Source organism: Manihot esculenta, chromosome 7 (assembly GCF_001659605.2).
Source record: "Manihot esculenta cultivar AM560-2 chromosome 7, M.esculenta_v8, whole genome shotgun sequence".
NCBI classification, from domain to species: Eukaryota; Viridiplantae; Streptophyta; class Magnoliopsida; order Malpighiales; family Euphorbiaceae; genus Manihot; species Manihot esculenta.
In genome coordinates, this window is record NC_035167.2 from 31,634,639 (window position 1) to 31,763,120 (window position 128,482).

At 30.6% G+C, this 128,482-nt stretch overlaps 19 protein-coding genes and 1 long non-coding RNA gene across 25 annotated transcripts; 16 read left to right on the forward strand and 4 right to left on the reverse strand.

The window, feature by feature from the left end:
• Window positions 1-2,354: 2,354 nt before the first annotated feature.
• LOC110618641 (protein-tyrosine-phosphatase MKP1) lies at window positions 2,355-9,468 on the forward strand. Its single transcript, XM_021761818.2, has 4 exons — window positions 2,355-2,530; window positions 2,819-5,515; window positions 7,934-8,113; window positions 9,109-9,468. Exons 2-3 carry the CDS (start codon window positions 3,008-3,010, stop codon window positions 7,988-7,990), a joined length of 2,565 nt encoding a protein of 854 aa, XP_021617510.1. The 5' UTR covers window positions 2,355-2,530; window positions 2,819-3,007; the 3' UTR covers window positions 7,991-8,113; window positions 9,109-9,468.
• Window positions 9,469-10,789: 1,321 nt separating this feature from the next.
• On the forward strand, window positions 10,790-11,963 carry LOC110619057 (auxin-responsive protein SAUR68-like). Its single transcript, XM_043958189.1, has one exon. The coding sequence runs from the start codon at window positions 11,462-11,464 to the stop codon at window positions 11,909-11,911; it is 450 nt and encodes a 149-aa protein (XP_043814124.1). The 5' UTR covers window positions 10,790-11,461; the 3' UTR covers window positions 11,912-11,963.
• A 222-nt stretch (window positions 11,964-12,185) lies between these two features.
• Window positions 12,186-14,210, forward strand: LOC110619786 (auxin-responsive protein SAUR68). The gene has a single exon (XM_021763341.2). It carries the CDS (start codon window positions 13,673-13,675, stop codon window positions 14,108-14,110), a length of 438 nt encoding a protein of 145 aa, XP_021619033.1. The 5' UTR covers window positions 12,186-13,672; the 3' UTR covers window positions 14,111-14,210.
• A 292-nt stretch (window positions 14,211-14,502) lies between these two features.
• Window positions 14,503-17,448, forward strand: LOC110618534. The gene is made up of 2 exons (XM_021761677.2): window positions 14,503-16,894; window positions 17,022-17,448. Exons 1-2 carry the CDS (start codon window positions 16,236-16,238, stop codon window positions 17,035-17,037), a joined length of 675 nt encoding a protein of 224 aa, XP_021617369.1. The 5' UTR covers window positions 14,503-16,235; the 3' UTR covers window positions 17,038-17,448.
• Window positions 17,449-17,800: 352 nt separating this feature from the next.
• Window positions 17,801-18,558, forward strand: LOC110618470. Its single transcript, XM_021761604.2, has 2 exons — window positions 17,801-18,175; window positions 18,306-18,558. Exons 1-2 carry the CDS (start codon window positions 17,834-17,836, stop codon window positions 18,381-18,383), a joined length of 420 nt encoding a protein of 139 aa, XP_021617296.1. The 5' UTR covers window positions 17,801-17,833; the 3' UTR covers window positions 18,384-18,558.
• Window positions 18,559-22,825: 4,267 nt separating this feature from the next.
• On the forward strand, window positions 22,826-23,772 carry LOC110618444. The gene is made up of 2 exons (XM_021761575.2): window positions 22,826-23,418; window positions 23,516-23,772. Exons 1-2 carry the CDS (start codon window positions 22,843-22,845, stop codon window positions 23,591-23,593), a joined length of 654 nt encoding a protein of 217 aa, XP_021617267.1. The 5' UTR covers window positions 22,826-22,842; the 3' UTR covers window positions 23,594-23,772.
• A 1,052-nt stretch (window positions 23,773-24,824) lies between these two features.
• Window positions 24,825-25,797, forward strand: LOC110618442. Of its 2 annotated transcripts, none has more exons than XM_021761573.2 (2): window positions 24,825-25,434; window positions 25,536-25,797. In XM_021761573.2, exons 1-2 carry the CDS (start codon window positions 24,871-24,873, stop codon window positions 25,605-25,607), a joined length of 636 nt encoding a protein of 211 aa, XP_021617265.1. In that variant the 5' UTR covers window positions 24,825-24,870; the 3' UTR covers window positions 25,608-25,797. The 2 variants fall into 2 exon arrangements, with proteins under 2 accessions (XP_021617265.1, XP_021617266.1); XM_021761574.2 differs by having other exon boundaries at window positions 24,825-25,423.
• A 1,867-nt stretch (window positions 25,798-27,664) lies between these two features.
• On the forward strand, window positions 27,665-30,263 carry LOC110618492 (60S ribosomal protein L23a). Of its 2 annotated transcripts, none has more exons than XM_021761629.2 (4): window positions 27,665-27,753; window positions 27,997-28,044; window positions 29,473-29,836; window positions 30,009-30,263. In XM_021761629.2, exons 2-4 carry the CDS (start codon window positions 28,029-28,031, stop codon window positions 30,091-30,093), a joined length of 465 nt encoding a protein of 154 aa, XP_021617321.1. In that variant the 5' UTR covers window positions 27,665-27,753; window positions 27,997-28,028; the 3' UTR covers window positions 30,094-30,263. The 2 variants fall into 2 exon arrangements, with proteins under 2 accessions (XP_021617321.1, XP_021617322.1); XM_021761630.2 differs by having other exon boundaries at window positions 27,705-27,770.
• A 979-nt stretch (window positions 30,264-31,242) lies between these two features.
• LOC110619058 (pre-mRNA-splicing factor cwc21-like) lies at window positions 31,243-31,560 on the reverse strand. The gene has a single exon (XM_021762315.1). The coding sequence runs from the start codon at window positions 31,558-31,560 to the stop codon at window positions 31,243-31,245; it is 318 nt and encodes a 105-aa protein (XP_021618007.1).
• Window positions 31,561-35,079: 3,519 nt separating this feature from the next.
• Window positions 35,080-38,623, forward strand: LOC110618702 (psbP-like protein 1, chloroplastic). The gene is made up of 8 exons (XM_021761916.2): window positions 35,080-35,276; window positions 35,390-35,483; window positions 36,238-36,318; window positions 36,502-36,584; window positions 36,664-36,786; window positions 36,882-36,953; window positions 37,592-37,688; window positions 38,221-38,623. Exons 1-8 carry the CDS (start codon window positions 35,214-35,216, stop codon window positions 38,328-38,330), a joined length of 723 nt encoding a protein of 240 aa, XP_021617608.1. The 5' UTR covers window positions 35,080-35,213; the 3' UTR covers window positions 38,331-38,623.
• Window positions 38,624-40,135: 1,512 nt separating this feature from the next.
• On the forward strand, window positions 40,136-41,162 carry LOC110619816 (3-hexulose-6-phosphate isomerase). The gene is made up of 2 exons (XM_021763380.2): window positions 40,136-40,332; window positions 40,432-41,162. Exon 2 carries the CDS (start codon window positions 40,436-40,438, stop codon window positions 41,054-41,056), a length of 621 nt encoding a protein of 206 aa, XP_021619072.1. The 5' UTR covers window positions 40,136-40,332; window positions 40,432-40,435; the 3' UTR covers window positions 41,057-41,162.
• A 223-nt stretch (window positions 41,163-41,385) lies between these two features.
• On the reverse strand, window positions 41,386-56,926 carry LOC110619815 (ABC transporter B family member 20). The gene is made up of 11 exons (XM_021763379.2): window positions 56,196-56,926; window positions 52,558-52,612; window positions 52,288-52,463; window positions 52,005-52,205; window positions 51,136-51,395; window positions 50,751-51,061; window positions 50,436-50,656; window positions 47,408-47,748; window positions 46,522-47,303; window positions 46,179-46,420; window positions 41,386-43,251 (listed from the first exon to the last, which is right to left on the reverse strand). Exons 1-11 carry the CDS (start codon window positions 56,586-56,588, stop codon window positions 42,022-42,024), a joined length of 4,212 nt encoding a protein of 1,403 aa, XP_021619071.1. The 5' UTR covers window positions 56,589-56,926; the 3' UTR covers window positions 41,386-42,021.
• A 5,728-nt stretch (window positions 56,927-62,654) lies between these two features.
• Window positions 62,655-63,360, forward strand: LOC110618684 (agamous-like MADS-box protein AGL62). The gene has a single exon (XM_021761899.2). The coding sequence runs from the start codon at window positions 62,655-62,657 to the stop codon at window positions 63,273-63,275; it is 621 nt and encodes a 206-aa protein (XP_021617591.2). The 3' UTR covers window positions 63,276-63,360.
• A 7,140-nt stretch (window positions 63,361-70,500) lies between these two features.
• On the forward strand, window positions 70,501-71,825 carry LOC110619109 (aquaporin TIP1-3). Its single transcript, XM_021762363.2, has 3 exons — window positions 70,501-70,804; window positions 70,916-71,166; window positions 71,254-71,825. Exons 1-3 carry the CDS (start codon window positions 70,672-70,674, stop codon window positions 71,626-71,628), a joined length of 759 nt encoding a protein of 252 aa, XP_021618055.1. The 5' UTR covers window positions 70,501-70,671; the 3' UTR covers window positions 71,629-71,825.
• Window positions 71,826-75,869: 4,044 nt separating this feature from the next.
• On the forward strand, window positions 75,870-77,929 carry LOC110618393 (protein SOSEKI 5). Its single transcript, XM_021761514.2, has 3 exons — window positions 75,870-76,264; window positions 76,683-76,752; window positions 76,968-77,929. Exons 1-3 carry the CDS (start codon window positions 76,048-76,050, stop codon window positions 77,530-77,532), a joined length of 852 nt encoding a protein of 283 aa, XP_021617206.1. The 5' UTR covers window positions 75,870-76,047; the 3' UTR covers window positions 77,533-77,929.
• Window positions 77,930-78,154: 225 nt separating this feature from the next.
• Window positions 78,155-82,749, forward strand: LOC110618820. Of its 3 annotated transcripts, XR_002488580.2 has the most exons (4): window positions 78,296-78,549; window positions 78,677-78,868; window positions 81,948-82,064; window positions 82,735-82,749. It is a non-coding gene; the product is annotated as an uncharacterized LOC110618820 (long non-coding RNA). The 3 variants fall into 3 exon arrangements; XR_002488579.2 differs by lacking the exon at window positions 82,735-82,749 and having other exon boundaries at window positions 78,376-78,549; window positions 81,948-82,263; XR_002488578.2 differs by lacking the exons at window positions 81,948-82,064; window positions 82,735-82,749 and having other exon boundaries at window positions 78,155-78,549; window positions 78,677-78,970.
• An 11,272-nt stretch (window positions 82,750-94,021) lies between these two features.
• LOC110619570 (zinc finger protein ZAT12) lies at window positions 94,022-94,946 on the forward strand. Its single transcript, XM_021763081.2, has one exon. It carries the CDS (start codon window positions 94,190-94,192, stop codon window positions 94,763-94,765), a length of 576 nt encoding a protein of 191 aa, XP_021618773.1. The 5' UTR covers window positions 94,022-94,189; the 3' UTR covers window positions 94,766-94,946.
• Window positions 94,947-100,667: 5,721 nt separating this feature from the next.
• Window positions 100,668-109,231, forward strand: LOC110619401. Its single transcript, XM_021762827.2, has 6 exons — window positions 100,668-100,842; window positions 101,079-101,302; window positions 106,650-108,059; window positions 108,171-108,239; window positions 108,318-108,516; window positions 108,623-109,231. The coding sequence occupies exons 2-6, from the start codon at window positions 101,300-101,302 to the stop codon at window positions 108,691-108,693; spliced, it is 1,752 nt and encodes a 583-aa protein (XP_021618519.1). The 5' UTR covers window positions 100,668-100,842; window positions 101,079-101,299; the 3' UTR covers window positions 108,694-109,231.
• Window positions 109,232-114,541: 5,310 nt separating this feature from the next.
• Window positions 114,542-116,808, reverse strand: LOC110618768 (WAT1-related protein At2g39510). Of its 2 annotated transcripts, none has more exons than XM_021762006.2 (7): window positions 116,520-116,808; window positions 116,372-116,434; window positions 116,163-116,279; window positions 115,719-115,959; window positions 115,180-115,341; window positions 114,917-115,068; window positions 114,542-114,813 (listed from the first exon to the last, which is right to left on the reverse strand). In XM_021762006.2, the coding sequence occupies exons 1-7, from the start codon at window positions 116,711-116,713 to the stop codon at window positions 114,624-114,626; spliced, it is 1,119 nt and encodes a 372-aa protein (XP_021617698.1). In that variant the 5' UTR covers window positions 116,714-116,808; the 3' UTR covers window positions 114,542-114,623. The 2 variants fall into 2 exon arrangements, with proteins under 2 accessions (XP_021617698.1, XP_043813992.1); XM_043958057.1 differs by having other exon boundaries at window positions 116,646-116,806.
• A 2,432-nt stretch (window positions 116,809-119,240) lies between these two features.
• Window positions 119,241-122,019, reverse strand: LOC110618767 (WAT1-related protein At2g39510). Its single transcript, XM_021762005.2, has 7 exons — window positions 121,640-122,019; window positions 121,492-121,554; window positions 121,291-121,407; window positions 120,978-121,218; window positions 120,333-120,494; window positions 120,061-120,212; window positions 119,241-119,613 (listed from the first exon to the last, which is right to left on the reverse strand). Exons 1-7 carry the CDS (start codon window positions 121,831-121,833, stop codon window positions 119,424-119,426), a joined length of 1,119 nt encoding a protein of 372 aa, XP_021617697.1. The 5' UTR covers window positions 121,834-122,019; the 3' UTR covers window positions 119,241-119,423.
• Between the last annotated feature and the right edge of the window lie 6,463 nt (window positions 122,020-128,482).

Genomic DNA, 128,482 nt, shown 5'->3' on the forward strand with positions numbered 1-128,482 from the left:
GTAATTAAAGGGTGAAAGAAATCTTTTGTAGTTCAATACACCATCTATGTATATTTAGAAACATAATTACAAGTTTTTATGATATTACCATTAATAATTCTAGAGAAAAAAAAAAGACTACTATTCAAAAGAGAGATACTATCATGGATAAATGAATTTTTCTATGATATCATAGCATAATAATAATAATAATAATAATAATAATAATAATAATAATAATAATAATAATAATAATAATAATAATAATAATAATAATGTAAAGAAGATTATTTTTTTGGTTATTAAGGTAGGCAAATAAAGGGTGAAAAAATCTTTGTAGATTAATACACCATCTATGCATATTTGGAAACATAATTACAAATTTTTATGATATTACCATTAATAATTACTGAAAATCCATCTATTTTATAAATTTTGTTTATTTTATTTTTTTATATATATTAAAAAATAATTTTTTATTAATTTTTTAATTATATTTATATTAAAAATGTTAAATTTTATTAAATATTAAGAAATTTTGAAGAGATTTTTTAAAAATAAAATAAAATAAAATATAATTATTATAGTCTATTTATATGTTATCATATGATTTAAGAAAATAATAATTTTGAGATAATAAAAAATGAATGAATGAAATATTATTGAGAAAGAGAGATAATCTCGAGGATAATTGAATTTTTTTAGCATTTTAATAATAATAATCATTAAACTGAGTAATATTCGATTTAAATCGAAAAAATTTATCAAATCGAATTAATTGAAAAATTCAGTTCGATTTTTTATTATTTCAATTTGATTTAATTTTTAATTTTAAAAATTTCAATTATTTCAATTTGGTTCGGTTTTAATCATAAAAATAAAAAAAATCAAATCAAACTGATTAGTGATAATAGTATATTATTTTCAATAATATAAATAGATTAGATTATATCAAAATTAAAATATTATAATTAAATTTTTAAATATTAAAAATAAAGTGTAAGAAATAAAAAAAAATTTATTAAAAGTTCAAACAGATTAAATCGATCAAATTGAATCAGACCGATTTAATTCAGTTTGATTTCTAATAAAATCAATTCGATTCAATTTTTATAAATATTAAAATTTTAATTTTTAATTTATTCAATTCGGTTTAATTTTAAACCGAATCGACCGAATACACACCCAAATAATAATAATAATAATAAAAATAAAATGAAGACTTAATTTTTATTTATTTAAGGTAGGCAAGTAAAGGGTGAATGAAATCTTTTGTAGATTAATAGACCATCCATGTATATTTGGAAACCTAATTCAAGTTTTTATGATATTACCATTAATAATTCTAGAAAAAAAAAACTACTATTCAAAAAGAGAGATTATCTCATAGATAATTTGAATTTTTCTTTAATATAATTGCGTTTTAATTTTTGGATTTAAATTACTAAATTGGGAAAGAAGTAAGAGGCAAGCAAATGTGAAAGGAAATTAAAATTTTATTTACCTTATTTGGTATGTCTGAAAAATATTAAACAAATGAAAAACTTGAAGTAATTAAATTTCTATTTAAGAAAATAAAAAATTATAGATATAATATTAGAAATCTCCATCAATTAATAAATATAGTAAAAAAATTATTATTATTAATTATAACATCAGTTACTAATTAAAAGTATTAAAAATTAATTTTAATTTTTTACTATAAAATTAAAATTTAATTTTGATTTTCTATATTTTAACTATAAAACGTTTAAAGTAATTGAATTACTTTCCAATATCATTTAGTTTGACTGTCTTTTCTTTTTTTTTTTTTCTAGAAAAAAAAAAAACGTTTCCAGGATTACGATCTGATAAAAGTGAGTTATTTAATTTGTTTTTAATTAAAAATTAAATAAAAAATTATTATTTAATTCATATAATATAGATAAATTTATTAATTAATCTTTTAATTTTAAAAATATATTAAAATATTTATAATATTTTAAAAAATTTATTAATTATTCTTTTCATTAATTTTGATTAATAACTTTTTTAAAAAATCAGTACCATTTTAATAATTTTTTAAATTAAAATGCTACCTAATAAATTTTTTTAAAAATTAAATAATAATATTCTCTAACTAAATTTCAAAATACCATCTGCTAATTCCTTTTTAATCTATTGATAAGAGTCTGCTTTAGAAAAATTTTTAATTTTAATATATATATATATAACTGGTCAAAAAATAATTCCAGATATAAATATAAAAAATTTAGTAATTATTGAATTAAATATTTATTTATTTTTTCAAACGTATTGAATTGAATGAACGTAGAAATTCGAGTATAAATACTTAAAAGCTGTTAGAGTTATTTTTATATGAGATAAGCTTATATTAGCGCACCAATAAACGAAGCAAGTCTCAACTGAAAAAGACTGCTGCTGCCCCTGCCCCCCCCCTCTCTCTCTCTCTCTCTGTGCCCTGTAAACTCTTCTTCAGCTCCTCCTGATACCGTCTTCTTCTTCCTGTTAATCTTCCTTTCGTCCTTGATTTTCCTTCGTATCTTGCTCTGTAAGTATCAAATCTAATATCTCTCGGTTACTCTTTCAAATTTTGTATCACAGGAGAAAGAGAACGAAAGAAAAATATGAAAGAAAACCCTAGGATGTGATTTGTTGCGTTTTCTTAATTCTTACTTTGAAATTTTAACTGGTTTTCTTTAATGGGAGCGTTAATTTCTAGTTCCAGGTGTCAATTGTTAATTTAGTGTTGATTTGGTTGTGCCATGTACTTTTGTTTTTCTGTTTCAATTTGTTTTGGCGCTGAAATGCTTGATTTTCTGCTGCTTTTTGCTTGCAGTGACGCTGTGTTGGTAGGACACTGCTTGATCTGGTATGGGCCTTCGTTTCTAGTTTCTAGTTAACCTGTTCACGGTCACTCGCCAATCCAATTAGACAAATTGGAAAAAAGAACATTGAAGAAGGATTGACGATTTTTCAGTTTGGCTCAAATCTTACGTTTTTTGAACTTTTTGAAGTGGAGAGGGGAATGGTGGGTAAAGAGGATGGGAATCCTCTGGCTCCGCGCCAGCTTCCCTCCACTGCTGGGTCCCGCAAAATGTTCTGGCGCTCCGCTTCTTGGTCCTCTTCTAGGACTGCCCTTCAAAACCCTGAAGCGGATGAGAAAGACTGCGCTATGGATCCAAGTGGTAATGATATTGTTAATAGTAATAATGTGGAAAACCGTAGGTATCCTGTTCCCTTAACCCCACGTTCCCAACAAAACTTTAAAGCACGGTCATGCTTACCACCTTTGCAGCCTTTGTCAATTGCCCGCAGAAGTTTAGATGAGTGGCCAAAAGCGGGTTCTGATGATTTAGGCGAGTGGCCTCAGCCAACCACCCCAAGTGGTAACAAGAGTGGTGAGAGGTTGAAACTGGATTTATCTTCAATTCAAAGAAACCCAGATAGGAATGCCGGGTTAGTGAAAAGAGATAGGATTGCTTTCTTTGATAAAGAATGCTCGAAGGTAGCAGAGCATGTGTATCTTGGTGGGGATGCAGTTGCTAGGGATAGGGAGATTTTGAAACAAAATGGGATTACTCATGTGCTGAATTGTGTGGGTTTTGTTTGTCCTGAGTATTTCAAGGCTGACTTTGTGTATAGGACCTTGTGGTTGCAGGATAGTCCTTCAGAGGATATCACAAGTATTCTGTATGATGTTTTTGATTATTTTGAGGATGTAAGGGAGCAGTGTGGAAGGGTTTTTGTACATTGTTGCCAAGGGGTTTCACGGTCCACTTCACTGGTGATTGCATATCTCATGTGGAGAGAGGGTCAGAGTTTTGATGATGCCTTTCAATATGTCAAGGCAGCGAGAGGGATTGCTGACCCAAATATGGGTTTTGCATGCCAGTTATTACAGTGTCAAAAGAGAGTTCATGCATTCCCTCTTAGTCCTAGTTCATTATTGAGGATGTATAGAATTGCTCCACATTCACCATATGATCCCTTGCATCTTGTCCCTAGAATGTTGAATGATCCTTCACCTTCTGCTATGGATTCTAGAGGTGCCTTCATTGTTCAAATTCCTTCCGCTATATATATATGGATTGGTAAAAATTGTGAGGCCATTATGGAAAGGGATGCTAGAGGGGCTGTTTGTCAGATTGTTCGATATGAGAGAGCTCAAGTTCCAATAATAGTGGTCAAAGAAGGGGAGGAACCAGCGTATTTTTGGGATGCTTTTTCAAATTATCTGCCTCTGATGGATAAATCTAGTAATGGAGTGGATAATGGGAAAGCAGCAATTAAGATTTGCTCTGGTGAGAGAAAAGTCGATGCATACAATATCGACTTTGAGATTTTCCAAAAAGCAATCAAGGGAGGTTTCGTGCCTGCATTTGCATCATCAGAGAATGAACATGAAACCCACCTTCCTGCTAGAGAAAGTAGTTGGAGTGTGCTAAGGCGAAAGTTTGCCCCTGTCGATATGAAGGAATTTGTCTCAGCACCAAAGATATTCCTCTCCAGGGTATATTCAGATTCTATGATGATCGTGCACTCCTCATCACCATCCTCATCAATGTCATCCTCATCTTCATCCTCTTCTCCTCCTTATCTCTCTCCCGATTCCATATCTTCTGATTCTAGCACCAGCTCAAAGTACTTCTCAGAATCCTCTCTAGATTCCCCGGCAGCAGCTTCATGTTCTCTTCTTGTGTCTTCAACATTTTCTAACTTCTCTAATTTGTCTCTTCTCTCATTGAAGGGTTCTTCTTCTTTTCAATCACCATCTGACGCTCCTGGATCTCATGCTGTCAATAGCATGTCAAATCAATCTTCCCAAGTAACTTCCTCTCCATCTAAAAAATCTTCACTTTCACTTGCAGAGCGCAGAGGTAGCTTGTCTAAGTCTTTGAAGCTGCCAGTGATGACTGATAATATGCGGATGACTAACGCACCTCCAAGTTCACTTGCCTTCCAGGAAGATGATGCTAGGATAAATGCGTCTTTTTCCTGGTGTAACTCAAATAGTACAGAAATTGTTTTAGAGTCTGAGAACCGTGCTAAAGAAGACCAAGATCCAATGAAAAAGTGCAAGTTGAATATATCTCAAGATAGAGTAGATAGTGCTAACTTGTATGGCAGAGAAGCCTCCTTTGTAAATAATTGTGATGGACCGGGTAGAAATTGTGTTGTGGGAGATGGCATGGGGTGTTCCACTTCAAATGGGAAAGAGGAAAATGCTACATCTGATCGTAACCTAGTGCAACCATTGGTATTCCACTGGCCCAATTTGGAAAAAATTGCAACTTTTGGTACTGGTGACTTGGATTCTAAAGCTGCTTTTGCAATTTTAGTGCCAACTACAGGTTTAGGCAGAGATGGGAGTAGGGTTCTGTATTTTTGGATAGGAAGGTTATTTCCTTTTGATGAGAGCCTGATTCAGTTAGATTGCAGCAATCGATTAACGGATGGGAAATATATTGACTGGAATCAAGTTGGTAGTCATGTTCTTACTCGAATGGATCTTCCAAAGGATCTCCCTGTTAAGGTATGTGATTGCTATTTAACTCTTGTGCAGTCTTATCTTTTGTTTGGATGAATTGTATTGTTTCCTTTGATGTGTGCATTATATTAGTTACCTAGAGTCTAGCCATGTCATCTGTTATGTTTGTGTTGTACCATTTCTATTGAAAGGTGATTTTTTATCACCAAGTCCATTACTTATCATTTTCATTGTTTTTTGTTAAAGTAATGATTTTCTAAGTTCAGTCTTCTAAAAATGGAAGTTGGCAATTAAAGTATGAAAGTAGAAAAATCTTGGTAGGCTGTGATAAAGTTGTTTAATCCCTTGCCTGAGGAAATGGTGTGTGAATTCTCGTTGTTCTTGCAATGGTTTTAGATGTTTTAACTAAATCTTAGTCTGTAACTAATTATGAGGAAACCTTACATGACCTGTGAATGGGATTTATTAAGCAATATATAATGCTGGACTTTTATATTGATTAGTTTTTGAAATTTATCTTTAACAAGGGCAAGATATTGTGGTGCTTAATTTGCATGGCCAGGCGTGTGTTTATTCTCTTGTTTGCGTGAGTTGGATCAGCATAGACTGTGTTCTGCATTGTCTTGTAATCTGATTTGTTGGGCAATGCAGACAACATGGGTTTTCTTGAATGTACTATGTATGTCATAATATACTTGCAAGTGGTGGTCAAAGACTATTGAATTTGAAGAAGGCAGTTGTAGGAGTTTAGTGACTTGCAAATTCCGTCCTCTACAATCTCCATTAAGTTAACAACAGGATGGTCTTGTTGTGTGCTCATTCTAACCAGTGATTTGCCAACCCAAAAGATATGTTAGTGTAAGGGTAGATACTCTTATCCTGCAGAACAATCTTGCCATGGGGGGCAATGTCATAGTGTTAGACCCATAAGTTAAGGTACGGGGTTTTTGATGTTGCTAGGATGAATTATGTGGAAGGCCTGTATATAATATCTTTTAGCAGTGACAATAAAGATGCTTCAATGGCTATCCTAAGTTTTTAGTGAGCTTTTAGTAGATTTTTAGAACAGTTTATTGCATTTTAGATTCTTAGTCTCCTGTACAGTGCTTGGTTTCTTTATGTGAAGAACTCCAGAGAGTGCTTGCCGTCTCTCTGTGAGAAACTTTACATGGCTGCCATAGCAGAACATGTAGAAAAATAGTCAATTTAATTGATATTAGGAAGGATGTGGTCTCTGATGCATAATCCTTTCGTGCTGCTGAGTTTAAAATGTTTTAACCACATTATGCAGTCAAGGGAATCAAACTTTTCTATTATTTAATTTTTCATTGTGATTTTTGGGAAGTTTAGGTTTCTATTAACTGGGAAGTTTATATTATTTAGGATTTTATTATTTTTTGAAAATAGTATTTTATTTTATTTAGGAAGTTAAGTTGGTATTTTTAGAGAGATTATTATATTTAGAATTAATAAAATTTGATAAACTTCCCCCTTTGATTTTCTTTTGTGGCTCTGGATCATTCCATCTTAATTATGTACATGTTCTCAGTGTGGGAAACAACAATGTAGAGTTTCTGATATGTATGGTATTTAGTTTAGACTTTAGATAGAAGGTTAGTTTGGACTTAGCTAAATCCTGCTATGTGAATGTCATGAAATATGAACTTTCATTGTGGTAAAGAAAAATAATAACAAAAAAAGAATTCTTTTGTTGCAGGCCTGGAGCTGTTGCCTTATGGTTTTTAGTTTCTATTACTGTTCATTAAAAAGTGTTATAAGTTATAGGAAGTAAATTTGTTAATATAAGAAGTAAATATTGATAAATGGATCAGTTACTTAATCTTAGGATTGTATAATCATAGACTTTATTTTCCTTCCTGTTTAGATACGGTCTCTCACCTGTACATAGGTTGTAATCTCTATTGAGAATAACAAGTTAACAACAACAAAATATTATATTTCTACAAAAAGAATAAATGCTAATCTTTAAGGAGAATTAATCTTATGTAGCAAAGTGAGTGAAAGATTATGTTGGTCCATCAGTAAAGAAATCTTATGTTTGGGAACATAGACAGGAAGTGTAAATGAATTCTTTGAAACTATAGAAAACAAATGCTCAATGGTTATCTTGCTGAATTTTGAATTCTTCTATTTTGGTTCTGTTGCAGTTTCATATATATTTTTTCTTCTTCTATTTGGTTCTGTTACGGTTTCTCATTTTTTTTCCCTTTATTTTGCACCCCTCTCATGTTAATTGATTCCTTACCAATGGTGTTGTTTTTGCATCACCATTTCTTTTTGCGCTTTTGACAATTGCCTCTATCTGTTGGATGCTAAAATCATCCCATAACGTGCTCATTTGAGGAACATATGGGGTCAAAGTTGCCTATGCAATATATGTTTTAATTAAAAGCGGTTGTACTGTGCTTATAACTGTGCGTTTTGCATTTTGATAATGAACAGTTTATCAAGGAAGGTGAAGAACCAGCTGAACTTCTTGCATTGTTGAGTGCAATATAGCATGCTGTGATCAAGGATGATTCTGCAATTCGTAGCTTAAATCTTCTTTCAGTTACTTCAATTGGCCTAATCTACACACAAGTTTCGAGCATTAAAATTAACTTTAGTGGCAAAACCAGTGAGGTAATCATTTGTACTCTGTATTGAACTCAATTAAATTACACCATTATCCATGAACTATTTTTTGCATTTTATGTGCATGCAGCTTTTAGGATATTGGTTTGGTTAATCATAAAACTGTGCATTGATTACATGCCACAACAAATGTTTCCATTGAGAGATCAGTTTTATTTCCGCAGAGTTATAGGAGTGCCATGTTGATGTGGCAGGTGGCTAGGTACTTTTTTTTTTTTTTATATTAGCTTTGTATTGCTGAATAGGCTCTGCCACTTCTTGAGTTAATTCTGACACTATCAGGAAGAATTCTTTTCCTAGTTTTTTCCTGAAGTGCTGGGGCATGCATAGGTTGTGCATAAATTCTTAGAGTATATGTTTTAGCCGGCACTTTGCAGGCTCTTGTTTGTAAAGTCTTGCTTTAGTTCTGTTTATTTCAATGTTATTCCAACACAAAGATACAGACAGTAGTTGAGTGAGTGAACACAGTCCCTTGGTATGCCAAGCAAACATGTCTTTGTTCTTTTTAAATTTTTTTTTTTAATCAGTAGGTAAGGGGAAAGGGGGAGTTGGGAGTTGAACTAGGACCTGGGTTCTACTCCACTAAGCAGGAGTAGGCCCAAGCAAACACGAACACTTTATGTTTGCCTTGATTTTGAAGAAGCATATAAAACAACATATACAAATTTTCTCAAGCAATGAAAGCAATTTTAGTAATTTTCCTTTGTTTGCTTCCCCTACTTTAATTCCACTCTGAGGTTGGAAATTCAAGGTAACTAGGGAAGTGTACCCATCAGCCGTACTGCTATGGGAGGACTTGTGCAAACTGCCGAGTGTTTTTCGCTAAAATCACCTGCCTTTCTGTGCCTAAAGCAACGAAATACTGAAATTTTCATCTGAAGCATGTTATCATGAAATTAGAATACTGTCGCTTATGTCATATATGACGACTGAACGTTGCATTACATATTCTAATTATGACAGTTTATCATGTACGTTTGCAGGTGGCTGCTTTCTAAGGTTTTCTGTGGCTATTCATCTGGTTGTACAGTTGTGTAACACCCTCGTAACTGAATCATTTTGTTCCACAAATTTAATGTTCTTGTATATTCATTATTGTCAGAAACAAATTCCTTGAGGAAATAGATACTTTTGGAATTCTACCTTGGTAGTTGATCGTCTTTATCTTTTTTCTTTCTGAAATCTGTGTTTTGGTACAAGGCATTGTGTGCTTAATCCCTGTGAATTCCCATGGTTATAACTTTGCCTCCTGTAAATAATGCTGTGATGTGGAAGTGGTGGTCGTGGCAAAGACAATCTTTTATTATGTCAACAGCAGGGTTTCAGATTACAGTTTTTATGTAGAATGCTTGCGTTTTACTTGATAACTTGATGAGCCATTCTTTCAAAGACAAATTGCTAAAGGTGAAAAAAAAAGAAAAAGAAAAAGAAACCAACTTTGTATTAGGTAGTTTGCCCATTATGGTGGGCAGGCACAAGCTCCTCTGCTAAAAATGTGAAGCATAATGTTCCATAAACAAGTTATTCTGATTGTAATGCATTTGGTTTTTAAATTTTACGTTTCAACATCAAATCAGATTTTAATAATTCACCTAATGGTAATTATTTACAAAGTAATATTTATTTTGTAAAAGATAAAATACCATAGATACTATTGGTAAGTTTATGTTTTTTTTTTAATATATTTTTTTATTATTTTTAAATTGCCAAATCAATTGTAAAGCTCACGGTACAAAAGAAAAAACAAATAAAGCCCAATCAGACCTAACGAATTGTTCCGGCGAAAGAGCTCCCGAGTTAAATCACAGCGCCCATACAATCAATGGGCGGGATGAAAAACCCATGGGCACAACGCACTCGATCACAAGCTACTGTAGACGACTGAGCAATAATCAATCCATCACAGCCCTTGTCATACCGACAACAGAAGGAGCTTAACACTGGATTAGTACCCAAAGAAGAACACCGATAAGAGCTTAATTACTACAGCCTGTCGCCTTATTAAGTGACGAGCTCTTCTTCAGAGCTGAGCAGCCTCACAGCCTCCTATGCTGGGCCCAACATAGAAGCCACCACCAGACTAGAAAGACAGTGCTGATCTACACGTGGGAGGCGTTGGACAGCACCGGGATCTACTACCTTCAGCTTTTTTAACCCTCCACCGAAATCATCCTCAAATGTAGCCCAAGCCTCCATGTTTGCTGCTTCACGTCATGGTCAACCTCTTAAGATATCATCCTCAACCTGATGTGCTTAATCGTATACAATTAAATTTTGAAATACTGTTTGAGAAGTTTATGAGCAAATGAATTGGCAAATGAACTTCCCATTACTACCAAAATCGTGCAATACTTTGATAAAAGTCTTATTTGCATATTGCCACAATTATACATGCAGTTATGTGCTCTTTTTATTGTAAATTCCATCACAGAGAAAGTAATTCTCAAATTTGTAATAGCAATTCCTTCCATGAATGGCTTATTATATTATTATTATTATTCCTTCTAGGCAAGGGTTTGTGAAGGGAGTACATGCATACATGATCAGTCAGTGTCAGAAATGCCAATGATATAGTTCTTGTATACTAAAGAAGTTCAATTGAAAGGATTTTGGTGAACCTAAGGAAAAGATGTTCCAGTTGGGATTGAGGAGGTATAACACAATTATGTATTGGTACTATGAACTTACCATCCTATCCTATAATTTTTATTTCATTGCTATTGATATTGATGGGTTTTGCATATTGCAAATTGAAAGTTGAAGCTATGTGAAACTTTGACCTTGTCTTAGCAGGAATTGACATGTTTACAATATCCCTTCTGTGATTGGTTGATGTTGTTTATTCTGTTTTGGCACTACCCTCTTTTGTGGGTTTGGATAATTTAACTATTTGACCAATGCTAAATGTGGTGAGTGTGCTAAATTTTCAGTTGATGTTTTAAGATTCTGATAAGACAATATCTTCCATTGGGGATAATATTTAGATTGTGGTTCAACCTAATCTTTTTATCAGTTTAGATAACTATTCAATGAATGCAACAATCAGAGATCAGTGTATCATCCATTTTTCAAATGGATATAAATATCACCCCACATTGATTAGATGATTATCAAACACAAGCAAACATGCCCACCTACAATCACATGGTTTTGCTTCCCATGTAACCTTACATTGTGGGGTCTCCATGAAAGGGCTTGTGTTTCTCCTTTGAATATATATAGTGAAGTCATTTCTTCTTACTACCCATCACAAGCTTAGTGTTTATCATTCTAAAGCACAAAGCTATCCTCTATTTTCTCACATAAATATTTCCTTTCAGTTTATAAAGCAACAAGATGATCATCAGCACCAAGAAACTCCTCAAATTGGCAAGGACATGGCAGAATCGGGCTGCGAGCAAGCGAAAGAGAATTGCATTGCCACAAACTGATGGAGATGCAGACACTAGCAGTTGTAGCACATCATTAGTGGCTGAGAAAGGCCATTTTGTTGTGTACTCAGCTGATAAAAAACGTTTTCTTCTTCCTTTGGATTATCTTAACAATGAAATGATCAAAGAGCTATTCGACATGGCAGAAGAAGAGTTTGGATTACAAAGCCAAGGGCCACTCACACTACCATGTGACAAAGAACTTATGGAATATGCAATTGCTTTGATAAAAAATAAGGTTACTAGAGATGTAGAGAAAGCTTTCTTGATGTCCATATCTAGCCATTGTTCTTCATCATCTTTCTGTCTCCAAGATCAAGTACCAGGCAATCAATTACCAATTTGTAGTTTTTGATATAAATATACATTTATACAATTTATCAGAAATCCCAATGTTAATTTTGTAAGGCTTGGTTTGTCTCCACAAGATATTTTTTATTCTGACTGCCAATGATATCAGTAGATCAGTTAGCTCCATCCACTCTGGGTTTCCACAGAAGTAGAGATGGCTAAGAGTAAAGATATATGCTACCACCTATGGTGTTGTTCAACTGCTAATCTCTATGGGACTTTACAAGTCCCAAACTCATCAAAGTTTAGCTCTAGTCTTCCTTTGTTTGTATCTTTATCCTCAACATCAGTGTCTCAAATCACTTTATAATATTTTCTGGATAAATTCATATGAGTTCATTGAATGTTATAGGCCATCATGTGCATTTCGTGAAAAATGAAGAATCTAATGGCATAATTGTATCCAGAATAGTTAACCTGAGTTTTTTAATAGTTTTGAGCTAGCTATTGTATGTCCATAGTATCAACAGGAGTTGCAATGTCCTTGAACCAAGAGAGAGAGATAGAGAATACAAAGAAAATTCTTCTTCCCTTGTAGTTTATAAGCTGTTAAACATAAATGACATCCGGCTATTGATGGAGTTCAAAGGTTCTATTTTGTAATGGTCTTATCACTGTATTTTCTTTGTTAAATTATTTAACTATTCACAGTTAAAATAGACATGTGCAATGACACAACATCATCATCAGCTTAAATGGATACACCAGATAACCAATTTAAATCTGTTCTTGTTGTGGTTCACATATTTTGTGGTATCTATACTTCTAGTAAACTACTTGGCAAACAAGATAAAGATATGAGACAAACTATGCTCCACCTGGATGTGTGGATTGTTAAACCAACAATGCCTACGCCCTAAACAATTTCTCACATGCATCCATCACATGGCTATGCTCCCTTTGTGTCCCAGCATGTGGGTGCTATATAAAAATGGATTGCTTCTGATCTTAAGAATATATGGCCAAGTTACTTCTAATGCCTCTCTCATTGCCATGTGATGACGAGCCACAACTGCCATGGTCAGATCTAACTCATCCACAAAAATTAACTCGAGAGGAAATAGTTCCCATAACTTATCAAATATGCTATTGCTTTGATCAAACAGCAGGCTACTAGAGATTTAGAGAGCATTAATTACTTCCATAGCAAAGAGTTGTTGTTCATTGCCTTCCCATAAAGATCAAGAACAAGCCATAAACTTACAAGCCATAACTAACAGCAAAAAGACTAATTAGATTCTTGGCGGCATTTGCATTGTTTACGTGATACAAAGGTGCCAATCTTTTGGAAGTTCATTGAATCTTAATATGAGCCATTAATTAGGCATGTCTGCAAGAAATGAGGAATCTAGTGATACCTGCTTTGGCAGTTCTTGGACATATGGGACCCAACTTCCTCTCTCCACCACATAACATGTTGATAACAAAATCACACTTGCACAACCTAACCTGATTTTACCAATAAATCAGAGGTCTGCACACCAATCAGATATTGCTCAACCTTGATGGGATGATTATCAATCACAAGCAAACATGTCCACCTCCTAGAGATGCCTCTACATCCATCTATCACATGGTTTTGCTTCCCATGTACATCTCCTTTGTGGGGTCTCCAAGAGAGGAACTGTGTCTCTCCTGAGAATATATATATTCAGGTCATTTAGCCTTATTGCCCATCACAAAGCTTAGCATTAGCACTTCAAAATCTAAAGCCTTCCACCACTTTCTCCCACAAAGCTTTCCATTCAGTTTATAAAGTAACAAGATGGTCAGCACCAAGAAACTCATCAAATTGGCAAGGAAATGGCAGAAACTGGCTGCAATCAAGCGAAAAAGAATTGCATTGCCACAAACTACTGGAACCGCAGATACTAGCAGCTCTCCAATGGCTGAGAAGGGCCATTTTGCTGTGTACACAGTAGATAAAAAACGTTTTCTTCTTCCTTTGGAATATCTTAACAATGAAATGATTCAAGAGCTATTCAATATGGCAGAAGAAGAGTTTGGATTGCAAAGCAAAGGACCTCTCTCACTGCCATGTGATGCAGAGCTTATGGAATATGCAATCACTTTGATCAAACAGAAGGTTACTAGAGATGTGGAGAATGCTTTCTTGATGTCCATATCTAGCCATTGCTTTTCACCATCTTTCTGTCACCAAGATCAAGTATCAAGCAATCAGTTTCCAATTTGTAGTTTTTGAAGAGTTAAGAGTTAGATTTGCTAACAAGGCATGCAAGTGTACATTTATACTATTTATCACAAATCTTCAGAAAAAAAAGAATCATTTTTTTTTTCTTTCCTATCATTTTGAGTTCCGTTCTCTCTACAACCATTCACTGTTGTTTTCTAGAGAATTGGAGATGACTAAAGATATCTACTAGTTATTCCATTTGGAACGATTCATCAAATGAATTCTTACAAATTATGCATGATATTAATTTCAATTTATTTTAAAAATGAAATTTCTTAAAATTCTTTCATCCCAAACAAGATAATTGGTCGGAAAAAAAAATGATTGAACTGAATTCTTGCAGAATTCTTGATTGCAAATAGGGAATAGTGTTCTTTGCTCTTCACTGAACTCAATATCTTGCTAAGATCTAGCACAGAACAATAATCATTATTAGCCTTAAGAAGCTCATGAAAATTCCTTCTGATTTCTTTCACAAAGCAGAGCTAGAATCAAAAGAATTGTTGTCCTTGCTGCTTTCCATTGAAACTCTTCTCAATCATCACCATTCATATTTGCTAGTCTCCTCTCATTTCAAGGTTTGATTAATCCCTGAGTGTAAAATATTTGAGAAAAATAATAAAATTTTTGTTATGAGCCTAATCATCATTAACATATTTTCAACACATTTACCAGAAATCAATTAGAATTTTCAAATAACATATTCACTCGCCAAGCCTAGCTCTGTCTAGTGGCTTAAGGCATATTCACTCCTCTTATAATGGTCAAATGTTTTCCTGAAAAATATTTTTCATGAAATAAAGGGAGTCTTAAAAACCCTTTTTGAGCCCAAGAAACTTCCTTTGGTTCATGGGTTTTTGATAAAGCCTACTATTTTCCTTCAGTTAAGATCACATGCTGGGTTCTCAACCTAGAAAGTTGCATGAACTAGCAAAATTCTCCGTTAGAATTCCAAAACATTGGTCTTAACTCCAGTTTGGCATCCAAAGTAACAATTCTATCTATATGTCTGGCAGTTTCCAGACATATTTGTTTCCAACTTGCAGAGTTTCTGCCATGAATGTGTTCTGAAAAATTGAACTAAAAAAATTACATTAAAAACATTTTCTTTTAGTTATTACAGTGCAGCTAAGCCTTGTGCTTTCCCAGGCAAACGCGTCCTTTTCTCCAGTCAAGGACGGACTCAACTGAAAGAGACATCTAATACAGAGCAGTCCAGACTCTAGCTGATCAAACAATAGAGCAGGTTTTCATCAGGTATTAAAGTACTGATTTTTTATCTTTGGATTGCAAAATTCACCATTTTGTGGGCTTTTTCTTGACTGTATTATTCTGATTATCTGTGGAGTGAGACTCAGTTCACTCTTTTCTTTGTATTGGAGGAGTGATTACAAGGGAAACCAGGTATTTCTTTTGTTTAATTTCATACCTTCTGCTTTCTTGTTTCTTCTTGTATTCTTGTGTGGCTTTTGATTTGTATACTATTTTCTATCATTTAAATTTCTCTTTTTTTTTTGCTTGTTTTGGATCCAATGTCCCCCCACCTCCCAAGATCTGTGGGATCTCCTTCCCTTGAGAATGTTCCTGTTATAGTTTTGATACTGTGATGAATTTGCTTTCTTTACAGTATTACATTTCATTGTGCAGTACTTTCAACCCTTTCATTATACAATTGATGACTTTAGATATATCAACTCTCTGTGTGAGGGAGTGTATAGAAGTTGGAAATACTATATAAATCACCATATTCAAAAACTGGAAATCCTAAATGAATTCAAATTGATTTTAGTGGATGGGAAACAATTTAAGGTAGATGATCATAACCATCATGTTGATGAACTTAATACCAGATCATGCAACCATTATTGACATAAGTTGGATAGAAGACCGTTCTAATTGGTTGACAGATATGGCTAATGGTGAAATAGTTCAGTTTTGCTATTACACACAAAATTTTGGGGATAAAGTTTCCAGGGAAACAAAGGGAAAACCAAAAATCATCAGAATCTTCACTTTTCTTGTTTTGGAAGAATAAAGTTGTAATTTGGAAGTCATATGACGTATTTTGCATATGCAGTTCTTAAAGCCTTAGCATTCTTTACTGCGTTTTAATGCTAACAAAGAATATTCGAACATGAAGCTAAACTTCAGCTTACCTTTAATTTTAGGAGCATCAACAATGACAACCCCAAATCTGAGCTTGAAGCTATTGGTTGATAAGAAAGTAACTAGAGTCGTTTTTGCTGAGGGAGGAAAAAGTTTTGTGGACTTTCTATTCAACCTTCTCTCTTTGCCTATTGGTACTGTTATCAAGGCTCTCAAAAATGGAAGCATGGTAGGCTGCATAGGAAATCTCTATGGGAGCCTTGAAAACCTGAATGAAGCATATATGCAGCCAAATGAAAATAAGGGTTCGCTTTTAAATCCCAGAATTCCAGCTCCTGCCACTGAAGCTCCTCTCTTGCTGCCTGACTCTAATCCACAACCAATCAAGACAAAGTTACTATATCGTTGTCCAAACCACCACCCATGTGTGACAGATAGTAAAGATTACAGATGCCCCTGGTGCTCAAATAATATGTCTGAGCAAGTGGCATTCATTGGAATGAATGATTCAGCAGCTAATTCAACCAGCCAGGGAGGTTATGTAAAGGACTTGGTTACATACATGGTGACAGATGATTTATCAGTGTCAATAATGTCAATGATATCTGGTGTTGCTCCATTAAATAAGTTCAATGTTAAGGATTTAATGTGCTTGAGGAAAAGGTGGTGGAGTTTAGGATTGACCAGGTAATGATCTCAACTGTGTCTCAAATAATATGTCCAACAGACTTTTGTTATTGTCACTAGTGAGTTCTGCAATTAGTGAAGAAGAAAGTGAAGTCTGTTTTGATTCATATTTTTTTGGTATCTTCAGGGTGTGGAGTTGTTGAAGGCTTCTCTGAAGTCAAAGGCAGCTCTTACCAATGTTTTCCTTTTGAAGAAGGAAGTGAAGGATGGTGCAGCATTGGACTGAAGTATCTTTTATGTTTTATCTAAAGATTATATTGGTCAGGCAAGTTTTGCTAGGAACACCAACTTGCAGATGATAGAAGCTTTAATTTCTTCTTCTATTGAACTTTTGGAGCTGATTAATCTTTTCTCAAATATGTTCTATGTAGATGTTCCTCTATATCTTCAAGTATTCTGTTTTCTTGACTTCCCACCATGCATGCCTCCTCACTAGTCTTAAACTCTTGTTTATAGTAATGGATTTATTTAAAAAGTTGTATACTTTCTTTCTTATAATTATACCTCAGCAGATAATCAATTCATTAAGACGTCAACCATTTCCAAGTACTAACCATTGATGATTCGAGATTTCTGTCATTTCCCTTTTCGTTTTTCTGTCATTTGCGTTTACGAGATAATAAATGAACCAGCCAGAAAGTTGGCGTAGTACACAGCAACTATTACTTAAACCTTATCTTTCGTCTTCCACATGCACAGAAGCCCAGCAGCCGCTATCTAATCTCAGTCGCGGCTCATTTCCATTATATATACGCCTCTAAGAAACGTCAATGGTTAACCATCCAGTATGGCAACTTCCAATATTAGCTTGAAGCTTCTCATAGACAAAAAGGCCAACAAGGTTATTTTTGCAGAAGCAGGAAAGCTTTTGTAGATATTCTTCTATACATACTTAGTCTCCCTTTAGCGACGGCCATTAGTATCTTAACGGATGAATACATGGTGGGATGTCTCGGGGACCTGTATGAGAGCATTGGCAAACTCGGCCAATCTTACATGCTCACAACTCAAACTAAGGATTCCATTTTGAATCCACAACTTTCAATCTCCGCCGCTGAATTACCTCTTTTACCGGCCAGTTCCAGTCGCAGTTCTTCAGGATATTCTGGATATGGTAATACTGAGAAGGGTTTTGTAAAGGGTGTGGTCACTTACATGGTGATGGACAATTTGGAAGTGAGCCCTATGTCTTCCATATCTAGCGTCACATTACTTAACAAGTTTAAGATCCAGGATTTGAGTCAACTTGAAGAAAGGATGGTTGTTTTAGGCAAGGATGAGGTAAGCTAATAATCTTACATTAATTGTCCTTATGTGTTTTACCTTTTGGTCATATGTTCTAATACTATTGGTTTGATACACCATAGCTAGCCAAGTGGCTGATCATGTTTGATGTATTATTTGGGTATAGGCTTGGAAGCTACTGAAGGAATCTTTGCAGACAAAGAACGTTCTTACAAGAGTGTTTCTTGGAAGTATGGTGAATTAGGATGCTAATAAGGAGCAGTGATCTAGATGTAAAGGAGATTAAGGGGATGGGAACTAGTGGCTGGTTTGGAAATTGTCTTGTATATACTGGAAGGTCTTGAGTTTTTGCATCTTTTTGTTATTCCTGTGGTACAGTTTCAGGGGTTAATTGATATTGGATAAAAAGTAATATTTTCTCAAAATTTATAATATTTAATGAATAAAAGAGAATTTATTATTTAAATTTCAAAATTGACACATTATTTAAAAAATATATCAATAAGATGATTTAATGAATAATTCCTTTGATCTAGATTTATAGGATCAAGTCAATTTCTGATTTTTTTTCCATATTAAATATATCATTTAATAAATTAAATTAAAATTATAAATTATTTTAATTTTATATCATGCTTAATTCAGCAGATAACCATTTCCGTAAAGTCGAGCACCACATGATCAAGTTACAGTCACGGGTGATTCTTTCGTCTTCCGCATTCAAAAAAAAAAAAACTAGGCTTGAGAAGTAACGAGTCTGCCATTTGCGTTCACGAGATAATAACTGAACCAGCTAGAGAGTTAGCATAGTATACAGTGACTATAACTTCAACCGAAAAAAATCTTTCGTCTTCCGCACGCAAAGAACGATCAAGGTATTATAATGCCACTGCTCATTTCCATTATAAATTTGCGCTCAAGAATCATCAACAGATAACTTCTGAAAGCCAATTTATACTCAAATGGCATCAACATTCATTTTTTAGGTGAATAAATTATTTTTTTTATAAATTATTTGATATTTGAAATTTATTAATTCGATTAATTTAATTTTTTATCTTATATATCTATTAAAAAAATATTTAATTCAGAGAACAACCATTATATATCATAATATATGAAATGAAAAATAAATTAACATAAAGAGAAAAAAATAGTAACTTAATTTTTTAATTTTTCTTATATTTATTAAAAATAAATAATTTGTTATATCAATTAGGAATTGTTGTATTATATAATTTTTCCGATTAAAGTGTAAGGCAAAACAAGTATGTGATGTGGCAAATATAATTAAATTTTAAATTATAATAAAATCTATTAAATTACTCTTCATTTTACTTAATTATTTTAATTTTAAATTTTTTTCCATTAATTTAGCATAAAAGCAAAAGGATTAAGGAAGAAAAAAAAAAGGTAAAATAAATTTAATTTTAATGTTCATTAACAATCTAAACTATTTTTTATTATCTGCAAATTCTCTTTCTATAGCAATACAGTAATACAATATTGATAAATGAGATTAGTGTGTCAACGAGGTAAATGCGAGTGAATTATGAGAGGGTTTATCGGGTCTTTCGTTTTGGAAAAATTAAATTTTTTTGTTACAGAAGACTAATTGGATTCTTCTTTATCAGTGAGAAAAAACGTTCGATGAATATATATATTCTGATTAGTCTGTCACGTATTTATCAATCGTTCGTGTCATTTTTTTTTATTGGTTTTATTATTAAGTTAAAAATTTTTTTTTATTAGAGATTTCAGATGACTCATTAATGATGGACAGTTAATAAGGAGTTCGGTAAAAAATGTCACGGTCGTCTGAATTTTGAGAAACTTGCTTTCTATATTACTCGCATATTAACTAGTCTAAAACTCATTCGACTTTGTAAAGGTGAGTTTTACTATAACTTAACCGGATAAGTCTGTAGAGCCTTTTTATATCAGTCTTATCATGACAAACGCATATCATGATTTCAGAAAATCCTCTTATTTATATATTATCAATTATATTTCCAAAGCATAAATTTAAAAAAAAATTTCATTAAATGCAAAATTGACAAAAAAATAAATAGGGTGATAGAACTTTGAATATTATATTAAAATAAAAATTACTAAAATTAGCGATATTTTAAATATGTTTGTTTTATTAAAATTAATTAGTTCCAATAGTATTAAAATTAAGGTTAGGAAGGAGATGAGGTTACAAGATAAAGAATGAATTTTTTTATTATTTTATTATTTATATATTTTAAATTATTTTGTCACCTGGTCATTGGTATCAATGCGTACTACCGTATGTTTGTTTGGATCCAAGAACCAGCGGCGGACAGGAGCTTCCCTTTATCAGGGTAAAGGCTGCGCCGTTGCGGTACCTTCATCCCCTTCAAAGCATTTTTTGGTTACCGATACGGCACGTGTCACCCTGTTTCCGGTCACCGATACGGCACGTGTCCCCTTGCAGTACCTTCCCTCCGCCCGGGTTGCAATACCTTCCCTCCGCCCGGCCAAGGACGATTCCACGTGAATTCATGTGAAGAGTGCATTGTAAAGGACTGTTGTGGTGGAGCTAGAATAGCAGCACGTGATTTAGATGATTCTCCTCTATCTTTTTCAATTATCACTGGATTACCCTTCAAGCCCTCATGTACAGGTTTGATTGGTGCTATTGATTTCCCTTTTCTCTTTTCATTGTTAACTCTTGTATTCTGAGGTTCCATAGCTTTTTGAATCACAATCTTTGGAGGCAAAGATTCATTGGCTTGATCTTTCACAACTTCAGTTTCTTTCAGAATCTCAAATCGAGAATCAGTGTTCCTTTGGTTATCTGCATCGAAAGCTTTCCTGCTCTGGTTCTTTCTTCCCCGGCGAGTCACCATCATCCATTCTCCAAACTCAGATTCTGGTTATTGTGGCGTGATCGTTTCTTTTAAATTTTATATTGTCTCCATATCCTTTTCAACCTCTTTAAACATGCATGTTGGTACTGAATGGTCAACCCTTCCCCATTGGAAGCATATAAGGGGTAAATTCTCATTTTCTATAATTTGAATTTTGTCTTTAATCTCTACTTTAGGAATAGGGGGTTTATTGAGATTGACGGCAACCACCATTCTTGCATATTTTCCTCGTGAAGCTGTTGTGGTATTCTCATCAATTTTGATCAAGGTTCCTACCAACGATCCAATTAATTTGTACAGCATTTTCTTGCTGTACAGATGAAGAGGAAGGCCTAGGAGTCTTATCCATACGACAGCTATGTCTATCATGCTTGTAGCAACATTAAATGAAGGCTTCCGTGGTTAAACTTGGATATAGCTTCCAAGAATGACCAAAGGGCCTTCAAGTCTACTTAGTTGGAGAAATTTACCAAGAAAAAATCATTGCCCAAATCAAGAAGTTTGAAGGATGCCTTCTTCCATAAGTTTTGGAGTCTTGATTGTAAAGCCAGGAATCCAATCTTGCATCCCAAAAGACGGATCACCACCACTCTACTCCATCTTTTTGCTAGATTATTTTCAAGATCGTCTGAGAAAGAGATGATTGGTACTATCCCTTTTAATAAAATTTGTACTTCCATATCGTCAAAAACAAGATCAGACTCTGAAAATTGATCATCGACGGGATCAACATTCAAACCAGTAGCTCCTAAAACTTCACCTCTGAAGGAAATATTTGCCTGCATAAGAGGTGGGTCATTATCCCCGTGCTTGATCTTCTTGGAGACGTGCTCAGAATTAATGGTAGGCTCTTCTGGTTTAAGCTCTCTGGGCAGACGTGGAGAACGCATGTTGTCTCGATTCTTGAAATTCTGATCAGGGAAAAACTTTCGAAAACGAGCCCTTTAAACTTAATTTTAGTCTTTTGAAAAATCAAATTATTAACTTTTTAATACCGTCAAATATTGCTGACAAACAATTTATATATAATATTTTATTTTTTTATTTTTTAAAAAAATTATCAATTAAAAATAATAATAAAAATATTTACAACCCCAACAATATTTTGGCAGTGTCAAAATTTTATATTATTCGCTAATGGAAACAAATTGCAAAGTACCAATTTAATACAAAATAATTATAAATTTTAAAATAAAAAATAAATAAAATTATATAGCACCTTATATTATATACTACTGTTTTATTAACTATATTTTGCTTTTTTTTTTAATTTAATTGAAATCAATTTATTTTACTTAAAGCTGAACTATGAATCTCAAATTTTACTGAGATTAAATTCGCTTTTTTTTTTCTTATAATTTATTTTAATTAAAAATAGAAAAAGAAGCAGAAAAGAAGTCTTAAATAGTTAAGGTTTTGAATTTTATATAAGTATTGAAATATGGTATAGTTTTATGAGAGAAATTTTGATTCAATTCCGTTCTCTTTGAATTAATCAATTTTAAATGAATAATGGGAAATTTTTTAAAATTATATATAGCTGAAACTAAACAGAAAAATCAAATTAAATATTTAGGTTCAATTTTTATTTAAAGTGGATGAGTGATAATATGATATATAAGATTATGGATGATAAAGCAATTTCTATCTTCGTCTCTGAGATAATAAGACTTCAACTTTCCTTCATTCCCCATGCAGAGAAGAGAAGCCCAACAGGCACTATAGCTTACTACTGTTCATTTCCATTATAAATATATGCCTTTAAGAAACATCAGGAGCTAAGCCTAGAGCCAATTTATATACGACATGGCGACATCCAAGGTCAGCTTGAAGCTTCTCATAGATAACAAGAACCAGAAGGTTATTTTGGCAGAAGCTGACAAGGATTTTGTGAACTTCCTTCTATATCTCCTCGCTCTCCCTTTAGGAACTGTCATTAGGCTCTTGACAGAACAAGACATGCTGGGTTGCCTAGGGAATCTGTATAAGAGCGTCGACGTACTTGGTGAATCTTACTTACGAACAACCCAAATTAAAGATTCCATTTTGAAGCCATTAGTTTCCATCTCCGCCACTGAAGTACCTCTCTTATTGCCCATTACTGAACTCCCTTCGATACTATATAGATGCCCATGTTGTAAGCAAATAGCAGCTAAACACCCAAACATGGCTTGTCCTAATTGCATTGATGATGAAGATGATGAAGAGGACTTGGCTTCTAAAGACAAGGGTTTTGTGAAGGATGTGGTGACTTACATGGTGATGGACAATTTGGAGGTGAGCCCTATGTCTTCCATATCAAGTATTGCATTACTGAACAAGTTCAACATCCAGGATTTAAGTGTACTTGAAGAAAAGGTGGTTGATTTAGGTACGAAAGAGGTAAGCTATCCACCTTTCACGTATAGTGTATACATCCAATATATAATTAACTATCAAAAGCTTGCCTTCTCTAATGTCTGATTTGTTATTTGCCTAGGCATTGAAGATTCTCAAGGAATCTTTGCAGTCTAATACAGTTCTTACAAGGGTCTTCCTTGGAACCATGAATGCATAATGAGGATGTTACCGATGTGTTTTTATCCAGAGTTGAAGCATGGGTTTGATTTCTTTTGTCTTTTTGGTTGTTTTTGGTCCAGAGTTGAAGCATGTTTCTTATATGTTGTTATTTTTGGACAGTGGAAATTATGGAATCTCAGTTTGCTTTCAAATCTACTATGTGAGGAATTAAGTATGAATTAATTATACGTACAGCTTAATTAAGCACAGAATCAATTGCTTTGCTATGGCAAATAAAGCTAATCGACTGTGATAAAAATATATATAAAAAAAGGAATTTATATTTCTTTCTCATTTATAATTTAATAAAAGATTATTTTATTAAGATATTAATCAAATTTGCTTTCCAAAAACTATAAAGAGTGAACAATTTTTAAATTTATATGATTTCTAATTTATATTATACACTATTTATTAAGATCATTTAAAATTATTAGTCAAAATATATGAATTAATTAAATATATTTTTTAAAATTATTAATAAATTTTAATGCAAATATAAATTAAATGTACTTAATATTATAAAGTATAGGTTTTCATGCTTACTTCAAGTTTTGTATAATTAATTTTGATTAGACTGTGATTTGAAAATAACTACAATATGAATATTTTAACAATTTCTGAAAAATTAGTTTTTTTTAATGAGAAAAATATTTAAATAGTAATTAAGAATCATTATTACAAAATCTAGCTAGATAATAGGATTAAATTTAGATTTTTATGGTTGCTATTTATAATCAATGACTAAGCTAAAATTATTTAAAGAGATACGAAAATTGAATTGAATTTAAATTTGAATTCAAATTCAAATTCGATTCAAACTTATGTATAAATAATATGGTGCACCTCGATTCGAGATCGAAAGTTGAATTAAAACCTTAGTAAATCAAATTTAATTAATTTAAAATTTTAAATTAAAAGTTAAAAAAATTAATAAAATTAAATATAACATAACTTTTGTGGGGACCCTAGTCCCCCGGTAGTAGCATATATAGCTCAATATACTAACCATTTTGCATGCAATGGATCTTTCCGACGTAAATTAATTCCCCATGCAGCGTTGTGGAGCTCTAGATGATTTGAAATTTGTAACTTCATTTCCAAGATACTAAATTTAACCCGCCGAAAAATGGGATAGGCTTCAACTTTATTTTCGTTCTTCCCCATGCAGAGAAGCTCTACGCGTATTAGCTTTTGCCACTGCTCCTTTTCCATTATAAATATGCTCCAAAGAACCATCAACAGATAACCTCTTAAAGCAAAATTTTACCCAACATGGCATCCAGCAAGGTTACGTTGAAGCTTCTTATAGACAGCAAGAACCGCAAGGTTATTTTTGCAGAAGCTGGAAAAGATTGTGTTGATTTCCTTCTGTATCTCCTCGCTCTCCCTTTAGGGTCTGTCATTAGGCTCTTGACAGAGCAAAACATGGTGGGTTGCCTAGGGAATCTGTATAAGAGCTTTAATGAACTCGGTGAATCTTACGTAAGAACAATTCAGATCAAAGAATCCATTTTGAAGCCAACAGTTTCCATCTCCGCCGCTGAAGTGCCCCTCTTATTGTCCAGTGATGAACTCCCTTCGAGACTATACAGATGCCCACATTGTAAACACATCGCGGCTAAAGAGCCAAATGTGTCTTGTACTAGTTGCACTGCTGCACGGAATGGAGCCGTGCTGGAGAAAGGTTTTGTGAAGGGTGTGATCACTTACATGGTGATGGACAATTTGGAGGTGAGCCCTATGTCTTCAATATCAAGTATTGCAATACTGAACAAATTCAAGATTCAGGATTTAAGTGTGCTTGAAGAAAGGGTGGTCGATTTAGGTATGAATGAGGTAATTAAGCTAATCATCTTCCAATATTGTTGGAGCTTTTCTCATTGTTGATCATATATAGTAGCTGATATATATGTCTGATTTTTCTAATAATTTCCTAGGCTTTGAAGCTTCTCAAGGAATCTTTGCAATCTAAAACAGTTCTTACAAGGGTCTTCCTTGGAAGGCCATGAAGAAGAAAGGAGGTTACCGATGTGTTTTTGTGTTCTTGTTCAGGGCAAGCGAACTAGAACAGGGTTTATTTTGTGGTCGATGGTTGAAGCATGGGGTTGTTTTCTTGGGCCTTTTTGCTTGTCTAGCCAGTGTTATGATTTTCTATTATATATGGACGATTGAAATTAGGTTATTTTGGGTTATTATGAATCAAGTTTGCCTTTTTTTTTTTGCTTATTTTTATGTTAATGATAACTATTTTAATTTTTATGTTTGTTTAAAACATTTATTTTTTAGGTAAATAAATTATTTTTTATAAATTATTTAATATCTGAAATTTATTAATTCAATTAATCTGATTTTGCACCCTACATATCTATTAAGAAAATATTTAATTTAGAGAACAACCATTATATATAGCAACTCAATTATATCATAATATATGAAATGAAAAATAAATTAACATAAAGAGGAAAAAAATAGTAACTTAAAATTTTCTTATATTTATTAAAAATAAATAAATTATTATATCAATTATGAACTGTTGTATTATATAATTTTTTTTTATTATAAAGATAAAGGCAAAATAAGTATATGTGATGTGGCAAATACAATTAAAATTTAAATTATAACAAAATCTATTAAATTACTCTTCATTTTACTTAATTATGTTAATTTTAAATTTTTTTCCATTAATTTGGCACAAAAGCAAAAAGATTAAGGAAGAAAAAAAAATGGTAAAATAAGTTTTAGATCGATATAGCAAATGCATATGTGCTTTTCTTGCCATTATATTGACTGTACATGAAGATGAGTGTTAATTTTTCTAGTACAATTTTTGTTTTTTTCTTTTATTTTCATATAAATTTAATTTTAATGTTCATTAACCATCTAAGCTATTTTTTATTATCTGCAAATTCTCAATCTATAGCAATATAGTAATACATTATTGATAAATGAGAATGATCATTTGAGATCAAAAAAGAATAGAGTTTCAGCTTGGTTTGGAAGGTTGACGCTTTTATTCCTTTTTTCTATTTGTTCTTTAATGACGTATAACATATAACAACTACTCTATTTGTTCTTTTCTCTCTCAATTGTCAAACGATTATTTAATTTTTTTCGGTATTCGTGTTGATTGGGTCATGGATGTAGATGAGTTTGTTTCCTCCTTGATTCATTAAATTAAGTGAGTTGGATCCCTCTATATTGGGTCTGACCCAGTCTGTCCAGTGTACTCGAACATAGAGGTGAGCAGTATTCGGTTCAAACCGAAAAAATCGATCGAATCAAACCGATTTGAAATTTTGATTCGGTTTTTTATACATTTTGGTTTGGTTCGGTTTTTAATTTCAGAATTTTCGGTTATTTCGGTTCGGTTCGGTTTTGATCAGAAAAAAACCAAAAAAACCGAACCGAACCGATTAAGGATAATAATATAATTTTTCAATAATATAGAGAAATTAAATCATATTAAAATTAAAATATTTTAATTAAATTTTAAAATATTAAAAATAAAGTGTAAAAAATAAAAAAATTATTAAAAATTGAAACCGATCAAATCGAACCGAATCGAACCGAATCAGACCGATTTGGTTCGATTCGATTTCTGACTAAAATCGGTTCGGTTTGATTTTTATAAACACTAAACTTTCAGTTTTCGGTTTATTCAGTTCGGTTCGATTTTAAATCGAACCGACCGAATGCTCACCCCTACTCGAACATGATCTGAGTTGTATTTTTAGAAATATATTAAAACTGTTATAATGAATGAAATATAAATGATTAGACTGTTATAATGTAATAGTGAATTTGAATAGAATGAATATTTTATTAATAGAATAAAATTTTAAAAATTAAATTATTTTTAGATAAAATAATAGAGATTAAGTTAAAAATTTTATTAAATTTTAAGGGCTATATTAGCTTTTAATTTAAGATTTGATAATTAATAAAAATAAAACTTACAGACTTAACTTTCAACTGGGCTTGCAGTTTACCACTTTAGGCCTAAATCAATACATCTCAAAGACTTCAAATTGAAACACAGCCCACAGCCCATCATCATGAAGGCTGAATTGGTAATTTATAAACTCCTATATAAGCCACCATTTCATTTTTCTCCGCTTTCTAAAACCCTACTGGACGGCTGCAGCTGCTGCTCAGGTCTGTCATCTTCATCTGTGAGTTATTTTCGTTTGTGCTACGTAATCCATAAATTTCTATGCTCTATCTATAATCTTTATCCGAAGCTATTTTTAAGATATCATTTCTAATTTGAATTGATGTTAGTCTAGATCTAAGCTGGTTGTTTTTTTTTTTTTTGTTAATTTTTTTGAGGTTATGTGTTTGTTCAAGGATGAACAGATGCATGTTATTGTATTAAGCATGACTATTCGTTTTTGCCAGGTTTAATTTTGCTCTTTGAAGAGTTTTAATCAATGGCTCCAGCTAAAGGTACGCCTGTTTTGCTTTTGCTTTTGCTGGTTTTTCTGTTAGGATTTCAAATGATTCATTTTCCGTAGTTAGTATTGACCCCACTATTGTTTGCTGTTTTTTTTTAACATGCTGCCAGTTCCTTACATGGTGCCTAATTGTTGTATGCATGATATCTATTAGATGCAAAAGCAAATCCATGTGTGCTACATTTGGATCAAATGCTTTTATATATCTGGTTTACATTTGATTTTCGTTGAAATTGGTTAGATGAAAGTTAACATGATTGTTTAATATGATGGATATCATGTGAGGTAGACTTGAAAAGTTGAAATGAGATTTTCAGTGGGTTTTTCTAACCTGCACTCAAATAATGTTTTATTCATATTTGAGATTTTCTTAACCTAGTTTCACCTTTCTAATTAGTCAAAGAAAATAATGTATTCTCACAATTCTAAATCCATTCATCTAATTTTAAGTTTTCTTAAAACTTAAAGTAAGAGCTAGTAAGGTAAGAGGGAGTAAAATATATCATGTGTCTAAAGTAGGCTTCTCCTCCATGTGAAACATGTTCCTCATTTAAATTTCAAATCTATATTTGTGGGCTTATTCTGCATGTATGTGTAACTGCTTGGGTCCTAAAATATATAAATAAAAAAAGGTCCATGTTATCTAATCCCTTTAACTTGTATAAGGGTGCATCCTGATTGGCCAAGCAGACTCACAAAAAAATAGCAGGAGAATGCCTTTCGGTTAATCCTCTTCAACTTGAATATTTGGGATGTTTTCTTTACTTTAGCTTTTTGAAGCCAAGAATCTGTTAATGAGTTTCTAAAATATATTTTCATGGGGTTTTCATTTCCATGCTTTCTTGGGTTTTTGTTGAGGAAGTATCAGAAATATTTAAATTTTTGTCTTTAATAAAACTTCATCAATTTTTAGGTCATAATATTGGGCAAAAGCAGCTAGGCATGGTCGAATCTGGGTTTGGAATGCAACCAGTCAAACCCACATTTAACCAGAACTGTCTTCAAAGGAACTGAATCTATTTTGATTGGTGTGGTCTGGTTTCAGGTCAAAAACCAGAATTTTCAATTAAAATGTGATCATTGGAGTTGATCGAACTGGAACTGAGGAAACCCCTTGGTCTTGGTCCCAAGTCCCCTAACCCCCTGAACCAGAACCAACTGTCAGACGCCTGTTCTAGCCGGAATTGGACTGCCCCCAGCCCTAAATTAGCTAAAAAGAAAATTCTTAGTTGATTGTACTTGTTGCATAGCAATTGATGTTTGTTAAGCTTTATTGTGATTTGAGTTTATTGGATTTGGATATGAAGTTCTCTAATGCATTCTCGTCTTCCTATCTAGTGTTTACCTCCTTTCATCTAAATAAGCATTCTGTACCTTGCTTTTATTTGTGCTACAAAAACTTATTCTTCACCTCCTGCAGCTGATGCTACCAAAAAGACTGATCCTAAGGCACAAGCTGTGAAGGCTGCCAAGGCGGTGAAATCAGGGCCAACATTTAAGAAGAAAGCTACTAAGATCAGGACAAAGGTCACGTTTCACCGTCCAAAGACATTGAAGAAAGAGAGAAACCCAAAGTATCCACGCATCAGTGCACCACCGAGAAACAAGTTGGACCACTATCAAATTCTGAAGTATCCACTGACTACCGAGTCTGCCATGAAGAAGATTGAGGACAACAACACGCTCGTATTCATTGTTGACATTCGTGCAGACAAGAAGAAAATCAAAGATGCAGTTAAAAAGATGTATGACATCCAGACCAAGAAAGTCAACACTTTGATCAGGTAACCGTATCAAATTGAGCTAAAGCATTATGGTTTTTTAAGTTTCATAATAAACCCATCTTGATAATGCTTTAGTTGAACCGTACTCTTGAGAGAAAGTTGGGAATTAGTTTATTGTTTGGCTGTTCTTTCCTCGTAACTGAATCCTTACCTCTTGTTATTTCAATGCCAGGCCGGATGGAACTAAGAAGGCATATGTTAGGTTGACGCCAGACTATGATGCCTTGGATGTAGCGAACAAGATTGGCATCATCTAAGTGTTGCTAACGTACTTTATGAACAGTTTTGTTAGTAATTCTGTGTTCTAGTGCCACAACATTTTGTCTGTTTTCTTTAACACTTTGGGGAAACTATATTTTGTTTATTTTAGTTAAAGTTTAATTGTTATGGTCAATTTTTTTCGATCTTTATAAAGCGATTTTGCTCATTTCAATCCTTTTCTATAATTTTTTAATAATTCAAAATTTTTTACACTTCTACCTTTCTAGAATTATGAAACAATTTTATTTTATTTTTATATAAAATTCAATCGTTATAATTTACAATTTAAATAAAAAATTAACGCAACTCTCAAAAGGATGTATAATATGTTTCAGAAAATGTTTATCATTCATTCTCGGAGTCCGTCTTATTCTTCTCTTCCCCAGTTTGAGCTAATTAATTTTGTACTCGACGAAAGGAGTGAGCCTACTGGCCAAGTATACGCAAGATTATTATTAAAATAATAATTTATATCATATTATAAATTAGAGTTTATATAATTTTAAAATTCTTAAATATACCATTTGTAGTCAAACTCTACTTAATTAAGTTTTATATTATTATTTAAAACAAAATTAAACTAAAATCGGAAAAATCAAATATTTTTCTTCTGAATAAGATGGTACCATAAAAAATAATTTATTTATTAATGGGTATTGAGATAAATACTTTTTTTTTCTTTAGATCTTATCAAGTTTAATTCTCATAAATTAAATAAATATTATTTATTTAAATAATAATTAAAATAAGTATGAAATTTATTTTAGAAATTGACAGTTCCTATGGTTTAAATTGCTTTTCAGGTTGAGCAGATGTTATTTTTGGAGCTGAAGGCGAAGATTTTCACCCATTTCATGAACTGAGCGGTGAGGGAGGAGATTTGAGGTTAGTCTATTGGAACAAGAAAGGTCTTACACGGACTTTAATTTTTATTGAAGAACTGAGGTATGGGATTGATTTTTATTTCTTTCAAGAAATTACTGTTGAAAATACGTGGTTGTTACTAGTACTTATAAACGGGAAACATGCATATAGAAGCTAGCTACTCTCATAATAATAATAATAAAATATTTGATATCTATAATTTTACTACTAAAAAAGAAAATAGAGGGAACAGTAGAAGAAAATATGTAGAGGGCACTTCATCAATCAGCAGCTACAGAGACTTTCAATTTCTTTATAGCTCCTGCAAGGATCTCTGCAATTTCAGATTCAGAATAGCCTTGTTCTGAAAGCTTGTCTTCAAGTTCAAGCAGCTTCACATGTTTTTTTCGCCTGCGGTTATGATCAAGAATGTCGATCTTGGGCTTTCGGATGAAGCCACAAGTATCCCGATGTGGATGGGATCGATTGAGATGGGGATTAAATTGTGAAGATTTTGGTTTGAGAAAGAATCTGTTGGATTGGATATAGCCATTGCTCCCAGACCCTCTTGGGGTTGAAATTCCTGCTCGGTTGTACATTGTCTCCTCTTTTTACACAACCAAAACAAGAGAAAAATCTATAATATAATCTCAATATGGGATTAAAGTGGCTATATATATAGAGAGAGAGAGAGAAAGGGATTCAAAACCCATTCCTTTTAGGAGAAGAATTCCTTCCTTTGATTGAAAACCCATTTGTTTTAGGATAAGAGTTGTCTTCTCCGGTGTAGTTGACCTGTAGAAAACCACATCTTAAATTCAATAAACCCATAAGGAATTGAATATTCTTGTTCAATCTTCAATTCCTAGCTCCTGCAAGAATCTTTGCAATTTCAAATTCAGAATATTCTTGTTCTGAAAGCTTATCTTCAAGCTCAGGTAGCTTCACTTGTATTTTTCGCTTGCGGTTATGATCAACAATGTCAATACTGGGACTTTGGGGGAAGCCAGAAGTTTCCCGATGAGGCTGGAATCGGTTGTGATGAAAATTAAATTGTGAAGATTTTGGTTTGAGAAAGATTTTGTTGGACTGGAGTAGCCATTACTCTCAAACCTTCTTGGGTTGGAACTCCTACTCCGTTGTACATTGTACATTATCTCATCTTTCTACTAGGGACGGAGCGACATGTTGGTCAAGGAGGCCATGGTTCCTTAAAAATTTTCAAATTTTTTTGCGTGTATGGTAGTTTTACATTATCATTAAGTTCTTGTATATTTAAGAAATTTATTAATTAATTTTTTTAAAATTATTCAATTAAAATATTTTATATGCTATAAAATTAAAATTTTTAATTATTTTATTAAATAGATGAATAGCAAATTTTAAAAGAATTTTAAAAAAATAATTTTTTTTTGTATTTGACAAAATCAATAATATAAAATTTTAATTTAATTTAATTTAATTTTTTTGAATTTTTGTAAGAATTGATTTTGAATTAAAAGTAAATTTTATCAAAATTATTAGAATTTTACAAGAAATAATTGCATTTAAAGTTATTTAAATCAAAATTACTTAATTAGCCATTAAAATTTTTTTATTTTCTTTTTCTTTTATTTTTAATTTTAAATTTATTTTTTATTTTTAATTAATAATTGATTTTCATAAAATTATTTTAAATTAATAATTATTAATATTTAATGTATTTATAATTAATATTAAAAAATTTATTATATATTTTATTAATTTAAAAAAATAATTTATATTTTTAATGGTAAAAAATTATGTAAAATTCAGACTTTAAATGTTATAAAAATATTAAAAATGATGTTAATGAATGTGAAAAAAATGTTATTTATAAGAAAAAATATTTATATTTTATTTAAAAATAATAAGAATGATAAATAATTTAAATTAATTTAAATTTTATTATTAATTTATTTAATATAAAAGAGTTTAATTGAATTCTATTATATTTAAATTCATTCTAAATAAATGAATTTTTTTTTCTAAATAAAAATAAATTGAATTAAATTCTATTGATAAAATTTAATTTTTTTTAAAAAAAAATTGCATACTAAACAAGAGTTTAGCGACTTTTAACACTTATACTATTTATTTCATGTAATTTTTGCTATGCATTATTGTACTATCTAGCCCCTTTCATTGTCACAGTTTATAAATTTTAGAGTAAAATTAAAGTTATTATTATTTCATCGTTAATCTTTTTTAATTATATCTAGAAATACTATTATATATGGGAATAATGCAAAAAAAAATAAAATTTATGAAATAATAAATCTAACTTAGTGTGTTAATTCAGAAAAATAAAAATTATTCTTTATTACTTCCTCTATCTCAAAAAATAGATTTATTTATTTTTTTACACATATTAACAAAATATAATTAATAGTTAAAAGCAATAAATTTTATATTGTGTTAAAAAAATTTAAATTCTTTTATTTTAAATAAAAATTTTATAAAAAAATTAAATTAAATTAAAACTTTTAATTCTAAGAAGGGTTAATATTTTAGAATTAAAATAATTTTTAAAATCTCTCATTAGATTAAAAGTTAAATATATATTTTGACTTATTTTTAGGTTATATTAATTCATTTTTCTTGCTAACTTTTAATATTTGATCATATTTATGTAATTATTTAATAAAATTTAAAAGCTGAATATATACTTATATTTCTCCATTAATTAGGGTTAACATATTAAATATTTAAATTAACGTACTCATAAAAATTATAATAATTAAATATAAACTGGTCAATAAATCACTTTCACTCATATTACTCCAGTACTAAATTATTATTGGAATTAATAAATTTTATATTTTTGCAGGTATATTTTAAAATTTAATAATAAAATTAAAAAACTTAAAATGTTGGTAAAATTTTAGATTTTTTTTTATAAAATAATTAATCAAAATCATATTATTTTTGTGTACATCTATGAGATATTGGACGAAAACCAATTATCATATTTACCATGTTTCACACGGATCCCTTCCTTGAGTCTGTAGATATTGGGGTAGGATACTCTGGCTTTTTCTACTGGGAAGACCCAATTCCAAATTGGGCTGATGCTTGCTGTAGCTACTCTTGCTCCTAGAAAATTAACCATGATGGTAAAAAATAGCCCAATTCTAAGTATTAGAAGACATACTGAAGAAGGAGGAAACTAAGCTAAAATATAAATCTTCTGAATGAAAGAAAAAGGCACATGTACAACCATATTAGCTTGAGAATTGTGGGGAATTGCTACAACAGAGAAGAGAAGAACCACCGTTGCATCCGGTCACCATCACCTAGTTAAAAGAGATTTTTCCAAATCAACTGAAGAGAAGGTAATGTGCTCTTTAACGATCGCTTTACACTTTCCGAACACAGTTTCGCAAGTTATCGCTAGTTTCAATCAGCGGAATTATTAAGATAAAGTACAAATTGAGGGATCTCCGTTGTCTAAAGAGAAAGGTCGTCTACGAAAAAGATACTTATATTAAAATTTAAAATAAAAAAAAAAAAGAAAAAAGAAATATTCAGATGTCTAGAAAATTAGTAGATATACCCTTAGTTTCTACTTTTCAAAATACATGATTTATATATTTTTTTTAAAAAAATATTGATACACTAATTTTTAGTATATTAAATATATTTTATAACTGACATCTATATAAAATATTCATAAAAATAAGTTCAATTAAGCATTATATTTTTATTAAGAATAAAATAAATTCAATTTGATTTTTTTAATTAATTAAATATTTATATTTTTATGTAAGTTCCAACATAATATAATATTATTTATTTTGAAATATTAAAAATTTAATATTTTAATTAACATAAAATTTAAAAAATATATAAAAATAGTAAATAAAAATAAATTTCATTATAAAAATATCTTATTATTAAAAAATATATTAATATTAAATTAATACAAATTTAACTTTTAAATAAAAATATAAGAATTTAATTAATAAAAAAATTAAATTGATCTTATTTGATTAAGAAAAAATACATAAATTTGATTGGACTTATTTTTAAATATTTATTTAAAAAGAAAAAAAAAACCCAACGGCTATACAGTTGTTCTGAGGACACGCGCCCCTTTAGGATGCAAAGGCTGTTGCTTGCTTCTAATAGCGGATAAGCAAAAGTGCGAGAACTGGAAATAAGAAGGATAAGCTCTCAACCACAAAATCCTGAGAATAATAGCTTTTACGACTTCTTCCCACTTCACTCAACAATGGCTTCCTTGCAAAATTCACCTTCACTCTATCACACATTGTCTTCCAACTCTTTTCCCCAGGTCCTCCCTCCCTCACTCTATCTATCTATATTTGTATTTCTGAAAGTTTATTTGTTGGTTTATGCTCTTTAGACTTACTTGAGCTTCGTTTCTTCTGTTATGTTTATATATAGATGGGACTACAGAGGTATCGTAGTTCGTTTCCTTGCTGTAGAAGAGGGTTTTCGTTTATTGTTCGTGCTGAGCAATCATGGGCTCTTTCTCAAGGTTTGTTCTATCTTTGGTTATTTGGCTGATCCTCCGATATCGATTTTGTCATATAATCATGGGCACTATGTTTATCATTATTTGAATTTTTCTGCAATTTCATTTGTGTTTCTTTTTGGGAAATTTGAATTTTACTTGTGAAATTCACTACAAGTGCATTTCTGGAAAATTTTATCCTTTGCTGGCAATTTGTTTATGAAATTATGTCAGTATTCCATTTGTATAGATATTCATGATGTTTTAATGGGTTAATTTTGAATAATGTATGTTCTAGATGGTTTTGGTTTAATAATGGTTCACTACAGGTGAACTACACATAGAGAAGAGAAAGCTCTCTTCAGCCTAGTTGTTCACAGTTTCACACAAGAAGCTTAAGATCTATGCTTAACTGTTATCCTGTAACTTACCTGATAAATGGGTGAACAGTGCAGTAGTTAAAGATCAAATCACATGGCTGCTGTTACATTCAATAGAGTGGTAGAAAAGACATTGAGAAATTGATTTTAATGCTTATAAGCAAGTTGATGTCGAGAATATACTAAGTACTCATAGTTGTTGCCTAACGAAGAAAATAACTTTTTGAGAATACTCTTCGAAGGCTATAAGTGTACCAAGATTTCATCTTGATTGGAATAGGAACATAATCACACTCAACAATTTCTTTAATGAATTGGAAAACATACAATTCGAAACAAAAAGTTGATTTTCTGCTTCTGCTATTTTTGGTTTAATTTTTTTTTATCTATTTTTGCAGTTAAATCCAGGAGACGCCAACTGATAGCAGTCAGTGTGATTGCCCCTTGGGTTTCTCTGTTTAACCAAACTTCTTCATCATGTAAGCTTTGCTATTCCAGATGTGGGCTTGTCTGTTTTGTTCTGTTTATTAGTTTAATTAAATATCTTAATGTAATTGTGTGCTCTAGTTGTATAGATAGAAACTAATTTCTGATTATGCAATGTGTTGGTTCCTTAAATAATTATTCTGATATCCTAAGAGGACATCCTTGATATGGTTCAGTTGCTGCAGAAACTAAAAAGGGGTTTCTCTTAGTAACAGACAAGAAGGATGGATACTCATTCCTCTATCCATTTGGATGGCAGGTACATTTGCTATAGGTTTCGATCTCTTGTTCCTCTTCTCATTTTTCATGGTAAACATTGGTCCTTGGGATTTTGACAGGAAGTTGTCATTGAAGGTCAAGACAAGGTCTTTAAAGATGTCATTGAGCCATTAGAAAATGTCAGTGTAAATATGTTCCCAACAACCAAACAAGATATTCGAGACTTTGGACCCCCACAACAGGTTCGTCATATATGCTTCCTCATAGGTCTATGATTTTAGTCTTTAGAGCATATATCTAACTGATAGAAGTGCTGCTACTCTTGTCATACTCTTAGGTTGCTGAAACATTGATCAAAAAGGTTTTAGCCCCTCCATCCCAGAAAACAAAACTAATTGAGGCATCTCAGGTATAGTTCCTCCTTTATTTTGATTGTAATCTATTTGGGATTTTACAAAGTGGCAGGGCACCATTTGTTTCTAATAAAAATACTTCGGGAATAATCATTGTACCAAGCACTTTTGATCATATTCATTTCCTTTCAAGTTGCTTTACCATGTCCATGCTAATCAATTTATGATGATATCAATTAATAAGGTAGTGGATTTATATCATGTGCTAAATTTACGGAATGAAAACTATTTACATAGGTTGATTATGATGATAAACAGCAGAAGGCACTTAGAATTTCTATTCCATTCCATCAGCAATTTGTTGGGTCTAAAATAACTGCTATACTTCTTAATTCCTTTGACAATCATAAAGATGGGAATCAAATGCCGCTTTTCATTACAGGAATTGAAATTCTTACTTACCATTATGAGATGTCAATGGCTGCTCAAAAGTACTAAATTTCATGAACCCCAATGCAGTGCTGAAAGACATCATGATATAAATAGTTAAATGGAGTTAACTAGTTCAACAGCTAATTGTTTACTTGGGTAAAAATTTGCTTTTGTTTTTTTTTTCATTTATGTGTCTCTGTGAGGTCTTGTATTCTTGATGGTAAAAGAATGAATACTTGACTGTATTTTGTGTGTGGTGCAGCATGATGTTGATGGAAAAGCTTATTACACCTTTGAGTTTGTTGCTCAGGCTCCCAATTATACTCGCCATGCTCTTAGTACAATTTCCATTGGCAATGGTATGAAACTAATTCATACTATTTAAATTTTACTGGGAAATGGTTTATACAATCTTGTTTTGTTTTGCCCTATCATTCAGTAGCTAATTTTATACTTCTGAATAAGTTCCTACTATTTTGGCTTAGATGGGTATCCTGTCTTCATAAATGATGAACCTATAATTTCCATAACAAATCTCCATAAATTGGTCTGTCTTCTTCCTGCATTTCCTCTATATTGTTTTAGCCTTTCCCCCTTTACTTCCCCCCTTCACCATGCACTCTCACATATGCCTTAGTGCTCTCCGAATTGCAAAACATAAGACTTATAACATATGCAGTAAGACTAAAACCTCAATCCTTTCATTTGAGTATCTCTGAAATTACTTAAAAACATTGAATAGTGCATCTTGTTCCCTGTGAAAATGTTCATCCTACAATACTGATGTTTGCAACTAGATGTATTCTTTAATATCAAGTAAACCACGACCAAGGAAAAGCATGCCATCATCTCCATTCTGCTTTTCATTTGAATCTGGTTGTTTTCTGGCAGGTAAATTCTATACACTGACCACAGGGGCCAATGAGAGGAGGTGGGACAAAATGAAAGATAAATTGCACACAGTCATTGATTCCTTTTCAGTGTTTAATGTAGTCGGTTAAGCTCCATAATCTGATTCAGTTAATCTTCTATACGTGAAGCACCATTGTGCATTTTCCAGATCTTACAAGTCTTATTTTCTCATCACCAAGTACGCTTCTTCATTTTTTCCCCCCCCCTTTTTTCGCAGAGCTTTGTCTTTTTTGGGAAACAACTTCCCCCTTCAACGTTGTAGTGATGTAATTGTTATTTGTTTATAGTACTGTGAAGTCGAGTTGAAGCAAAAACATTTTTCTTTCTGAACTGGAAATTGGAGATTGAGAGAGTAGAATTTCAGACCTCTCAGATTTATTCAGATGCACTTACTGCCAGACTAAATCTGTGAGTGTAGTTAAAGCAAAAACTTAGCAGATCTTCCCAGTATTAAAAATGGCCATGAAAATTCTACCCAATGCTACTTGTGTCATTGTAGATTCAAGAGTTATATCAGAAGTGATAAATTTTCTTTTGTTTCATTATAACAATAGAAGTCTCTCACTCAGTTTTTTCTGATTTTCAGAATTGCTTGTTCTAGTTCATTCTTAAACATTCATCTTGGGCTTGGTCATCATTCCTAAGCATGTCTGAGTTCTAAACATTGTTTTTTTATATACAAACGAGTTTATAAATTTGGACATAAAAATAAATCGTAAAATATTTTTTAAAAATATCATTTAATAATAAAATAAAAATACACATAATTTTATAAATAATTGTATATAAAAATAAATAATAAATTATTTTTATAAAGTATATAATATTATAATAAAAAAATTTTCTATTTGATCCCTATATTAAATATTTATTGATTAATCTTCATTTTAAAAAATATATTAAAATATTTTTAAAATTTTAAAAAATTTATTAGTTAATTTTTTTATTAATTTTAATTATTAAATTTTATAAAAATAAAAAATTATTATTTAATTTTAAAAAATTCAGTTAATTAATTTTTAAAAATATATTAAAATATTTTTAAAATTTAAAAAATAATAATTAATCTCTCTATTAATTTTAACTATTAAATATTATAAAAAAATTTAAAATATTTTCAATATAAAAAAATTAATTAATAAATTTTTTTATAAAATTAAAATATCAACTAGAAAATTTTTTATATTATTAAAATTAAATAATAAAATATTTAACAATTAAATTAATAAATTGATTAATTAGTATATTTTTAATATTTTAATATATTTTTTAAAATTTAAAAATTAATTAATAAATTTTTCATATTATAAAAATTAAAAGTAAATTTTTTATAAAAAAATTTAAAATTTTAAAAAGAATAATTAATAGATATTTTTATAATAATTATTTTATATTATACAAATTAAATAATAAAAAATTTAATAATTAATTAATTAATTAATTTTTTAAAATTTAGAAAAAATTTAATATATTTTTAAAATTAAAAAATTAATTAATAAAATTTTCATACTAAAAAGTTAAATAGTAATATCTCTTTATAATAAATTTTTTATACTACAAAAATTAAATAGAGCATAAAATCTCTCCCACTTCTTGGTTGAATGGCGTATATAACATCCAAATTTTTGGAGGAATAATATTTTTGGTAATTATTTAAAAAATTATGGAAGTTTGGGGATTAAGTTTAAATTAAATTTGGATTTAAAAATAAAATTTTAGAAGTTTTGAGGGTAAAATAAAATATGAAGAGTTAAAGGACTGATATGAAAATTTTAAAAATTTGGAAAATAAATATAAAATTTTGAAAATTAAAGTAGAGCAGCCCACTTATCTTCCAGGTGGCTTTGTCTTCTCCATAAATTAAATTAAAATATATAAAAAAAGAGGAAAAAGAAGGATTAAACGGTGGAAGACTGGGAGGAGATAAGAAAAGAAGAAAGAGAGGGAAGGACAAAAGAAGGTGGCTGGAATCCATGGCTTTCCGGTGAAGAGTCGCGGGTAAATAGAAAAACAAAAGAGAACAAAGAGAGAGAGAAGAGAAATCGAAAGAGGAACAACTTGAGCACGGCAGCCGGTTGATTATTCAATAAGGTGAGTTTGGATTATTTTTATTGTCTGTAATTAGACTGTTCAATTTCTTTAGATAAATAAGTGTGATAATTTTGCAAAAAATTATTTTTACCTTTACAGAAAAATGTCGGGCGTGACCATAACAGACGGCTCCGATTCTCCATCAGTGTTCTCTCTAGCCTCACAGATATGCACTCACATAGCTTCCAGTTTCTCCAAACCTACTGATCCTTATCCGCCTCCCTTAGATTTGATAGTCACAAATCTCTCCGCCATCGCCGCTCAAAACGGCCGCGTCTTCCTCTATGGAGTGGGTCGGGAGGGTCTGATGCTTAAGGCTCTATGCATGCGGCTCGCCCACTTGGGTCTCTCCACCCACTTTGTCTTCGACATGACCACTCCTCCCATCACATCCAACGATCTCTTCATCGCCTCTGCGGGACCAGGGGGATTCTCCACTGTCGATGCCTTGTGCTCTCTAGCAAGATCGAAGGGTGCCAAAGTGTTACTGTTGACTGCTCAACCTGAAAGCGGGTCTTGTGTGAAGCATGCTAGCGTGGTTTGCTACGTGCCGGCGCAGACTATGGCAACTGATGAGGAGGTGAAATCTCGGCCGTTGTTACCGATGGGAAGCGTTTACGAGGGAGCTTTGTTTGTATTGTTTGAGATGGTGATTTATAAATTGGGTGAAGTTTTGGGACAGAGCCCAGAGACCATCCGATCTCGACATACAAATCTTGAATGAAAATCATAAAAATCTAGAGCCATTTGTGTTGTTGCCGAGTTCCTTGTGATGGAGAATTTAGGGGGTGCTTTTAATGCAAATTTTCTTGCGAGTCTTTACTATGAAATTGCAGTCACCCTCTGATTGTGATAACATTTACATGGAGATGCAACTCTCCATCTGCATCTCCAACTTCTACACTGTTTGCAGTAGCTAGAGCAATTTTGTAGATTTCTAAAACATTGCATCCTTTTGTAATGTCATTACAAACTCTTAGAAGTAAAGGGAAACACTTACAAAAATTAAAATGGTCTCCAGCCTTCTAGCAGCAGAAAAAACAGATGCATATCTGATAATGTAAAAGCAAAATGGAATAAAAATTGAACCAGTTAATCATGTCATCCCGGCAAAAAAAAAAAGCTTACAAATTATCCATGTGGTTATTTACAAGTAAGATTACAACAAATGCCCTCCACCTCCTTTCCTCTTCTAAATCTCTTTCATTTTCACAAATCTAAATTTACATCATGAAACACGACTCCCATTAATCCATAAGCAATAAAAAAAAAAAAAAAAAAAGGAAAACCAAAAACAGAACCCAAGAAGCACACCTCATTAGGGCCTACAATTATCTCCTCCCCAACACCATTTGATTAATGAACAAATCAAATATACTGTGGAGGCAAAGCAAAGCAGCAACCTAATCCTTTGCCTCCAAAAAGAATGTGTCTTAGCCCTTAGAGCATGTCGTCAACAGCCAACCAAGCTCCAAAATCCCTATTTCTAAACCCTACATTGGATTGCTATCACTGCCACCACTACAACCTGCCCATCCAACTAAGCAAAAAATTGTTACAAGCCCCATCATTCTCGTTTGCACTTCCCCATCTCTGGAAAGCGTTCTATAACGCCAACACGTTCCAGCAATTTAAAAATGGCCAATAAGAGCTATACAAAAGAACTAAGCTCAAATGTCAAAAACCAGCTTAGACAAGTCGATGCTGTCGTAAACCCTTTGCAAAGTGGGGTTGCATCAACCTAACATACAAGCCATTCTTTGCCATCAAAGAGTCATGGGTCCCTTCTTCAACAATTCGCCCTCCATTTAGAACCACAATATTGTCAACATGCCTCATCATTGCAGCCCTATGAGCTATCAGAATGGTTGTTTTGTTTCCCATTATCAGTGTATCCAATGCCTCTTGCACCACTCTGCTAGATTCAGATTCAATGGACGAGCTAGCTTCATCCAATAACAAGATGGGCGCGTTCTTCAGCACCACTCGAGCAATAGCAATTCTCTGCTTCTGCCCTGGTGTCAGGTCCACACCCCTCATTCCCACATGTGTGTCATAACCATGAGGCAGGCTGCTGATGAAGTGGTGAGCATTTGCTATTCTCGCAGCCTCTTTTATCTCAGCTTCACTAGCATTGTGCCTAGCATATATAATGTTTTCTCTTATGGTTGTTGAGAAGATAATTGGTTCCTGCTGCACCAGACCTAGGTGGTTTCTTAGCCATCTCAAATTATAAGTTCTCAAATCTCGTCCATCTAGTAGAACCTGACCAGCAGCTGGATCATAAAATCTCTCAATTAAAGAGATTATAGTGCTCTTCCCAGAACCTGAAACTCCTACCACGGCTACAGTTTGTCCACTATTAACTTTGAGACTGAAATTACTGAGTACCAACACTTCAGGGCGATTAGGATAACAGAAATCAACATTCTTCAACTCAATGCTCCCATAGACATTAGGTGGTTTCAGTGCCGAGTTATCATCTGGATCAATCTTGGGCACTCGATCTATAATTTCAAATACTGAAAGGAGAGATTTCCGCCGTTTAAGAATATATGGAGCTAATCCAAAAGGCTCAACTAGAGCAAATGTTGCAAACGAGAAAACCATATACTCTTTGATGGCTGTAGGCAGATCCATATACTGATTCTTTACAGAGTATGCAGTGTACCAGAGAAGAAGTGCGTTACAGGCAAATAGAAGAAACTGTGAAAATCCAAATGCAAAACCAATGGCCATTCCATGTAAAAAACTCTGCTTGAATATTTTCCTCAGTTGCAATCTGTAAAGCTCCATTACTTTGTTACCAGCACAGAATGCTACAACAGTATAAATGTTTCTAACAGCATCCTCAAGGACCAGTGCTGCCTTCCTGTGCATCTCCTGGATGCCCCTTGAAAATCCAGCAAGCCACAATTTCTGCAATATTTCAGTTGGCAGCCATTCAGAATTTGAGCAGAAAAATTAGATACTAGAACGTATCATTATTTCTTGAGTAACTTGTACATCAAAGAAATATGAAAGGAGTTAGACTGGAAAGATCATAACATCTGTTTCGAGGATGACGCAGACCATGAGATCATGCAAATAAATATTTTTAAAAAAATGAAAATATCAAGCTCGAAACATAAGCAAGATAGCACTAAAACAAAGCTTGCCATAGCACTCAACGTCAGATAGAGAAAATAACAATCTGAAAGGTAGCAAACAGAAATAGCATTCATCTTTTTGCTTGGTTGACATGTTCACTCCAATGCTGTAAATTGGAGGGAAAAAGCATGCCAATGATAAGAAATAGGATGAGCTGCACTAGTGCTTAATGTGTAAATGACTTCACAATAATAATAATATCTAGGGGTACCCTGTAAGGAAATCCACTCATTTAGATCAGAATAAAGCTCAGAAACAAGTTATTTGGAGAGAACGGAAGAAAGAGAAAGTGAAAAAGAAAATGCACAGTTGGAAAAGAAAGAGAAGAAGAGGATTTCAGGAAAAAAAATTAAGAAAATTCGGTAATTTCTAAATTTTCAATTAACGAAAGTTTATTATAATTCCAACTCACTAATCACTCAAGTCGGTGAGAACTGAGGAACTGATCTCTCACACAACCTTAGTGATATTTTTTTTGCGTCCTCTTCTTCTTTCCACACGCAACCCCTAGTAAAAGTATACTTCATGATCACCCCAAGAGAGCAGGATGATGTTTCTGAATTTAGGGACATTATGATTCAAGGAGAATATACAGGAATAAATGAGGACCTAATGGAGGGTCTTTAAGGAAGTTGACACAAGAATCTACCTTGCAAGATTATATGGATTCCTTTAATCTGTTTTATTCAAAAGCAGGAATTCAAGAAGATCAAGGATTGAGTTTTTTCCTCTCTGGATTAGCTGATGAGTTGCAAATGCCAGTGAGAATGTTTAAGCCAGGGACAATTGCCAGAGGCTTGCTCACTGGCTAGGTCGCAAGGGATAACTGCAGCAGCAATTTGGAATAAGGCCAAATCAGTAACTGAACTCACAACCATTATTAATACTTCATTTCTTGTCTTACTCAACCCAATTTGTCTAAACCTGTCGTGCTAAAGATCAATTAGCCTTGTATCAACACCTCAACTACCAAACTACCTGTTGTACCTTCAAGAAATCCAAGATCTCTGGTCAATTCAGGCATTTTGAAAATTTTGAGATTGAGAAGAGTAATCAAGAAACAGCAATTGATCAGAGTTCTTTTATTGATCATGATAAGGGTACCATTTCTGTTGTTAAGTGTGATATGGTTTACGGAAATGGAGACTTGTGTTCTTATTGCAAAAAAAAAAAAAAGGGAAGCAAAAAGAAAGGGTTGCTGGAAAAAGAATATACTAGAAGTATATAATTATCGTGATTTTGATTTGTGTGACAATGATCTAAGGTTCAATTCACATGATTACATTATCCTTAAAGAAGATGAGTTTTAGAAATGCAGAAGGCAAGAAATTTGAAGAGGGTGGAGATTGTGCTCATATCACTGGAAAAGTTGCCAAAGCCAATAAAAATAAATAAATATTAAAGTAGCAGTATTTTTTTTTTCCTTTTGTTGCTTCCTGAACACATGCCAATTTCTTTCCTTCCTTGAGGACAAGGAAGCTTGATCAGGGAGTATTGTTAGAGAATATACAGCATGCACAAAATGCCGTTAGAGAGTATTGTTAGGCAGTTGAGAAGTTATTTGAGCATTTTGTTACGTGGCAGCCATAAATAATAGATGATGATGCTCTTGTATGATATATCTTTTGTAGAAATGAATGGAAGTGTCTTTTTTTCTCTCTAGAGCTTTCTTTTCTCTGTGTTCTTGTTTTTGGTTCTGAATTTACGTATCAGACAACACTATTAAAATTCCTAGAACTACGATTCCAAATTTACAGAATAAGCGAATGTTTTTAAACTCGGACTAGTCAATGAACCAATGAAAGCAGAGAGTTGAAGGGTTTAAAGTTTAACCATGGTCAAACCGAGATTTAACCGGTATATTATTAAATAAATATTATAAAATTAATAATAATATTTTTATTATAATTAATGCTTTTATATATTCTTATAAATAATTATTAAAATAGGTTTACTTAAATTTAATAATTTGAATATCTAAACTCAATATTTTAAACAATAATATAATTACATCTAATAAGAAAAACTTACAATTGAAATTTTATGATAACAAATGAAAAATAAATATAATTATATTAGAATTATATAAAATAATAAATACAAATTGATGTACGTTTTAATCTCTAAGAGATAATAAAATAAAACAACTTAGTAATTTAACTTAATGAATAAAATAAATTATTATTAATAGTTTTTTTTTTTTAATTACAAAGGAACTACATGAGAATAACTAGCGCAACATTCTTGCAAGATACTGAAGTTGTTCAGAAGGTAAGTTGCCTTTAGCTTCATTCTGAGGATCAGAGTTTCAAACCCTAGTGGCAGCAAACACAAAATTCTTTTTATTGGTGAATACAGTCTGATTCAGACAACCAAAATCAAACCGTCCGGATTTTCAGTTAGATCAATATCTGGCCGGTTCACTCTGATTTTTACCGGTTTCAGTAAAAAGGGGGTTTATTACTTAAACCGAACCGGACCAAGATCCGGTTCCTAGTTAAACTGGTCCGGCCGGCCGGGCCAATCCGGTTTTGACAACCATGGAATAAGCAATTATATATCTAATATTTCATCAGTATGTAGCCAATAACACAGATCAAAAGAATAGTGATCCACAAAATGGTTCATTCAAAAACTAAGAAACAAGAATGTAATAAGTCAACAATCAATTAAATGATAAAAGAAAATATGCAAACCTGAGCAATTGCAGAAACCATGAGAATAGGCAAGGTTGCCAATGCCACAAGAGCCAATCGCCACTGGAGCAGCATCCCAATGATAACAGCAACAACAACAGCAGTACTGTCCTGTATAAATATTGAAAGCCGGTTGCTAAATGCTGCTCGCACAAATGTAGCATCATTAGCCAACCGCATGGACAATGTGTCAGCACTATTCTCCTCTTCATCAAACCATCCAACTTCATTGCGCAGCATTGCTGTTACATAAAGGCATTAATAAGCTAAACTCAATAAAAGGAATTTCGATTTTGCTATTTTCTATTCTCAAGCACCTAACTACAAGATTAAGGACCATTACCTGAAAACATCATTCTCCGAACTCGTTCGGTCATTTTTTCACCCATAATTCCAAAATAGAAGTGCTGCAAAAAATTCGCAACAACTGTCACCACACCCATGCAGGCAATGATCAAGCACCACTTGTTTACATCCTGCTGCAAGTGAGGATGTTCAGGCCTATAATAAGCAGTCACTATGAGCGCAATAACATAAGCAAGAAGTGGATTAAAGGAACCAAATATAGCAGCACCAATGCTTCCTAAAACAGCATATAGCCACTCTGCAAAGCTAAGTTCTGCCAGTCTCCAAAAAGACGGTGCCTGTCGATGCTTTTTATCCTTTGCATCCTTAAATTCAGTTGGAATATCACCTGAGTGACTTTGAGGCCGACTAAAAGTCTGTGAGTGGGAACGTTCATTTTTAGGATCAGATGTCAAAAGGGGTGATATAGGTGATTCAGGATCTGAACCATTTGATGTTTGTTGATTGGCAGACTGGACATCAATTTTGGGCAACTCCGGCAGTCGCATTTCAAAACTATCCTGCCTTTTTATTGATGGTTCCTTATCAGCTCCATCCAAGGGAAGACCATTTTCCATCATTTTTTCTGGTGGTGGGCTCAAAGCTTTCGGTGATTCTTGTGAGTTAAAGGTGCCATCCAGATGTTGAACACCCAGAACTCTCTGAAGAGATGGTGATTTCATCAATTTAGGAGACGCTGGTTCCTGGACGCTGTGGCTGGCAGAAGAATCCTTTTCAATTTGGAAAGCAGCAGTCTCCGTATAGTTTTTAGCTGGCATCCTGGAGAAAACATACATGTCTCATGATCACATATATTAGCATAAAATAAATATACACGCACATAAAATTTTGTTATAAGAAAGATAGTTGGTTCTCAGGCTAACCTCCTTGGAAGTTTTGCAGCTTCTTCACATTTGAGAAGCTCAGCATATAGACCATCCAGGTTTAATAGTTCATCATGCGTACCCATTTCAACAAGCTGACCTTCCTCCATTACAGCAATGTAATCAGCATTTCTAATAAGACTAAGTCGTCGAGCTATTATTATGGTTGACCGTCCCAACATGAGGAGATCTAGAGCCTCCTGAACTGTTCTCTCAGCTTCAAAATCAAGTCCACCAGTAACCTCATCAAGCAGAAGAACTGTTGGATTCAACAGCACTGCTCTAGCTACAGAAATTTTAATTTTCTGTTCCTCTGTCAATGATAAGCCAGTTGTGCCCACCTGTAAAACACAAGAATTAAATTTAGAAAAGATTAATCAAACTTTTATTACAATTACAATTTACTTTTTCCATAGAAATTTGGAACTTTTAGGTTTCTATTTGTCAAATTCTCATGGGCCAGGGAGTGAAAGGACAAACAGGCCACTTGCTGCTGGAATTGGGCCAGTTAAGGTGGGCCCCCCATCGCAAACTGACCTAAGCCATTTAGGTTTGTTTTGGTTTGCCAACTTTTCTTTGATTTGCCAATGTGGAAAGTATCCGCATCCCAACACTCCGCCTCAAGTGCAACTGCGCTGGACCTGTTGTTGTCTAGTTGTTACTTGGCATTACATAGAATAGTTCATCTTCATCTGCTTGGGTCTAGCATCTTTTAGCTCTCCCCTTCAAGAACCAACATATTTGGCTAGCCCATCAATCCATCTAAGTCTGGCTCGATTAGCTCAACTCCCACCCAACATATGATACATATGGGTCCCAGATATACAGCTGTTGTGCAGCTTGAGCCTGGTTTGTAAATCTGGGACCGCTATGTAACCTATGTTGGTTTGCTGCCGGTATTGGTCTAACTAAGGTGGAAGGACAAATGAGCTGGCTTGCTGCTGGAATTGGTCTAACTCAGGCGGTTCCATCACCAAAGTGGCCTGGTTTGAATTGGTCTAAGCCCTTCAGTTTTTCTTTGCTTTGCCTACTTGGGAATCGTCCACATGCCAAAACTTCTAGTTAGGAAGTTTATATCATTTAGGATATTTTATTATTATTTAAGAAATAGTGGTTTATTTTATTTTGGAAGTTAAGTTGGTTTTGGATTTCATATTAGTATCTTCTCATTTACGATTCAGATCCCAATAATAGTAGGATTAACAATTCTATTATATATACTAAATTCTATTGGTATATTTGGTAGATTATTGATATGATCATTATTAATGTTGATAATTAATAAAGCTTTGAGAATTCTTTTCTCTATCCTTTATGTTCTTGTTCTACATCAATTTTGGTTTCAAAGACTATTTATTGAATTGTCCATGGGAAAAGTGTATGGAATTTTAGGCTTACTATCCCTCACAAGCCCTTGGTGTCCTTTGTATTATGCTAGTATATCTTGTGGAAATAGAGCCTAGCAATTGATAACCCTAAGTCATTTTCATCAACCATCGTGCCATCACCCGTGCTCGCAACAGAACCTAGCATTGTTTCTTTCTCACAAATCAGGTCTCCACTAACCTTGAAAATCACCCACCTAACTCTCACCAAACAACAGTGCTGGCACCATCAATCTTCTCCTTGACAACAAGTGACTCCAAAGGTGCAAGTTGCAACTTCGAGAACTCGAAGCCACCCAAAACCCAAGATCCATCTGGGTCTCAAGTTTAACTCAAATCATTTTCCGGCCTCATTCTGTGGTTCTCCACCATGTCATCTTGTCTCATCAGCATCACACAATCCCATATTAGCACTATGACATCCCATATAAGTACCACATCAGCACTTACCAATTACCAACTCAACAAACTTTTCACAAAAACCATCCTACTAATTCAATGCAATAGTTCCTATTTCAACATCAGCAATGGGTAGTAATGAATGTTTAAGGCTAAGACTATACGCTGAAATCTATAACCACAAAATTCATTGAAATTGAAAGATTACAAGATGAAATTGAGAGTACATGGTATCTATCTGGGCTAAAACTCAAAGATTACAAGATGAAATCAATTACTACAAGGTACAACTAGTTGAGATATGTTATTTGAGGGATCACATAGTGTTATTGTATATTGTCGTCCTAACTTGTTTTATGAATATCAAACCATCAAATAACTTTTACAAGTCGGGGAGAGAGGACTTGAAGCATGGAAGAAGGTATATCATATTCAACAACTAGCTAGGAAGATAGAACTGGAAGACAAATCATATCTCTCAACTAAAAGCAGATTTGGGCACAATACCAAGAGGTCTTGAAGGTATAATTGCTAGACTTAAAGATGAAGAACATGTAGAGAAATTTAAAGATGAAGAACATAAAAATCAACTTAAAGATGAAGAACACAAAGCAATTTGGAGATGAACAACAAGTGCAGCTTGAAGAATCCAAAGATTTCATCGTTGAGCCTTCACATGTTGAAATCTAAGATGTTAAGACTGAGTTGGAAAAATTTTTTAGCAACTGATTCTAGAGAGAGAGGAGGCGGAGGGGGAGGAAGTTGATGAGCAAGAAAAGCTTGAGGATTCGGTACTAGAGAAATAAGAAAAATAAAATGTTGAGAAGACAATGAGCATTGTTAGCTAATTATTTTGTTATTAGTGTATTAGTTGTGATGGATTTTCTACATTCAGATGATTCTAGGATAGGAATTTTAAATTTTTATTAATTAAAAATTTATATTATTCAGGATTATATGATTATTATATGAATATTTTGTTTAGAAAGTGAAGTTGGTTTTCAATCCCTGAATTAGTATTTTCTTGTTTAAGATTCCCAATCCTGGTAGTAAGATTAGCAATTGTACTATATATAACTAAATTCTCTAGGTATTTTGGTAGACTATTATTATGATTATTATTGATATTGAGAAAGAATTTAATTATCTATCCTTTGTGGTGTTCTTATTCTAGCATCAATTGACCAAAGGAAAAATAACAGATAGCACAGGTCCAAGCAAAAACTTAGTCTTGTTAGTTTCACCTGTGTCTCATAGCCCCTCTCAAGTGAACTGATAAATGTATGGGCATGTGCTATTTTGGCAGCTTCTTCAATCTGATCAAAAGTAGCATCTCTTCCATATGCAATATTCTCTTTTATGCTTAAACTCAGCAAGGCTGGTTCCTGGGTGACTAGTCCTATTAGGCTTCTGAGCCATTCCAACTTCAGGTTTTTAATATTCTCTCCATCTAAAAGAACTTCTCCTGCACCATAATGAAAAAATAATAATAAAAATAACCGTCGTTGAGGAAATTCAGTTAAACCTTAAGTGAAAAATAATTAATCACAAGGGAATACCTAAGGTAGGATCATAAAACCGCTCCATGAGGGGGATAATACTGCTTTTTCCAGAGCCATTTCTGCCAACAAGTGCCACAGCTTTTTTAGCAGGAACAGTGAGGTAAAATCCACTCAAGATAGGGATCTCAGGACGAGACAGATAGCTGAAATATACATTTCTAAACTCGATATTTCCTTGCACAGACACTAGCGTATTTCCATCTTGATTGACTGTGGAGGAAGATCGGCTTATCATCTCATAAAGTCTATAAGCAGCAATTCGTCCTTGGTCAAATGAATAGAAGTTTGTTGCTGCTTGGTTTAGCCCTCTGTGAAACACCCAAGGGGGCAGATAAGAACACAATATAACAGCACCAACAAGAGAGAGGAACAAGACACTTACAGGCCACTCAAAATAACAGCAAACAATGCTGTAATTATTTCACCACCATGAGCTTTCTTATGTGTAACCAAGAACCTTCCCACCCATAGTTGTAAGGCACAAGAACATATTGCAAGCCCATATGTAAACCCAAGTCCAAGTCCTTGCACAAGGCTAATCAAAATACCATATCTCAGAGTTGCTTGTAATGAGGTTGCATAAGAATACTTGGCCAGCGTTTCATTTGTAAATGCACATAAGGTCCTAATATATGAGATTGCCTGCATAATTTAAGAAACCATTAACGAACGTATCATAGCTCATTTATCAAAAGAAGAATGCTGGATCAATCCTCATGATAAGAAAATGTAAGAAACAAAGTATATGCATTGCAAAGAAACCAATACTATGAAGCCAATACAAGTACATAGGTTCTTCAAATGGGCCACCACTAATACCTATATAAATTGCCTGTTGGACCTCAAACACATTCTGCAAGTTGAGGTGCTAGGGCTAGTTTGTCTAGTGCATTGCACCTCAGGTACACGTTTAACAACTATGCCCCCACCAATAAGATCAACTTTAGTAGTCTTTTATGAAAGAGAAATGTAAAAACTGAATTCATGAGACATTAATCGCGAAGTACTACTGTATGAAGAAAAAAAAATTGAGACAGAATCCAATATCTGCAAGGCAGGAGCGAGACTTGCAGAGAGAGAGAGAAATGACAGACTAATAATTAAATATTAATGGACTGGAAAAATAAATCCTTTCATTTCCTGTATCAGAACTAGGGCCCTTTCTTTTTCCTTTCTTTTTCTTTTCTTGGGTGCCCCTGGGGCATGTGGATTGTGGAGAAATCGAGGTAAGACGAGAAAAAGAGAATAAACCTGTTCAGCAACACTAGCAGCTTCAGCATATGCATCTTGAATACTCTCCGCCAGCCTGTGAAGAAATATATTTGATACACCTCCAGCAGCAACAATGAATGGACCAGTGGCTAATGTTATAAGGGCAATCTGCCAGCAGTTGATAAATCCAATAACAAGACCACTAAAAAACGTTGCCATGTTATGAATATAGTTTCCAACCTGCATCATCAAAGACCTCCCATTGAGTTAGATAAGATATTTGTGAAATCAGAACATGTGGAATTCTATATCTCCAAGATACCTTTTCACTAAGAGCAGACTGAATGAGCAGCACATCACTCAATACTTGGCTTACAATGTCCCCATTGTTCCCATAGGTGTCAAAAAAGCTCATATCCTGATTAAGTAATACTTGAACATAGTTGGACCTAATGACAGCAGTCTGACGCTCCCCAGTTAGAATCCAGCATGATACCTCTATTACAGAAAGCAAGTTAGCATCAATAACAACAAAGAAGGAAAAAAAAGGAGAAGATAACTGAAATAATTATGATAATATTTTAAACCTTACCTATCCAACCAGCTGCAAAAACACCCCCAGCTATGTAAATAATGGTTAAAGATAGCTGCATAAAACAAACAGCTAGGTTAACAAAAACACATTTAAATTTATTTTTAGAATAAAGGAACAAAGAGAGAGAGAATATCGTGAGGGAAAAGAAAATAGCCAACAACATCATCAAGAATAGCCTAAAGAAAAAAAATGAAGCAATCTATCTATCCTTGAGTTGTGTGCTGATGTCAAATGAAGATTAATGTCCAAGTTTCAAGCCCTGAAAATCCAATTTGAGATATGCAAACTCATGGCCAAACTTGGTCAATGGCACAGGATCCTTTATCCTTATGACAAATTCGCCTGCACAATAGAAACTTGGCTATGCATTACTAGTTTAGTTGAACCAAAAACTTTAGCACATTGCCCAAAAAAGTAAAGCATATCACTTTTTCAAGGCCATACAGGCTATTTTCAGTTTTTAATTTGCCCAAGACAAAAATTCATTATTGGATTAGGGTAAACTATTTACAGAGGATAAGTTACAAAATCATGCCCACACATAGACAACATATCACAACCTGACATATCTTTGATTTCTCAAACTCTCTTCGTCTAAGACCAAGCAATCATCTCCCTCCCTCCCTCTCCCTCTCTTTCTCTCTCTCTCTCTCTCTCTCTCACACACACACACACACAGAGAAAATCATGCTCCAGGAAGCTATTGTAGTTCAATTAAACAAAATAGATACAAGAGTCTGGGCAGGGAAAATCACCCCTATTAGCAGGTAGCAAGGAATACTCCTTGCATCATAGGTATCCCAGACTCTAAAAAACTAAGGACCCTTTAATATTTGTATGCTTGTATACTTGCATCTTAATTTGTAATATAATAGCATTTTTGTTGGCATTCTGTTATAACTAATACTGGATCAAAGTTACATTTAAAAGGAAAAAAACAAATAAAAAAGCAGGGCATATTGATCCTGAAAATGATTGTATGGGGAAAATTTATCCTTGTTATGGTTACAAAGACCAGAATTGCCATTATAGAAAAATAGAAGGGAAATAATTCCCCATCCTTTTGCCCCACCCTGTTATCTCTCCTGGTTGGCCAAAGGCTCCAAGTACAATAAGGCCCTATATGACTAGACTATATCACATTGCTTTGTTGGTCTGACATGCTGAGCTAGTTTCAATAGTGATGTTCTTTGTATTATTGATGTTTCATTAAGAACTTAAGATATTTTTGTATTCTAATATTATAATTTATGAACAAAAAGCATTATGCAAAATTTTATACACATTTTCAGAGTAAAGGCGAGCCACACCACACATCCCTGAGCATTCACTTGCACCTCGCACCTAGGCCACAAGAACATTGTGTGCCTTGCATCTCCAACAACTACTATACGCAGGTAACCACAAGTGTGAGAAATTCAGGATCAACACAAAGATTTATTAACAAAGTTGGCTTGCACCAAGGATAAGCCTAAATAAACTGATTAAGTACATATGCAAGGATACTGCTAGTAATAGGTGCATGCATTTTGCTAATGACATAGTTATATAGAATAAACTGACATGAGGTTCAACAAATATTGAAGCTTTGGAGATAAGCACTATATTACATTCTAGGAAGCTAAGAAGAAATATTGAGTAGATCATTCAAAGATCTACTTTTTTATATTCAAATAGTATAAATGTAAAAAAAGACAAGATTTATGAATATTTTTTATTGTGATTGTGACAAATGGATCGATGGGGGAAATAATAATCCCCATCCTGAAAATGATAAATATCCTAATAATAAAATTAAAGGTAAAACTTTGTGCCTTTCTCGAGTCTTTTCTTGCAAACAAAAAAAGATATCATTTTTTAGAATTCAGTACACAAAAGTATTCTCCATTTTACTTTGGTACCTAGGTTATATCCCATGAAGGTGTAGGAAAATTGACGAAGATGTCACACTTAGAATTTTGGAAGAATGATTGAAATGAATAAATATGATGGTCTTAAGTACTCATACAAGCTGCACTAAGTTTCAGGTGAAGCTCTGGAAACCTGCATGTGGCTAGCAAAACTGTATGGTAGTGAATGTTGGGCAATGAAGCAATAACATATACAAAAAGCAGAAGAGATAGAGGTACAGATGAATACATGGAGAAGAGAAAGAGAGAGAGACCAAGTAATGTAAAATAGTGAGGGTATAGAATGTAGAAACTTGATCACTAGACCTTGTAATAAAATGTAGTCCTAAACCAATAAGGATGAAAGAAAAGGATTAATATAGTTGACCTGGACAGATTATGACTGAAGTTCAGCTAAGTTGAACTGAATCAAATAATAAAAACTTGTTATTGACACTTATTAGTTTATTGGTAATTAATACTGTTAAATTCCCACATTGGATTGGGAATTGGGATAGTAATGTATCCCTTATAGAGCCTTGGATACTCCCCCAATCCCTCTTCCTTGAGCTAGCTTTTGAGGATGCATTAGGCCCAATCCATTTTCTTAAGAATACTATTAGAATCTCCCATCTAATGTTGGACCTTGCATAAGTGTTTCACGTTCCAAGTGTTTGGTCCCTTATAAGGCCTTAGACACTCCCCCCACCCCCCGAGCGAGCTTTTGATGTAAGTTAGCCTCAACCCATTTTGTTAAAAAATACCTACCTTGTCCTTACCCCAACCTTAATGCATTTTCTCTATTATTAAGAAAACAAATTAAACTAAAGGTTGTAGCATATAACTATGGCAATATGACATCAACTGGAAACAAAATGGATGACAATAAGAAAGTTGCAAAAATGAGATCCTAGAGATAAAGACAGTAGCAATGAAGCAACAGTAGCCCTTTGAGATGAAAAGAAATGTCCGCAGCCAATCTTTTCAATTTTAGACATTGTAATTCAACAAGCACAAGGAGTCACATATTTAACAATTTAATTCATATTGTAAAACTCTCTGCTAAGTATTTGTTTGGCATTGCCATTGAAACTGCTTTTTGAAATACAACCCTTCTAATGTTGAAACAAGTTTTGGCTTGAGAGTTTTTATGATCAAAACATGTCAAATATACCTTAAAACAATCTCAATTGCCTTGATTAACATATTCAATATAACGTCTCATTGCCTTTATTTAACATATTCAATATAGTGTCTTATTGCCTTTAACTAACATATTCAATGTGGTGTTTTCACAACGACTACATTAGTTTCTATCAACCCAACAAGTCGAACAAAACTTAAAAGACAATCATGTAAGATTTAACATCAATATTCACCCAACTAAATAACATCTCTTCTTATATTCAAAATGTAAAATATGTTTCCTTCATGCAATTGTCACTAGAAAAGACCTATATTGTTTTCCAAAACCAGAAAAGGAAATAAGTGCTATCAAACTACAAAACTTCAAACTTCTCTAACTTCCAATTCTTAGTCCCAAATCCTTAATGTTAATTAATCTGCCCATCAAGCTCAGATAAATCTCAGATGCAAATTCACCTGAGCTCAACAAACACTAGATACCCATAACTCAAAACTTCAGCTTCCATTTCCATCATTTCCTCATCCCCAAGAAAAGACAAAAAAACTACTAGAAATATAAATTTGCGAGCAAAAAAATTTCAAAAATCAAAATATCCATACATCTTTGAACCTCTCAAATTGCTCCTCAGGTCTATCATGTCCAATCCGCATAACCTCAACAATCTTCGCAAAATAATGCAAGTAAACAACAAGCGCAGTGCCATGGGCAGCAGCAGCAAGCGAGCCAACGATCATAAGACCCCAGTCAAGCCGGTCAGCATAAGCAAACAACCGCGAGAAAGGAACAGCAGCAGGGGGAGGCTCCATCTCCTCAGGTTCCTCCATCTCCTCCTCCGCCTCAGCCTGCGCAGCAGCAGCAGCTGCTGCAGCGGCCTCAGCACTGGTATCCAGGTACGGCGAAGGCGACTCCGGAGGCTCAGAAACCTCAGAAACAGGCGTTAACGGCTGTATATGAGGTGGGGACCACCCGAACAATCCCCTGGAGATCATCATCTTGAAAAACTTGAGAGATTCACTGAACTATGCAACTTCTCTCACAGAAAAACCCTAATTAATTCCTGCCCCTCTAAATTTAGCAGCAGATCCGCTAAATTTAGAGGAAAACAATACAATGGCACTCGAATTTCTGAGTTTAGGGTATGATTTTTTGTGCTTTTTTTTATTTTTTATTTATTTTTAAATTTTGCTTTTTGGTTTTGGGCTTGGAAAAGCTGAGTGAAGAAAGAGGTGACTGAGTCAAAACAGGCGGACAATGAGGAAATATTAAGTCTCACTCCCACCCGCTATATCACCAAGAGAGAAAAGGCGCGTGACTAGTACGCTTTTCATTGTTCTCGTTTTCGTTGTTTTGTTATATTACAGTTGGGTTAACGGTCAAGTGCCGGCAACATCGTAGAGCGTTACTTTTCCTATGCAAAACTGCTTTTTGGGCGAGGATAATTACTATTTTGATCCCTGTGGTCCAATGAAATTAATTATTAATTTTTTATTTTTAAAAATATACTAAATAATTATTTATTTATTACATGATTGATAATTAAATAATACATAGAACTTATTTTACAATAGTGATTATATTAATGTAGAAATATTTCATTAAAATAATTTATAAATAATTTGATAGTGAAAATTTATCTTAAAAATTAAGTAATTTTAATATAAATAAAATATAATAAAATTTTAAAATATCCCATAACAATACAATAGTTTTATTATTCTAATGTATAGTTAAATATTTTTTTAATTTACCCTTTAATAAATAGAGTATTTCTAAAATATTAATTAGTTTTACTATATTTGTATAGTAATATAATTTTTTAATTTTATCTTTGTTGATTTATTTATTATTTTTTTTAATTTATATGTAGAAAACTTAAAAGATAGATAATAAATAAAACAGATGGAAGTATTTTTGAAGAAAATGATACTGTTTTTTGTAATGTTTTGGTAACCGTGAACAAAGGGATTACAGCTGTGTTGAGTTGGCCAGAAGGTGAGAGGGTGTAGGTTTTTTCAGAGAATGTTGGGCCAGATTAGTGTAGCCTTTCTATAATATTTATTATTTTTTTGCGGTTAAAAAGTTTAATGAAGAAATTAATTAATAGATTTTTTAAAATATTAAAAAAATTTAATATATTTTTTAAAATTAAAAAATTAATTAAAAAATTTTTTTATATTATAAAAATTAAATAGTAATGGATGATCTGATATTTAAAAAATAGAATTTTATAAGAGTTTTCTAAAATTAGCCAAAAAGCCCCTTCCTGAAGAGAGTGTTTCTCCTTTTATCTTTTTTTTTCTGTCTACTAGTGACGTGTAACAAACTGTCTCTCATTGGGTCACCTATCTCTGTCATGTTGATTCGGACGTACGAGAATATCAGATTCCTGCCCCATGCGTAACGGCCTCTTATTCTCCCCGGGCGCGCATGCGGATGGACCTACAAGACAGATGGGTTATCCCTTTCCCGATGTCGAACTGGGCCTGAAGATAGGATTAAAGCTGAACCTAGATAGGATTTATTTAATGGGCCGCATGGATTAGATCGACCAGATTGAGGAGGATAATTGGAGCCCGATCTTAAAGTTGGGCGGACCGGACCTGATTTATGCGGGAGACTTGAAGGCTTTCAAATAATAGGCTGGTGTCATGAACCTGGCCCTAGATCGGGGTGAAAAAGTCCAGCAGTTATCAGTAATTTATTTATAAATAAAAAAAAGATATTTTTTTGAAAGCAAAGGGGCACTAAGGAGAACCGGAGAAGAGTGGATCAGATATCATTAAGAGAGAGAGAGGATTTGAGTGTTTCTGCCAGTGCATTTCTTCTGTCCATTTCAAGGCTCTCTTTTCCTTCTACCTTTCTTTTCAATAATTTTTTTTTTTTCTCATGTATTGCTTTTTACTTTATTTTAGTTGTGTTTGTTAAATGCAAGACACAACACAAGATCCGTTGGTTGCTATATTTGAGTTTGCAGCAACACGTGGGATTTTTTTTTTTGTAAAAGATCTATTTTAATCCTTAAAACATTTATCAATAGTCAAATAAGCCTTTAAAATTTTTTTTACGTTCAAACAAGCCCTGTAACTATTTAAATAAATCAAATAAGGCCAATTAAAATCAAATATATTCTTAAAAACATATAAACCTTTCAAATGTTAGAAAATGTTAATATAGCCTTTAAAATATCAAATAATCCCTTTTAATTCAAATTTTTTTCTCATATTTTATTTCATTATTTTGTACGTAAAATTCTTGTCTGTCAGTGTATATTATATACTAACATCTCAATAAAATAACCAACATCTTTTATTAGATCATTTCAAATTATTTATGATAAATATAAAAAAAGTGAAAACCCATAAAAAAAATTTCTGATTTATTCAATAAAGAGGAAATTATCAGCTTTGCAAGTTATAATCAAAGAAAATCACCATGCATGTATTGTTGAAGTCATGCATGTATTGTTGAAGTCATGCGTTTCAAAAGACTCTCAGTTAGATAAAGGAGTTGTGTTGGTCGACTGTGAATCTGGTGTCTAGATTTATTAAATAATTTATCAGAACCTTATGAACTATAAAAAAAAATTTCTATAATGGCTTAATCTAAATTTAAATTAAAATAAATAATAATTTATTCTCTCCTTTTATCTATTTTAAAAAGTGGAAGGACTTATTTATCTATTGGTCAATTTTTTGCTTACTTTATGATACTTTTAATATATTAAAATTAAAAAATATAATATTTATAAACATCACATCACATGGCTGCACTCCGAGATTTAGTCTGGTGAAAAGTGCATCCTAATAGCTTTAAGAGGTCTAAGGTTCTACTCCCCAATCCCTATTTCAAAAAAAAAAAAAATCACATGGCTAAACTATCCTTTCTCAAAATTTAAATTAAGGTGTTTAAACATGTATTAAGCCAAAAATAAAATTATTAATAAGTTTTAGTTTAATATATTATAAAAATATTTTTAGATATTTGGAATTCAAATTCCCAGATAATTTCTCAATTATTTATTGATTATATGATTAGGTAGATGGCATGATAGAAGAGGCCCTTGAGTTGTAGCAGCAAACAAAAGTGAGGCAGCTTTGTATGGTGCATAAGCACACACAAAGCATGGATGGTCGGATAAACAGGCAAAGGGCCAGAAAAAAAGATGGTGATGATGGATTTTTATCATATCATCAAAATTATGGCTATGCAAAAAAGAGGAATATAATGAAATCACTACACTCCAACTGCATAATTCAAACCCTTTTCCCTCCTTTTCTCTCTCTCTTTCTTCCTTTTTTTTCACTCTTTTTCAATATAATTATATTGTTTAGGTAATTTTTACTTAAACCAGATCTACTCTTTTTTTTCACTCATTTTCAATTAATTATATTATTTTGGTAATTTTTACTTAAATTAAATCTACATTGATCTGCAATATAAATATATAAATTTTATATGGACCTCATTATATATTTACATTATGAATTCACATGCATTCTATTATATCCGACAAAAATAAAGAGAAAGCTTATTATATCAAAATAAAAATTTTAAAAATAAAACATAAGATCTCCTGTTCGGGAAGAATCCCAAAACTGGAGACTATTTCCCTTTTCTCTTGAAAAGGAATCAAAGCAAAGCCCCGTTACTATTAAAAAAAATTCATTTTAATCCAAATCTTCTCCTACTCAATCCAATCAATTCATAACTTTTCAAAATTCTCATCTACATCCTTATTTGAATCAATATCCTATTTTGAATACAATAATTCTTCTAGAAGCTCAATATTTGTATACTTGAATTTTATCCTTTTTATTTGGATTATTACAAGTTAATTTATTTTTTCTGCAATTAAATATTAATTTTTGCAATTTAAAAATTAAAAGATGATGAGTTTTAGTTAGATTAATTAATGAGGTTCTATATTTAGGACTAATAATTTCTATAAGTTAATTTAAATAATATTTATAATTTATTAAGTATTATTGAGTTTATGTAAATTTTGAAATGTATAAATAGATCGGAAATGCTGGCGAATATTTTAAAAAATAATAATAAAATAAATATAATATAATATTTAAATTCGCACTTCACAATTTATATTTTTATCGTAAAATTTATTTTCAATACAAATGAATAGATAAATATATAACATTGATATTTTTATTAAACGTATATATATATATATATATATATTATTTTATTTATTTAAATGGAATGGGTAAAAGTAAATTCATATTTCTTGAATAAATAAAAAAAATTAATATATATCTGAATAAATAATCGACTGCATCTCGTATATGCACAAGACAGATAACTAATATTTATTTTTCTGTTCACTAAGTAAATTATACTCGCTCATTTCTTTTTGGTGATCCACTTCTAAGAGTTTATATTTTTTAGTATTATCATTTTTTCTGCTTTATCGGGCTTTAAAAGAGAGTAAATATAATGAATTGTTTAGAATTTGAGTAATATAAGAGAATAATATTTCTTTGTCTTTATATACCGTAAGAAGGTAAAGACAAATATAATATTTTTCGATAATCTGACAATAATGTGACCAGTTGTTGGATAAGGGATATTGTCAGTTAATATATTGGTAATCTTGTAACTATAAGCGTATTAGAGATATAAAGGACTCTGTCTAACAATGATAATTTCGTACCGCGATAATTTCGTACCGCGACTTGTCCCGTCATAGGAAGGATGAGTTTTGATGATAATCCTGATTTTAAAGTGTCTATATCTTTTTTTTTTGATATCTGAACTGTATTTTTAACTTATCAGATACTTATTATGTGTTCGTATTATTTTACTTTCGGCGATTATTATAGAACATTATTTATCTATTTGTTTTTTAAATATATTAAAAAGTTCGTTTTTTTTAAATCAAAGTTAAAAAAAAAAACTTATATATCAGCATTTAACAAGTTAATACAAACATTAGTAAAAAAAATGACAATTAATAGGAATATAAAAAGAATATGTCACGCTAACCCCAGAATAAATCATCCTTTTAGCTTACTTAATTATCCAATGAATGAAAAAAGTTTATTAATTTTAATGGATTAACTTTTTACTCCAAATCTTGAATACCATATTTCATTGGTCAAAAAAGTACTTTGTGTTTTGAAATTAAGATTTTTTATTTTTAATTCTTATTATTTAATAATTTTTAACCATTAATTAGCAGATTGACACCAACAATTAAATCTAAAATTATAATCACTTTAAATTGAAAAAAAAAAAGAATTATTTGGTCATAAAATTAGATTAACCGATATTAGAAAAGAAAATTCTTTGTATCTTCACAAAAAAAAATAAAACTTTTGGAAATAAAAAAAAAAAAAAAAATTGGTATAATCCTAATCCTACAAGTATTTCCTCTCTAGACTTTTTGGAAAAAAAATTTTAAATTTATATTAGTCATATTCAAATCCATCTCGAATCTGATTAAAAATTAATTTAAATTATTTGAACCCATTCTAAATCCAATTATTATTATTTGAATAAAATTTAAATCCGTTTAGTTTTATATATTTTAATTAATAATTTATATGACAAATAATTTTTTTAATAATTTTCATTTAAAAAATTCAATATTTCTAAAGAATATTTAAATTTAAATTTTTAAATAAAAATATATAAAAAATATATTTTATAAAAAGTGAAAATTCAATATTTCTAAAGAATATTTAAATTTAAATTTTTAAATAAAAATATATAAAAATTTTTATAAAATATATTTTTTATATTAAATTAATTATTTATATAAATAGGTTTGCATAGTGGATATCCTATAAATAAAATTCGAATTCGATCTAAACTTGCAATAAATATTATTTTTTAAATTTAAATTTATTCTAAATCTAACTAATTATAATTATTTAAATTTATCTTATTAAAATTCGATTGGATATTTAAAAATATCTGATTCGCTGCCATTTCAGTTTCCGCCCATTAAATTAATCTAATTAAGACAGCTAGTTTAAATCCGTTATTACATATAAAAGGAATTCTAAACCGTAAAGCCATAGGAGCCCGAAGCAAATTCAATGGCGGCGAAATCAAGAAAGATTCCGATGGTGAAGCGAGAAGACAAGAAGCAGTTATTGGTGAGTTTCACCAAACGAAGGCAAGGTCTTTTCAACAAAGCAGCAGAATTGTTCACGCTCTGCGATGCTCAGCTCGCTGTTTTTGTTTCATCGCCTAGTAATAATTCAAAACGAAAGGTTTACTCTTTTGGTCATCCTTCAGTCGATCAAGTGTTAGATGCTTTTCTTGAAAACCGTCTTCCTAATTTAGTAAGCTATGAATATGGAGCTAATAAGCAATATGCACTCTCTCTTTCTAATGAAATCAAGGCAATGGAGGCCGAGCTTAATGGCAAGAACAAGAAAGTAGAGAATTTGGATTTGGAATTCTTCGAAAATTCCAAATCGGTTGAGGAGTTGGAGGCGCTTGTTGATGCGCTTCAGGAGTTGACGAAGAAAGCAAAGAGTAGATTTTGTAATAATAACTCATCAGTTTCTCCTGATGTTGCCAGTAATGAGAATAGTCTTCTTGATGATTCTCCTCCTACCTCTACTGCGTTAACTACTAGTGGCTACTGGCTGTGCCCCCCAAGTACTCGACCTTGTTTTGCTAAAGATATTTCTCCAACCACTTATATGTAAGCTTTGCTTCTCAAGAATGCTATTATGGAAAGTTTAGAAACTTTTTGTTCTTAAAACTAATAGTTTTTTCACCCATGTATATCAAATAGAGTATATTAGTGCATTAATAAATAACTGACCATTCAAAAAGAAAGCTGTTTATAATTTAATAGGGATGAAATAGAGTAATAAATTAAAAGTCAAGTCTCAATGATTGCTTTCTGAAATAGCACCGTAATTATTGTTTATTAATTTATTATTTATTTATTTATTTTATCTTTGTAAATATAATTTGATTTTGGGTTGAAATTAATTTGATTGAATGATGTTCTTGGTGGAATCAATCTTCAATAGCTCGCTAGAGAATCGTTAGAATGAAATGGATATTGATGGAAAAATAAGATTAAATAATAAAATATGAATCATATTGGATACTCTTCTTAATGATTTATTTAATAATTTTTAAAATTAAATAAATTTTTTGAATTTAGTTTTCAGATTATAAAAATAAGGATTTATATCTAATTTATAATTAAACAGAAAACAAGGAAAGAATAAAGTAGAAAAATGAAATTGATTTCTTTCTAAAAATTAAAGTTATTTATAATGGAAAGAATGGCTATTGTAAATGGTTATAAAAATCTTGAAATAATATAATAAAATCATAATGTTTAGATTTATTATTAGATTTAAATATTAAATCTGTCAAAAAATCTCATAAATAAAATTTTCAACGATTATAAAATCTTCAATGATTATAAAATTTTTTGAAATTTAAATTAATTTTATAACAATCCTCCACATATTTTAAAACATTTTTCATTGCTGAATTTAAAAATTTAGTGTATATGTTTCGAATTTGGGTTTAAAAATATAATATTTTTATTTATATTTTTAAATAATAAATAATATTAAAATTACAATTGAAATTAAAATAATCTTTAAAATTAAAACAATGTATTACAAATATTATCTTAAACTTATAATAAAACTAAAAATTAAGATATCAATAAAATTATAAAGATATTTAAGTGAATTTCGGGTATTCTCTCCCCTTCACTTGAATAATTATACTTAAAAAATCTACACATAAAAATAATAATTTAATTAATAATTTATATAAAATACAATCTATTTAATAAATAAAAACAAATCTATAATTTTATTTTCTCTGATATCGATGTTTTAAATTATTAAAGTTTCTAAAGTAAAATTTCAACATTACTTAGAAATTGCAATAATACACTCTTTAATGAGAGTAAATTGAGTAAACCATATTTTAAATTTTTCATAAATATTAAAATAAACCGAATTAATTTCTTTAACTATACCTTTGGTTATGGTATAAATCTTCCCTTTATCACATGAATCTTTAAGCATTTCAACAGCATTATTAAACATCCAGGGTTTCAATTTTAATTCCTTACAAAAAAAATTGTATAAATCACGAGGTAAAAATTAAATACAAAATATTTTAAAAAATATAATAAAATAATATTTAATATTTACAAAAATATAATAAAATAATATTTACTTTTATATCTGCCAATATTAATTTTTTTAATTAGCATCTCAGCTTTTAAAAAATTCAATAGATCCAACCTGGGAATCAATAATTTGATGCTCTATTCTTATGCTTCAGCATCGATTTATGTTCTTTCTATTATGTTATTTTCTTTCATTGTGGTATTACCACCTAAAATCCAAAAAATTAAATAATTATATATAAAATTTAAGAAATATTATATACCAATTATAGTGGCAGAATTCTTTCAATTGAAAAATAATTTATTAATTTATGCAGAATCCGAAAATATTTTCGGATTCTGTATATCAAAAAAATATATTCGCTAGTCATATTGTCGAACAATTGGGTGTTTGACATCATTGGTGTCGAACTGCCAGTACAGCAACTTGTTCGATACCAATGGTGTCCAACAAGCTGTTCAATGACATGAGAGCATTTGCTCTAACAGTAGAGGTGGCATATTCGGCGCCCTAAGTGTCAAACATGTCTGTCCAACACTTAAAGTGCTGGATAAGCCATCTCTTCGTCAGGGGAAGAGATTCTCTGCACGAGTAATTTTTTTGACCAATTAATTAAAATTTATTCTTTTACTATTGGAACAACATTTGAAAAACCTCAATCATAATTGTATTCATGAGAACTATTTATAATATTTACGTCCCAATAGATATTAGCATATGCAGAAATAATAAATAAAAATAAATATGTAACTTTAATATTTCTATAATTGATAATTAAAATTTTTTATTTTTAAAAATTACAATAAATTAAAATTAGATACAATAAATATGATATATTTATTTTAAAAAAATTGTAATTTTTTTATATGCTTACAGTATGAATCACTCTATCACGTTTTCACCGACTCGATCAATGAAATCAATTCTTTCAATTCCTGCATATAAAAAAATTTATATTAAGAATTTATTTTTTTTAACTCAATTTACTATAAAAATAAAAAATAATTTACATTTAAAACTTACTGACATTTCTTTTTTTTAATCGAATCGAATAAGTAGATACAGTAATTTTGTGAAATTTGTAAAGAAAAAGAACTAAATTTTATCTAAGATTAAGTAAAAAATAATTAAGATTATAGAAATGAAAATAAAACGAAAGCAAATAAGTAATGAGAAAGTGGAATATTATTTCTAATTCAATAAACGGTTTATAAAGTGCAATTTATAGAGATATGGGTGTAGCGTGGAGTAATCTATAGAAATGTAGGAGTAGCCATTATAGTGTAATTCGATACTGAGAGTGCCGAACTAGCCAACAGCTAGTTCAACACTCTCAATGCCGAACTAGGGGCATTTGTGTGCCACAAAGGTGTATAGATTCTCTGCACCCGACCATGCCACATGAGTGCAAAGAATTTTTGCATTCTTGAGGTGGCTTGTCCAACACTTTTAAGCGTTGGAAGAGGCATATTCAGCACTCACATATGCTGCCACGAGAAAATTTTAGAATGCTTCCATAGTAGGGACCTTATTGTAAAATACTCCCATGGCGGAACCTTATTGTTTGACACCGATGGTGTAGAACAATGTGGTCCCATAGAAGTTTGACACTATTGGTGTCAAACTTCTGTGTCAAACAATGGGGTGTTCAGCATAGATGGTGTTCGAATACAGATGTTCGACAATATGATTGCTTAACATCCTCCTTTGACGCATAAAATTCAAAATTACTTTTGAATTTTGCATGAATTCATAAATTATTTTTTAATTATGCATGAATTGAAAAAAAATCTCTTAAAGTGAAAATAATAACTACCATAAGTTTATCACCCTGCATATATAAAATATTATATTTATTACATATTTACAAAACTGATAATAAAAAAAAAATGAAGAACTCACAAATTTAATAAGAAATTATTTTGGCATAACTCCTATCACCGAAATTATTTTAGTATAATATCTGCAACCCATCAATCAGTAGAAAAACCTCCTCTCTAATTGATTTGGTATATATAGATTTTTATACAACGTCATGTGGGATTTAGCCATCTTGAATTTAGAATAAATTAAAATTAAATACTAAAAGTATAAAAAATTTTTATGTTTATAGCACGAAACAAATATCAAAAAATTCATAGGAAATTTTTTTGATATTTACTTTATACAGCCTATACTTGATTTAGTATATATAGACTTTTATTCAATATCATACGAGAAGTTTAACCATCTTGAATTTAGAACGAATTAGAATTAAACATTAGAAATAGAAAATTTTTTATATTTATTCTAATAAATAGATATGAAACAGATTTTTTTTATATTTATTTTAGACAATAAATATCTTTTGATATTTACTTTAGACAATAAATATCTAAAAAATTGAACGTGCTTCAATATTGTTTAGGAAATTTTCACCATATCTATGAAATATTCAATTAGTATCATAATAATTTTTATACAGTTAATATTAAATGTTTTTAATATTTATTTTTTATTTTTTTTATATTAAATTGAATAGAAATGGTAAATAATATAAAAAGGAAAGAGCAATACTTCCCCTTCCCACATTTATATATACTAAGCTTTTATTTAAAGTGCGTTCCACGTTTTTATACTCATTTTAATATTTATAATTTATTTTGTAAATAATAGAATTTTAATTTTTATATAACTTATTTTTTATATAATTTTATATAAAAATATAATAAATTATAATTTAAGTATATGAATAATAATTTTAAAATTTTGTAAATAGTAAATTTATATTAATTATAAATTATAATAGAGTTTTTGGTATAATTAGAATTATTATTTAAACTAATTTTAACTTTTATTTAATATTAATGCCTGAATTTATTTATAAATATAAAATTTTGTATAAATTTATTTAACGTTATTATTGACAAAATGATTATTATTAAATTTTATTAAAAGTAATTTAATATGTATTAAAAATAAATTTATTGTTCCTAAACCCTATCTTTTAGTGAAAAATATGTAAAAAATTAATTTTTTTACTTGCACATTTAGAAAAAAATGAATTGGAATTTGATTTAATAAATAAAAGTAAAGAAATTTAGATAATAATAGATATTATATTTTTTTAGCTAATTAAAGTAAAAAATAATTTTATAATTATCAAAATGAGTCTATGAATTTTTTTAATATTTTTATTATGGATTTAAAATTTGAAATTTTTTAATAACTTTGTAATTAATTTATTGAATAAAATTATAATTCATTTTAAAATTTAAATAAAATTATAAATAATTAAAAAATTAAGAATATTGAGATAGAATAATTATTGAATTATAAGTTCATCTTCTTTTTAAAAAATTATCTATTATAAAAAAAAATCTCATAAATAACTCTTATCAATTAATTAAATTTGAATATTAAATTAATATAAAATTAATAATTTATTATTTTTAAAATAATTTTTTCATATTATTTAATATCTACATGTGTTTATTGTCATAATATTTAATATTATTGTAATTTTATGAACAATAAATAATAAAATTTATATTAATTCATAATTAAAATTAGTTTTTTTATAATAATTTTAAAATTGCCATAATAAAATTTTAACAATTTTATTTTTTCATCTTCTATTTCTTATATATAACTTTTTTAATTTAAATATTTCTTATATATAATTTTTTTAATTTAAATATAAGTAGGATAAAAACTTTAACTTTATATAAAATTTAAAATTATATAACTAATTAAAATTAAATTATAGATAAAATATAATTTGAATTTAAATAAAAATTAATTTTTAAATAAATTCAACTTTTAAAATAACAAAAATTTTATATTATTTCTTAACCAATCAAAATAGAGAGCAATTAATAATTATTAAAATTAAGTAAGAATAATTTAGAAATTCTCATTATTTTCCTTCTTCTCACATTTATATATATATATATATTATAAATTAATAATTTCACAATAATATTATTAAAAATGATTTTAAAAGAAAAAATAATTAATTCATAAGATAAATAAAATAAAATACATAATGTACATTATATATAAAAAAAATACAGAGTATTAAGAAAAATTAAATTCTATACTAACTTTATTTAATAAATTTTTTGTAAATTATTAAGTTTTATTTATAAATTTTTAAAAAAATTAAAAATATATACATATAAAATTATAATTTTAATATTCTTTAGATTTTATAATTTCGAAAATAAACCCACTAATAATAATAAATATAAATTATGCAACATCATTTCAGAATTTGACCTATGAATTACTTATATATATTTAAGATAATATATATTTTATTTCTATATTAAAAATATAATATTATATATAAAAATTTAATATAAAATTAACTTAATCAATTTTTAATTTATTACTTATATATAATAAACTAATTTATAACTATCTCATTTATAATAATAGAAATTAAAAAATATAAATAAAAAAATAAATAACTAAAAAATAAAAAATATAATATTATATATCGAATAGCGACATGTAACACATTTCTCATAGCGATTCATAACTCTTTCTTATATTTTATCATTTCAGGTAAATTTTTTAATATAATTTATTTATAAATTTAAAATACTCAAATTATAAAATAAATATATATATATAATAATTGTTATACGGTTATTTATATATAATAGTATATAATATATAAATATAAAAATAATAATAGTAAAAATTGATATATATAAAAATAATAATAGAGTTGATATGATATTTAAAATAAATTATTCTAAGTATAGAGATGGATTAATCTAATTTATAGATTATAAAGATTATATAAACTTATCATATTTTATAATTAAATTTAAATATAAATTTAATTAAATTAAATATTAAATAATAAATTTAATTTTTATTTTTTAATCAATCATAATAAAAGTAATTATAAAATTTATTAAATAAAATTTTAATCGTAAAAATTTCTTTTTATGATTAATAATATAATTTTAATTTATATATTATTAATTTTTTTATAATATAATATATTTTAAATTCAAATGAAGAATAATCTATTTAATTTAAAGTTTTTAAACATTAATAAATTTATATATCTTATTATTTTCTTAATTAATTTTTAAAATTAATTTAACAAATAAAAAAATTCATTCTTCCAATTTACATAAATTAAAAAAATTAGAGATATTTAAGTGAAATCATTTTTAAATTATTAATTCACTAAAAAATTAATGATTTTATATACTTTTTTATTTTTATTTTTTTATTTCATTAATATTTTTAATATTCATTAATTAAATTTATAATAATTTAATTTTTAAAATTTTAATATTAATAATAATTTAATTTCTAAGTTAATTTTATTAATTTGTAATTAATTAATAATAAATTTAATAAAATAATTATTTTATTAATAAAATAAAAATTTAAAAACTAAATTATTTACTCTTAAAAGATGCAAGACTAAATTATAAATTTTAATAAATATCAGGAACTATACTGTAAATGGTTTTTTTTTTCATATTACTCTAAATAAAAAACTCGCCGCCCATCTCGCGCTCTAAAATGCCACGAGCACGGACCAACCACGTTACACTATCGCGAAAGTGGGACCCTTAGTCGGCGATCTTATAATTCGGAACATCGGGAAATCCACCGTCTCCCGCGATTTTGCCGAAACTAAAATAGTAAATACATCCTCCACCACACACGTGCCATAAGTTCAAAAGCCAGCAAATCAAATTTCACAGCGGCTGAGTCACCGACCCGTGACTTGATTAAAAGCTCAATCCTCGTCGTTCTATTGACCATTCACTCATTTCACCGGTTCCTTGGCCGTTTTTTCAGTTATATATGTAACAGAAATGAGCCAAACTCTCACTCCAGACTGAGCTATACAATCACAAATAATAAAGAAAAGGAAGCAAAACAGAGCTTCTTCTTGTAAAAATTCAAGAAAATGCCGGTTACCAGAATTGCAGTTGGGAATCCAGGAGAGGCCAGCGAGCCAGACGCTATCAGGGCGGCTCTGGCGGAGTTCTTCTCTATGATTATTTTCGTTTTCGCCGGTGAAGGATCCGGCATGGCTTTCAGTAAGATATTTATCAAGTTCTTCTATTTTCCGGTTTAGAAGAGAGGGTAGCGAGGGGATTTGCTCTTTTCTCTCAATTGAATTGGACTAACATCGGTGGATATTTTGGCAGGTAAGCTAACAAAAAATGGATCGGCAACGCCGGCGGGTTTAATAGCTGCATCACTGGCTCATGCATTTGCACTTTTTGTGGCTGTTTCCGTTGGTGCTAACATCTCTGGAGGCCACGTAAATCCTGCTGTTACTTTTGGTGCGTTTATTGGAGGAAACATCACCCTATTGAGAGGGATTTTGTACTGGATTGCTCAGTTGCTTGGATCTGTTGTCGCTTGCGTGCTTCTTAAATTCGCCACTGGTGGAATGGTATCAAACTTGTCCAGGAACTATTTGAAAAAAGTTAGCCATGGGTTTAATTCAAAATTTTTATTTCTATGCCCTTGTTTGTTGCAGGAAACATCAGCATTTGCGTTATCATCCGGATTGTCCCCTTGGAATGCTGTTGTGTTTGAGATAGTAATGACCTTCGGCCTAGTCTACACTGTGTACGCCACTGCACTGGATCCCAAGAAGGGGAATGTGGGAATTGTTGCTCCTCTTGCAATTGGCTTCATTGTTGGTGCCAACATTTTGGTTGGTGGTGCTTTTGATGGTGCATCCATGAACCCAGCAGTCTCTTTTGGCCCTGCTGTTGTAAGCTGGACATGGACTAGTCACTGGGTCTATTGGGTCGGTCCATTGATTGGTGCTGCCATTGCAGCCCTTGTCTATGATACCGTCTTTGTTGGTGAAAATGCACATGAACCACTTTCCACCAATGATTTTTAAGATTTAAATCCCCTTTGATCAGGATAGAAATTAAATTCCTCTTTTTTTTTTTTTTTTAGATTTGAGGAGCAATAAAAAGTTTTGATTTTTCCTGTAGTTTGGTTGTTGTTAGGTGTTCACTATCGTTGTTTCCACAAATGTCAGACCTTCTTTAGTTGTTCTTACATGTTGAATCAATGAAGCAATTTTGTTTATAACTTGCATCTCTACTCAAGTCACCTGAGCATAGAAACTTGGAAAATATGATACGTTTTACAATATCTGATGGTTAAATAAATGAAATCAAAAGCTTCACATGTTTACATTTACAACCAAGAAGTCTCACATTACAAAAATGATCACTGTTCTTTCAACCTCCTTGCGCGAAGTAAGCACATCAGTTAACCTGTTGAGAAAGAAGAACTAGAAGCCCTTGCGGGCAGCTCGGTATTTCGTTTAGGAAACTTATCAACCCAAACCAGACCATTAGAGTAACATCCACTCCTCCAACTGGTGGAATCAACTTCCGGGTTCGACTGAGAACTGGTTCTGTGGCAGCATAAGCTATTACATATGGAAATTTCCCGACAGGAAGCTTTGGATACCAGGACATTACTATTCTCAGAATAAATAGGAAGCCAAATGCTAAGAGAAATGGCCCCAGAATACCAATTGCTAGCTTTGCTATAGTAGGGTCTAAATCTGCCATTGTCAAATTCTGAATGAGCATTGAGGTAACTTCAGATGCTTTCGCTATATTGCGATTCATGCATCTGACATCCTCAGCAGTGCTTAATGGCATATCTGAAATGGTTGCACACATTGGCAACGGTTGAATATCCACTGCAGAGAAACGGATGCTAGAGCGTGACGCTTGATGACCCTCATTTGGATTTCCATTAGTAGGATACTTGAACCTTTCCTGCCGAAATAAAGACAGTTAAAGACATGGAAGACAGTGAGTCTAGAATTCTATAAATCCCTAAATAAAATGCATGATATTTGAGATATGGGTTCTTCTTCCTCCTTTTGTTAATTTTTTTTCCCTTGTCTGTTTTTTTATCTCCTAAAATCATGCAATGAAGTTATTTATACAGCACAAAACAGCCAAAATGAAAGATTTGACATTGCAGTATATACATATTAAGCATATTTGTTAAGTATGCTAAGGATATACAAGGGCAGAACTGAGACATAAAAGATTTTGAGATAATCAAAAAATGACTGGACTAGAGGAAACTGAGCTTATAAAATTGAAGAAATATTCCATTATTAACAACGACAACCACAATAAGATTCCACACCAGCTAAGTTGAAGGTGCTTACAGAAATCTTGAATTTGTGTTTCTTGTATATCAAAGGCCTCCAAACTAGAAAAAACCCAAAAATGAAGTTAAAAATCTATGAAAATAAACTGGAAAAACAGCCACCGTGAGGAAATTTGATATATTCCTCAGAAATACCCTTCTCAAACGGGTGAGTGTTGAGGAGGAACGAACTCATTGCCATAGTGGGCAGAAGGAGTGTCATCCGTTTGACGAAGCTCTGGTTCTATCTATTTCTATTAGCTGGTAAAACGGCTCCGTTTCCCAGTTCATATAAATGGTCATAATTTTAATTAATATTTTATGGTGTAAAGCAGAATCAGAGAGTAGCAAAGTCGGAATCTTTAGCCGCGAGCCAGCAACGGTATCTGGTCGGCCAAGAACTCGCGGCTTCAGGAGCTTCTAGAGGAAATAAAACATAGGTCTACATAACAACATATTTTATCTTAAAAATATAAAGTTATTTTTCTTAAAATAATTTAATTTTTTTATTAAAAAAATATTTTTATTATTAATTTTTTTAATATTCCTTAATAATTTATTGAATCAATTCAAGACTTTACATATTTAGCTAACGTGATCCTTTTTTATTTTTTAAAGGATCTTCATTTGTAAATTTCCATACAAGTGCCGCAGATTGATTGTCTGTTTCCTGAACTGCAGCAGGAAGATATCAGATGAAGAAGCAATCTCCTCTTCCTTTTAATTCCATGAACAAATTGTGAAATGGTTTGAGAATGTTTTCAAAATTTTGCCAGGGCCTTCAGAATCCTTAAAGCCAATCTACGGTAGAAAGCTCCATCAATACTCTCTCAAAATGAAGACCGAAGAGCATGTTTTTAAATAAAAATAATTATTTAATTATTTATACCATTAAAAATTAATAAAATTACTTTATTATATTAATAATTTTTATAAGAAGATGGCATAATGAAAACTCAAATCTATACCTCTAAATGAATTAGATATATTTTTAACTATTTATTAATTTAATTTCATATATTATTAATTTTTTAAAAAATTATTCTAAATATTAGTATAATTTAAAAAAAAATAGTTGATTAGCATTATGCATAAAGAATAATTTAGAAAAAATATTTAAAAAAAATTAATGATTTTATTTTAAAAATTTTTAAAATTAAATTATATTAAATATTATTTTAAATTATTTTTTAATATTTCATAACTAATATATTTAATAAAATTATTTTTTTAATGATAAGTTTAAAAGTAATGCTAAACAGTAAGAATATTCTAACAGATTTAAAAAAAGTTGATTAATAATAATTTTAGTGAAAATAAGATCTAAAATAAATTGATTTTATAAAATTATTGATAAAAATGCAAAAAATAATAATATAAATAATAATTTTTAAATATATTTAATAACTAAAAAAATAATTTTATAAGTTTTCAACTATACAAATAATGTTAAAAGTGTATTTAGTCAAATATTAAGAAATAAAATTTAATTAGTAAAAAGTAAAAATATAAGAAGGGATTACAACAATAAAAGTATATAATTTTTTTAATGATTAATTTTAAATTTTATTAACGTAACATGTTAACGTAGCGATTGATATAGCAATTCTAATAGTTTTTAATGGAATATGTAACGGTTAATACATTTAAAATAACTTTAAAAGTTTAAATTTTAATTAAAAAAAATATAGAGTGTAATTATAATAAAATAAAAATATAAATTCTTTTTAAGATTAACTTTTATGATTATATAATTTATTTTAATTTATTTCATATAATATAATGTTTTTAAATGTTTATGTCTCATATTCATATTCTTATATTTTCTATTTAAAAATTAACAAGTCTGATATAAGAATAATTATGTATCCATTTGTGACACGTGTGTCTGAGTCCAAACATAGCTTCTATTCCTTGAGATGAGAGCAGTGTGTTTCTGCGCGTTTGCATGCGTGATTCTTTTTTTAGTTTTCAAATTTGTGTGTTTCTTGACAGGTTATGACTAAATTCAGCTCAAGCAGAAATGTTGATTGACAGAATCATCTTCTGAGAAAACAAGACAGCAACAACACAAAGTGAAGAATATTTACAAAAACTATTACACAGATGAAGACAAGATATGAATACTAAATCATATGATATGTTATCTAGATGCCTATTTTTTCATTATTTAGAAGTGAGTCGGTAATTGAACATCGTTTAGTAACATACTCCGTAGACTAATCTTTTAAAATTTCATATCGATTATAAATAAATGTGTATAAATTTATATACCATTAAAAAATTTTATCAAAATTGTCATGATTTTAACTTTGCATCCAGTTATGGCAGTCAGTGTATCCTAACTCTAACAAAAAGAAAAAAAAAAATTTCATTGCTTATAGGTTATAGCTCCAGCTTGGTTTTGTCCTGGTTTGCCAATAGGAAGTTTGAAAACTAGAAAACTGCCAAATTGGTTTCCCTGATTTGGGTTTCATGGTTTCACGGAGTTGGCCTTTATTTTAACAAAAATGGAAGAAATTTTATGTCTCTCACATTGGTCCGTGAACTGATAGAGACAATGTGCTTGGACTTGTTAGGATTTTGACCCTAAACTAATGACCAAATGTCTCAGGAATTTGCAAATAACGCCTATCATTCAATTACGTCAATAAATCAATAAGTTTTCCTGTTTGTTTTATAGAAAATGATTTCTACGAAAATATTTGTCTCATGCTCAAGAAAATTTGTCAATAAAAAGAATATCTTTTTTGAAAATTAGAGTTATTTTTAAGAAAAATGAAAAAGAAAGTTATTTTTTAATAATTTAGATTTGAATTTCCTTTAGATCAAACCTATGGAGGATGATGATGATTCATGTGATTTCAAATAGTTTCCATTTTTTGTTTGTGAGTACTTATCTCTACTCTACCCATATTCTATGCCCTTTTTAAGACAGCAGTTCCCATGATTTTCCTCCAAGCTGTTCCCTCCATTACAGCAAGCTCTCTATTCTTGTCTCTGTCTGCTCAAACTTCTATGCTTCTATTACTCATAACCATTGAAAATATCACTATTTAAGGCTTTCTTGATTTATTGAGCATTATCTCCAATTTTCTTCTAATCCCTGTAATTATCTTCAAGCTTTATTCTCATGGCTAGCAATTCCAAAGCTGCAACAGAAGCATTGATGCCAAAGAAGCATCAGGATGCAGAAGCCAGCCCTGGAACCACAAAGAAACAGATCCAATCGCAAGCAAAAGCTGAGAAAAAGGTTCCTGTTGTTTATTACCTGTCTCAAAATGGAAAGATTGAGCATCCCCATTTTGTGGAAGTACCTCTATCTTCTCCTCAAGGACTTTATCTAAGAGGTAACTCATAGAAATTAAAAAAATTTATTTAATTCTTATATTATATGAAAACTCTTTAGTTGATTTTTCAATTTTAAAAAAATATATTATAAAAACTCGACTGGTCAGTTCCATTGATTTTAATCCTTAATACGAATGGACTAATTAATAGAATTTTTATAAATATGAAAGACTAATTAATGAGTTTTTTAAAATTATATAGACTAAATAATTAAAATTAATAAAGAGACTAATTAATAGACTTATATAAAATATTAGGAACATTTTTATGTATTTTTTAAAATTAAAAAATTAACTAATAAATTTTTTATAATATAAGAACTAAATAATAATTTTCTCGCAATTTTTCTGAGAGGGTTGCAATCTCAAGATCTCTTTAGCATCATAGTGTTCTTATAATCTTTAACCTTGTTTTCAGATGTGGTAAAGACGCTAAACCTTCTCAGAGGTCAAGGCATGGGTAGTATGTTCTCTTGGGCTTCGAAAAGGTAAACCCTCCGTTTGAAATGGATAATTTAGCAAAAATTTAATTTAATGAAATTCTTCCCTAATTTTATAAAAATTTATTTGAATTCTTTTCATTCGAGATAATGGGAAAAATAATCATTAGGCTTCAATATTGTGAGATTTTTGCTTTTTGGTCTTCATTTTCTGAGCAATTAAGGTATGCTTGTAATGTAATCTTGATCAATTATGCGTTCAGGAGCTACAAGAACATTTTTTTATGGCAAGACTTGTTAGATGATGACTTAATATACCCTTGTCAAGGCCAAGATTACATTCTCAAAGGATCACTACTCTTAGAAACTTCTCTAAGTTTTCGATCCAACGACTCGATATCATCATCAACCTCGAGACGTTCCTCGGAGATGAACTCCTCTAGCATTGAGGACTCTAATTCTCCGGTCAGTAGAAGGAAAAAACATTCATGTTCAGTTGATGTCAATGATGAACACAGAATTTACAAGGCCAAAACCTCAGGAGAACTTACCAGAAATGGCTCTAATGTGTCAACACAAACTGATGATAATCAAATAATAGAAATGGAAGCTGAAGGACTGAGTACAAAGTCTAGTTCGAAAGCTTCTGGGAACTTGGAAAGTTCTGCAGAGGCTTATAGGTCAAGAAAAATTAGAAACCAGAAAGTTGGGAGAGATCATGACAATCTGAAAATGAACGAAAGGAAGCTTGTGATGAAGTTGATTGGATGTGGATGTGGATCAAAGAGGTTCAAAGATTTTCAGCAGATGGAAAACAAGTATTGCTGATGAACAAGACTCAAAAGTTTTTGAGCATGCTGAGTGAAGTTTTTAAAATTTATCTAACCTTGAAAATAAGCCTTAAATGTTGTGATGTGATACTTGATTCTTCGTATACGTGTACCGGAAAAATATAAAAAAGTACCCGTAATTTCATAAATTTTCAATTTTAGAATACATAATTTATTTCGAGATTTATAATTTAATTTTATAAAAAAATAAAATTAATCTTAACATTCCTATACATATATCTTGTTTTTTTTTAAATAGAGATCGAAGGAATAGAATATAAAATCTCTCAAATTTATTCGGATGCAAAATAGAGATCGAAGGAATAGAATATAAAATCTCTCAAATTTATTCGGACACACTTACCACCAGATTAAAACAGTAAATGACGTATACATATATCTTCTCATTTTCATACCTTTATTAATCATTTTACTTTTATTTATATATTTATAAAAGTTAATTTTTTTAATTTTTTTTATTTAAATTAGCCCATATTTCTATTGGAAACTCAATTTAACTAAAAAATTAAAATTTCTTGATTTAGCCTAAGTATAATTCTTTAGGTTAAATTGAATTTAAATTAAGATTTTTGAATTTATGTAGATAAAAAATTGAAAAAATGAGTAAATTAAACTTCTTCCATGGTTAAATTAAGTATTATGGCTCATGTATAATTGTATATATTATAAAAAAATACATAAAAAAATAAAATAAAATTTCCGACTGGTTTATTAAAATGGGTGCTGTATTATTCTCGGTCAAGATCCAAACCCAACACCGGATCCGGATCCGGATCCGGATCATTTACTGCAATCGTAGAAAACTGATGGACCGTAGCCGGACGGAGGGAATATATCCCCCACAATCCTTCAGGCACAGAAGCATACATTTTAATCTTCTATTCAAAAACTAATCACCTGGAAAATCTATAGGGTTATGGAAGCGAAGCAACTACTCAAGGACAAGAAGTTCTGGTTTGCTTCTTTCATCATTGCCTGGGCTGCTGCTCTACAGGTAACCTATAGATTAACTGATCAAGCTCAGTTTCATAGATTGGAACTTTAGATATTCTATGTGTTCTATTAGCTTCCATGATAATCTTTTTTTGATATTTTCTTTCATCTTCCTTTGGGTTTTGAAGGGGCATATGATGTGGTTACAGAGACAGGACTCCTTCAAGCAGAAGTTTGCGACTCTGAACAACCAAGGCGATGATGATAGTGAAAACAATTCCCGAGAGTGACCCACGTAAGCTTCACGGTTCAAAACTTTGGCAAAGGAGTGAAATCCGAAATTGTACTAGTGAAGAAACTAATTCAGAATTCAGACCTCTGTATGTAAATAAAATGCAATTCTTGAATTTCAAATTATTGTTGAAACTTGCTTGAACATGAATAACTATTTTGATTCATAATGGTATCTGTTTTTGCATTAATACTTTTTGGCTTGATAATCTGACTGTTAAAGGAAACCGATATTATATGTTGAGTACTTCATTTTAATTCTGCATATGTAATATGTGCTGTTTGGATCAATAAGCTACTGTGGAAGAATAATATATCAGTTGCTGAAGGTGGGGAAAATGGTTGAGAAGATGTGATGCTGAAGGTGGTTAGTTTGTTTGATTTCCTGTTAAGAGCATGTGTAGTTAATTTGTTGGGTGATTAGCTAATTGAGAATTCTCTTTTAATAGCTGATCTGTAAACGTGTTTGTTTTTTTGAACAATTGTAATAATAAAATTCCATTGCTCTCACTTTCTTCCTCTCCTTCTTCCTTCCCTATCCTTCTTCTTGCTCTACTGGAACCCATTTCTCTTTAACATCCTATAATCTGATTTCTTGAAAAATCAGTTCCAATGGATTCGTATCAGAACAGTACAGTCGTAGGGACTGCCTCCGCATTCTTTCTTGTTTTCTCTGTTCCCTCTGTTCCTCTCTTTCTTTCTCTTCTTTCCTCTTGTCCTCGTAATCTGTTCTTTTCACTCCTTACTTTTCTCTACTTTCTTTTTCATTTCGTTCTCCATTCATTCTCTTCAATATCTTGATTGCACTCCTTTTCTAAATTCTACTTCTTATCTGCTATAAGAAAGTATGGAGGATGATGTAAGATACATGAATCTTGAGAAACTTAAAAATCTCAGCATCTAAAGTCAATCCTATGATGATGATGTGAAGAACCAAAGAGTTTTTAGAAGGAATTAAGAAGTCACTGAGCCATGGATTATGGTTCTCTTTCAATCATAAAAACTTTTCATAATTGATGAGAGAAGCGATAAAGTTCCTTTCATGTGTCAATAAATGTATGTACTTGGACATAGTTGTGACAGAGCACAATTGTTGCTTACCCTTACCCTTATAGATAGTATTGAAGATAATGATAACCTGCAGATCCAAGATAAGTTTATGGGGATTGCACTTGGTGTTATTGTGACAAGGAAGAAAAAGAAGACATGCAGATGTTGAGTGGTTGAATTTTTTTTATTTCAGAGAAATTCTGTGGATTTGAGGATTGTAGCTTGCAATTGAACTAGTTGGAGCTCTATTTAGTGGATTTGGTGAGCTTTTGGCCTGTAGCAATCTGCTAAAAAATATCGAACAAGAAGTCGGGTTATTTGTTTAATTCCTAATTTGGCCAATAAATCAGAAATTGAATAAAAGTTGAAAGTTGATACAACTTTGTGCTGCTGATATTGTTGATTGGGTTTTAGAGATATCATTTGAGGTTTTGTGAAGGAATAGTGGAGTACCAACATGTTGCAATTCAGGCTGATCACCTGAAGGAAAAAGAAGAATTGGATAAAATTGAGGAATCATACTTTGAAAAGGCTGACCTCATGGAATTTTGAATCAGGAGGGTGTTACAATTCTGTTGACAACTAAGAATTTACTAGTGAATTTAGCATTGAACCCACCAGCCATTGCAAATTCAAAATGGAAAGAGGATGAAGAAGTTGATGCAGATTAATTAAGGATTTGATCCACACAATGATTCTAAGTCCTATATCAGATAATAGAATTTTGAGAAACACTTTCTTGAAGAAATTATTTTTATGCTAATGCTGCTAGTGCCTTAAAGCAAAAATGGGAAGATTTGTGAAAAAATTGAAGTTTATCTTTGCAATTGCCTGGCGTTATTGCAGTTGTCTAAACTTGATAACTATCACATCCAACGAGAAATAAGAAAGCCTCCAAAGGAGACCTCTTGCACTCATAGAACAGGATGGTTCTTGCAGCTTGCACATGATAGCTGAGACTTCACGTGATTGTGAGATTCTTACGTTATACCCAAAATGTGGTATAGACGTGTAGTTCAATTTCTAAAAGATGCTTTGAAGATTTTAAAAACTCAAAGTGGGCATGTGTTTATGAAGATGGCTTTAAACTGGATCAAGAGGAACAGTGGCAAACAATAAAGAGGTTTTAGATGATGAAGAAGCGAGGATCAAAACCATGTTGATGACAGTGAGGTAGATGAATTGAGGAAGATGGTCCTGAAGAGGAATTGGATAAGTATTACTGGGGAAGGAGTTGGTGTATAATGAAGAAACAAAAGGACGAAACATGGGTGTAATTAGCAAGGGACAAGAACAATAGAGAAGAATTCAATGAAAAATGGAGAATTGTAGGAGATTGTTTGCTGATGCTCTAGTGGGAACCTGGTGTTATTAATATGGGGTGTTTGATAATAATGTTAAAAAAGAGGTAGAACAATCGTTGCCCCAGTATGGGGTGCAGTATGTCTTGTGCATGGCTTGTGTCTGTGGTGATGCAGCCTGAGAGAGGGGATGCCATGCCATATGAAGAAGTGGTTCGAGCTTGTTTTCCGATTTTCTTCAAAGAGGACAAGGAAGCATTTGAAGGGAAGGTATTGAAACATTGCTGTTTGGATTAAGAAGCTAGCTAATTGTATAAGAATATCAGTTGTAGAAGCAGGAAACTGGTTGAGAATCTGTTTTGATCTTAGTTTGTTAGGCTTTCTGTTAAAGCATGTGTAGTAAATTGGCTGGATGATTAGCTAGTTGAGTAGTCTCTATCAACAGCTTATCTGCTGCGATGATTGTATGCTGAACAACTGTATTATTAAATTCCTCTATTCTCTCTTTCTTCCTCACCTTCTTCCTTCTTCCTTCTTACCCTTCGTGCTCTACAGTTTTGAGGAACCCAATTTATCTGTAACTACCTACAGTCTGACCTCTTGAGAATTAGTTCCCATCAACATGTGATTTTTTTCTGAATGCGTAGGGAATCTCTCCTTTCAGAGGAAGGGAAAATATGAATTAGTGAAACAATACTAAGTGTGTTGAAAGAAGAGGTAAAAATAGATGACCCTTCTTGAAGAGCAAAGTAGTTGAGTTTGTGAATCAATTATATTCTATGTTTGTATATGTTTTGATGCTTCGTTCATGTTTTAGGATGCTTTAGTAGTTTATCAACCGTTGAAGGCAAGTACATGGGCCAGTTCTGAGTGCTGCTGCTGCCCTAGAACATGGATGGATCGGAGCATTCAATAATGTCCTTATAGATATAAGGTTGGCATTCCTTCCTGAGATAAAGCTGTTGATTTTATTCTGTAAGATTTGGGATGCCAAACTTTGCAATGAACTCTGCTGTCTGAAATCTAAAATGGAAGTTGGATTTAATAGGACAAATTTTTTCAGTCAGAGACTTAGTTGTAAACTTGGAATACGAATCTGTGGATTTATGTAATGGAGTATCATTTTGAATTTCTGTGGATAGCACATTATCAAACGTAGAAACCTAAGCATGCAACAAAATTGGTACTATTGATCATTGACTGTTGACTATAATTCTTGTGCCACAAAAACATGTTACATGAGATTATTGATTACTTCAGGCCCTAGACTTGTACTTGTAATCCGATGTTTTTCGTTGAGAAAAATGCATGTTAGGTATGGGTATCAAAGAGAGAATTTGCAATAGTTTCTTGCATTCTTGCATCTTAATATTTGGGAGACAAAAGCTGAGTTAAAAGTCATGTTTGACATGAAAATAACAGCCAAGCATGAAGAGATTGTTCTCACAGTAGGAACTCCACCATGTAAAATATTATTAGATGTCATCTTCTGTAAAAGCTATCCAGAGTTTGGAGTTAATTTGGCTGGTTGGAGAGTTGGTGCTAAGGACTCAGGAAGTTCTTAAATTCATTTGAAAGATTTCTTTCTGCAACTTCTTGTGCAGTGATGAAGATTTGTTGATAATGCTGAGACCCAAAGCAGATTTTGAAGTTTTGATTGATGTCTTTTGGATGTTTCCCTTCAAATCCTTACTTTCATCATAACATACAAAACCCAAAGCTTTTGACTATGGTTATTAGGATTTGGTAGCCTATCTTTTATTATATTATTATTATTTTTTGCTATAATTATGACGTGTATTAGTTCATAATCAACGTATACATTGGTTTCTGAAGAACCGACCAAAAAGAAAAGGAGGCTGCCCAAGAAATTTTGTAGTTGTACAAATCAAACGTTTGCTGACAAAAGTAGGGCAAGAAATTTCTTGAGGAAACGCCATGGCATGGCCTCCAAAGAAAAACTAGCTAAAGATAAAGTCATTCGACCATTGACTTGAGAGTCTATCATGGGAAATTGAGAAAATTTATATTATTGCTAACCTACCTTTGCTACTTTCTTTGATTTCTTTTTTTTTTTTTATTCCAGCTTTTCTTTCTTCTACTCTTGTACGGTCATATTTCATTTTCTGCCAGTTTCAATAATTGCTATTTTAACTCATCTAAGTCTTTCAATCGTAAAAATTGATTAAAGTATTGAGTTTCAATATTTTATTGATTTATTTAAAATATCTTCATTTACTGTAAATTTGGTTATGGTTCAATCAATTTGTAAACTGGATCAAAATCATAACTCTGATTTTAAAACCAGATCAAAATCATTAAAATTGATTTTAAACTGTTATAAATCGAATCGGTTCATTTTATAAATCAAATCGATTCCGTTGTTAATGCTGGAAATAGAAAAAAATTATCGGTGCAACTCATTTATTGCATTGTCATTGTACATCTTTTCTTTCATATGAAAAGATAATAATTAATTGCTCCTTTTAATTTCTCTTTGTCCTTTTTCTTTTTCAATTTCTCTATTATGGAAAATCATTATTATACATAAAAATTATTTTATCATTAAATTTATTAAATTTAAATCACACTTTACTTATTTTAAAAATTAACTAAAAAAAATATTTAAAATTTTTATCCCAAATCAACATAAAATTTAATAAATTTTTCTCTTCAAAGTCAAACTAATAATTTTTCAACTTTTGTAACAAATATTTTAAACTGTCTAATTAGTTAATTACGTGCAGAGTTTATTTCATTGAACATTTTAATTAAGTAGTTGAAAAAAAATAATAAACACATCATCAACTTTAAAAATTGCATTTAAATAAAAAAAGTTACTAAATTTTTACAGTTATAAAAAATTTATTAATTAAAATTTTAATTTTAAAAAATACAGTAGAATATTTTTGATGTTTTAAAAAATTTATTAATTAATTTTTTCATATTTCTAAGAGAGATTAACGAATAGACTTTTTAAAATATTAAAAATGTTTTAATATATTTTTTAAAAATTAATAGATTAATTAATAAATTTTTTTATAAATTAAATAATAATTTTTTTAATAAAAAATTGTGTTTATGTAATAATTTAAAAGCTATTTTCTAATTAGAGATTGGCAGCAATTAATTCTTAAGGGGTTAGTGACAAAAAGAAGAAAAAAAAAAAAAACTTTAGTTGAATTTGTAAGTATAAACAGAATGTTTTTTTTTTCTTAATCTACTTTAACTGAATTTAAATTCAAGACTTTTCAATCTTGCAGACGAATCCATTATTAATAAGTTAAAATTTATTAATCTTCTAGTCATATTTGAAAGATAGTACACCAAAACTCTTATTTTATCATCTAATACGATATCCGTTCTATAATAATTTTTATTTTTTATAGACTTTTATTAATTTTTAAATCATTTAATATTATATGAAAAATAACTATTTAAAAGAATTTAGATAAATTATTATAAATTTTTTAAAAAATAATATTATTTAATACAATTTTGGTCATCATTTTTTATAAAAATCACATGGTGGTGACTAATTAAAAGATGACCTTCTAGATTTTGTTTAATTTAATTATTATGAATGATTTGCAGTTTGGTGGCTGCTGCTCATTTTAAATAATAATTAATCGCAATCCCAGATGATCATTAAATTTTTTTTTTTAAATGATTTTTTTTTTTTAGTTAGTCTCAAATATTGATGCTTCCATATTTGACTTGGTGATTCTAGAAGACAGGTTTTGTTTAATAGTTGGATTCAAGGACAGATTCAGCAATTGAAAAATGAAAATCTACACATAAAACCATTTGTAAATTTTATGAAAATAAGTTTTTTTTTTATCTCTTTTAAATTAGTAATAGTTTTTTATTAAATTTTAATATACCCATATTTAATATATATTAAAAATAATTTTTTTAATTTTGTAAGTATTTTAATAAAAATAATATAAAATATATATTTTTTTAACTATATTTTTTAATTCTTATAAAAAAATAAAAATTATATACGATTTCAATTTATTCAATTCGATTCGATTTAAAATTAAATCGACCAAATACTCTCCTCTAATAGTGTTGATGTCATGATGAGATAAAACAGCCCGAATTGCTATGGGGAAATTGGGAATGTTGTGGCTTTGTTTTATCCTTGTTGTTGATGCACTCTCCTTGCCATTTTGGAGATTTTCTTTACGCTTCTGTATTTTTCTCCGGTGTTGGTTTCTTGCGTTTTGCAAGATGCACTCTAGAGGATGCTTTGTGATTCTTCGGCGTTGCATGCTTGATTCCGATGAGTTTGTGGCGGAGATGGCAATGAAAGCGCTAGAGAAGCATGTTTACTTAGCTATAGTTTGGAATGTGCTGGATTTGATTGGTTTGAATTGATGTGAATTTTTATTTTTTGGGTTAAATCGATTTGTAATTTATTGTATTATTTAATTAAATAATAAAATAAAAAAGATTAAAATTATAGCTAATAAATTAATTTATAAGTTGGACGAAACCTTCTCTATCGGATTTGAAATTGAATACGTGGGGAAATAAATGGGCACGCCAAGTACGGACTAAGACAAACGACTAGAAAGAAAGAAGGAAAGAAAGATGCATGGCGTCGTGATAGTGGAGCGAGTAACACGGCGAGTACTGCGGCAGAACATCCACACTTGCATTGTTTACATTGCTTGTAGTAATGGGCAACTACTAAGCAAAATTCTGCATTGAGACGTCACCACTTGAGAGTAGTTTATGTATGCGAATATGCCAACCGCATATTTAAATTGGTGTCCATAACTGTCGGATTTTTATTATTCGAACTAAGTTGAGTTTTAAAAAAAAGAGTAGACTCAAAATTCAATAGAATTCACTAAATAAATAAACAAACTTATCAACTCGTAATTCAGTCCGTGGCTGAAATAAGTCGGACTGATCCAAGATTTAAATTCATCCGATGAGAGCCTAGTAAGTAATATGATAGAGAGTAGGAGAACAGACCCGATTACATCCTAATCTTATCAACATGTGCATCAGAAAAAAATTAAATGACTGTTTGACGAGTATGAACCAATAAATACATCCGTCTATATGTATGGATCTATGTGATAAAAATAGATTATGAACCAATAAATACGTCCGTCTATATATATGGATCTGTGTAATAAAAATAGATGATATTGTAATACAAACAGTTATTTATATTTTAAATTAACACGTGAGTAAATTTGTCAAGTATATGTGTGTATGCATGCTGCTCATATCGTAATTCTCATATAAATAATCGTATGAACACATCTTGATATTTTCATGGTAGGCAGGCACTGACTCACCACACGTGTAAATGTCTATGCAAAGATAAAATTCATGTTTGAATATTAATGGGTAGATAAGACTTTAATTTGATAGTAATTATTAATTTTTTTTTTTCGCTATGAATTATTATTCTTTAAATCAATGTGTACAATTCCATTAGAGATAAGTACGTTTTGCGTGTAACCCATCTGTATAATAATTTTCTACAAAGGGAAAAAGGAAAAAAAAAAGAATTGGGTTCACATTTAATATCTTGCTTATGTGTATTGCTTTATGTATTTCTATAATTTATTTGAATATTTTGTTTAAATTGTAAATCTCCCCACAAGTGTTTGAATTTTAACATTTTTTACTAAGCAAATTCTGTATTATTATTCAAAGATTTAAATAAGCTCTCATTTAATATAATATTACTTTTTAATAATAAAATTTTTTTATAATAAAATTTTATTTTCATAATTTTAAAAATTATTTATTATATTTCTATATATTTTTTAGAAATTTTTATGATAGTTAAAAATACTAAATTTTTTATGTTTTAAATTATAAAAAATAATATTTTATTATTAAAAAATATTATATTAAATTAAAACCTATTTGACTCTTAATAAAAGTATAGAGACTTAATTCGTTTAAAATTTTAAATTTAATTTATTTGACCTGATAAAAACTTAATTTAACTTATTTTCATTTATTTTTAACCACATTATCTTGTATGTCATATTATTTTTTCCTTTTTTTATTGAATTTGTATATTAAATAATTTATTTATAAATGCAAATATCTTAATTATTATTTTTTTATAATTTTAAATTATTATTATATTTTAAATTATAAATTATAATAAATATTATATAATACAGTAATCACCCTAGCTAAGTTATAACTTGTCATTTAGAGATAGGATCACATGACAAGTCTCATACGTGAAAAAGAAAATTTGAACACCGCAAACCTTAACTTTTCATTAAAATTCACTCTCTCAACTATAAAGCAAGGTGTCACATAAAATTATGATTAAATAAAACAATTCAACAGATTTTCATTCCGACTATAGTAAGTTTTCTATCTACTAATCGGTACTGGTCGAACTTTCATGAGATTTATAATCAACTCCACTTTTTACATTATAAAAACTGATAAATACAGAGATTAAGTACATATTTTTATACGACTACTCTTGAATTCAAAACCTTTCATTACACTCTGATGATCTGAAATCCAGAAAATAGAGTTTTACAAGGGTTCTGTAGGTTTGAAAAAACTTAGAATAAAAGGGGAGTTACAAGGGTTCTGCAGGCTTGAAAAAACTTAGACTGAGAGGAGAGTGTTTCTCCCCTTTTATTCTTTTTCTTTGCCTGCCAGGGACGTGTCATGGCCTTACTTCCATTTGACCACCTGTCTCTTCCATACCGATACGGACGTATGAGAGTATCAGGTCTCTGTTCCATGCGTAACGGCCATTTAATTTTCCTCTGGCACGCATGCGGATGGACCCACCAAGCGGATGGGCTGGCCACCTTCCTTCTTCCGAGTTGGGCTGAAAAATGAGATTAAGGCTGAATCCAGAGGAGATCTGATAATTGGGCCGAAAAGGCCAGGCCGGCTTGATTGAGAAATCTAAGTGGAGTTTAGTCTTAAGGCTGAGCGGGCTGGACCTGATTCGAGCGGGCTGGACCTGATTCATGCGGGAGACTTGAGGGCCTCCAAGTAATGGGCTGTCGTCATGAGCCTGACCCTAAATCGGGATGGAGAAATCCAGCGGTTATTACACTCGTCATCATTTTATTTAATTTACTAACTTGAGTATCAGAATAGCTGTTATAGATATTAATCACCTCACTTTTTTTTTTATTTATAAATAGATTCACCGATCAATTTCTAACTATTTTTTCTCTAAAATGTAAAGAAAAAATTTGCACTATTCAAGATGCTTATATTAGCTTGGAAAAAAAAAGTATGTGAATGATTCTATCGGATAATGAAAAACTAGACATATTCTTCAAATTCAATTTGGATTATATTTAACAACAAAATCAAATATGACATCAATTAATTTTAAATTTTAGCAATTAGGAGAAGTCGAGCAAGTGGAAGGAGACTTGACCAACAAAAAATATATATAGTATTATGCACGTTAATCTTATATTCGACATTGGTGGGAAAAAATCAACCCAAAAGCCATGCAAGAATTTAAAAAACAATTCTGTTGGAGAAGAATATTCAAACTGAAAAAATTGTTCCAATTGAATTAATTTAAAAATTCAGTTCAATATTTTATTTATTTTGATTCAATTTGATTTTTAATTTAAAATTTTCAATTATTTTAATTCAGTTCAATTTTAATCAGAAAAATTAAATCAAATCGATTAGTATAATAATATATTATTTTTAATAATATAAAGAGATTATATCATAATTAAAATTAAAATATTTTGATTAAATTTTAAAATATTAAAAATAAAATATAAAAATAAAAAATTTATTAAAAAGATGAAACTGAATGATTCATTTTTTTTGTCCAAAATCAATTTGATTCGTTTTCACAAATATTAAAATTTTAATTTTTTAATTCAATTCAATTTTAAACAGAAGAAATCGAATACCCACTCGTAAAATACATAAACTCAATCAATTAAAAATTATCGATATATTTTTATAAATATAATCTACTATAATTTTAATATACATAATTTTTTTTAATTAATTATAAGTATATATTCAAATGCGTCTAAATCTTTGCTCTTCAAACTAATTCCCCTAAACCTACCTATTAGAAAGAAATAAAAAAAGTCATTCAACACCATTAATCATGTTGAACCTAACATGTTCATGCATATTTATTGTATTGATAGAATTCCTCTTCTTCATATTGCCTTTCTCATAAATTCAAGATACAAGAAAATATTAAATTTTATTAAATATTAAAAAATATTATAAATATTTATTTAGAAAAATTATAATTAATGAGAGATTATTTTAAAAATAAAATAAATTATTTTAAACATTACTATGATAATGATGAGAATAATGACGGCTTCAATGGGTTGCTGATTGATGATTGCGACATTAACTTGTTTTCATTTACTCCCCAACAAAGTCAATACTTCTACTTATTTATCCTTATTTGCTAAGTTTATTCATTATTTAATTACTATTTTATTTAAAATAAAAAAAATTAATTTTATTTTTTAAAAATATAAATTTTACATGATTTATTAAAAATTTATTTAATTTAATTCAAATAAGGAGTAAATAAATTAAATAATTTTATTATATACCAAAAAGAAATTATTTATTTATTTATTTTAGGTTTTTTAAAAATTAAATTAAAGTAATTTTGTTAATATAGTAATTTATTTTGATGGTTAAATATAAATACTATGTGCATGGTATTAGCAAAACGGGTAGTTATAGCAGTTACCAGGAGTAGGTTGGTGAAGAAATTGTTACATAACGTGGAAAAAGAGTTTCAAAATTATTCTAAGTGACTCACTCAATCAATCAAGCTAAACTCGATCCTTTTACTTATCAATTTTATATTAAGATATCTTTTGATTTTTAAGACTTATCGTTTATTTATTGACAGATTTAATATTTAATTCATAAGTATTTATCATTACCAAGTCAGTTTATACATTTTTAGAAATCTATTAAAACGTTTTTATCTTTTATTTCCAAGAACGAAATAACCATTTCATTCTTTTTTCATTCAAAGTAGACGAGAAATAAAAAAAAAATTTTCAAAATTCAATTTCGCCCTCAAATAAAATTTTTTATTTAATTTTTAGATATTATCATTATTAATATGTCAATTTCTATATTTTCAGAAATCTATTAAAATAATCTTTTTTTTTTGAATTTATTAAAAAGTTTTTATCTTTTTTTCAGATTTATTCAAACGTTCATATCATTTTTTACTGTCAACGAAATAATCTCTTCTCCTCCTCTATTAAAAAAAAGAAGAAAAAGGTAAAAAAAAGAAGAAAAAGGAAAAAAAAAAAAGAAGAAGAAGATGATAAAGATGATGATGAAGAAAAAATAAGAAAAAAAGAATAAGAAGAAGAAGAGGAAGAATCGCCTCTTCCCCTCCTCCTTCCTCCTTAAATAAGAAAAAGAAAAAAAAAAGAATCGAAAAAGAAGAAAAGGAAGAATCCAAGAAGGGAAGGAGAAAGAGGAGGAGGAGGAAAAGAGGGAGGGTAATTTAGGCTTTTATTATATTTTTAATGGCAGAAATAAATGGAAGTACTATTTCGTTAAGAGAGAAAAAAAATAAGAATGTTTTAATAGGTTTCTAAAAATAAAAGGACTGACTTATTAATAATGGCAATACTTAGAGACTAAATTATAAATCTCCCTTAATTATTTTAGTGTTTACATCTTTCTCTAAAAATAAAAAGACTGACTTGTTAATAATGGTAATACTTAAAGACTAAATTATAAATTTTCATTAATTATTTTAGCATTCTGTTTACCTTTTTCAAATCAGTCGATTAAATTATAGTTTAATTTTTAAGCATTCATTTAATTTCAGTATTTAGAAATTAAAAAAAATATTATATTTTTTTATTTTTTTTTATGTTAAGATATCATTCTCTTATATTACCCTATACTAAATTATTCTCATAATTAATAAATTTTAGTGTTTTTTTTTTTATTTTTTATGAAATACTTGCTTGGTAGGATGAACTGCAGGGCATTCAAAGATGGAAGTCATAGAGTCTAGTCTTAATTACTTCACTACTTCTAGAATTCTGACCCCAGACTTGCTTTCGTTCTTTGTATTTAGAGTGAAGCTTCAACATCAGCCCATGTTTAATATATGGCCGTCGATTAAAAAATTACTCATAAATAATTTAGTGAAGAATCTTAAATTGAAATTTATACTTCTCGTCTTGGATCATCACTTTATAAATATAGTCAATTGTTAATCTCTATTGGTGAAGGAGACTTGTCCATCCATCTAGATTCTTACTAATGCTCACCATGTGCTTGATAAATTTCTGCAATGACAATTGCACTCTGTTGAAGTACTAATAAATTTTGAATTATATTCTTATTTAAATTTTATAAAATTATTTAATTGAATTAGAGAAAACAATTTACTTCTTATAAATTAAATAAAAAATAGCCTTAATTTCACAATAAATTAAAAAAAATATTAATCAAATGCAAGATATCAACCAAACTGACAGAATTTTAATATGTTTAAAAAATTTTAACATTTTTAAGAATTTAAAGTTTTGTAACTAACTTTGCGCGTGTGTGTAAAGAATATAGGTGGCATAAGTATATTGTATTAATGATGACGTGCAGTTTACACAGCGTACTTAACTGCTACTTAAGCACGTCTCCGTCATTCTCCAATTGCCAATTTACCATCAAAACTAAAACCGTGTGATATGATCTGATTCTATTTGACGATTTTAACTATTATAGTAATAAATAGTTATTTAAATAATATCTAATTAAATGTTGTAAAAAATTATTTTTTATAAATCATTAAATAATAAATTAAAATATTATTTATTATTTTAAATATATATATATAATCGCCGAATTTCGGATATTTAAAACACGGTCTCGTATCCTTAAAAAAAATAAGATATGAGACTTGTTCCATTGCAGTCAAACCAATTTCTTGCAAGTGAGTATATAAAATGTGAAGCCACGAAGTGATGGATCAGTCGAACGGACACGATTGGTAGCTCGTGCTTTTCCACAGCACTACGGGATTGATTACGACGAGACGTTTAGTTCTATAACAAAGATAAATATTGAATGAGTGCTTATCTTTCCAACAACAAGTCAGACAGACCTTATAAAAAAATTAGGTCTAAAACCTATTAGAGTCTATTATTCGAATCTATCCACTAACGACAATTCAGACAACATTTCAACAGGTCTGGTAGAACTTGAACTCAATAAAGAGAAATCCAGCTCACTTGAGTTGATGGGTCACTGGGAAAAATAAATCTATTTATATTTATGACTTTGTTATTGCGAACGTCGAAAAAAATTAAATAATCGTTTGATAATGGAACATGAATATCGAAAGAAATTAAATAGTCACTTGACGATGGAGAGAATGAGAAGTACGTTTATACGCATAGTTCCGTGTAATAGCGACAAGTTGCATGGTTATGCGTCACTGAAAAACAAATGAAAGAAAAAAAAACGAAGAAAGCGTAAATCATTTAACCTAAACTCACTAACACATTTAAATCTAAGATCATCCTATACAATTCTATCATCTATCAAATTTCAAATAATTTTATAATATATCAAGCAAATTCACATAAACCTAAGCAATTATGTCATCTACCACTAATATATATATACTGATGCTCTTTCTTAATTAATTATAATTAATAAAAAGAATTAAATATTAAGACATAATTAAGAAAAGGATGGAGACTAGTATATGATTTAATTATTCTAGAAAAGCAAGAATTTAAATTCAGATCTCAAAATAAAATTAGTAGTATTTAGATAAGGACATTATTATTTTTATTTTTCTTCCTGCATCTGGAATATATCTAAGTTGTCATAGTTATAAAAATAAATTCAAGAATTTCCACATATATATATATAAATAATATCAAATACCTTCTCAATCACCCATAAGTCAAAACTTGATAATTATAAGAAATAAATAAATAATATATTAAGAAATCATAAACTCTTGACGTGAATAATACTTGTCACGCAAAAGAAAATAGTTTCTTGCAGAACTCAATTCCTTAAAAGCAATTTAAAAGAGTGATAAAAGGTGTTGGTAAATTTCCCATTCAAGTCTTTTATCCTATCTCTTTATTTTAAGATATTTATTTTTATAATAAAAAATTAAATTTTTATAAGAAAATAGTTGATAGAAATAGAATTAACATCAAATAGTTAAATTTCCCTAATAATTTGTTATTTTGATAGTTTTAATAATCAAAATATTATTGTATTTATTTTTAAATATTTTTTTGATTAGAATATTTTAGAAGAACAATAATAACTCCAATAAATAATAATGCCAAATGGAGGGACTTGGTTTAATTGAGAGTAACTAGCTAGCAGCCAGTACCACCTTATCCACAACTTCCAACACAAATCTAACTTCTTCGCTACTAAGTTATGTCAATGCCTTCTTATGGACGCCTTTTGCTACTTCTCTACTTCTTCCCCAATCCAATCAACTCCTCGTAATTTATTTATTTTTAGTATTTTCCTTTTTTGTATACATAATTTTCTTTTTTTTTTTTTTTGTGTGTGTTAATCGGATTTGCTACGACAATAACCTAAGAAGAATCTTCGAGAAAGACGAGAAGATACTGGGAAAGTATTCACGACCAGTCAGTTTCCAGACTCGTTAATTATCCGCGTCGGCTCAGTTCAGCTCAGGCTCAGCATCAAAGTCACGCTGACGTGTTCTTATATCTACTACAATTTTCATTTTTCACATCTTAAATATTTTATTCCCAAAAAAATCCCCAACTCTAACTTACTTGTAGACCAAGAAACAAGGGCAACAACGTCATTCCAAAATGGTCAACTATAAAAGTTCACACTTTTTAGCTCCGTCTTCCCTGCTCAGCAAGCTAACACAATAAGACCAAAACTATATAAATACCTTAACTTTCACTCCCAAACATAGTTTTTTCCTTCATTTTCTCTCCAAGAAAACTCCAACCCTTTTCATATTATAGGATTTGAAGCAAAACCCACAAATTGAAAACACAAAAAAAAGAATCAAGTTTTTAGGCCATGAAGCGAAGTTTTCATGAAGCAGAGCTTGATAGTATAACCATGGCGAATTGCTTGATGCTTCTTTCTCAAAGGAAGGAAACTGCGTTTCCTTCCTTTCAAGCTATCAAAAATACTGGCGTTATTAATTCTCCTAGTCGTGTCTTTGAGTGCAAGACATGTAACAGGCAGTTTCCTTCCTTTCAAGCCCTAGGCGGCCACCGTGCAAGCCACAAAAAGCCTAGGTTGAATGGCGGTGGTAACAGAGATGGAAGCTCAGATACTCAGTCGTCGTCTTCATCGTCTCCGGCGAAAACCAAGACCCATGAATGCTCTATTTGTGGACTAGAGTTTGCTATAGGGCAAGCCTTGGGTGGTCACATGAGGAGACATAGATCAGCTGCCTTGAATGATCAAAGCAACTTGCGAGGTCCTGATACTTTGAGTCTTGATCCAACGACAAGTCATATCGTGAAGAAATCTAGCAGTGGAAGGGCTTTGTGCTTGGATTTGAACTTGACTCCTTATGAGAATGATCTGGAATTGTTTAGGCATGGCACTAAAGCACCTCCCATGGTTATTGATTGTTTCTTGTAGATCTTCTTCATTACACGTAAATATACAATCATAGCTCTATAAGTTTTTCAATTTCTTGTCTTAATTTTTTTCTTCCTGGGATTAAAATTTTATATTATACAGTTAGATCTCTGCATATGAATTTTTATTTTTAAATTATTGTTTACTATTAGTGAAAATATATTGATTTTCATTTATTACATATTTATGACGGAAGTGTGATGTCAGTCCATAATTTTATATATTTATATTATGTGTTTACCGTCAATAAATATAAAAATTTTTATATATAAATATATATTTTTATTATAATTAAAAAGTGATGTGGAATGTTATATGTTAATCATGGTCATGCTGAGTTTTTTTTTTTATTGTTATTTTTATATTTTTAAAGAAGAATTAAGGATATACGTTAGTCATGGTCTCTTTTGCTCTCTCAAAGGTTAGGTATTTTAAGAATGAGGAATAATGGGAATGGAGATTAATGTTTCAATGTCAATTTTTCACTTGCATCTTTCTCGAGCTCCATTCACTTCCTCCACTTATTTTCCATTTGATTTACGAAAAATCTTTTTTTAAAAAATATTTTCTAATTCTTAATATTTAAAAAATTTAATCAATAAAAAATATTTTATTAATAAATAAAAAATTAAGTCATTTAAAAAAAAATACTTTCTATCTTTAAAATAAGAAGTCATTTTTCATACTTGAAAAATCTTATTCAGATATCTGTATATAAATTTTTTAATATATTTTATTTTTAAAATTAAAAATAAATTATTTTATTAAAAATATTTTTTATAAAAAATTTTTAAATATAAATTATTTTTTACAAATAAATGAATTTTTAATATTATTATAATAAAAATTTTTGTAATATAATAATTGTATTATACTCACTTATTTAAAATATAAACTTTACATATAACAGTTGATTTATCTCTTTATTATTAGGACAAAAATATTATTGTCTAATTAAATATTCGTTTCGTTTCATAATTTTTATTTATTTTATTTTTTAATATATATTAAAAAAATAATTTTTTATTAATTTTTTATTTATAGCTATATTAAAAAAATAAATTTTATTAAATATTAATATATATTTTAAGAGATTTTTTGAAAATAAAATTATAATATTCAATTTATATATTATTATAGTATAAAAAAATAGATAATAATTTTGAAATACCTAAAAAAAAGACAAAAATGATGAAAGGAGGAGAGTATTAAACGGTTTTCATCTTCCAAATTCCCTTATATGTATTAACTACTCAATTTCTTTTGAAATTAAAAGTTTCATAAAAATTTAATTCAATAAATTTTTAATTTTCAATCAGTTTAGTTATTTAGAATGAAAGATTTTAAATCTTTTCAAATTTAAAAAAAATATATTTTTTTGAATAAAAAATTATTTAAAAAATTAAAATAATACATAATGTATAAGGATTAATTTGAATTATTTTTTTAAAATAATCAATCAAAAAATGATTTATAGAATTAAGTTTCAAATAGGAAAATATATCACAAATATCCCAAAGAATGATTGGAATTAAAATTAGGTATAATTCCGTTTCCATTTTAGCAGATTTGTTGAATCATTAAATACATGACTTTCTATTTCATCAAATTCCTCTATGATTTTAAGTTGAAAATGTTTAATTTAAAACCCTTGATTATTGTCCATTAGATACAATGCATGAGGGCCAAAAAACAAAAAAATCTAGTTTGTAGTAGGTATGAAATATTTCTGTCCAAGTAAGAAATTTTTTTAGGAGAAAAAACATTACATATAAAAATTAATTTTCAAAATAATAATTAGGGATAAATACTGTGTGGATTTGATTTAAATTCAAACTAAATTAAAAATTAAAATATCCAAAAATTGAATAAATTTTAAATAAAAGTCGAACCGAATTAAACCGATAAGATTTGATTTAATTTGATTTAGTTTAATTAATTTAACTTTTTAATATACATTTTATTTTTTATACTTTATTTTTAATATTCTAAAATTTAATTAAAATATTTCAATTTTAATTATAATCTAATATCTTTATATTATAAAAAATAACATATTATTATCACTAATCAATTTAAATTTTTTAATTTTTTATCAAATTGAACTAAATTAAAATAACTGAATTAAACTGAAATAAAAAAAAATCAAATGGAAATTTTTAGTTAATTCAAAATTAATTTTTTCGGTTTCAATTGAATGCTGCTGTCTTAATAATAATTTATATTAACTATTTATTTAGTTTTATTGAGGATCAGAATACTGCTGGCATTTCATCCTAAGGATAAAATTGAAGCTATATCTTATGAACGGACAATATGAAATGAGATATATATATATATATTAAAAAATAATTTTTTGAATTAATTTAAAATAAATTTTTGAATTAATTTATTAGAGTTGCGATCTTTTAATAAAATTTTTTTTTATAAATGTTTAATAAAATTATTTACTCATTCAAATGAATTTAAATTTATGTAAATATATTTCTAGCATAAACGTGCAAGTAGCTTTTGTGGATATTTTTGTCTTTTTAAAATAAAATAAAATAAAATTAAGTATCACTGGTTATTTTGAATAAATTAATAATAACTTATTTAAATATAAAAATGATAAATAAATAAACAAATATTGAAATTTATCAATAAAAAAAATATTATTTAATATCTATAAAAAAGTCCAATATTCAATTTTAAAAGATATATTAAATATTTTAATATTTTAAAAAATTTATTAGTAGTTTTTCGTTAATTTTATTATTACATATTTTATTATATAATTTCTATAATTTTAAAAAATTTATTAATTAATTTTTTAAATTTTTAAAAAAATTATTGAAAAATATTTTAATTTTTTTAATAATATTTAATGGTTAAAATTAATGAAAATTTTAATTAGTAAATTTTTTAAAATATTATAAATATTTTAATATATTTTTTAAAATTAAAATATCAATTAATAAAAAATTTTTATTATAAAAATTAAATAGTATTTTAAAAAAATATATATATATCATATCAGATCACAACATAGGGCCCAATTAGCCCAAGTCTGAATTCAGACTAAAACATTAAACATGTATAATTTAATGTCCCTACGGTTGCTGAGTAGGCCCATCTATTCAGTATTGTCTAATTGCCATTGGATCTAATTTTAAAATATATTAATTAATTATTATTTTTTAAATCATTAATTATTTAGTTTATATTTTTTAAAAATTAATTAATTAGTCAGATTAATTATCTAATTTAATTTGATTCAATAATTAAATGTATATTATTTATGAAAACTCAAGCACTTCAATCCTAATCGAAAATAAATTCATTTATTTATTTAAGTCAATAGTAATATAAGAGATAAATAAAATATTATTTTCTCTAATTAGTTTATGCAATCTTAGGAGATTTCTCTCCTTATTTTTTGTCTGTAGTGTTTGGATAAAGTAAACGATTGGAAAGAATTCCTTTCAAAAAAAAAAAATTAAGGTATAAATGTAAAGTTACGAAAAGATTTGAATTATTTCGTCAATAAATTAAAAATAAATTAATTAAAAATAATTAAAAAATCACGTCAAAAAATCAGTGATATTTTTAAATTTTAATTAAAATTAATTTAAACTTATAAATAAAATTATAATAAATTTTAAAAATGTAATTTAATTATTTAAAATTAAAATTTTAAGATATAAATTTACGTTAATTAAAATATTTAGATTATTTGGATAATATAAATTTTTAATAATTTTAATTTAAATAGAATGCGGATATAATTATTTCATTATATTAAAAATTTTTAAAGAAAAAAAAATTAATTATTATACTTGAAAATAAAGATAATTCATGAACTGAATATTTCTTGGTAAAAATATTAAATAAAAAATTAATTTTAAAATTGTTTGTATTTATTTTTCATAATATAAATTATTAGAAAACTGAACTCCATATGCAATGGATTCTATACTGGCCAACTAAAAATCATTGGAAAAGGAAAAGATATAATCAAGCAGACATAATTATGAGCAGAAGATTTTTATTTACATCCACTCCAAAAAAATGGCTTCAGTTTCAAAAAGAAATTGAAAACAATAGAAATTAGTCAAACATCTATTTTTTATTATCTTTTTTTCTTAAAAGTAAAATTTTTAATAAAAAAATTATATTTAAAATTTAAAATTTTAATATAATTTATTCTTATACGTTTAAATTATAAATTTTTTTATTTATAATTTCGTTAGAATTGATCAAATAAAAATTAAATATTTTAAATATCTAAAATATTTTTATGAATATTTAATTTTTTTTAATATAAATGAAAATTTTATATGTATAAATTATAATTTAATTTTTAAATTTTAACATAATTGACCGATTAAATTTTATATTTTAAAAATTAAAATTTTAAATTTTTATATATTTAATAGGTTTAAAATTATAATTCTTTTATTTATTATACACATTAATTTAAAATTATTGAATGAAATAATTTTTTTATAAAAGTATAATTTCTTTAAAAAAATAATTGAAATTATAAATATTTTTTATAAATTTTTTGAAATTATAAATATTAAAATATTTTAATAAATAAAAATTAAAAACTAAAAAGTATTATATTTTAATTAAATAAAGTATTATAGATAAAAGTTAATAAAAATTTAAGTATTTTTTAAATAAAAAATAAAAAATAAAAATGTTTAAATTATAATATATGAGAATGAATTGATTATAAATAAATTTAAGTGTACAATTTTAAAAATATATAAATTTATCAATTAATTATCTTAAAATTTTAGAGTTTAAATATAATTTATTTATTTAAAAAAAGATAATAAAAATATTTATACACTAGATAAAAAAATTTATAATTTGGATAAATAAATTATATAGAGATGTAAGTATTTGATTTTAAAAAGATAAAATTTATCTATTAATTATGTTAGAATTTAGAAATTAAAATATAATTTATTTAAAATATAAATATAAATTATATATATGGACACATAACTTAAAAAGAATAAAATAAATTCAATTTATTTTGAGTCATAAATATATAGCAAGTAAACTTTTTGAATTTATTTAAATAAATTAATTTTTTTTTCATCTATACTTTTTAGCCGGCTTCAAAAGCCAACCCGAATAAAACAATTCAAAATTAAATGAATTTAATTGAAATAAAATTAAGATTAGTTAAAAATAATTTTAAATTAAATAAAATTCATTATTTCTTAATAAAATTTTATTAAATTTAAATTAACTTCTACTAATTCAATTAAGCTACATTTATAGGAGTACAACAAAATTTTAACTTTTAAAAATTTTAAATCTATTTAAACTCTAAAATTAGTTTAAATAAAAAATTTAAATTAGATTAAATAAAAAATTTAAATTAGATTAATCTAAATAGCTAATAAAATATGATTGTTTAAGTAAATAATATACTACCATACTACATGTACAGGAGTCGGCAAAATTTTAACTTTTTTAGGATTTTAAATCTTAAAATTAATTTAAGCAGCCAATAAAAAATAATGTAAATAATTTAAAATAGTAAAGGGAATTATTTATAATATTATTATTCTCCTTTCCACATTTAAATATAATATAGTATTTAAAATAATATTTTTTAAATGACAATTACAGCAACAATATTTAAAAATTACCATAGTATCTTACGTGAACCTCACACACTAGATCACCGCTCCGAAGTGAGAGGCAGAAATGGAAACGAATAGAAAAGTACCACGTAGCAACACAATTTTCCCAATGTCTGCAGTTTCCTTGTAGACATTACCACAAAAGGACCGTCCAAATTCGGCAACCTCTTCAACGGTCCCAAATCATCCTCAGGAAAATTAACGGACAATCAGAGCGCTGCAACATCAAATAGCATGCGTACGATCTACACGTGAGCAACCACTCTCTTCTGGCTTAAACACCAAAACCCAGACTCTCCGGTCTCTCCCATATCTACTACCCTTCAAATGCAAGTCATTTTCTGTTAATTTTCATATTTTTATTTTTCAAATAAAAAGGTGTAGCTCTTTCCGCCGCCAGATATATATCCGGCGTTATCTCCGGCTGAGGTAGCTCCACTTAACGTTCTTCCATGTTTCAGTTCCCTGTTTTCCCTCTGTTGCTATTGCATAATTTCTATATGAATGTGTATGGATTTTTCTGATATTTCGAAGCACTCTCTTTCTCTAGTGAAGTGTTTAATCTTTTGTATCTAGATCGCAAACTGTTTGTTGTGTGTGATCGAAGCATGATCTTGTCTGTCGTTTATTTAAATCGTTAGGTTTTGCTGTTTGTTTTTGTGCAGGTAATTTGAGTGGGAGGAAGCTTTTGAGTGTGTTTCATTTTGTATGGCTGGAGCTCGATCTTTATCAATGGCTTCTACGAGAAAAACGGCATCTGGTTGGTTCCGGAGGGATACTAGTTCGAGCTTTTGTGTGTGAATCACACTCCTGTGCAGAGGGGAAGATAGTCAAGTGAGTTGGTGTCGTCGATTCAGTGAGTCTGTGAAATTGGATAGCAGCGGAAATGGTAGGCTTTGAGCTTTCATTGAAGCTATTTGCGTGCAAAAGCGGTGTTAAATTTTGTGGCTAATCATTAACTAGGATATTGCGCGTTCTGCTTTCTATGAATTATGTCTGATAATTTAGATTGAAATTAACGTTTTAGATTTCTGCCTCGAAAGTTTGATACATGAAAAGTTGTTAATATCTTATTGTTCTGATTGAATTATTTCGTGCAATGGAATGATGTTTTGAGTCCTACTTAGACATAGATGAATATAAGTGGTCCACTTATCCAAGTTCTTAGTTTGTTTATATTTTATACTCCATCATCTACAGTGTGAAGGATAAGTGAATTAGGTAGGCTGACTAGTGATTTTAAATACATTTGCTTTCTGTATATGTTGGTGTCCTGTTTGATTTAGTAGTCTTAATGATACTTGTGACAGCAATCTTATTATTTTTGAGTTAAGGCATGAGCAATTAATGGCTGTCTAGTTGCTAGTATGATATATCTGGGAGTATCCTTAGAGATCCAGAAATCCTTACTGTTAGAGGAATAATATGTTTCTCTTTATGATTGTCTTTGCTCAGTAATTAATCATGCATGATATCAGTACTGGCCATTAGAGGATTATAGTGGGCCAGGAATGATTTGAAGAAAAGTAGCATTTTTTCCCCCAATTTGAAGGAAGGAGAATCTGGTGAATTGGTTTGCTTTTTCACATTGTATATTTTGAAGCTGTCTTTTGACTTAAAAGATTATATCTCCAAAGAGAGCAAAAATGGTCCATATATGGGAGCATTTTTCCTAATTCATGCTTTCATCAACTGTCATATTGCGCTAGATATTAGGCTTGTAAGGAAAAAAAGATATTAGGCTTGTTTGGATTGGTAGTTGCAGTTAGTTGTTAACAGTCAGGTCTTAGATATTGGCAATTAAAGGGTGTTAAGGATATTTTGTTTAAGTTTTGAAATGCCAATTGCTGGACTTTGCAACATTATTCTAGCTGATATGGTTATCAAACACTCTAAAATTGCAAGTGAGGTTCCTAAATGCCAATAGCTGGCTCCCAATTGGTGTTCCATCCATCTTCTAAAAGTGCCAATGGCTATTTTTACTTTCTTCTACTAAATTTCAAATCCTTTAAAGTTTAAGAGTCTCAGTAAAGGAGGGCATCTGTCTGTTTTTGCTGTGAAATCATCAATTTTGATTTTCAGCATAACAAAATATGGGATGAACATCAGTGTTCTTCAAAAGGCATAGATGGAGCTGTTGATTGCTGAAATATCCCTTTGAAGAGCTAATGTCATGGTCTTATGGCTCAATTGGTGGAATAAAATTGATGGCAATCTATTGAGCTAAAGTGGTAACTATTAGAAAAGTTCTAACGGGAATGATTAATTGTTTCCTTGATGGTTATGTAGCTTGAAAAATGTCAAACTTGTAGTTTATCAACTGTTTAGCCAATTTTTAAAAGAAGCATGGACTTTGCGTTGGTGCAGGCAAGAAGGCTCAACTTTAATGGGATTGAATGAAACAACATATAGGCTCAACTTCATAGGATTGAATTTGTTGAGGTGTCAGACAGTCAGCTTACATTTAGCTCGCTAACATCTTCAACTTTAATGTTATGCACCTAAGGATGATTGTAATACATTTATTCACTAACCTCTTATTTTGCCCTTGTTACTTTAGTATACCATAATTATCATGTTCCCTATTTGATAGTTTTGTAGGTTTGAAGTAGATGTGTAATAAATGTATATAGTTTCATGAGTACATGAGGTATACTAGAGAGCCTAGAAGAGGGAAACAGAAAATTGAAACTGCAATCTATTGGCTGCATAAAAGATTGGCTTCCTCTTGAACCAAGGAAGCATTCTGGCAGGCATGTAGGAGGAGAGTTGAGTACTAATGTACAAGTATACTTGCATTAAGAAATAATGAAATTAATTTCAATAGGTGAAGCCCTAGTAAATAAGGTACATTGGAGCATAGAAGAGGGAAATAGAAAATTGAAACTGCAATAACATCAGTTGGCTGCTTAAAAGGTCCACAACTTGTAAGAAGTGGAAAAGAACGAGTGTTCTTCAATCAAAAATGTTAAATAACGAGTGTTCTTGTAAATGAAGAAACAAAACACTCCTGTAAAATCTGTACGTAATCTCAACTGCCTAATATATTTCCATGTAAATCTTTAACTTCTTTCATTAACTTGATGCTTATAAGGTATTATGCTTTTCTCCTGCTAATTATGATAAAATGAGTGCTGAAGAGGGAAAGAAAAACATATATTGTGTTTCTCACATCACCTCTTTTTCTCCCCATTGATTATATAATAGAAACTTTAGAAGAAATTCAACTTATCATGCACTTTATTGTGTGCACCTTTATAAAGGGTGTAAAGGAAGAATTCGCTTATCTTTTGCTAATTCATTTTTTTGCAAGTGAGACTAAAGCGATTCTAGTGATTGCTATCCACTTATGTTGCTAGGATCTTAATCTTTGTACCCTCATTTCATATAATTTGCAAAAACACTCATTTGATGGAATCAAAGTTTTCGGTAGCATCTTGCTTGGGTTCCATACTGCCATTAGAATAACACCTTCATATGTTTTGCCACCCTACATTCTCATGCTTCGAGAAGTGTACAATTGCTCCTAATTTTTCTCTACGACTAACTTTTTTGATGCTATACTGCTCCTTTTTCTTTTTCCTCCTATTCATAGCTAGGAATTTCCCTTTTTTTCCTTACTTTTTCAATATCAAATGTTGATGCTTCTTAGAGCCTCTTAATTCCATATTGTGTATTCCTAAAAGATACCTAGAATCTGTCTGGCATTGAAGATGAAAGTTGAGACTTTTTTCATATAATTTTTTAAAGTACTCTTCTGGATACAAAAGCACTTTGAAACTATTATTTATTATTTTAATGATCAAAATATATCTAATCTATTTTAGTAACAAACCTTAATTTCTTTTTGTCAAAATATAAAAGATTATGCCTTTTTCTCAATAATAGCTACAATGTCAATGCCAATCAAATTAAAGAAAAAAGTTGTTGGTTTGAAATTATTTTGGTATTTCTTAGATGATTTTGAAATATATTAAAATATATATTGAAATATGTGTTTTGGCAATCAAACCTAAAGCAAAGTTGTCGGCTTCAAGTTGTTTTGGCATTTCTTAGATGATTTTGAAGCTTGAACAATATTAGATACATGATATTAAAATATGTGTTTTCCCAATTATACAGATTTACCTAATAAAGCATGTCCCTTTTTACAAGATACAAGGTATATTAGTTGTGTGTTTCAAGGAAAGCATTTGTTAACCAAAATCTTGGACCTTTGGTGGATTGTTAGCGTATGCAATACTTTCTGAAGTTGTTTCCCGTGCAAAAGCTATCAAGAAGGGAGCATGTATCTTCCAAATTCTTGTCCATACAAAATTAAGATTCCGATCAAATTTGGAGTTGTTGCTTAATTTTCCAAAATGGATTAGTCTTTTTCTTTTGTTAACTAGAAGTTATAAGAATTAAAATAGAAGTAGGCTCCTAATTCCCTAGGTTCGAAGTAATAGATAAAATTTGTGTTCTTGGCTACATTATTCTTTATATGATTCAATTGCAAACTAACCAAAGTATCTTATATCTTGTGTTGTAATAAAGACTTATTTGCACAAATTGTCATGTCAAAATAGAATTGCTTCATTAAATTTTTTCTCTTCTTAAATGTTTTTCATTGATATATTATGATTGCTTAACCCAAAGGAGCATTTAGCAAATACGAAAGGGAGTAGTTTTCCATCCCCCTTTTGCAAAATAGGTTACTTGATGACCCTTCTTAACGAGTCAAATTTTTTCTCCTCTTAAATGTTTTTCATTCATATATTGTGATTACATAACCCAAAGGAGCATTTAACAAATAAGGAAAGATACTAGTTTCCCATCCTCCTCTTGCAAAATAGGCTGCTGGATCACCCCCTTCTTAGTTAGTCGTATTCAAACTCTTTGTTTCTACCATTCTTCTTAATTTGTTCTCTAGATATTGAACAAATCAACATTGGAGGAGAAAAGGGACATATGATGAGGCAGGATGGTGGTAGAGGATTTTCTCACAAAAATAAGTCTCCTCCCATGGATAATTACTCCTTGAAATTCTCCTTAATAGAATCCAAAATGGTGACATAAACTCCTTAGTGGAACCTAAATATCAAAGGTAGGCCTGCTACCTACAATTTTAATAAATTGCCTTCAATATCTTTATTTGTGCAACCGGGTTTTTCCTAATCACTTTAGCACAAACAGCTCAAAGTAAAGCAAAACACATCTTAAATAAGGGATTTATCAAAAGACCGGGATGACTCAACAAAGTATGATGATGTCTTAGGAAAAATTAACACAATACATTGTGATTGCTCCATTCTCCTAATTTGTGTTGATAGTCTTCAATAGTCTTTTCTCTCACCATCCTCCATATTTTTGCTTTGGACCTCCACCAGACCAGAACTAAAATAAAATGATCGGAGGATTAGGGACATTACTTATTGCTTATTAACACCCTTGTTTCTTATTTCTTTGTGATTTATAGGAGAATTTCGACTGTGGATAACTGTAAAGTTCTAGTGTAGCTTTTTTTTTTTTTTGGTAAATTAGACTTGCAAATAAATTCCTTTTTCTCAGTAACTGTATTTGCAATCTAGAGATCCATTAAAGGTTGAGTTTTTCTTTTTTCGGTCAGTTGTCCTTAGTGGGATAAGAATTGTTGCATGTAAGGAGACCTGTTAAATCTCTATCACTGGATGTTTATGTTATGTATTTCTGCTAGTAGTTAAACAGACTCGCTTCTTTTTGTTTAAACTTAGACTCGGCTTCTTTTTTATTGCTGCCTTTTTCAGGCAGTTTGGAATTGATCTTTTGGCGTCTTTAAGGAACAGGTTCTCCTCCAAGCTTGGATGATATACTGAATTGATTTTCATGGAAGGACCATAGGATTGTAGATACCTTATGACTCGCGGGAGAGAATTTCTTTTGGTTGTTATGTTTAACTTCGAAGAGGCATAGGATGTTTTCCTATATCTTCATCAACATTATGGTTATGTTGGTTTTATCTTCCAGTAGTGGAATGAGAGATTGATAATATTGCTAATACTAGTATAGGACTGATGAACATTAGCATCCATAGATTAGCGTCGGTGAAAAATTGTGAATTTAAAATCTGTTCCCTACTAAAACTGCATGTAAAAGCTGGTGCTTCTAGTTGGTGCATGTCCTTTTGATTCAGTTTCTATTTTAGCCACTTTTGCTGATTTAAGGTTGCAACTTATGCGACTCATTCTGATACTTGTTTTGTATAATTGTTTCTGCAGTCTTTCCAGAATAAAAGCTTTTGGATGTCAAGTGATGTAGGATGTCTAACTGATGGAGAGATAGGTTATGATAGTTCCTCAAGAATTGAGCCAAAGCGTGGACATCAGTGGTTTATGGATGCCACTGGACCAGAACTATTCAGCAACAAAAGGCAAGCAATTGAAGCTGTTGGTAACAGGCCAGTTTTGGGAACTCCTCACATGAACATTTCTCCATGGCATAATGCTTCCAGTTTTCAGTCAGTTTCAGGGCAATTCAGTGAGCGCCTGTTTGGGTCTGAGGCTGTGCGGACTGACAATATGGTTGATAAAAATGTTCCTTCTGCTGCTGGTGGAAATATGAACATAAATATTGGAAGAAAGGATTTCAATGATCAATATGGTAGCAATTCCTCCATGGGTTTGTCTGTGTCTCATACCATCCAGGATCCCTCAGGATATATCAGTTTTGGGGGGATCAGAAAAATTAAAATCAATGAAGTTAGGGACTCCAACAATGACATTTCTTCATCCATGGGGCACTCCTATTGTCAAGGAGATAACAGTGCAATTTCAGTGGGTACTACCTATAGCAAGCATAAGAGTGATGCCATATCTTTGGGTCCAGCTTATACTAATGGGGAGGAGAATACCATTTCAGTTGGCCCCAACTTCAGTAAGGCAGATGGCAATTTCATTTCAATGGGCCACTTCTTCAACAAGGTAGATGGAAATTTCATGTCAATGAGAAATTATAACAAGGGAGGTGACAATATCTTATCAATGGGTTTGGACAAGGGAGATGCCAACTTTATAACAATGGGTCTGTCATATGAAAAGGAGGATAGCAATATCTTATCAATGGCTCATTCCTTGAGCAAGGGACATGAAAATTTCATTTCAATGGGCACCACCTATGATAAAGCAAATGAGAATTTCATTTCTGTTGCTCCCTCCTATAGCAAGGGAGATGATAGCATCATATCCATTGGTGCCAGTTATGACAAGGCAGATTCCAACATGCCTTCCATCTGTTCTGCTGAGGGAAAGGAAGTTCCCAATGTTCTGTCCATGGGACACAACTATAATAAAGGTGAGAGCAATAACATATCTTTTGGAGGCTTTCATGATGAACTGGATGCAAATCCTTCTGGCACTACTATTAGTGGATATGATGTGTTAATGGGTAATCAGAACTTGGCTCAAACTTCAGGAGTACCTGGTCTAAAAGATTTTGTTCAGTCAAATGCAGACCCAACTGTAATTAATGCCTCAACAGTTAATTCAAAATTTGATATGGTCCCCAAGAACAAAGATGCCAAGACATCTAAGAAGGTTCCCCCAAACAACTTTCCTTCAAATGTCAAAAGTTTGTTATCGACTGGAATGCTTGATGGGGTTCCTGTGAAATATGTTTCATGGTCAAGGGAGGTGAGAATTGTGATTCATATATAATGTGTCAAACGTTCCTAAGAGTTTAGGAAGAATGTGCATGGTTCACCAAGTAAGTTTCTTTTGAATATTGACCTTCTTGCTTGGCAGAAAAATCTTAAAGGAATTATAAAGGGGACTGGGTATTTATGTGGTTGCCAGGAATGCAACTTCACTAAGGTAATTGATTCACAACGGTTGTAGCTTCTTCAATTAAATGAAAGTGTGCTCAAAACATAACACATACATTATATACAGGCTCTGAATGCTTATGAATTTGAACGTCATGCTAGCTGCAAGACCAAGCACCCCAACAATCATATTTACTTTGAGAATGGAAAGACCATTTATGCAGTTGTTCAGGAGCTCAAGAACACCCCACAGGAGATGCTGTTTGATGCAATCCAAAATGTGACTGGGTCTCCTATTAATCAGAAGAATTTCCGCAGCTGGAAAGGTAACCATTTATAGGAATTTTTACATAAATTTCTTGAAACAATTGTGAAAATAGGAAACATGCTCTTTTCTCTTTCTCACAAAATTTTATCTCCCTTTTTTGTTAGCATCATATCAAGCTGCCACCCGCGAACTTCAGCGTATCTATGGAAAGGAGGAAGTTGCCATGCCATCTTGAGATGAAGATCCTAGTTTTGGAAAAAGTAAGGCAGTATATTCTGTGTATAGCCGCCTATATATTTGGTAAATTATAAACTTGATTTGGGATTTTAATAATTATGAGACAACATTTATTTATATATATATATATTTATCTTTTTCTTAGAAAACAAAATTCTTAAAATAGAGTTAGCTATCATGTATATATATGATTAGCACTGGAGGTTCCTTCTCCATTTTTAGTTGAGGTGACAGAAGGGGTTTGATGGAAGTCATGCAACAAGCCCTTTTGGGGAGAAGATGAACAAATACTTAATTGCACAACTGATAGATTGAATGAATATCTATGCCCTCTTAGTTGCAGGATTGGCGAGCGGCAGTGTGTTAATGCGAATGCTAGTCCTGGTGTCTAGTGTGAATTGCTAGTTCTTCATTTTGTTCCAGATTATCAGTTTTCTTTGCATTTTTCCATCTCAAATTGTAGTATTTGCCACACATTACGATGGCATAATGCTTAATGATGAACATTTGAATAATGGATTAGAATCTCTTATGACAAATTTCTCATGGCTAAATATGCTAAATTCAACCTTTCAATCCAAAGTTGCACTTGAATTATCCTTAAAAAGTCAAATAAGGACATCATAATTTTAAAGTGCAAACTACATTTTACTTGGTGTATTTGTCCTTTTTTGACCTTACTAAGCCTTTTGGCTCTGCTGTACAGTTTAGTGAAAATTTTGTTTTTTTTGGGTAAATTTTTTATTTTGTTTATCCAATTTGCTTGGTGTTTCACTTAAAGAATCTTTACCTTAGCTAATACCTTGGGCAACAAAACCCTTTTAGTACCATTTTTATCTTGTGATGGGAGAGATGCACTACAACTTGTCACTTTGTCCAAGTTTTGAGGTGTACTATTTCCCTGATAAGGCAGGTTTGAATCGTTAACCGGATTGAATTTGAGATTGAATCGATTAACGGTTTGACGAATCAATAGTTCAAATATCCATTATTATTTAGCTTACGACTTTATTGTATCGTGTTGTTTTTTTATTTAAAAATAAACGGCATATAGTGTTTATTCATCAAAATGTACATTTAAACATTGATTTTTATTTTTAATAAATAAGATTTGCTATTAATTATATTTTATATATTTTGCAAGAAGTTGCTTCTGCATATTGCAAGATTTAATTATGGTTATCAAGCATTAAATATAATAACCTTGTAAATGACTCAGAGTCCACAAATTGTAGTTTAAGATGGTGATTTATGATTGCCGTTAAGGAGCTCAGCAACATTATTTTTTGGTCAAATTGTAATACCCGGCTAGAATCCGGCACCGGAATTCCTGTCGTCCGGTGGAATCCGGGGTGTCGGAATTCTATAGAAGGGTAGAATTTATGTTTTCCTACAGTGTTATGATGTATTTGAAGGGTTTTAGTTGAATTGATTTGAGTTGGGTTGAGGTTGGAAGAGAAAAGTCTATGGAGACTTTTGCCAAGTTCGGCCGCCGAAAGTGCCCAATGTTCGGCTTCCGCAGTTCAGGTTCGGCCCCCGAATGTTGCATGGTTTTGCATGCGATTCGGCAGCCGAAGCTGAGTTAGTTAGCCAACTATTGTGCAATCCTTAGTCAGCATTTTGGACAGGTGTTGGCTCCAAACCCTGTCCAGAAGATTGGCCACGTCTCCCATGCTTTATTTGCAAGCCCAGCTCATGCAGAGTGTGTGTTGGTTTTCAAAAGTTTTTGAAGGTTTTGAAGCAAAAAGCTTAGTTTTTGAGTTTAGTGAGTTTGAAGAGAAGTTGATCCATTTGTTTTGTTCAGATCGTTCATCTTCGTGTTTACAGGAGATAAGGGAAGATCTTGAACATGTTTTACTGGTTTACAGAAGTTTTATGAAGGTTTGGGTAGAGATGCATGCTTAGGTGACAAAGGGTGTTTTTTTTTTATGGTTTAGCTTCATACATTTTCTGTGAAACTAAAAACTCTTTTTCTGCACCAAGACTTAACCTGTGCATGCACTATCTCTGTACTCTGTATTCTGTACTCTGTACCCCTGGCTAGAGCTTGCTCTAGATGAGTTAACTCATACCTGTTAAGCCTGGTTTTTCACATACTCTGTAAAACGTATAAATATGATCTCGTATAAATATACAGATCATGTACTTATTTACATCACAAACTACTGAGTCAAGCACATCTGTAACTGAAAACATAACTATTACATCTCTTTACCATTACATGTGAGATTTACAGGTACTCAGAGAGTATAGCAGGCTTGCTACGGGTTCTGGCGGCCTTAAGCCGACCTGAATTCTAGCTCCGGTGACGGTCCATTTTGGGGTCGTTACACAAACGTACTAAACTTTGATGAAATGCTTTTGGATAAATAATTTTATCAAAATTAATTAATCTCTATTTATTTAAAATTCAGTTAAAAAGTTATTACATTTTATAAAACATACCTCTTAGGTTCCTCCATTAAATTATGTCAAACAATTTGGTTAGTCAACTCTTTGATAAGAGTAATTAAATAATATATAGTTAAAATTTTAAGAACTAAATAATAGATATAGTTAAAAATATAAAAACTATATAATATAAATATTTATAATTAAAATAATTAATATTTTATTTGACAGAATTGAAAAGTTTTAATTAAAAAAAGCACATTTTTTATTAGATTTTTAGAAATAAAAAATTAAATATTATATTTAATTAATGATAAAGATTTTACAATAATTTATTAGATAACTTTAGTGATCAATCAATTATCTTGAAGTCAAATTCCATTACGTATTTACTTTAAACTTGATGGGTGGTAACTAGATTCTCCACCACAAGGGTAATTGGGTATCGATCTTCCACTCTTAATAATAAGGCAGAAAATGTAGGTCCACGTGTGCCATTACAATTGGTAGAAGTTCACACGTAATTTTAGCTGCATCAAACTAGAATTCATCTAAGTTTGGACGTAATTTTATATCCAAGCTCTCTTTCTTTTTTATTTGTGGCCATACCACTACTCAACTTGTGGCCCTTGTATTTCCTAGGTGACCCATGCTTATTGCCCATTATCCCATAATTAGCATGCAATAATTTTCTTCTTTATACATTGATTTAATTTTGCTATTTGAGTCATTTTCAAATTAGAGAGATTTTGATTTGAATTCAATCTAATCTAATTATAAAACAAATTATATTTAATTGATTTAATATGTGTTCCGGTTATAATATTAAGGTGTATTTCATAAATTTGTGTATAAATAAAATTATTAATTTGATTAATAAATTTTAATTTATTAATATTAGAATTGTGTTTAATATTTCCTTTGTGATTGATACTCTCGTCTTTTTCTCTTCTTTAAATCTTGCGTCAATTGACTATCGATAAAGGAAAAAACGTTATTGTCCCTATTAAGAGTTCTAGAGATATTCCGATCGTTACTTATGATTTTTATATGGTGGGAATGTTTCTCACATACAATCCATTCAATTTTCAAAATATGCAGATATTTTTAACAAATTTATGGAGGTAATTTTCGGATAGTTATTGTATTGAAAGATTTGGTTTTTAGTTACAAACCGAACATTTTATTTTTGATGAAAATAAAAGTTCTTAGTGAAATTTTTTTATAATTTTTTACATTTTGATGGTTGCTTCTTAGTTAATAGACAATAATTGGGAGGAGGTTTTTCGTTAATGTGGAAGAGTCATGGGTTTGTTTCTGTGGTTGACTTTTCTTCAAATTTTATTGATTCGGTTGTTTCGGAAGGTAATATTCAATGGAGGTTTACTAGTTATTATGGATTTTTGGAATCGCAACGATGATATCAGTCTTGAAACCTTATTCGAATTTTATCTCGTAGAAACTCTCTTCCGTGGTTTTGTTTGGGAGATTTTAATGATTTATATTCGAGAGATGAGAAAGAATAGTATTTTTGCTAAACTATCTTATGTAGAGGTTTAGACATGCACTTGAAGAACATTTTTGTCAAATTATCTTATGCAATGGTTTGATTTTAAATAATTGTAAATTTTTGTTAGATTTTAAAACTGATATTTCTGTTAGATGGATTCGTCGTAATGTTACTCTAACTGCTCATATTTTGGATAGAGAATCTATTAGGTATAATCGTCACTCTATTTGGGATGATATCTCTTTTTATTTGATAAAATTTTATTAATACAATCGGTAGTTTTATTTTAAAAAAAGAATTATGTTTAATATTATACAATTTTAAAGGATAAATTACTATTAAGTCTTTAAGTTTTTATAAAATTATCTAGTTCAAAATCATTCAATTAAATATTTCTATATTTTGTAAAATATAATTCTTTATAATTCTATTAAAAAAATTATTAATTCTTTTAAATTATTTATACTGTTCAATTTTTATAATTTTAATTATATTTATTATTTATTTTATATAATTTTGAATATTCATGTTATTAAAAAAAATTGATTAACATTTATTTAAAAGAAAAATTAGAAAATTTAGTTTTATAAAATGTCAAAATATTTAATTGAGTGATTATGGAAGGATCAACTAATTAATTTTTAAAAAATATTTCCCGTTTTAAATTGGAGAGAGGGAGAATCAAAGAAACTTTATAAGATTTAATAGACACGGAATCCATTGCTAGGCTCAGAACGAACCGAATCGAGCTGTATTTTGAAAAGTTCAAACTTGATTTGTTAAAATTTTTTTGAGTTTGAGTTTTACTCATTTGGAAGTCGAACCGAGTATTAAAAAACTCAAGTTTGGCTTGTTTAGTAAACGAGTTTAGACGAGTCGAGTTTTTATCGAGTTTAGTTTCAAATAATTCACGACTAGTTTAATTTATTTATATGTATAATAAGTTTTAATTTAAAATTAATAAATTTAAAATTAAAATAATTTTAGTTAAATAAGTATATTTACAAATTAGCTCGTAAAGTTATAAAAATAAATTTTTAAATCTTAATAATCTAAATATATTATGCAAGTTTAAGAGTGTAATTAAACTTGATAATAATCTCAACTTACTTAATGAGATACGGAATCCACTGTTAGAGCTGTAAATGAACCGAACCGAGCTGAATTTTGAAGAGTTCAAATTTAATTTTATCGAATCGAATATCGAGTAGCTCACGAACGATTTGATTTATTTACACTCCTATCTACTGCTAAAACCGTGAAACACTCCTATCTACTGCTAAGACCGTGAAACTAAGACTCTATTTTTTAAAATACGGAACCATATGAATAATGGAAAAAGACTATAAAAGAAAGATTAATTATTCATATAAATCACTTAATAGTAAATGTCCCAAAAAAATCCAATGAATAACTAATAATCCTGTTATACGGAAAAAAAGTAGTTATCATACCTTTTTCTGACGAATAAGATAATTCAAGACATTTAACTATTTGTTATTACCTCATTTGGTAAGCTTCATTTTGCAAAAAAAAAAAAAAAAATCAAATAACTTCTTATATAATCATGTAAAATTTTTATTTCTTTTAAATTGAAGTTTTTTAAATTAAAAAAAATAAAATTTCTCTATTCTAAATAAAAAAATTATTAAAAAATATAAATCAATTAAAATTCTTGCAAAATTTTTAATATCAAATAGATGAATATATAAAACTGACTTAATAAGATACAGTAGACAACATTTGATTTTCACTTCTTAAAATTGTTTTCACTTGTGCAAAATTATATTGGACTTGATTATGATGTGCGTTATATTTACTTATAAAATTGGATATGCTAAATTGCAGGAATTTATTATTATTAAAACCCACCATGCTTAATTTTACTTTTGAAGTTGAAGCTTTCCTCATATAAGTTGAAGCTTTATTTTTAATACAAACGATAGGACGTTCAAACAAGGAAGATATTATTAATTCCATGCAGTCATTGCTAATTACAATTTTTAGAAAACTGAATTAGAAATCCTTCAGACAGATTCATGGGTAGGTCTCACTTTGTTGAAATCAATGACAACCAATTCTTGATTTGAAGTTTCTTTTACAGAATCCATTTCTAAAGCTTCCTTTTCATTGGCTGAAGTAAATGGAGATTGATCCTTGCTCTTACCCCACAAAACTAGATATAGCCCAATGATTATGGCTACTGCTCCAACAACCCTACAACAACAATACATCATTCGATTTCAACTTTTAATCCACTTGGGGTTAAGCAAATATGACAAGAGAGAACATATTTCAATTGATAAGGAGAAAGCCTTACCTTCCTAAATAGACAATCTCTGATAAGACAAAGGACCCCAAGATTGTAATAATAACCATGCTTAAAGGATTGAAGGCAGTGACAAAGACAGGACCTTTACTCTTCATTACCACTCCTTGCACATAATAAGTAACTCCTGAACAAACTACTCCCTGCATCCAAATTCCATTCAATAGGTAATAAAATGAAATGGGTAAATCTTTAAAAAGAAAAAAAAATTATAAATTTCAAGCAGAAATGCCTTTGAAGTATTGATTACTTACACCATAAACAGCAGCTAACAACCTAGAATCAAAGTTTATAGACCAAGCAGAGGGATTTCTCCTTTCCATTATGAGAGCAAATATGGATCCTTCAATAGTGCCCATCAAGCATATCAAAGCTGTTAGGGAGAGCTGAGCAGGGTATGTTTTTAGTGTTATTGCCTGTAAATCACCCATTACTGTTAGAACCTATATAGACTTTTAACTCATTGATATTGGTCATCTCGAGTTTGAATCTCAGTCGGAGTAAATTGTATAAGAAAAACTTTACTTTAGAAGAAATAATTCTAAAAAATATTAAATTTAAAAAGATAATTTTTTCAATAAAATCATTTTTTTAAAAAAAAAAGAGTAATCGAAACCATGCTAGCTCAATTATTCAAATTTGCACAGCGAAGTGTTTCTTCCAAATTTTAGAAGTGCTCCACACCTAGTATTCAAATTAGAGAATTTGTGTCGAACCCATTTCAACTCTTGAGTTGAGAAAACTATCAAATGTATTGCAAGTAAAAGGAGTATATATATAATTAACTAATTACCTGAAGGATGATGAAACTAGACCAGCATAAGCAGCCTACTCCAATCATAATAGCACCCTTAATGGGATCATCATGTGTGGTTAGATCACTGGTAGATCCATGATACTCATGTCCTTTTGTCCATGGCAAATCCAGCTTTGCCCCTTTAAATAGAGTCATTACCATTGCTCCTCCCACAGTCACTAGAGTCCCCAATATCTTTGCCTGGCTATGCAATTTCCTCAAATTAACCTTCTCAAGCCTGCACCCAACAAAAGAAAGCATGAGAGGAAAATCAAATTCACTATATAAGAAAAAGTAGGAAATAGAAAGCGAGATTCGATTCTCATGAATAGAGTAAATATACGCCGAGAGTATTTTACCCTTTTACTAGATTAACCCGGTGCGAGTAGAATAACCGTGGTAACACTAAAAAAAGATGGGTGATAGGGAGTTGTTAATTACCTGAAGGCCCAAGCCATAAGAAATGCTATGGCAGGGAGAATATTGCACATAGTAGAAGCAAAAGTTGCTGTGGTGTACTTCATGCCAGTATAAAACAAGTTCTGGTCAATAGTTGGCCTGCAAACCATTCTCTACTTAAGTTAAATACATAAACACATGAAATAAAATAATATTTGAAGGACATCATTAAGGTTTTACAAGATTCTCACTCTAACAAGCCTAGCAACAGTATCTTAGCAAAGATAGAGACTGTCATCTTTGGCCTCACCTTCCTGTGACACCAAAAGTTAATGAAATCAATGTGAATAATAAGAAGATTGCATGAAACCCACAAAAGAGAGAGAGAGAGAGAGAGACCTATCAAAAATAATGGCAAAGGGAGAAATTACAAGGGTGGCAACAACATGCCTATAGACCACCAATACATGTTGACTCATCCCTTTATTTAGAGCAAACTTTGAAATTATGGACAGCCCCACATACCCAAATTGCAGAACAATCACAGCCAAAAATGGCTTGGCTTTTTCACAAAACTTACCCCTGGACTCCATACCCTTCTTCTTATATTCTTCCAATTCTATTTATATCTTTCTCAACCTCTCTTCAGAATTCTCAACCTCTCTTCAGAATCTTGTTATGTAAATGAAGAGGCATGGCTACTAAGTGTGTGTGTATATATACTGGAATAAAATACAATGCCAAGATGTCTTAGTTTGAAGCATAGGAACTCCACTATAGGTAACCAAGACTGAGAGAATACTAAAAAGAAAAAAACATTTGAATCCAACATCAAGGGATAAGAAATATGGTACATTTATGTAAAAAATAATACATATATTCTTTTATTTTAAAAATTTATTTAATAATTTAATCTACTAAGTGTCGATATGAGTGATTTGATACTTTTCGCTCTTTAATAAATTGAGAGTTTGATCTTCGTAAAAAAAATAAATAATTAATCGTTGAGAGCACCTTACTCTTTAATGAACTATTTCAGTGCGAACCGAACAATACTTGTAATTATATATATTGTTAGACTTTTATCTAACTAAATTTGAAAACACTATAATTTTTAAGTTTGGTATAATCAAAACATATAGATTATTAAAATATTTATATTTAAAAATGGAGAAGTAAGTGTTAATTCTAATTTAATATAAGGTGGAAAAGTTATAATATAATAATTTTAAAGAGTATTTTGATAATTTGTTGTGTAAATTATTGAGTTTTAAATATATATATATATATATATATATATATTTATTAATCTTGATAAAACTCATAATAAAAAAATAATCTCCACAAAAATATCAGACAGCATTGTTTAATTTGCCGAGTAAAGTAGGCTGCTTTTCCGGAAAAACAAAAAAGTAGGCTGATCTCGCCAAATAATAAAATATTGTCTGCGAAAGTGGTTGCTTGCAGGGGTGATCATTCGGTAATTGAATTAGTATTCTGTCAGTTAAATTTAAAATTAAAGTGATTTAGTGTTTGTTGACTTTAATTTACAATTACGGAATTAAATAAATTAAAAATTAAAAATTAAAAATTTAATATTTATAAAAATTAAATTAAATTAATTTTAATTAAAAATTAAATTCACTGATTTAATTTAATTTGATGAATCTAAATTTTTAATAAATTTTTTATTTTTTATATTTTATTTTTAATATTTTAAAATTTAATTAAAATATTTAAATTTTAATTATATAATCTAATTTCTCTATATTATTATCATTAATCAATTTAATTTAATTTTTTATTTTTTTATAATTAAAATTAAATTAAACTGAAATAAATAAAATTTTTAAAATTAAAATAAATAAAAAATGAAATTAAAATTTTAAATTAATTTAAAATGAATACTGCTTCTTAATGTTGGCTTTGTTTTATTCAATATTTCAATGACAAATTCTTTTTTTTTTTTTAAATAGCATTCATGGCATAAAAGAAGAACTCAACCCATTACAACAAATAAAGGCTTGGATTAAAAAAATAAAATTGAAGGCCCAAAAAAATTACAACTAGCTTAAGGCCCACCCTAGGAGCTCTAGTTTTAGAAACAGCATCAGAGGACTAATGCTGCTGCACTTTAGATTCAATCCGATGGTGGACATTATTTGGTTTAAACACAAAAAATTAATCGAATTAAAGTAATTTGAAATTTTAATTTAATTTTTATTTATTTTAATTTAATTATTAATTTTAAAATTTTAATTATTTCAATAAAATTAAATTGAAATAATTACTGATAATAATATATTATTTCTTATAATATCGAGAGATTAAATTATAATTAAAATTGAAATATTTTAATTAAATTTTAGAATGCTAAAAATAAAATATAAAAATTTAATGGAATTAAATTAAATCGATTTGATTTAAATCGATTTATATTCAAAATTGATTCAATTTAATTTTTATAAATACTAAAATTATAATTTTTAATTTATTCACTTCAATTTAATTTTGAATCGAATCGATGAATTGTTAACCTTATATAGAGCCTTGATAGAGAAAAACATACTTAGAAAAATCAAAACCAACACATAAATACTCTAGATGTGCACATATGATCAAACCCCAAACAGATCCAAGCCACCCATCATCCAACGCATTAAGGAGGGAAACAAGCAACGTTTAATAAGAGTTTAAACTGGATAAATGGAATAAAATACAATTGACATGAATCCACTGCCATGACCATGAATCAAAGATTTGTCGGCCTTTAACTTTTTTATTTTGATATGAAGCTGACTTGATAAGATGGAGTAGACAACCATTTGATTTCCACTTCTTGAAATTGTTTTCATTTGTGCAAAATTATATTGGATTTGTTTACTTGTAAAAATGAAAATGTTAAATTATATACCTATTATTATTATTATTAATATATTTTTTACGTTTAGAAATTATTGCATCAATATTTTATACGATATTTAAAAGTTATCTCTTTTTATTAATAATTTAATTATTATCGATATTTTTAATAATATTTTAAGAGATTATTATTTTTTATTAATGACGTATTATTATAAATATCATTTTAATATAAATTGAATACTTTAAAATAAAAAATTAAATAAAAATAAGTAATAGTTTTTTCATTTTACCCTTAATTTTCATACAATAGATAGGACGTTCAAGCAAGGAAGATTTGGAAATTGAAAAACAAGGGCAGCTGCATGGAAGTTGGATAATTATTAATTCCATGCAGTCATTGCTAATTACACTTTTTTTGAACACTGAATTAGAAATCCTTCAGACAGATTCATGGGCAGGTCTCACTTTGTTGAAATCAATGGCAACCGATTCTTGATTTGAAGTCTCTTCTATAGAATCCATTTCTAAAGCTTCCTTTTCATTGGTTGAAGTAATTGGAGATTGATCCTTGCTCTTACCCCACAAAACTAGATATAACCCAATGATTATGGCTACTGCTCCAACAACCCTACAACAACAATACATCATTCATAAGAAATTTAAATTCACACTTAAAAAAATTTTCTATGAACATTTTATTAAAAAAATTATTTAGATTTGAACTCTGTCTTTTACGTATTTAAAAAGTAAAATTTATTAATTTTAAAAATAATTTAATAATTAAATAATAATTGAAATATATAGTGAGAAAGATAATATAAAATTCTATTGATTTAACCATATTAATTATATATATTTTTTTAAATTGAGATTGAAAATTAAATGAGTAGAATTTAAAATCTCTCGGATTTAAATATATTTATTATTATATTAATCTATATAAAAAATTAAACAGGATTATTTTTATGAGCTACTATAAATAATAAATTTCAGGGAAAAAAAAAAATTCCCACTTGGGGTTGAGCAAATATGACAAAAAGAGAACATATTTCAATTGATAAGGAGAAAGCCTCACCTTCCTAAATAGACAATCTCTGACAAGACAAAGGACCCCAAGATTGTAATGATAACCATGTTTAAAGGATTGAAGGCAGTGACAAAGACAGGACCTTTACTCTTCATTACCACTCCTTGCACATAATAAGTAACTCCTGAGCAAACTACTCCCTGCATCCAAATTCCATTCAACATGTAATAAAATGAAATGGGTAAATCTTTAAAAAGAAAATAAATTAAAAAAAATATAAATTCCTAGCAGAAATTGCCTTTGAAGTATTAATTACTTACACCATAAACAGCAGCTAAAAACCTAGAATCAAAGTGTATAGACCAAGCAGAGGGATTTCCCCTTTCCATTATGAGAGCAAATATGGATCCTTCAATAGTGCCCATCAAGCATATCAAAGCTGTTAGGGAGAGCTGAGCAGGGTATGTTTTTAGGGTTATTGCCTGTAAATCACCATTAAATCATTACCGTTAGAATTGATAGACTTTAACTCATTAATATTGAAATTATCTTCAAAATAATAAGATTTTGAGTTTAAATCTCAATCGGAGCCAATTTTAACTATCTTCAAAATAGTAAGATTTTGACTTCAAATCTCAATCGGAGCCGATTGTCTCAAATGAATTATTGTTAGAAACATAATTTAAAAGAATATTGCATTTAAAAGGATCATTTCTTGGGTAAAACCATCATGTATCTATGTATATATGTTTTTTTTTCTCTAAAACGTATGGTCCTTAAAATCAACAATTCACTTTTCCGAATCTGCACCGGATAAGTTTACTAATAAAAAGAAAAGAGTTATTTTTCGAGTTTTAAAAATACTTTATACATATTTGAATTTGAAAATATTAATTAAGAAAGAAGAATTCATGCCATCCCATATTACTCAAGTAAAAGGATTATTCATACAATTAACTAACTACCTGAAGGATGATGAAACTAGACCAGCAAAAGGTGCCTACAACAATCATAATAGCACCCTTAAGGGGATCATCATGTGTGGTTAGATCACTGGTAGATCCATGATAATCATGTCCTTTTGTCCATGGCAAATCCAGCTTTGCTCCTTTAAATAGAGTCATTACCATTGCTCCTCCCACAGTCACTAGAGTCCCCAATATCTTTGCCTGGCTACGCAATTTCCTCAAATTAACCTCCTCAAGCCTGCACCATAAAAAAAAAAAAAACAGTAAATTCAGCATCTAACATGGTGGGTGATAGAGCATTATTAATTACCTCAAGGCCCAAGCCGTAAGAAAAGCAAAAGCAGGGAGAATATTGCTCAAAGTAACAGCAAAAGTTGCTGTGGTGTACTTCATGCCAGTGTAAAACAAGTTCTGGTCTATAGTTGGCCTGCAAATAACTAAGTTAAATACATAAACACATGAAATAAAATAATATTTGAAGCATATCATTAAGGTTTTACAAGATTCTCACTCTAACAAGCCTAACAACAGTATCTTAGCAAAGATAGGGACTGTCATCTTTGGCCTCACCTTCCTGTGACACCAAAAGTTAATGAAATCAATGTGAATAATAAGAATATTGCATGAAGCCCACAAAAGAAAGAGAGAGAGAAATAGACCTATCAAAAACAATGGCAAAGGGAGACATTACAAGGGCGGCTAAAGCATGTCTATAGACCACGAACACATGTTGACTCATCCCTTTGTTTAGAGCAAACTTTGAAATTATGGACATGCCTACATATCCAAACTGCAGAACAATCACAGCCAAATATGGCTTGGCTTTTTCACAGAACTTACCCCTGGACTCCATAGCCTTGTTATATTCTTCCAACTCTCTCTCTCTCTCTCTCTCTATATATATATATATCTTTCTCAACCTCTCTTCAGAATCTTGTTATGTTAATGAAGAGGCATGGCTTCTAAGAGTGTGTGTGTTTATATATACTGGAATAAGGTACAATGCCAAGATATATTAGTTTGATGCAATAGGGACTCCATTAGCTAGCAAGATTGGGAGAATACTAAAAAAAACCACGTTTGAATCCAATATCAAGGGATAAGAAAACCACCCATCAATCACTTTTCATCATAATAAGAAAAAACATAATTTACTTTTTTGTCCCTTTATTATAACAAAATTAACACATGTCACTTTAGAGATTGGCTTCCTTCAAGGCCAAATCTGTTTGGGTACGTTGGGTATGGGCTATCTGCTTAGCTTGTTGGAGGTGCCGTTTGCATACTTTGGTAGTGAGTTTGATAGCTATCCTTTAGAGATTTACTTGCCAAGGCCAAAGATACTGGTGAGGTTTCTCTCACTGCCTCCTGTTGTTGATGCATGGTTATGGTTTTACTGGCGGTGGCTTCTGGATTTTCATTCCACGGTTGTATGTATGGTTCTAGTGTTTTTTCACGTCTTTCTATGGTGATTTTTAGGTCTCAGCAGTGGCAGCTTTTAGACTGTTTGATGAAAACAGAACTGTGCTATGATTAGCTAAACCTACAAAACAAAGAAACTGAGGTAGTTGATACCCACGGCAGCTACTCCGACGCTCAAATTAGTATACTAGAGAATAGGGCAAGTATAAGGAATTGGTTAAAATATAAGAGTAATTGTGTAAGAATTGTGTACCTTTGTCTCTATAATCGTCCACTTTTATACTATACAAGGATGGAATTAAATATACCATTTTCTGATAATCTGGCGATGATGTGACCGGCTAATTGATAAGGAATCTCGCTAGTTTAACTGGTCGAGGATCCCGTGATTACAAGTATAACGGGAACTTGTTGGATTGTGCCTGTTAAAGATAACTTTATGTGAAGACTCGACCTCGTCAGGGAAGGGTGAGCCTTATCAAAGGACCGGGCGTAACAATGTCTAGGTCTTTATTTCCTCGGGTGGGATTGTGTATCGTCTTATCAGACTATTGCCACGTGACCGTGTATTATGGTATAGCTCATGACTTACTTTGGGCGACTGTTATATAATATTAAAGGTACCCACAAGTCTTCGATTCTTTAGATTTGAAGGTCACATTTGTCTTCATGATTTGGGATACGTGACTGACATATATTGGCCTTTCTCTGTTCATGCCACTTCGCCTCATCCTGCACATCAATGATGATTATCCCATTTCTCGAGCTACATTTAAAGCCTACTATCGAAATCGTCATATAAGAACCTTTCTTCTTTCTCAAATATCATTTCTACTCACTACTATCATCTTCGCTTTTAGGAAACGCTTGGTCAATCCTCTTTTCTATTTCTTTATTTTTACAGTAATTTCTATTCCTTTTAAGATGAATATGAATACTTCATCTTCTTCTCTCTCTCCCAGTGAAAGTTTCACCTCGAGTTTCTTTTCTGATGGCCCCATCCGCATCCCAGCTCCTATCGTTCCACTGAGAACGGCTCATAAAGGCGAAGGCAATCTTATCAGTGATATCTCCTCCATATTAGCAGAGCAAGATGTAGATCATTTTCATGACGAATACCAAATTTCTCGAGAGTCCTTTCGCATCTTTGCTCCATCCTCGAGCGTTCGCATGAATGACCAGATTCCTGCAGAGTATACTGTCATAATCTATGAAGAGAAGCTGAAGGCAGGTCTTCAGTTACCCATGGACCCCATAACTTTTCGGTTGCCTAGCTGCATCCCAACAGTTGGAGAATCCTGGTGGCTTTCTGATTTGTTTGTTTTAATGACAGCATCGAGCGGAGCCTCACCCTCTTCTCTTAACTGTATCAGTTGGGTACTCAAAGAAACGAGGAGTTCTGATTTTTCAGTGGAAGAAAACGCCAGACGATATTTGATCATATACCTTCTTTATTAAAGAGATGGAAGAATAAGATTTTTATCCTCTGTCATTGGTCTTCCGAGGGTTTCGAACGCCTCCGAATGAGCTAGAACATATGGGTAGAGTTGAGGAAGGATGGCGTCCAGCCACGGAGGGATGAGGATGAGACTTAGACTTTCTCTTGACGATGACTAAGTCCTCATAGAAAATGGACATCACCAAGGCAGTGAGGAACGCCGTATTGTCTTGGCAGAGTCTTTTTTAGGTGAACCAGGCTTGGGTTTTTCACCTGCCCAACCTTCCTCATTTTAGGAAACGCATCCCTCTAGCAAGCGAGCAGGGTATCTTTCTTTCTGTCTTCTCTTGTACTTTAGACTACCTTGCTTACTCAATTTTTGCTCTTTGCAGATATGCCTAGAAAGAAGAACAAGTTTACTGAGACAGCTCGTGCTACTTGCAAGGACAAAGCTGTTACTAGGGCAACCAGTCCCCCTCCCAAGTATGCTCGCTGAGTGGAAGAAGTAATCATGCTTCCTCCTCCTCCTCCTCCTCCACCTACGATAAAAGAGTCGGCTCATTCACAGCCCGAGTCTTCTGCAATTGGTGCCTCTACATCTGTCCCAATTTTTGAGCCTTCTACTGCAATCCCCACTTCCATTGAGCCCATTCTTGTGAATGTAGGGGTTGATTCCTCCTAGCCTCCTAGCATCCAACGCCTGGTACTGGCGCTAACCCGAATGCGCTCTCTCCTTGAAGATCCTAGCCTGGCCGTCCTATTAACCAAGAATGCTCTGAGGCTAGGAAACCATTGTTGCCTGAGCGAGATCGAGATAGACGAGCTTTTTAACAACGTCATGCATTCTGTCCTGGAGAGTAACCTTTATACCTATATGGCCAAAGAGCATAACAAGATCCTGAGGTAAGAGTTTGGTGCTCAAGAAACAGACAAAAGACTCTTGGCAGAGGAATGCTCTAGGATAAAGACTCGGGTTGACAAAGTGGAAGGCACAATGAAAGAGACCTTGGAGTCATTAATTAGACAAACTCCAGGTAGCCCTAGGAGAGGCCAACGCTTCTAAACTTGCCCTTGAGAATCTGGCTAAGAGTGCTAAGGATCAAATGGCCATGCTTCAGCGCCAAGTCCAGGAGCTGCAGTCTCAAGTTAAGGAGAACTGGGCTGCCTCCAACAGAATTGCTGAATTAAAGGCCGAGCTTCAAGAAACGGTGGCTCGGGAAGGAGAGATGTTCGTCAAAGGTCAAGACTCAATTAAGAAGGAGCTGGTGAATCAGTTTCCTTCTGAGGACTTGGCTTGGATAGATGACATCCTTCTAAAGGAGGAGGAAGGTAAGGACGAGCAAGAGGAGGAAATGATTGATGATATTAACCGAGTTCGTGTAGAAAATATAATAGATGTAGGGAATGTTAATGTAATAGAGACTCTTGAAGTCATTTCTCCTCCTTTGTAACCTTCTGAGTTTTTAATGGAAGTATTTTCTCTCATATCTTTATTATCTTTGTGTGCTTATATGATTGGTACTCATCTGTAACCCTCCTTCGTTTATTGTCAATCCAAACTTGAATAATTAATAAAAATTGCTAAGGGGCCAACACCCAATCATAGAACCTAGTCATTAGTCTAGCTGCTGGCCATAACTCACCCTTTTTATAAAATGGGACTGACACCTAGACATGTGGCCTAGCGGATATCCACCTTACAGCCTGAGTATGAAATGGCTTAGAGAAATTCCTATATAGGACTAACACCCGATCGTTGAGTCTGGCGGATACTCGCCTTATGGCTTGAAGCCAAATGCCTTAGAAAATTCTATAGAGACTAACACCTGGTCTTCTGGCCTTGATTAGTGGGTCCAACGCTCGATCTTTTGGCTTGGCGGATTTTCGCATTGTGTCCCGGCATGAGTGCCTTGATTAGTGGGTCAAATGCTCGATCTTCTGGCCTAGCGGGTTTTCGCCTTGTGGCCTGGCATGAGTGCCTTGATTAGTGAGTCTAATGTCCAGTATTCTAGCCTGGCGGGTTCCCATCTTATGGCCTGGCATGAGTGCCTTACTTTTGCCTTGTGGTATTAAAATTTTTATTTAGTAGGATTAACACCCGAATGGCCTTCTGGCCTTTTAATAGGACTAATACCAGGATAGCCTTGTGGCCTTTTAGTGGGACTCACATTCGATCTTCTAGCCTAGCAGGTTCTCACTTTGTGGCGTTGAAATTTTTGTTTAGTGGGAATAACACCCAGTCCTTTGGCCTGGCGGGTTTCCACCTTGTGGCGCTGAAATTTTTGTTTAATGGGATTAACACCCGGATGACCAATGTTCCTAATAAGAAAGGTTTGAAGAATACATCATAGTTTTATTTATAACATTTCTGTAAACGTTATACATTCTGTTAAGGATAATTAAAGACTTAGTTATCTAACTCAACCAATGTCAAAACCTCGGGGTTTGACTCAGGGGCTTGTGACGTTCTGCTTCTATAGGCCATTCAGTCCTAACCACATGAATGACCCCTTCCGGTTTCATGTCAAGGGTGGTTTCGGGAGTTGTTATCTCGGATTTAGATCTCCTCTCCTTCCTACTCTTTATGGTGAACTTTTAAAGTGTGTTGTCTCTTATTAACCTCTCAATTTCATCTTTCAGTTATTGACATTCCTCCATTGTGTGTCTGTGGTTTTCATGAAAATGGTAATGCTTGGTCTTATCTCGCCTTCCAGCTTTCTTAGAGTTGAGCTTAGAAAGCCATCCGACTTTCTTATCATTTTTCTTGATCCACATTAAAATACGTGTCTGTAAATCATTCAATGAAGTATAATTCTTATACTTACTTCGATCGTTCATTCCTCGGGAGACTAGGTAACTTTTGTGATCTCTCTTATATTTTTGTTTTTCCAGCTTTTGGTCTTGTTTTTGGCCCATCTTTTTATTCTCTTTCTATCTTTCCCAGTACCTTGGAGCAGTCCATACTAGCTTCTATTTAGTGTCCTTTGAAGCATCATCTGACGACTCCTCTTCCTCGAACATGTCATTCTCTTTGGACTGCATTTGGATTGTCCCTATCTGGATCATTGATGTATCAACTAAGGCTTCCTCCCTTTCCTTGGGAGCCATGAGTGATATCTCCTCCCAAGTTTTACATTGCTCGAAAGTAACTTGCAATCTTCTAGCGTACTGGAGTATCTGCTCAATGCTCATATTGTTAGAATCTGCTTCATTGACCAGTGAAGATGTGTTTTGTCTATTGCCATGGGTGAAAAAAAATGATAGTGCCCTCATTGGTAGCAACCTTAGCAACAGCTCGAGAATTTTTTTATCATTTCGAGAGAGAAAGGAGAGATTTCTTTTTAAGAGAAAAGGGGAAAAGGGACCAGTCTTAATTCAAATGAACAGAGAGAATTCAATGGATTTCTGGACAGCGGAACCAAATGATGCAACCATAAAATAGAGTTGTGCTGTGATTGGCTAAACCTGTAAGACAAAAAAAATCAAGTGGTTGGCGCCTACGACAGCCACTCCGATACTCAAGTTAGTATGCTAGAGAATGGGGCGAGTACAAGGAATTGCTTAGAACACAAGAGTAGTTATGTAAGAATTACATACATTTGTCTCTGTGATCGTCTGCTTTTATACTGTAAGAGGTTGAAGTTAAATATAGCATTTCCTGATAATCTACGATGATGTGACTGGCTAATTGATAACGAATCTCACTAGTTTAACTGGTCAGAGATCCAGTGATTACGGGCATAAAGAAAGCCTGCTGAATTGTGCCTATTAACGGTAACTTTATGTGAAGACTCGATCTCGTCAAGGGAGAACGAGTCCTGTCGAAGGACCAGGTGTAACGGTATTCCGGTTTTCGTTTTCTTAGGTGGGATCATATATCGGTTTATCAGACTATTGTCACGTGACATTGTTTTATAGTGACAGGTCATGACTTATTTTGGACGACTATTATGTAATATTATTGTTTATGAGCAAATTTGCTTAATAAATATACTCAACGAATCTGTTTACGTATCTATTCATGAGGCTGCTTATAATTTTAGAAACGAACGAAACTCACAAATATTAATGAATCAAATATTATTAAGTTAAATATCAATTTATTTATTAAATAAGATTAAAATTTAAATTAAAATTTGACATATTTAGAGAACAAGCTAAATTCAATTAAAATTTTATTAAACTAAATTTCAAATAATCCACGAAATAATTTCTCTCGTCTTTTAACCCATCAAGGTTTTGTAAGCATGTTAAAAAAAAAAACGACTGATTTCACCTAGCAATAAAATATTGTATACGAAAGTGGTGGCTTGGTGTTGGTTTTGCTTTATTCTTTATCCTGTTTTTGGCTTTGCTTTATTCAATGATGTTATTTTATTTTTAACGATATTCAATAATTTTATTCAAGGACAAATTCTTTCCCCATCTGACCAAGCAAGTGGGGCGTCCCATCTCTCTTTCTTTTGTTTTTTTTTATTTTAATTTCCATAGGAGGTACATCGACTTCAAAGTCACGTGACAAAACTTAATTTTGTAACTTAAAATCTTCATAAATTCTATTTAAATAATATAAAATTGTATAGAATAAATTATTATCTAATCTCTAAATTATTAGAAAATTCATTAATTAATCTTTATAATT

What these genes read in the sequence shown, in the direction of transcription:
- LOC110618470 (XM_021761604.2), top strand. Translation starts at nt 17,834, where the DNA reads ATGGTGGGATGTCTCGGGGACCTGTATGAGAGCATTGGCAAACTCGGC. An exon ending in TTGTTTTAGGCAAGGATGAG is followed by an intron (nt 18,176 to 18,305) that starts GTAAGCTAATAA and finishes ATTTGGGTATAG; the next exon opens with GCTTGGAAGCTACTGAAGGA.
- LOC110618641 (XM_021761818.2), top strand. Translation starts at nt 3,008, where the DNA reads ATGGTGGGTAAAGAGGATGGGAATCCTCTGGCTCCGCGCCAGCTTCCC. An exon ending in CAAAGGATCTCCCTGTTAAG is followed by an intron (nt 5,516 to 7,933) that starts GTATGTGATTGC and finishes GATAATGAACAG; the next exon opens with TTTATCAAGGAAGGTGAAGA.
- LOC110618393 (XM_021761514.2), top strand. Translation starts at nt 76,048, where the DNA reads ATGGCTAGCAATTCCAAAGCTGCAACAGAAGCATTGATGCCAAAGAAG. An exon ending in TCAAGGACTTTATCTAAGAG is followed by an intron (nt 76,265 to 76,682) that starts GTAACTCATAGA and finishes CCTTGTTTTCAG; the next exon opens with ATGTGGTAAAGACGCTAAAC. An exon ending in TTCTCTTGGGCTTCGAAAAG is followed by an intron (nt 76,753 to 76,967) that starts GTAAACCCTCCG and finishes TTATGCGTTCAG; the next exon opens with GAGCTACAAGAACATTTTTT.
- LOC110618767 (XM_021762005.2), bottom strand. Translation starts at nt 121,833, where the DNA reads ATGGAGTCCAGGGGTAAGTTCTGTGAAAAAGCCAAGCCATATTTGGCT. An exon ending in TTTGCCATTGTTTTTGATAG is followed by an intron (nt 121,555 to 121,639) that starts GTCTATTTCTCT and finishes TTGGTGTCACAG; the next exon opens with GAAGGTGAGGCCAAAGATGA. An exon ending in CTGTTGTTAGGCTTGTTAGA is followed by an intron (nt 121,408 to 121,491) that starts GTGAGAATCTTG and finishes AGTTATTTGCAG; the next exon opens with GCCAACTATAGACCAGAACT.
- LOC110618684 (XM_021761899.2), top strand. Translation starts at nt 62,655, where the DNA reads ATGGCGGCGAAATCAAGAAAGATTCCGATGGTGAAGCGAGAAGACAAG.
- LOC110619109 (XM_021762363.2), top strand. Translation starts at nt 70,672, where the DNA reads ATGCCGGTTACCAGAATTGCAGTTGGGAATCCAGGAGAGGCCAGCGAG. An exon ending in AGGATCCGGCATGGCTTTCA is followed by an intron (nt 70,805 to 70,915) that starts GTAAGATATTTA and finishes ATATTTTGGCAG; the next exon opens with GTAAGCTAACAAAAAATGGA. An exon ending in AATTCGCCACTGGTGGAATG is followed by an intron (nt 71,167 to 71,253) that starts GTATCAAACTTG and finishes TGTTTGTTGCAG; the next exon opens with GAAACATCAGCATTTGCGTT.
- LOC110619401 (XM_021762827.2), top strand. An exon ending in ATGTTTCATGGTCAAGGGAG is followed by an intron (nt 108,060 to 108,170) that starts GTGAGAATTGTG and finishes CTTGCTTGGCAG; the next exon opens with AAAAATCTTAAAGGAATTAT. An exon ending in AGGAATGCAACTTCACTAAG is followed by an intron (nt 108,240 to 108,317) that starts GTAATTGATTCA and finishes CATTATATACAG; the next exon opens with GCTCTGAATGCTTATGAATT.
- LOC110619816 (XM_021763380.2), top strand. Translation starts at nt 40,436, where the DNA reads ATGTCGGGCGTGACCATAACAGACGGCTCCGATTCTCCATCAGTGTTC.
- LOC110619786 (XM_021763341.2), top strand. Translation starts at nt 13,673, where the DNA reads ATGGTCAGCACCAAGAAACTCATCAAATTGGCAAGGAAATGGCAGAAA.
- LOC110619058 (XM_021762315.1), bottom strand. Translation starts at nt 31,560, where the DNA reads ATGTACAACCGAGCAGGAATTTCAACCCCAAGAGGGTCTGGGAGCAAT.
- LOC110618444 (XM_021761575.2), top strand. Translation starts at nt 22,843, where the DNA reads ATGGCGACATCCAAGGTCAGCTTGAAGCTTCTCATAGATAACAAGAAC. An exon ending in TTGATTTAGGTACGAAAGAG is followed by an intron (nt 23,419 to 23,515) that starts GTAAGCTATCCA and finishes TTATTTGCCTAG; the next exon opens with GCATTGAAGATTCTCAAGGA.
- LOC110619815 (XM_021763379.2), bottom strand. Translation starts at nt 56,588, where the DNA reads ATGATGATCTCCAGGGGATTGTTCGGGTGGTCCCCACCTCATATACAG. An exon ending in TTTTGCAGCTGGTTGGATAG is followed by an intron (nt 52,464 to 52,557) that starts GTAAGGTTTAAA and finishes TTTCTGTAATAG; the next exon opens with AGGTATCATGCTGGATTCTA. An exon ending in TGGTTTCTGCAATTGCTCAG is followed by an intron (nt 43,252 to 46,178) that starts GTTTGCATATTT and finishes GAAATATTGCAG; the next exon opens with AAATTGTGGCTTGCTGGATT.
- LOC110619570 (XM_021763081.2), top strand. Translation starts at nt 94,190, where the DNA reads ATGAAGCGAAGTTTTCATGAAGCAGAGCTTGATAGTATAACCATGGCG.
- LOC110619057 (XM_043958189.1), top strand. Translation starts at nt 11,462, where the DNA reads ATGATCATCAGCACCAAGAAACTCCTCAAATTGGCAAGGACATGGCAG.
- LOC110618492 (XM_021761629.2), top strand. An exon ending in AAAGTCAACACTTTGATCAG is followed by an intron (nt 29,837 to 30,008) that starts GTAACCGTATCA and finishes TTTCAATGCCAG; the next exon opens with GCCGGATGGAACTAAGAAGG.
- LOC110618534 (XM_021761677.2), top strand. Translation starts at nt 16,236, where the DNA reads ATGAAGCTAAACTTCAGCTTACCTTTAATTTTAGGAGCATCAACAATG.
- LOC110618702 (XM_021761916.2), top strand. Translation starts at nt 35,214, where the DNA reads ATGGCTTCCTTGCAAAATTCACCTTCACTCTATCACACATTGTCTTCC. An exon ending in ATCATGGGCTCTTTCTCAAG is followed by an intron (nt 35,484 to 36,237) that starts GTTTGTTCTATC and finishes CTATTTTTGCAG; the next exon opens with TTAAATCCAGGAGACGCCAA. An exon ending in AACTAATTGAGGCATCTCAG is followed by an intron (nt 36,954 to 37,591) that starts GTATAGTTCCTC and finishes TGTGTGGTGCAG; the next exon opens with CATGATGTTGATGGAAAAGC.
- LOC110618442 (XM_021761573.2), top strand. Translation starts at nt 24,871, where the DNA reads ATGGCATCCAGCAAGGTTACGTTGAAGCTTCTTATAGACAGCAAGAAC. An exon ending in TCGATTTAGGTATGAATGAG is followed by an intron (nt 25,435 to 25,535) that starts GTAATTAAGCTA and finishes ATAATTTCCTAG; the next exon opens with GCTTTGAAGCTTCTCAAGGA.
- LOC110618768 (XM_021762006.2), bottom strand. Translation starts at nt 116,713, where the DNA reads ATGGAGTCCAGGGGTAAGTTTTGTGAAAAAGCCAAGCCATTTTTGGCT. An exon ending in TTTGCCATTATTTTTGATAG is followed by an intron (nt 116,435 to 116,519) that starts GTCTCTCTCTCT and finishes TTGGTGTCACAG; the next exon opens with GAAGGTGAGGCCAAAGATGA. An exon ending in CTGTTGCTAGGCTTGTTAGA is followed by an intron (nt 116,280 to 116,371) that starts GTGAGAATCTTG and finishes AATGGTTTGCAG; the next exon opens with GCCAACTATTGACCAGAACT.